Source organism: Lepidochelys kempii, chromosome 12 (genome assembly GCF_965140265.1).
Source record: "Lepidochelys kempii isolate rLepKem1 chromosome 12, rLepKem1.hap2, whole genome shotgun sequence".
Lineage (NCBI taxonomy): Eukaryota > Metazoa > Chordata > Testudines > Cheloniidae > Lepidochelys > Lepidochelys kempii.
The window spans coordinates 42,927,926-43,043,415 of NC_133267.1; the positions used below are offsets into that span (position 1 = coordinate 42,927,926).

The 115,490-nt window shown below is 46.7% G+C and overlaps 2 protein-coding genes and 1 non-coding gene across 6 annotated transcripts; 2 read left to right on the forward strand and 1 right to left on the reverse strand.

Moving 5' to 3' along the window:
* Nucleotides 1–217: 217 nt before the first annotated feature.
* Nucleotides 218–8,542, reverse strand: ATXN1L (ataxin 1 like). Its single transcript, XM_073308376.1, has 2 exons — nt 8,414–8,542; nt 218–7,113 (listed from the first exon to the last, which is right to left on the reverse strand). The coding sequence occupies exon 2, from the start codon at nt 6,994–6,996 to the stop codon at nt 4,906–4,908; it is 2,091 nt and encodes a 696-aa protein (XP_073164477.1). The 5' UTR covers nt 6,997–7,113; nt 8,414–8,542; the 3' UTR covers nt 218–4,905.
* Nucleotides 8,543–18,132: 9,590 nt separating this feature from the next.
* On the forward strand, nt 18,133–112,258 carry AP1G1 (adaptor related protein complex 1 subunit gamma 1). Of its 4 annotated transcripts, XM_073308380.1 has the most exons (24): nt 18,133–18,525; nt 39,055–39,258; nt 55,525–55,649; nt 65,491–65,632; nt 66,842–66,938; nt 73,584–73,660; nt 80,850–80,945; nt 81,542–81,622; nt 81,903–82,001; nt 86,078–86,133; nt 86,642–86,755; nt 91,124–91,264; nt 91,846–91,900; nt 95,184–95,306; nt 95,652–95,741; nt 96,325–96,452; nt 98,226–98,330; nt 100,145–100,286; nt 100,811–100,937; nt 101,437–101,532; nt 101,783–101,943; nt 102,902–103,000; nt 105,138–105,236; nt 111,024–111,113. In XM_073308380.1, the coding sequence occupies exons 2-23, from the start codon at nt 39,058–39,060 to the stop codon at nt 105,192–105,194; spliced, it is 2,412 nt and encodes an 803-aa protein (XP_073164481.1). In that variant the 5' UTR covers nt 18,133–18,525; nt 39,055–39,057; the 3' UTR covers nt 105,195–105,236; nt 111,024–111,113. The 4 variants fall into 4 exon arrangements, with proteins under 4 accessions (XP_073164481.1, XP_073164480.1, XP_073164478.1 ...); XM_073308379.1 differs by lacking the exon at nt 105,138–105,236 and having other exon boundaries at nt 95,655–95,741; nt 111,024–112,258; XM_073308377.1 differs by lacking the exon at nt 105,138–105,236 and having other exon boundaries at nt 18,135–18,525; nt 111,024–112,258.
* LOC140896575 (small nucleolar RNA SNORD71) lies at nt 88,298–88,384 on the forward strand. The gene has a single exon (XR_012154585.1). It is a non-coding gene; the product is annotated as a small nucleolar RNA SNORD71 (small nucleolar RNA).
* Nucleotides 112,259–115,490: the final 3,232 nt, after the last annotated feature.

The window sequence follows — 115,490 nt, forward strand, 5'->3', positions numbered from 1 at the left end:
GGGTGCCACAGAGAAGCAAGAAGTCGCAAACACAGAAGGAAAAACTATTGGTTTATATATAGATATAGATATATAGATATATACTGTGTTTACATAGTCAACAAGTTAAATGCAATATTCATAAGAAGAGCATTAACAATAAAAATACAATCTGTGTGTAGCCAAGTACAGACTTAAAATGGTAAAACAGGAAAGGATCTCACCAAAAGTACAAATATACAGTACAAATTGATTTATTTAAAACAGTTACAAAAAAAGCACAACAAAATAGAGATTATCCTTAGAATTATTAATGCTTTGTTAAAGATCAGGTAGGAAGAGAGGGACTGGAACAAGGTTGGAGGGGAGCACCTGACTAGTTCTAAGGCTTTAGATACAATGCAGTTGGTTACATGTCTATACAGCCATTACATAACTGGGGATTATAGTTGAGGGTTGAGTAGTTATCTACAAGACCACCTAGCTGTGGGTCAGCCCAGCCCATTTCCCCAGCGTGGCACTTCCCTATTTCTTGAGACCCCGAAGCCATTTGTATGCAACAGTCCTTCCCCTTACTCTAAGGTGCTATGCAAGTGGAGAGAAACTGGGATGTACACTGTCTGGAGGGGCCTAGCATGCCTGGGAAGGATGCTAGGGGCTAGCTGTGCAGTCCTCTCCCCTCAACGCACACAGATATAAATGCAGCGGAGAGGTCTCCACCATCAGCACATTCATGGCACCAAGAGCACACCCTGGTTCAGACTCCCTGTACAGAATGCACATTCAGAGCCATTTTAGCAGCTTCCTCTGAACAATTTCAGGCCTTAGAACAGCCCGAAAGACAGAGTGGTTGTGAGTTTGACACTAGGGGAAGGCACATGTGCTGCTGCAGGCAGGAACTGGTGTTCAGGCTGCTTGAGTTGCTGTGGTTAACAAACAGAACATTTGCTAAGTTACAGGGATTTTTACTTCTCTACAGGGGAAAGAAGGGTATGAAATGGAACAAATACTTAATGTGAAAAGTGCATTTTACTAGTGCCCCTGCTAGGAAGGGCTGGCAGAGCTCCCTCTGCAGCACCCCTCCTTTCTAACCAGGGCTTCCTCTGCATAGTCTGGGAGTAATGGGAGCTCTGTCACTCAGACCTAGTCCCCCATTCCTGGGGAAACAGCGTACACCATAGCTACCAGCCTGGCCTCTGCTGGGCAGCTGTCCCCTGGAATGTTTCAGGAGATGGAACAGATGGCTGCAGATCCCCATTATTGCATATTACGGAATCTTCCCAAAGCCCCGCCGTGAGCCTGGCAGGGAAGATGTGCCTGAAGACCCCAGTGCTCTGGTCAGATCACCTACACTGGGTGAGGCTGAGGTCAGCAGCTCTCCTTCCCTCTGTAGTGTAACAGCAGAAACACCTTATTGCTCTGGTAAGTCTATCCCCACTCTTGCAAACACAGAAGCCCCTGTGGCCAACTCATTCTGGACCCTCTTTCAGATCATCTCTTCCTGCAAACCAGAGAACCCCCCAGCAGGCTCTGTCTTGGGCTCCCCCACAGTCATTCCTCTCAGCTTCTCCCCCACTTACTACCTCCAGACTTTCCTGAGACCAGCCGACACACAAACTACCACTACAGCCACCCATAAACAGCTAGGGGAGATTCTGCTGACTGCTGGGGGACCTGGCAGCTTCTGTGGTCCATTTCTGTTACCTGCCTCTGCGGCAAGGGCCCAGTGTCCTACATCCTTCATTTGGTACTCCCCTTTGGATGTGGTTTCGGTGCTGCTGTAAGGGCCCAGAATAGAAGAGTGACAGCTGGAACTTACTTGCTGAACTGTGGGATTGGTCAGAGGGAGAGAAGAGGAAAAGCATTGAGAAAGGTCACACTCTCACTGGCTTCCTCCACTGAGCCCACATCAGCACTGCTTACCATAGATATGCAAGCAGGCAGCAGGACAGACTGGTAATCAGGTGGAGAAAGGCGACGGAGCAAAATGTGGGCAGCACTGACGTTACGTTTTAGCCTGGCTGTCGATGGCTTGGAAGGCATCTGCGCCTACCCTTTTAGCTGGCCGACAGAGCACAGTGAAGGGGACGGGCACAGTAACATCTTTCACTATGAAGCAGACTCTTCAAAACCCCTTTCTAAGAGGGACAAAGAGGCTCCCATATTTAGTGAGGCACATGGCCTGAGGGGCACATGTAGAGGGGTCTACACCATTCAACTGCTCAAGTAATCTCCCTCCATGCACACAACCAGCCCCCTCACATTTCTACTCCAAGATGCATGTGTACCTGCCATAACCTTCTCCTCACCTACCAACCCACTACAGAAAACTAACCCTTGGCTCTTTGCCCTGTGTCTATAACCAAAGTGCAGGCTACTCAGGACAAGCCAGTGTAACAACCAAGATCTTCATGCAGGAGAGTCAAGCAAGCAGCAAGTAGGTGAAACAGCAGGGAAGAAGTGTGATGAGAGGCCAAGCACCTAGAGCTTGACCAATCTGTTTTACAGTCAAAAGGTGCTGTGCAAACATTTGTCCTCTCCGCTGCTGCAACCAAGGGAGGCCAAAGTTTCCCAGGAAGAGTGTCATTTTGGTTTTAGTCTTTCAAATTTACTAATGGGACTAACTAGAAATTGCTTATTGGCCAGAGGGAGCTGCAGATTATGCATCCAAAGGCCAGAGAAAAGTAAAGACAGCTAGAATCTCTGCTCTGGTAGAGGCCTGGTGAGGCTACATGGCCACAGGTCCAGGCACCTTCCTGACATCAGACCAATCCACGAGCAACACAGGGAAAGCACCTGTTTGCCTTGGGGAGAGAGACAAGTGCAGGCATTTCAAAGGTGGTGACAGAATAAACTGCCAAGAGTGTTCTGGGGATCCCAGCACTAGGGAGACAGGGAGATATGCCGGGTGAAGGAACATTCTGTTGACTCTCTAAGCTTCTTAATGCCTAAAACACAGTGTTCCCACATAGTGCACATACACTAGTGCCAACTCGGTTAGGAGGCACGTCAAGGGGAATGTGGACAAACACTGATCTGTTAGGAGCCACAACTACTGCAAGCTCAGCAAAACAACAAAGGTTCTGGAGGAAAATAAAAGGTGCAGAGACTGTTCACCAGCTGGAGGCATTGATACCCAAGCTACTCAGGGAGACAGAATAAAAATAGCGCCCAGCAGCCAAGCACTCCAGGCAGCAGTGTTTGGGAAGATGGAAATTGAGGAAAAAACAAGAGGAAGAGAAAGCAAGAAGATGCAAAATAGAACTGGAGTGAGACACCATCAGGAACCCAGCTCGAAGCTTGAGGTGCATGCACTCCTCGAAGATACTAACACCTCTACGCAGGCATGTTCCGAATACAAAACCTGTCTACTGTAATACAATGAGGAATACTCAAAAGTCAGGATATGCCAAAGTGAAGGTTCTCTCATTCTCACCACCTAGTTGGCCTATTCTGGATTTCTTCTTGTGCAGTCAGAGGTGACTCGATACTAAGAATGTCCAGAGTGAGCAAGTTAGTGTGAACACAAGTACTTTCACTTGGACGGAGTGTTATGACCATAATAATGTATTAAACTGTTCTACACATCCTTGTTAAAGAAAAACACTCATCTCTCGATTTCACTGTGTAGTTCTGCAGTGGACTCCACAGTGAAGCATCAGAGCATCCAGCATAAAAGGACACCTACGAAATTGTCCAGAGATATTGTGCATGTTATTCCATAGTCCTGTGATTAGTATAGTATAAACTTAGTGGAAATTTTGTATCATGCCTGCACACACATTTCTCTCTTGTTTATAGTTGTTATATTTAACAAATTACCCTGGAAGGAGTGATGAGCCACCTGAAAAGTTTTTGTTTGGAGTAGTTCAGCCAATTTTGATGTATTGATGTACACAAGTGTCAGTCTTTTCACAGTGGAAGAATACATTTTCATCCTTATCTAAAGAGCAACTTAAAAACATTTTGGCTCAGTTTTCTCCCCAAAAATTCAGCTACAGTTTGAATCCAAGAATGGAAAGTTTAAGCCCAAAAGGAGATTTTTTTTAGAAAGTTATGACCATGTGAAGAAAGCTTTAAAATACAGTCTTCATATCACCTTTATTATAGCAATTACCACTAGGAAATGCTATAATTAGACTTAGCTTTGGTGACAAATAATTACTTGGTATCTGTATAGTGGGGAACCAACTACAGCTCATGCCCTATCCCAGCTGCCATAGGCCCGTCCCCAGTTCAATCACTCCCTACCCATCCTCTAGGACCTTCCTCTCCAATTTCTAATATTCACTGCAGTCTCTCTTTCTACAGATGCTTTGCTAGAAGAAAGCCCAATAGGATTCAGTGGAGGAGATACATCAAGCAGAGGCCACCAGAGCAGCACCTGCATCTCCCCCGCACCTCACGAACAGCTCCATTTGTGAAGAAGTTTCCTTTTAAAGTGCATGTGTGAACAAAGGGGGTGCTAGGAGCAGTGTCCCCTGAATCCCAGTGGGGACTCACCCCTTCCCACCACGAAAAGAGGAATAAGAACTTCAGACATTTTATCTGCTACCTTAAGCTGTGGCTTTTTGGGTCTGCTCTTCTTGACTCCCCCACCCATTCTGAATGCTCAGACCCTGCCCTGCAGGAAACTCAGGCACTAAGACAGATGTGTGAAAGTCCCAACCTCTGGAATGCTTCTAGTCACACGCTCACGACCACATGCCCTGTCCTCCGTCCTTAGTTAGCCCATTGCTGCTGCTCCCTGAAGACTGGAGCTCTCTAGATTCCTCAATGATCAACAATTGAACTGGAACAAATCCAGCTCTGCACGGCAAAGAGCAGCCAGGCTGGTGAACCCACCACTCAGTCTGTGCAAATTCTCCACCTGAAAAAGGTGAGGCTCACTCATGGGTGACGTCCCAGGTCATGGCCTCAAAGAGATCACTTCCCTGCATTAGAACGCCCTTCTATAGACAGCTTGACCTCCTGTGGAATGAAAGAGGGACGAAGCAGGGACGGATGAGACTCCTCCCCCTGCATGCTGTATCTTTGGAAGCCTGGGGCTGTCCAGCAGTGCTGAGCACCAGGGTCAGGCTGGGAGGACTCCGTACAGGAAATCTGGGCTGCACTGTCCCTTTCTGACTGATTCTTCCTCTCACTGGCTCTGTCGGATGGCTCTCTGGGCCCCTGACCTGTTCTCTCAGGCCTCTCTCTGGTGGGCACCAGCTGGCCTGCAAGAGGGCAGTTAGCCTGAGAAGCAGAGTTGCCATTCAAGCTCTGTAAACTGATTGATATGCAGACATCGCCCACCTGCAGCCTGTGACAGGGCAGAGCAAAGAGCTGAGTGGTCCGCCCCGGGCTACAGGAGGACCAGCCCTGGCCATACACGAAGAAGGGATGCTCGGGGGGTACGTCAATGCTCACTTTACTCTGCTGCTCCCCAACCACAAAATGCAATGTGACAAACCCAGGCCACTGACTCTCCTGGATATCCACCACTGTGCTGGAGTCAATCTTCAGGCCCCCGCTAACCTCAGCACTCCGCACAAAATCCTGGGTCTGCAGGTCTTCCACCCTCTTCAGCTCCCCTGTGGCCAGCTGTATGATGGCTCCTTTCATGAAATGGGAGGGCAGATGTGAGGAGCTGGGGGGTTGCAACTGGGCTGAGTCCTTGTCACGTGAGCTTCTGTGGGTCTGTGCATCTGGACTCTGTCTCATCAGGATTTCTGAAGCAGAAGACCTGACGGGCTCAGACCCAATACGCACCAAGACTGGCTTGCCATTAGCTATTACCATTCCTTTGGGTAACTGTCTGTGTCTAACTGGCTCCTCAGGGGACATCACATATGGACTCCTGGCCTGGCTTTTCTCAGCTGTTTCCACTGGGTTCCTCAGCAAGCCCCTTGACTCCCCCTGCTGATCAGGGATATTATGGCAAAGGTTTAAAGGGCTCAGGCCATCCTTTCTCTGGGCTGCCAGAATAGAGTAATCCTGAGAAGCCAACACCCCAACCACTCTCTGCACCTCCAAGTCAGTGTCTGGCGTGCTTCTGTGAGCTGGCACAGAGTCCTCTGTTCTCAGAGTCTGATAACCTGAAAAGAGCTGTCCATCCACCACACACTGCACTGCAGCCCCAGGGTGCGGGCCTTCAGCTTTATTGCTGGCAGAGGCCAAAGCCTCACTGGTCCTCCTCACCACACTATGCTCCAGATGTCTCTGTCCACCATTGGCAGAGGCTACCTCTGAACTCAGTTGACTTTCTTGCAGAGGAGGATCTGGGCTTCCCCCTACAGTGGAGGTCTCGTATGCTGAATACCCTGGTGGGAGCCGGGACATCTGGTAATAGACAGGAACTCTACTCTGTGTGATGTCCAGTGGCTGCACTCCAGCATGGTGCTGCATTTGGCCTGAAGGGGAGATGACAGAGGCAGCTTTGCTGAAAACATGAGCAGGAGAAGTAGTTTGGGGGGAGGGAGTGGCTTCTTCTGGAAAAAGAGAGGCATATGGCACAAAACGGGGAACATGAGAGGTGGGGAGGTTGGTAGAAGGTGATAGAAGAGGACTAGGGAGGAAGCCGGGGGGCACAGCATAGGGTACTGTGTAATGTGACCCTATAAACTGAAGAGATGTAGAGGGAATCTGAGCATAGTGGATGGGGGGATATGGAATCCCTGGATGCTGGATCAGGGAAGAGGTTACATTAAAGCTGGGGGGCAGAGGACTCATGTTCACAACCGGGTGGAGGCCAGTGGGAGAGAAGGTGGCTGGAGGCACAGCCACTTTGTATAGCATGCCATATTGATCCACAGTCAGGCCAGCTACTGCTTCAGCACCATCACTGCCAAGGCCATATGGTAATGGTGCTTGGCTCTGTCCAGTCACCATGATGCTCCTGCACCACTCTGGGGCATCGCTCACCGGCGTGTGATTGGTAGAGCAGCTGGCTACCCTCCCCACATCCTCACTGGTGACAGGAAGGTCTCGTTTCTTTGGGGGAAGGCATTCCTGGCTTCTCTCATGAGCAGGTTTCATATTGCTTTGTGGTGTCCCAGGAGAACTAAATGGCACTGCTTCCTCATGTGGGCATCAGCAGGGGCTGCTCTGCATTGGCTTTGAACTCCCCAGCACTGCTGGCTGCCACAGCCTCATCTGCCAAGGAACAAAGAGAGAAGTGAGAAGCCAGCAGGTCCCACAGAGTGAATGTAGAACTAAGGCAGAGTGAACTAAGGCCAGGGAGCCTCCTCCTGACAGAACACAAACCAGAAGTGAAAGGGGAGGAGAAAGCAGAGTGGGAGCAATGGCTGGGACAAGGCAGTCTGGAGAAGACTACAACACAACCAGTAATCCAGGAAGTGGAAAAAGCCCCCCCTCCACCCTGAGAACTGGGTTGGAAAAAGAAAAAAAAGGCCCTAACCCACACAGACAGCCCCCCCGGGGGGGAGAGGAGAGGAGGGCGAGGAGCGCCCCCCCCGCACAGACAGCGCCCCCGGGGGGGAGGGAAGGGGGAGGAGCCCCCCCCGCACAGACAGCGCCCCCGGGGGGGGAGGGGAGGAGGGCGAGGAGCGCCCCCCCCGCACAGACAGCGCCCCCCGGGGGGGGAGGGGCAGGGCCGAGGAGCGCCCCCCCCGCACAGACAGCGCCCCCCGGGGGGGGAGGGGCAGGGCCGAGGAGCGCCCCCCCGCACAGACAGCGCCCCGGGGGGGGGAGGGGAGCGGCCGAGGAGCGCCCCCCGCACAGACAGCGCCCCGGGGGGGGGAGGGGAGCGGCCGAGGAGCGGCCCCCCCGCACAGACAGCGCCCCCGGGGGGGAGGGGAGGGGCCGAGGAGCGGCCCCCCCGCACAGACAGCGCTCCCGGGGGGGGGAGGGGAGGGGCCGAGGAGCGCCCCCCCCGCACAGACAGCGCCCCCGGGGGGGGGAGGGGAGGGGCCGAGGAGCGCCCCCCCCGCACAGACAGCGCCCCCGGGGGGGAGGGGAGGGGCCGAGGAGCGCCCCCCCCGCACAGACAGCGCCCCCGGGGGGGAGGGGAGGGGCCGAGGAGCGCCCCCCCCGCACAGACAGCGCCCCCGGGGGGGGGGAGGGGAGGGGCCGAGGAGCGCCCCCCCCCGCACAGACAGCGCTCCCGGGGGGGGAGGGGAGGGGCCGAGGACCGCCCCCCCCGCACAGACAGCGCTCCCGGGGGGGGAGGGGAGGGGCCGAGGAGCGCCCCCCCCCGCACAGACAGCGCTCCCGGGGGGGGAGGGGCGGGGCCGAGGAGCGCCCCCCCCCCGCACAGACAGCGCCCCCGGGGGGGGGAGGGGAGGAGCCCCCCTGCACAGACAACGCCCCCGGGGGGGGAGGGGGGGAGGAGCCCCCCCGCACAGACAGCCCCCGGGGGGGGGAGGGGAGGCTCTTTCGCCGGGGCCGGGAGGCGCGTGGGGGGGGCGTAGCCGCTCGCGCGCCGTTGACTCACCCGCCATCTCCCGGCTCCTGGGCCCCGATCCCCGTCGGTCCCGGCGCCGCCCGCAGCCGCCTCCGGGCCCCGGCCCGGCCCCTCCCGGAGTGCGGCGCGCGGCGATGACGCACAGCTCCCGCGCGCCGGAATTTCCTCAGCCAGGCCGAACCGCGCGTCACCCTGGGTCTGCGTGCGGCGCGCGAGGATGACGTCAGTGCGCGCGTTGCCGTGCCGCCTGGGCGGTGACCGTCACCATAGCGACCTGTCCTGCCCGCTCCGCGCATCCTCCCTGCCCCAGCCCTCGGCCCCGCCCCCTTTCCTCAGCCCCGCCCACTGCTCCGGCTCCCTGGCGACCCCGCGTGGCCCGCCCCAGGCAGCCTCCCCAAGCCGGCCCTGGGCCGCCCCACTGCTCCCCTGCGTGCCCCGCCCCTGGGTAGCCCCTCCCCCCGCGGCCAGGCTCCCCCCGCGGCCAGGCGCCTCGCACTGACATCCCCCTGGCTGCCCCACTGCTCCCCTGCGTGCCCCGCCCCTGGGTAGCCCCTCCCCCCGCGGCCAGGCGCCTCGCACTGACGTCCCCCTGGCTGCCCCACTGCGTGCCCCGCCCCTGGGTAGCCCCTCCCCCCGCGGCCAGGCGCCTCGCACTGACATCCCCCTGGCTGCCCCACTGCTCCCCTGCGTGCCCCGCCCCTGGGTAGCCCCTCCCCCCGCGGCCAGGCTCCCCCCTGGCTGCCCCAGCTGCCCCAGCGTGCCCCGCCCCTGGGTAGCCCCTCCCCCCGCGGCCAGGCTCCCCCCGCGGCCAGGCGCCTCGCACTGACATCCCCCTGGCTGCCCCACTGCTCCCCTGCGTGCCCCGCCCCTGGGTAGCCCCTCCCCCCGCGGCCAGGCGCCTCGCACTGACATCCCCCTGGCTGCCCCACTGCTCCCCTGCGTGCCCCGCCCCTGGGTAGCCCCTCCCCCCGCGGCCAGGCGCCTCGCACTGACATCCCCCTGGCTGCCCCACTGCGTGCCCCGCCCCTGGGTAGCCCCTCCCCCCGCGGCCAGGCTCCCCCCTGGCTGCCCCAGCTGGGCCCTGCGTGCCCCGCCCCTGGGTAGCCCCGCCCCTGGGTAGCCCCTCCCCCCGCGGCCAGGCGCCTCGCACTGACATCCCCCTGGCTGCCCCACTGCTCCCCTGCGTGCCCCGCCCCTGGGTAGCCCCTCCCCCCGCGGCCAGGCGCCTCGCACTGACATCCCCCTGGCTGCCCCACTGCGTGCCCCGCCCCTGGGTAGCCCCTCCCCCCGCGGCCAGGCTCCCCCCTGGCTGCCCCAGCGTGCCCCGGCGGCCGGCCGGCCTGGGCGGTGGGCTGCGGCCCCTCGGCCCCGCGCTCCGGAGGGGCAGGGCGGCTGAGGCCATCTCCCGTTGGCCGGAGAAACGCTCTGGAGCTCGCCAGAGCTCTTCCTCGGGTCTGGGAAAGGTTCTCAGCGCGTCACAGCTCAGTGCAAGGCCCCAGCCCGACAACAAGGTTGGGGCGACTCAGTCGGGGACGGGTCCTGCTTTGGCGGCGGGCGGGACTCGCTGCGCTCCTGATCCCTTCCAGCCCTGAGACTCCATGGCTCTGTGAACAAAGAGCGGGTTATTGGGTTACAGATCGCTGTAATGAGCCGTAAGTCCAGGGTCTTCATTAGCATCTTGGCTTTTTAGTGTACAAAGAAGTTATAGCTATGAACCCTCCTGCGTCAAGGCTTAAGCCATTCTCCAGTTATTAAGGGTAAACCAACACTTTACTTGAGAGAGTTTATTCTGTAATTTCTTGCCCTGGAGTTTCTTGCACCTTTCTCGGAAGCAGTTGGTGCTGCCACTGTTAGACACAGGGTACTAGAGTAGATGGGCTCCTCCATCTGACCAGTTTGGCGATTCCTGTGTTCCTAAACTAAAACCAGGGAGGTGTCTCTCAAACTCAGTTATTTGCTTCCATCTCTTTCCCTGATACTGCTCTCAACGTCATCCCTAAAGGGGACTCTCTTCAGCAAGTATAATGGCTAATGTGACACAGCAAATATTTCTTCTCCAGAGCTTTTTGACAATGGCAGCATGCCAAGGTAGTCTGAAGCATGTTGTCCGTGTGAGCTCTTCAGGACAGGGGCCTCTCTGCCCAGGACTGAGCACACTGTTGCTCCAAAAATCATCAGTTTTATGATCACTAAATATTTTGCTGCGTTGTATCTACCTTATACATCCAAAAAACCTTTGAAAAAGGATAGGTTTCAGAGTAGCAGCCGTGTTAGTCTGTATTCGCAAAAAGAAAAGGAGTACTTGTGGCACCTTAGAGACTAACCAATTTATTTGAGCATAAGCTTTCGTGAGCTACAGCTCACTTGCATCCGATGAAGTGAGCTGTAGCTCACGAAAGCTCATGCTCAAATAAATTGGTTAGTCTCTAAGGTGCCACAAGTACTCCTTTTCTTTTTGAAAAAGGAGTTGGTATGGTTCCTCTTATTTCCTCTAAAACAGCATTTCTTGCTTGGCCAGCAATGCTGTTGTCTAGTCGAGCAGTAAAGGAGAGGGGTACTGAGACAGGAGGTGGGACTCCAGAGGGGTGTATCTCTCTCTGCAACTGCCATCTAAAGAATATAGACAGGTTTCAGAGTAACAGCCATGTTAGTCTGTATTCGCAAAAAGAAAAGGAGGACTTGTGGCACCTTAGAGACTAAACAATTTATTTGAGCATAAGCTGCTCAAAGCATAAGATGCATCCGATGAAGTGAGCTGTAGCTCATGAAAGCTTATGCTCAAATAAATTGGTTAGTCTCTAAGGTGCCACAAGTCCTCCTTTTCTTTTTTCTAAAGAATATAGAGAACCACTCACTGCAAATACATTCAGTTGATGCAGGGAGTTGAATTTCAGAGCAGACATCAGGAAAAACTGGGCAAGGTATGGCTGGTGTGTCTTGTGATGTGACACCTGGGAATGGGGTGTGTCTGCCTCAGCTGCTCAATTATTTCCTGGGTTGAGTCTCCATGCAGGAAGTCGCAGGCCCTCTCACTCTGTGCAATCCACATCCTCTTAGTTCCCTAGGGCTTCTCTATCCCTGCTCTCTGGAGCATTAGAATCACAGTAATCTGTTTTTCCCCCCCAAGTCCTAGGTCCTTATCTCAGCTCCTGCCTTTCTCTTAGTCTTTATTTCCCCACCTCCACTCTCACATGTGCTTCTTTCCCCCCCCCGCCCCCACCCCACCATACACACCTCCGTTAGGCTGTTGCCAGTGTGTTGCTGCTAATAGCTTGGTTTGTTTTCAGACTTCCGTGATCTGTGTGGAGCGGATGACAGTTTCTGGGAAATGCAGAGAGAAAAACAATGTGTCTGGTTTGAAACAGAGGCCCTAGAAATGTCTAGGATCTGGTCTGGAGGCTTCCGTAGTATGCTGGGTGAAGGGGTGGTACCAAATTGGGCTCTGATGGTAGTGACATTGTGTTCAGGCTGCACTGGGATCATAGATATCGTAGGGCTAGAAGGGACCTCAAGAAGTCCTTTAGTATCCATTCCTCCCTGAGGCAGGACCAAGTAAACCTAGACCATCCCTTACAGGTGTTTGTCTAACCTCTTATTGAAAACCTCCAGTGATGGGGATTCCACAACCTCCCTTGGATGTCTGTTCCAGAGATAAACTATCTTTATGGTTAGAATATTTTTTTTAATACCTAACCTAAATATTCCTCGCTGCAGATTAAATCCAATTATTTCTTGTCCTACCTTCAGTGAACATGGGGCACAATTGATCACTGTTCTCTTTAGAACAGCCCTTAACATATTGGAAGACTGTTTGTAGGTCCCTCCTCAGTCTTTCCCCTCCCCCCAAACTAAACATGCCCAGTTTATTTTAACCTTTCCATATAGGTGAGGTTTTCTAAACAGTTTGTCATTTCTGATGCTCTCCTCTGGACTCTCCAGTTTGTCCACATCTTTCCTAAAGTGTGGCACCCAGAACGGGACACGGTATTCCAGCTGAGGCCTCCACAGTGCCGCATAGAGTGGGACAGTTACCCCCTGTGTCATACTACAATGCTCCTATTCTACACCCCAGAATATTAGCCTTTTTCACAACTTCAACATATTTTTCACATATATTCAATATGTGATCCTCTGTAACCCACAGATCCTTTTCAGTAGTATTACCACCTACCCAGTTATTTTTGATTTTTCCTTCCTAAGTACTTGTCATTTATCTTTATTGAATTTTATCTTGTTGATTTCAGACCAGTTCTCCAATTTGTCACAGTCATTTTGAATACTAAGTCTGTTTTCCAAAGTGCTAGCAACCCCTTCCAGCTTGGCATCATCTGCCAACTTTGTAAGCATATTTTCCACTCCATTACAGATTGATCCACCTGTGCATGTTAGTCATTAACACACTGAGATTTTCCAAGTCTTATCTGATATTAAATAAGAACAGCCGTACTGGGTCAGATCAATGGTCCATCTAGCCCAGTATCCTGTCTTCTGAGAGTGGCCAGTGCCAGGTGCTTCAGAGGGAATGAACAGAACAGGCAATCATCAAGTGATCCATCCCCTCCCAACTTCTGGCAAACAGAGACTAGGGACACTCAGAACATGGTGTTGCATCCCTCCCGATCCTGACTAATAGACATTAATGGACCTATCCTCCAGGAACTTATCTAGTTCTTTTTTTAACCCTGTTATAGTTTTGGCCTTCACAACACCCCCTGGCAAGGAGTCCCACAGGTTGACCGTGTGTTGTGTGAAGTAGTACTTCCTTTTGTTTGTTTTAAACCTGCTGCCTGTTAATTTCATTGAGTGACCCTAGTTCTTGTGTTATGTGAAGGAGTAAATAACATTTCCTTATTCACTTTCTCTGCACCAGTCAAGATTTTATATACCTCTATTGTATCCTCCCCCATTAGTCATCTCTTTTTGAATGTGAAAAGTTCCAGTCTTTTTAATCTCTCCTTATACAGAAGTTCCATACCCCTAATCATTTTGGTTGCTCTTCTCTCTATCTTTTCCTATTCTAATATTTTTTTTTTATATGGGGTGACCAGATCTGGATGCATTATTCAAGTGTGGGCATACCACGGATTTATATAGATGCATTGTGATATTTTATGTCTTATTATCTATCCCTTTCCTTATGGTTCCTATCATTCTGTTAGCTTTTCGATTGCCACTGCACATTGAGCAGATGTTTTCAGAGAAATATCCGTGACTCCAAGATCTCTTTCTTGAGGGGTAACAGCTAATTTAGACAGCATCATTTCGTATGTATAGTTTAAATTATGTTTTCCAATATGCATTACTTTGCATTTATGGAAGTAATGATATTCCATATTATGAAAACTGTGGCACATATCTGCCTTAGAGAAAAACTCACTGAAAAGACCCCTGCAGCCAAATGGAACATGTGCATGTATAGTTCTGCTGGCCCAGCTGCCCAGTTTGGTACTGCTATGTGCATTCCTAAAGCATCCTCCATTGTAGTGGTAACTGGGTGCCCAGCAGGGGCATTGTGTCTGCTTTAAGCTGGCAGTTCTAACAATTACTCCTGTGCCACTGTGCACATGCAGAATTCATGTCCCCTGCAGATGTCTTTGCTTCCTCACAGAACCACTGGTCTATAGTATATAACCTGGTGTCAGGAGTAAATTCAGATCAGAAATGGAAAAAAGCAACACATGTAGCAGACAGATGGAACAGCAACAAAGGTTGTGGGATCTCATCAACATGCCACACTTCAGTGCCCCAGAGAACTTCAGCTTTGACAAACCTTCGCTATGGACAGACTGGAAACAATATTTTACAAGATTTGGAATTGCTATCAAGAAACTGGAGATATCAGAATTCAAAGTCATTCCATATGAAGTATAATTTTGATCATATCAGCTACTCACATCACCCATAAACAAATGGAGAAGGTGAGAGAGCTGTACAGACAGTCAAGAAAATCCTACAACATCCATTTCTTGCTCTTCTGAGTTACAGCACAGCAATAGCAGCTACTGGATATAGTCCAGCACAGCTCCTGATGGAGCTACTGTTCCAGCTTTGGAAAAGAACATATTTCCATATTTCCAGACATGAAGGGAGTAGTCAAATCGGATAAAAAGGCTAAAAGAAATTATGAACACTTTTACAATAGATGTCATGCAGTGAACTCCCAGGTCTAGAACCTGGTGACCATGTTTACGTCTAATAGGATGGACAACTTTAGCTGCCATGAAGAAAAAGAATTCAGCACCAAGATCATATGTGATTGAGACTGACAATGGAGAGTTCAACAGAAACAGCTGACATCTACACTTTGTTCCTCAGAAAGAATAATTAGCATAGCAAACTACAGATGGCAGATGCAGAATAAGACTATGACGACTCAAGGATGCTAACCAACCACAGTCAGTTTACATCTAATGGACAGCCAGATGACCAAGTCGTTATGTATTCGAGTTGTGTAATTAGAAAACCAGTATGATTCAGAGACACTTAATAGACTGATTCATATTGAACTTCAAAGACAGTAATAATGTAAATATTGTAAATGGTAGAAACATAGAACTTAAAGAGAGAGATGTAATGGAATGCTAAACTGTGTTATTATTTTTAGCCTCTAGGTTGCACTGTGTGTAAAATACCTGATTTAAATAAACATTAGCCCAGGGCTGTCCTTACCCATACGCAAAGTACACAGCTGCGTAGGACAATAGGAAATTTGGTGCGTGCTGTGCCAGCCCCTGCTCCGCCCCAGCCTCACCCCCACTCCATCCCTTCTCCTGAGGACTGCAGCAGGGGTCAGGCCTACCCTGCACTCACTGGGCGGTGGTAAGTATAGTGACCCAGCCCCAGCCCAGTTTGTGCTGCCGGCTCCCAGCGAGTACTGGGGGGCAGTTCCCTCTGCCCCCAAATCTGGGAGCCAGGGGACCAGAGCGGAGCGGGCTGAGTCTGGGTCTCTCCACTTCCCGCCACCCCGTGAGTGCAGGGTCGGGCTTGCCCTGCACTCACCAGGCGACAGGAAGTGGAGTGACCTGGCCCCAACTCGCTCCTCCGGCTCGTGGCTCGTGCGGTGGGGCAGTTTCCCCCCTGCCCCCAAAGCCTGCTCCTGCCCCCCCACGGAGGCCTGGGGCCATCCTCCGCTTCCCCACGGGGGGGCTGCGTAGGGCACCAAAATGGCTAGCAACAGCCCTGCCTCAGCCATACTTGGCAGAGCATTAAAGAATTTTGTGATTAGCACAGCTGGTGTATCTGGTGAACACTCTGTAGCTAGTCTATATCTGGCAGAAGCACATGACACCCTCTGTGCTGGGCAAGATAGTCCAGATTGTTGGTGGTGAATATTGATAACTGGATTGGGCCCACAGGAGCACTGGGCTTCGGCTCATCCACCTCAATCCATTACAAATCTCCTTGACCAGCAGCGTTCTGTCATAGAATGCAGTTCCATTTAGATGTGTTCTGAAGACTTTAGAAATTCTTTGTCCTTTGGGGACAGCCTGAATGTTAGCTCCTTCAGTGATGACAAAGAGCTAATGGGAAAGCTACCAACATCTTCATCTCCATGTCCTTTGAGGGATCAGGCAGTTTTTAGGCAGCATATATGGGACAGGAGAGAGAGAAGGGTAATTAATGGCTTCAAAGATAAAAAGGCTCAGACTACACACCTAGTAGCAATAAGGTCAACTCCAGAAGTGCTTGGTTCTAGGACTTTAGTTCTGAGGAAGCTCTTTGAGACAGAGACTGTCATTCATTAAATATTTGTACAGTGCCTAACACAACAGGGCCCAACCTGTTATCATCAAGCACCTGTTGTGGTTCCCCATGGAGTCTGAATGCAATTGGAGCTATGTGATTCAGCTGAGGGCTAGAAGCTGTGCTGCACTAGAGTAGCTTTCTGGTGCCCAGACCTTCTCTGTGCTCTCTTTAGAATAATTTGGATCATTGTTAAAGGATATAGAAGTTGAGTTAGGTATTTCCTGCCATGTAGGAGGAACGGAATATGAAGAGTTTTGTAGGGCCACCATTTCCTCACAGTGTAGGGAAGCTATGCTACTGCCCCCACCCTCAGTTCCCTCCTGGTTCTCCTACTAACTTACCACAGGTCAAGTATTTCAAACAAGATTTCCCGTCCAGGCTCTAATGTATTGGCTTTTTATAGTTTCCAGTGGCCCTCCAGTTCCAAAACTTCCTTCTCAGCTAAGGGATTACACGGCCTTACTTCCAGGGTTTAGTGCTATACTTATCCCTCAACTCTTTAAATTAGCTTCCCAAAGGTTCCACTGAAGCTAGCAAAAATCTTCAAGAAACAGAACTCAAAGCAGAATGCTTATAACAATGCTTTTTCCTGCAAGGCATACCTGCTAGGGTGCAGCCCCCCTCCATAGCTTGGAGCCAGATCACCACATCTTAGTCCTAGCTCTACTGAACTATCTTTCCTAGTGCCTTAAGGACTCCTACAAGTGAGGCCTCTACTTCACTTGAAGTCTCTCCATTGGCCTCTCCCTTATTTACCTCAGAAGTGTGATTGTGTCATATGACTCACTGGTCACTTGACCATCTTCAAAAAAAGAAAAGGAGTCCTTGTGGCACCTTAGAGACTAACCAATTTATTTGAGCATGAGCTTTCATGAGCTACAGCTCACTTCATCGGATGCATCTGTAGCTCACGAAAGCTCATGCTCAAATAAATTGGTTAGTCTCTAAGGTGCCACAAGGACTCCTTTTCTTTTTGCGAATACAGACTAACACGGCTGTTACTCTGAAACTTGACCATCTTCATTTTCCCCTCCTGGGGAGGAGATATGGCTGTATCAGAGCTGGGGCTGAGACCAATCCTCTCTTAAAGGGCCAGCCACGTTCTCACAAAGAGCAGCACCAGAGTCTCACAACAAACTGGTGTAGTGAGGAAGCAGGGCTCTAGGTCCAGAAAAGAAGATTGGGAGCAAGAGTCAGGGACAAATAATATTTATACTTTTATTGTTCTCACCTCTGCTTTGGCTCTTATTCTCCTCTTTGCCTCCCTCCCGCTCACCTCTTTCTTGCCCTCCTCCATCTACTGCTCCTATCAGTTCTATGTTCTCCATCTCTCCCATGATGCCTACAAACCCCAGAAGACTACTAACGGGAAGGCAGGTGACAAGCTATGCCTCTGCTTTTCTTGCTCTTTCTTTCCCTATATCTAGCCCCAATGAAAAAGAGAAAGGAACACCACCAAAAAAACATGTCAAGTACACAAAACTAACCAAGATGATCCAATTTTTCCCCATAGTCATTTGCTTGTATGTTGTATCTACACCTCGTACCTTTCACATGTGTAATTACATTGTAAGCTCTACAATATGTGAACACGGAGGCCCAGAATTTTGCCACACCATTCCTGTTAGTGAAGGAGAGAAAGGTTTGAATGCAGGAATTTCTTCTTCTGAAAACACATAAATAGTTAAAAGAACAGAAAACATACGTTCAAATGATAGTTTTGCCAATATTGTTTGTGAATTCAATGCACTAAAATATGCAGCGATGGGCATCCTGAACCCCAGGTATCCTGGGAGGTGTGCTTATCTGCAAATTCCCTAGCTGCTCGGAGCACTGGTGTGTAAGCCAGGCCATACTGAGTTTATTCCACTTGTAGAAAGGGGACAGAAAGTGTCTCTGACAAAGGACACAGCACAGCTTCCTACAGGGCTCCTGAAGCGGATTAGATAAGGAGCCGTCATTCTATCGCCAGATTTGAACCTGCGGGGAGGGGGCGGAACCCTCTTTCGCAGTGTCGGGGCCAGCCGGCCGCATCTCGCGGCAACACTCGGAGCGGTGACTAGCCACGCGTCTGACGTCATCACTGCCTGCCACGGCGCTAACGTATCGCTCCTCGAATATGGGATTTCAAGGCTGCTTCCGCCTAGGAAAGTAGTTCTCAACTTCCTCTGCCGCCGGCACCAGCGAACGGCCTGCTGTACGGGAGGCTGATCAGCTGGGACTGCAGTGTCGGCGGAGCGCCGCCCCTCACGAGGTGGGTCCGGGAAACGGAGAGGAGAGAGTTCCCGTCCTGCGAATCCTTCCGCCTGCGGTATCGGTGCTGAGGCCGCGAAGCCGCCATTTTGGATGCCTGGCTCCTGCCTCCGCCGCTTCCTCCGCTGCAGGGACCCGGCCCGGTGAGTGGGGGCGGGGACCCCGGGGTCATTGCCCCCCCCCGCCAGGCCTCTCGCCCCCGGCGCCGTGTGACCCGGCCCTCTCCCGTCGGCCGCGCCTGGCGGCCCCGGACTCCGCCCGCAGGGCCGGCGCAGCCCCCTCCCCTCCAGCCTGGTCCTCTGGACCCCCGCCCCCCTCGCAGGGCCGGCGCAGCCCCCTCCCCTCCAGCCTGGTCCTCTGGACCCCCGCCCCCCTCGCAGGGCCGGCGCAGCCCCCTCCCCTCCAGCCTGGTCCTCTGGACCCCCGCCCCCCTCGCAGGGCCGGCGCAGCCCCCTCCCCTCCAGCCTGGTCCTCTGGACCCCCGCCCCCCTTCGCAGGGCCGGCGCAGCCCCCTCCCCTCCAGCCTGGTCCTCTGGACCCCCGCCCCCCTCGCAGGGCCGGCGCAGCCCCCTCCCCTCCAGCCTGGTCCTCTGGACCCCCGCCCCCTCGCAGGGCCGGCGCAGCCCCCTCCCCTCCAGCCTGGTCCTCTGGACCCCCGCCCCCCTCGCAGGGCCGGCGCAGCCCCCTCCCCTCCAGCCTGGTCCTCTGGACCCCCGCCCCCCTCGCAGGGCCGGCGCAGCCCCCTCCCCTCCAGCCTGGTCCTCTGGACCCCCGCCCCCCTCGCAGGGCCGGCGCAGCCCCCTCCCCTCCAGCCTGGTCCTCTGGACCCCCGCCCCCCTTCGCAGGGCCGGCGCAGCCCCCTCCCCTCCAGCCTGGTCCTCTGGACCCCCGCCCCCCTTCGCAGGGCCGGCGCAGCCCCCTCCCCTCCAGCCTGGTCCTCTGGACCCCCGCCCCCCTCGCAGGGCCGGCGCAGCCCCCTCCCCTCCAGCCTGGTCCTCTGGACCCCCGCCCCCTCGCAGGGCCGGCGCAGCCCCCACCCGTGTCCTCTCCCATCGTCGGCCCAGCCCGACTGGCCCAGCCCCCACCTGTCCGGGGGGCCCGCGTAACCAACCCTCCCGCCTAGCCCTGGGGCCTCTCCCCCGGCCAGCCCACTGCCCCGCGTCCCCCGCCGGCCTAACGCTCCCCGTGTCCCCCCCGCCCTGCCGGCCGGCGTAACGCCCCCAGTCCCCCGTGTCTGCTCCGCCTGCCGGCGTAACGCCCCCGTCCCGTCCCCCCTCCGGCCATTGTAACCGCCTCGGTCCTGTATCCGCACCCCCCTTCCCGTTTCCCTTCCCCCACCAGGCCAGCCTAATCCCCCCAAACCCACTGGCCCAGTGTAACTCCCCCATGTCCCCTCCCCTGCTTCCCCAGCCCCTCTATCCTGTATCTCCTACTCTGTTGGGCTAGCATAATCTTCTCCCCCACCCCAATCCCGTATGCTCTCTTCCACCGTGCCAGCATAACTCCCCGATCCAACACCCAATCCCCGAACACCCTTGTCCCATATCCCCTCTTGCATTGGGCCAGCATAAATCACCCCCAACCCTCTTGTGTCCCCCCTCCCCGCCAACTTAATCTCCACTCCTGCATGTGTCCCATGTTCCCTTCTCCATCTGGCTAGCGTAACTACCCCCCTATCTTTGTCCCACCCACAACCTTGTACCTCTCTTCTGTGCTTTACTGGGCTAGCATAACCCCTTCCTGTCCCATAGAAGCTTCCATGCATCCTTCATGCCCTTGCCCCATATGTCCTGTGAGCCCCCTGCCCATATTCATGTCCTCCACTCCTCACTTCAACTCGGCTGCCTCGTGTGACCCCCTTTCCCTACCAGCCTAGTGGAAGAGCTTTCTGCAGAGACTCTCCCCAGCTCCAGCATAACCCACCTACCCGCAATTTTGCTGCCCTTCTGGTCCCACTCTGAATGTCCCCCTCTGCTTCCCTACTGGCCCATCATGAGCCCCTCCATCAACCCCATCTCTGTCCCCTCAGCGCTGACTCTCCCTCCAAGTTCCACACAGCCTCCCATAAACCATCCAACCTGGCTGCCCTCTTTCCCTTGATTCCCCTACGGCTGGGGTGAGGACAGTGGGTTCTGTTGCTCTGGTCCTGCCCTTTCTTTGCTGAAAAGACAGCTCCCACCCCTGCTGCTTCAGTGAGGAGTAGAAAAGCTCTCATACAACTTTTAAACAGGAAATTTTAAGGCTATTTACTAGAGGTTGTGCCAGAACTTGAGGAAAAACTCATGAAATGTCATTTCCTTTGAAGACTATTGGGGTGATGTCTGTGTACCAGGGGTACCACTGAGTTTGTCCATACTCTTTACTCTGGTATTTCCTAAGCTGTAATGCACTGAGGTGTCCTGTTCATGGGTTTTTATTTAGTGTTTGTGGATAGCCCCATAGTTATGTCTGTCTAGCTCTTTGCAGAGAGAAAAGCCACAGTCCCTACCTAAAGCCATTTCCAGCAAGCAGAGTTTTGCTGGCAGTGGAGTGATTTCCAGTGATGGATCCTGGGACTGTTTCAGAGTCCCTTCTTCTACGGTTTGTTGAACTTTTTCTCAAACCATATGGTGTGGTGTTACTCAGGTGCTGATTTTTGGGTGCGGATTAATTGTTGAAAGTCTCAAAATCAGACTTTGTCACCTTGTACATACTGACTTGTACATACTGACTTTAAATGCTCTGTTGTGATTTATTGTAGCACTTGGCGTGTGACATGCTTGATGAAGAGCTGTGGAAACATTAGTAGTGTCCTTAGGAGAGGTGGCGTGTTGAGAGTAGAGCTTGAAAAATGGGTTTGACATCTGTTTGCCTACTACTCAGAGTGAAAAGTACCCCTGCCACCTCGGTTCCCCCAAGCCCAAGCAATTCTGTACTGCATTTTCACTGTAGTGAATTTTAACTGTCAGTCTTCAATTTAGCATACTTTTAAATAACTTGCTATCTTTCTTGTATTTGTGTTTTAACTTCTTGCCTTTTCTGGCTTCACTCCATTTTTTCCCTTCTTTTCATTACTATGTTAGTGTATATTTTCTGGTTTTCAGTGTCTGTTTCCTCTTTTCTTTCTCCATCCCTTTCTCTCTCTTCAGTTACACTGTGTGCACTACTCTTTCCACTTTAGTTTGCCTGTCCCACTCAGCTGCCAGATTTTCTCTCCTTTCCCTCACCCACACTCTCTACTGATCCACTCCTTCATCCATGAAAACTTTATCAGACACCGAGGAGCTTGGTTAGAGAAGAGAGCTCAAATTAGATTAGAGACTCTGCTCTTGTATGTTGCCCCACAACACAAATCCTCCTTGATCTCTCCTATATGCTGGGAAAGGAGAGAATATTTAAATTACTACAAGGATGTGATTCCCACTAGTAGGCTTATGATAAATTTGAAACTTCACCCTAGGATAATAGAAGGGAGAATGAGCATTTTCTTTCTCACATTCCTCTGCTCCCAACACAGTGTCTCCTGTCAGCTCTAAGGATAGGGTCTCTGCTAATCCACCCCTTTCCTAGCTGCCTCCACATTTTTGTTGTCTTCGTCTCCAATGAATAAGTCATAACTTTCCCTTGCTGTTGCTCTTAGATTTGCCAAGCAGCAGAGAATCATGACATGATTCTTGTCAGCTTCATTGTTGCTCACAGGGTTCTGAATAGCAACAGTGGAAAATTGATGAGACTGGTCATTTGTCACGTGACAGCTAGGCAAAGCTATGAGCAACAACAGAGGGATTGGAGTTGTCTGTCTGCAGACTTAGAAACAAGTACTTTATTGGTTTACATTTTGTTTAGATTTGGAAAGTTATCTTTGAAACCATGAGTGCTAGAAACTTTTAAAAATTAATTAATGTTTTAAATTTTGTGAAAGTTGGTGGCAGGATTCCTTATCCAGGAAAATTTACCACTCGCTCTACTGGATTTTTCAGCCCTTATTGTGTTGGGAGAATTGCATAGTTCTCTATTGCTTTAGAAATTGGCCTTTGGTTTATAGTTGTCCCTATAATAATGCAAATCTTTCTGGTGAAGGAGATTAAAATTAACCAATGTTGAATGGCTTGTTCTTGATCATATTCTGATGCTTTCTGGGACATGTGGGTCTTAAGTGCATATGTTTACTCAGATGGCAAGCACTATATTATTGGATTAGCATTAGCAGGTCTGGTAAGTAAATATCTCAGGCCAAAGTATCAAATCTAGCCCAGGTTACTAATGTCCAAAAGGCATTGCCCTCTGATAAAGATCACATGGTGACCTCTATGAAATGATTTGGATGTCCCAGTCCAGTTGCTGATTGGCCACTGTTCATGTTACAAATGAGACTCACTGACAGTGGCTAAGGATTGAATGGACTGCCGAAGCTGAATGATGATGGTGCTTCACAGCCTATGGCTGAAATTACCTGATGTGGAAAAAATGTACATTAATGCTGCCTGAGATGTGACTACTCTGTAGAGTGAGGAGCCTCCAGGCTTTCAGTCTGGCACTTTCCCCTGGTGTTAACTCTTTAAAGAAAGACAGTTCTTCTCTGTCATGCTGTAGTACTACATAAAGGATTCTGGGGTCTGTTTTGAAATTAAAAGGGTTGGTCTGCATATAGCTGAGCAGGAAACAGGCCACTCCACTGTCTTATAAATTAACTGGTTGGGAGGTCAGAAGTAGATGAAAACAGTGGAGGTGGCATGGTCTGTGGCGACTAGAGCATGCCAGTAGGAGCCAGGATTTTTGGAGTTCTAATGCTGTCTTTTCCCCTGATTTGTTGTGTAGCCTTGGACAAATTGCTTCCCCTCTCTGTTTTTCCATTTCTCAACTTGTAAAATGTGGATAATATTTAGCTACTTGCCTTGTGGGGTGTTGTGAGGGTTAAGGACTATGTGTAATGGCAAAGTGTTACTATTATGGAAGGAAGACATGAGGAGGGTGACTCAGAGTATGTCTACACTACAGTTAAAAACCTATGCTTGGCATGTGCCAGCTGACTAGGGCTCCTGGGGTGGTTTAATTGCAGTGTAGACTTCCAGGATTGAGCAGCGGGAATTCTGAGATCCTCCCACCCTGCTGCAGGGTCCTAGAGCCCAGGCTTCAGCCTGAGCCCCGAAGTCTACACTGCAATGAAACAACCCTGCAAGCCCAAGTCAACTGGCATGGGTGAGCTGCAGGTGTCTAATTGCAGTGTAGACATACCCTCAAAGTACAAATACATCCTGCTCATCTTTGGAAATCCAAGTGAGAATTACAGTTTAATTTGATTGACATACAGTTGTGCATGAATGGGAACCATATCAAACTTCCCCACCCACTGCCTCTAATCTGATATCTTCCTGGGGCTGGCATATGGTAGGGTTCAGCTGATGGCAACAAGCAGAAATGAGAGGTAGGGCTGCATTCAGTTTAGCTAAAACTTAAGATTTATGCAAGTTAGAAATCACAGAGAAGTGGGGTCTCTTTTTTCACCCCCTACTTCTAGACAATGGGATTTTTCCCTGCAGAAGATGTCTGTGTTTTGTTCAATTTACTTGTAAATATTACTGGGGATGAGACTTCCACTTCCTTTCTTAGATTATTAAAGATCTTGCTTACAGAAATGTTTCCTGATATTTAACCATCTTCTTGTCCCATGTTACTCCCATGTGTGCAATCCAAAGTAGCATTGTCCCTTTTTGTTGCCATATCACATTTTAAACTCAGTTTTCTTTCCTTCCACTCTGGTCTCTTGGCACTGCTACTTTCCAAATTTCACCCTTCCATTAAATAATATTTAAGATATTCCCAAGAGAGATTAGCTGCTGGCTTTTCAGGCTGAATTCAATTTTTTATTTCCTGATCATTTTTCTTCTGGAAGACTTTTCATATTGCTTTTTCTTCTGTGATGCTAGCAACATTTCTCAGTTTAGTACCTTCTGTTAATCATAACATGCTGTTTACCTCTTTTCTGTATAAATGTTGAAAAAAACTGGACTAAATACAGATCCCTGCTGTATTCTGTTAGATCTCTTCTATAACTTGATATGTTCATGTTGACAATCTACATTTACTGTCCTTGAGCCACTTTTCAAGCCACGTGGAAGTACACCTGTCCAAGACAGTTGGAATTCAGTAGTATTTAGTCAGATACTAAATTATTTCCCCTTATTGTAGTCTAGATATGTCTGCTCCATTCTTTGTACCCATCAAGGGCTTGATCCTATACCATTGAGGTATGGCACAGTTATGCCATTGACTTCAATGAGAACTAGATCAGCCTCTGATTTTGTGTGTGTCAAAACAAAAAAACTGGTTGGCTTGAGTGGTGCCGTTTGTTCTAGGTAATCACGGTGGGCCATTCAAATAATTGATTTTCAAAAGAAAAATCATTCATTTAAATCCGGGTGATGTAATTTATTTGAAAATATGTGCTACTGGAATCTTAGATTATAAATTTGAATTAAACTATAAACACTTTTTAAAAATGCCACTGCTGGTAGGGTGCCTTATTTGAATTTTAGAAAATGATCTGCAAAAACCAAAATATTGAAAATGAAGGCCCAGTCCTGCAAACACTTAAACAGGTACATAATTAAACTCTCACAAATAATCCCATTGACTTCAATGTGACTGACTACTCATGTGCTGTGAAGTGAAAGGTTGTTTAGACTTTCAATACATCAACATTAAGGGCTAAAATTGTATTTTTATTAAAAACAATTTCTTATTGGCAAACCAACACAGGCTGGAGGGGTTAAGAACTGCAGTGACCACAGTCAGCCCTGCCTGCTACACCTGTAGTGCCTGTCAGGCCTGTAAGATCACCTGCTCTCACCTGGGGAGTGAAGCCTTGCTGAGCCAGCAACTGAGACTTGGTCTACACCAGAGGTTCTCAACCTTTTTCTTTTTGAGCCCCTCCCAACATGCTAGTAAAACCTCCGTAGCCCACAACTGGTTTTCTGTATATCCAGTAGATAAAAAGCCAGGGCTGGCATTGGGATAGCAAGCAGGGCAATTGCCTGGGGCCCCATGCCACAGAAGGCTACACAAAGCTAAGTTGCTTTGGCTTAAGCTCCGCACGGCTTGGGGTTTCTGCCCTGAGTCCCAGTGAATCTAACGTCCGCCCTGCACTCTTTCTGGAAACCTGCTGGGGGGCCACGGACCCCTGGTTGAGAAACGTTGGTCTATACTTTATGTTGGTATAACTGTCGCTCCCAGATGTGGAAAATCCACACCACAAGCGATGACTTACCTATGCTGATGGGAGAAGCTCTCCCATCTGCATAGGTAGCATCTTCACTAAGCGCTAGGGGTGCTGTAAGAGTAGACAAGCCCTGAGTAGGACTATGATGAATCAGAGCCTCCCTGGAGGGAAGGCATGCCTGACACCAGATTGCCTGGGTTTATCAGGGACCTGTCGGTGATTAAGACAGGCTGCAGGAAGAGGTGCCCCATCTGAGGGGAAGAGTGGGGTCTGAGCTGAGCCCAAAGGGTGGGTGGATGAATAACTTAACAGGGGCTGAGAGCTGACTCGCTTTGTTTTTGGCCTGTGGTTTTGGACCTGCTACCCCGGAAAGTGAAGTCTGAACCTGGCCAGTGGGCTGAGCCATAAGTAGGGCCCTACCAAATTAATGGCCGTGAAAATGCATCATGGACCGTGAAATCTGGTCTTTTGTGTGCTTTTACTCTCTATTATACAGATTTCACAGGGGAGACCAGTGTTTCTCAAACAGGGGATCCTGACTCAAAAGGGAGTTGCAGAGGGGTTGGAAGGTTATTTTAGGGGGGTTACTACCCTTACTTCTGTGCTGCCTTCAGAACTGGGCGGCCAGAGAGCAGTGGCTGTTGGCCAGGTGCCCAGCTCTGAAGACAGCGCCCTGCCAGCAGCAGCGCAGAAGTAAGAGTGGCAATACCATACTTCTGCCCTGCTGCCTTCAGAGCTGGGTGGCTGGAGAGTGGTGGCTGCTGACTGAGGGCCCAGCTCTGCAGGCAGCAGCGCAGAAGTAAGGGTGGCAATACTATATCATGCCATCCTTATTTCTGTGCTGCTGATGGCGACGGTTCTGCCTTCACAGCTGAGCTTCTGGCCAGCAGCTGCCACTCTCCAGCTGCCCGGGTCTGAAGGTAGCGCCACTGCCAGCAGCAGCGCAGAAGTAAGGGTAGCAGTACCAGAACCCCCCTCCCCCCGATAACCTTGTGAAACACCCCCCCCCCCAAACTCCTTTGTGGGTCAGGATCCCTACAATTACAACACTGTGAAATCTCAGATTTAAATAGCTGAAATCATGAAATTTACAATTTAAAAAATCCAATGACTGACATTGACCAAAATGGACCATGAATTTGGTAGGGCCCTAGCCATAAGCTGCCAGAGCAGGCTGGATAGCATGTTGGGAAAGCTGAGGCAGAGTGGCTGCAGCAATGTGCCACACACAGTCTCTGTCACTTCAAGTGAGAATTGCTTCAGGTAACAGTGAAAGGTTGTTTAGACTTTCAATACATCAACAAAGTTATTGTGAACTTTTATCTACACACAGACTTTCAAAAATAGGAGCCTAAACGCATATTTAGGAGCTGAAGTGATTTTTTTCAAAATGATTTAGGAACATAAGTCCTATTGGTTTCCGGCTGAAACCTGTAATGGAAGAATATACCTTTATTGAAGCAATTAAGCATTCTTGATTTGTGGAAGTTGACTATATTGGAAGGTAGTATTGGTTGCAAATATAGTTGGCTATTTGGTTATCAAAACTATGTTTGAGTTTTTGTTGGTCTCATAAGAAGGTTAATGAGGTCCTGAACTTTGAAACTGATGAGATCACATGGACAAGGGATTGAGATCCTGAGATGTAAGTGGGGTTGGGAAGTATTTTTGTTCCTCTAGATGGCACCAGGAAAGAGTAGGACAATGGATATGATAACAGAGTAGTCCCTACAGGTCTTAATATCTAACCATCAGGACTGCTCTTGAAGGAAAGAAATTTGGGGTATGGGTGTATAATACAGGTGATCACTAATATGTACTGAAACCGAGTTAAGTTAATAAGAGAGAATTATAATCCCAAAAGATGAAATTGGGTTAAACAGAGCAGTCACAGAACATTTAGAAATGGGACTAATTATTTTGAAATAAATATAATTAAGACTATTGTAAAATAATTTTTTAAAGACGTTTGTGAAAAATATTAAAAAAACAGTTATGGGCAAAGGCTGCAAGCTAATCAAAGGGCAAACAGCCATGAGCAGAAAAGTACTGAGGGCTTGTCTGTATTGGGAAAATGCTTTGTATAACCAAGAAGACTTAGTCCAGAATGTGTCAAGAATGGTCACATTAAAATGGTGTTAGCTGGTTGTGGTTAACCCTAAGATCCCTGCTAGTCTTAACCACGGCCAGCTAATGTGTTTTTAAATGCGATTGTCCTCCACCCTAAGAGCTAAGTCAAGCTTACAAGGGTTATTTCACATGTTTTCTAATATGATGCATTTTCCCAGTGACTGTAGACATACATTTAATTAGTCTTTCTGTCTTGGAGTAAGTGATCAGACAGTGGCCAGACAATTTTTTAGAGAACAATCACTCCCCACCCTGATCATTTTGCTCCTGGGAACAGAGGTTGTCTCATCCTTGTGCCTCCTGTGTTGCTACTGTGTTTGTATGTGGTGGGCCTGGTATCCCATCACAAGCCACTTGAAAGCATGAGAGTGACATGATCAGGTTGGGCAAGGAAGATCTTAATGGCTACCTAAGTTTCTTTGTGATCCAGGAGGGTGCTAGGTATGCCAGAGAAGTGCATAAACTGGAAATAGTGAAACTTTACTCCTCTTTATCTGACCGAAGCATAATGGCAGGACAGGGGAAGGCTTGGGTATATTTCTTCCAAGAAGGAGCATCAAAAGAACAGTCAGTTCAGTTTTACCTTCTCTGGATACTTTTCCTGTTCGCCTTAGTGTTTAATTGTACCCATAAACAAATTAATCTGCAGAAATATACCTAGTTGAGTAAATGAAGTCCTATGTAGATGACAGGTAAATGACTTGCAAGGTATTATTTGCCACTTGAAATTGGTGGGTCTGCTGCTCTCTAGGAATACCCCTTTTAAAAAACTCCGTTCTGCCTTTTCTTTGTCTTTACAGGTGCTCTCAAAATGCACATTCTTAGTCTGCAGATGCACTGCTTCATATGGTGAGCTAGTTAGTCTCATAAACTAAGCATAGTCAGTCCTTGGCTGGAAGCCATCCAAGGAAACTTGGGGTACATCTACACAGCAAAAAAAACCCTCATGGCAGCGTGTTTCACAGCCCGGGTCAGCTGAATTGGGCGTGCTGCGATGATAAATACAGCTGTGTAGGCATTTGGTCTAGCCTGGGCTCTGAGACCCTCCCCTTCTCTGGGTTTTGAAGCCCGGGCTCCAGCCTGAGCCTGTACATCTACACTGCTATTTTTAACCCCATAGCGTGAGCTCTGCGAGTCTGAGTCTTGCTGCTGAGGGTCTTTTTTTGCAGCATGGACGTACCTATAGGGTTCTACTGAAAATGGTGTTGGTAATTCATTGTCAGCCTTTTCTCTGTCAGTACTGAGCTAGTGCTCCAGTATGGGAACTCTCTGGGGTTGGAGTACCAGTCTTTTAGATGAGATGTAAAATTGAGATTCTGAACGCCCTGATTGTTAAAGATTGTGGCATTTTTTCCAAGTGTCATGGTTTTGATGCAGTTGATCTAGGCAAATTCCAGATTGCATCAATTCATTTTGTGTCTGTTTTCTTTGTGGTTTTAGATAAAGTATTTTAAGGCATATCAACACTACAATTTCAAGTCGACCTGTGTTAGGTTGGCTTACATCCACTGCAGTAGTTACTCCAGTGTAGCCATGAAATTGACAAAAATCACAGCCAGCAGCTGATGTAAGTAACCTGCAGTGTCTGCACTGACACGGCATCACCCTAACTACACTGATATAAGCCCTATGCCAGCGGTTCTCAGCCAGAGACCCGGAGCCCCTTGGGTGGCTGCCAGCAGGCTTCAGGGGGTCTGGTAAGCAGGGCTAGGGTTAGACTCCCTGGGGCCAGGGAAGAAAGCCAAAGCCGCGCTATGCAGTGCTGAGGCCTGGGGCCCTGAGCTTTACCACCTGGGGCTGAAGCAGAAGCCTGAGCAACTTAACTTTGTGTGGCCCCCTGTGGCGTGGGACCTCAGGCAGTTGCCCTGCTTGCTACCCCCTAACTCTGGCCCTGGCTTTTATATGCAGAAAACAGCTGTGGCACAGGCCTCAGAAAGGAAAAGGTTGAGAACTCCCACCCTATGCCTCTTGTGGAGGTGGTGGTATGCCTGTGTAATAGGACGCTTATATTGGCAGGAGCAAGACTGTAATGTGGACACTGACATAGTTAGGTTGACATAAGCTGCCTTATTTTGACCTAACTCTGTAGCATAGCCCAAGTCTTACTTCCTGCTGTAAGTTGTTGGGTAGTGTTGCTTTGCACTGTTAAACAGCGGCTGGCTTCTTTTATGATCAGTTAATCTTGTTAAAGCATTTTGGGATCTCTGGGGTTGGAAGGCATTATATGAATGTAAGATATTTAGTACAAGAAGCTTTCTGTTTAGGAGTCTGCTGTTACATTCTTGAGAATGTTGGCAGGACTTTTTCAGGTCGCACAAGTGTCATTATTAAGTGTAAGTCCTTCCCTCTGAACGTCCGGTGAGGGTACAGGGTCTAGCACAGAGGTGACTCATTGCTAGGCATAGTAGGAGAGAAGAGGACAAATACTGCAGGAGTGGTGAACTATGGCACCAGTAGCATTGGGCAATCCACTTCCAGTGTTTGCAAAATCCACTTGCTAGTGGGGCATTGGAAACTTCCTTTGGTGAATGGTGGTGAGGAGAGGAAGGAACTAAACAATCAACTTCTGTAGACTCTAAGCTTTTTTTTAAAGCTACCATTTATGTTGGTAAAGAGCCTTCCATATGCAAAATGAATATTAATCAATGCTGTTTTTGATTCTGAAATCTGCAGACACCTCTAGTGCTTTTGCTGCAGCTTAGCTTTTGGCAAGCAGCAGATGGAAATTGATAATCTCTGGTTGGATTGGTGCTTGTCAGGACACAGGTGAAACTGACAAGAATCATGTTAGAGTGTTGTGAGAGGTAATGTGCACCAGCCTCTGTTAGTGAAAGACATACGCTTTCAAGCTTATACAGAGTTCTTCAGGTCTAGGAAAGCTACATTTGCAAGTTAGAGCGCATTAAAGCAGCCCTGGGTGTCCCAGCTCCCGATGTGTCCACACTGGGAAGGCACATAGAGCGCCTGGACTCTGCAGCTGGAAAGCTCCTGGTAATCCACCTCCACGAGAAGCATAAAGCTTGCTGCGCCCCGGCTGAAATGCCCAGGCGTCAGTGTGAACGAGGTGTTGCATTACTGTGCTGTGATTGGCCTCTGGAAATGTCCCATAATCCCCTGAAGTCAAATGGCCACTCTTTTCATTGTTTTGAAATCAGCTACAGGAATGTGGATATCCCCTTTCAAAGCACCGTTTCTGACAGCACGCATGCTTATCTGCTCTGGGAGAAAGCAAGCCATTAGTATGGAATGCTGCTGTTGAGTGTGTATGAGAGACGGGGTGGAGGAGCAGGGTCTGCTGCTGCCTAAACTTGCAATACAGCATGCTGACACGCTCTCAGCACCCCAAAGCACAGTCTCTCCCCCCACATACACACAACACATTCCCTGTCACACTCCACCCCTCCAATTTGAAAAGCATGTTGCATCCACTTGCACACTGGGATAGCTACCACAATGCACTACTCTTTGTGGCGTTGCAAGAGCTGCTAACGTGGCCACGCCAGTGCACTTTCAGCTGACAGTGTAAACACATGGCAGCATTTTCCCTGCTGCGGTCTCTGAAGGCTGGTTTAACTCCCAGCGCTTTACATCTGCAAGTGTAGCCATGCCCTCAGTGTCACAGCTATATAGAAGGTTGGTGCAGATTGTTAAGCATAAGAAGTTAACATGTTGCAAGAGATGTTAAGGGTGAAGTAGGCAGTTAACACCTCTGCAGTCATAGGACAAAGGAGGCTTAGTGGGTTACAGATTGGTGCAGGGGACCATAAATCCAGTGACTGAGTCCATGATTTTTAGTGTCTCGCAAATTTATGAATTTAAGCCCCCAAGCTCATCTTTTAAAGGAGGTGTGCAGATTTCCTTTGAGGATGAGGACTAAGAGGTCTGATATGGAGTGATTGTTTTGTGAAAAGTATTTGCCCACGGGTGATGTAGTGTTTGTTCTCTTATTATTTTTCTGTGTGAGTTCATTTGAGTGCGTAGTGATTGGTTTCCACAACATAGTTGTTGGGGCATTTAGTGCATGGGGTGAGGTACCCTGCATGGCAGTGTAATGGTGCGGGACTCACTCCTACGGCACCTCCTGCTGGTCATCCAGGGAATTAGCGTTTGCAGGCTCCGGCGAGCCCTCTGCAGGCCGGTGTCCAGCTTGCTGCTGGGCCCCTGAGTCCCTCCCTGACCCCAGTGCCCCTTTCATGCCAGGGTGCTGCCCCCTGCAGTACCTTGCATAGATCTGGGTCTCCCCTTCCTGGGCACCCCCCACCCTCTATCCCCACCTTGCCTCAGTATAGGGTTACTGCCAGTCACCATCTAGCCCCCGGTCACTGGGGCAGACTGCAGTATAATTGCCACTCATCACAGCCAAGAGGGGTTTGGACCTGCTGCCTTTGGCTGCCCTCTGCAACCCCAGTACCTATTTGGCCTTACTTTAGGCCTACAGCCATGGGGGGTTTCCAGGCTGGAGCTCCTCTGGCCTTCCCCCAGCCCTGCTCCACCTTAAGTACCCAGGTATGCTCCCCAGCAGCCAGGCCCTTCTCCCTCTAAAGGCAGAGAGTGTGTGTTCTCCCTGGCTTCTGGCCCACTGCCCTCTTATAAAGGCCAGCTGGGCCTTAATTAAGCTGGCCACAGCTGTGGTCAGCTACTGACTCAGCTTCCCCCAGCTGTTCTCACTCTTCTTCCTTGCTGCAGCCCTCTCCAGGGCTGCTTTAGCCCTTTCAGGGCCAGAGCAGGGTAACCACCCTGCTATAGCTAAGCATGTGTAGGACCATGGATTTGGAAAGGTGTGCTGTGGGGAATATTGATCGTTGTAGCAGTAGAGAGGTATCTGTAGGTTTTAAGAATCATGTTAGTTTCATCTGGTTGCTGTATAGGAAAGCACTGCAGCTAGAGCAGAGATTCCAATGTTCCCTTATTTTCCATAACCCTAATTTGTACATGTAATTACAAAATTATTAATTCAGGCTTAAACCTACCAATTTTGCAAGAACGCACATTTTATATGAAAATGTGTGTCACGCCCCATCATTCAGGTCTGATGAACACACAAATAGCCGTGCAGGTGGCTGAGGTACAATAAGTGGAAATGTCATTCCTGGCAGAAGTCATAAGGGAGAGGAGAGGGGGAAAACTGCAGGGGTATGTCAGAACAGGACTTTGATGGATAGCCTTAGTCCTCAGGCTAGTCAGGTACACTTCTTAATCACTAGGTATGATGCACTGGGTATGACAGACTACAGGGGGAATGTACACTTTTTAATCTTTCTGTGGTACTTACATGCCCCTGGCACAGGCTGGATGGCCCTTTAAGACAAGCTAGGCCCAGTTTGGCCCGTGATCTAGCAGTTACCACTCAGCCTTACCCATGATCTAGCCACACAGAGGCAGTTAGTGGTTCCAGCTGGGTTAATGGAGTTAGAGACTGGCCTCGGGTGTGGAGGATTACTTAAGTAAAGCTTAAGAGAGAGCTCAGTCTAAGGGGAGAGACTGCTGAGAAGGCAGAACTTTAGGAAGGAGAACCCACAGAAAGCAGGATAGGCTCCTGTGGGGGGACCCCTGAGATAGGGCCTGCAAAGATCAGGGAGATCCTTAAGGGAAGCTGCCAGAGTTCCTGGTAAAGGGAGGCAGCAGGGGAATCCTGCTGAAGAAGCAGCAAGATAAGAGAAGCTCTGCAGGGGCCAGGAAGCAGAGGGCTATATTGGAGCCTGGGAGGGGCAGAAGAATTATTAGTTTGGGCATTTGATTTGGATTTTCAGTTGGATCTTTTATTACCCTGGAAGGAGACTAAACTTGGTGACTTGGCCAACCCATGGAAGACCCCGTGAAAGGCAGACAACTAGTAGGGGGCACCAGAGGTGAGGACCTCTTGCAGCATTGCACCCTGACATAAGGGGGCACTATAGGTGGTGACAGGTTTCAGAGTAACAGCCCTGTTAGTCTGTATTCGCAAAAAGAAAAGGAGTACTTGTGGCACCTTAGAGACTAACCAATTTATTTGAGCATGAGCTTTCGTGAGCTACAGCTCACTTCATCAGATGCATCCTTTTCTTTTCCAAGTACTCCTTTTCTTTTTATAGGTGGTGAGTGTGGTACTTTAAAGACTGCCCTACAGTGATGGGGGTCTGTAATGTATTTTTCCTCATGACACTCCTGTGACATAGGGGAGTGCTGTTATCTCTATGGTGTAGATTTCAAGGCCAGAAGTGATCGTTGTGATCATCCAGTCTGACCTCCTGTGTAACATGGGCCAGAGAACTGCCCCACAATAATCCCTAGGGGAGATTTCTGAGAAAAACATCCAATCTTGATTTAAACATTGTCAGTGATGGAGAATCCACCACGACCCTCGATAAATTGGTCCACTGGATAATTACTTCTAACCATTACAGATTTATGCCTTATTTCCAGTCTGAGTTTGTCTAGCTTCAACTTCCAGCCATTGGATTGTTATACCTTCTTCTGCTAGACTGAAGAGCCCATTATTAAATATTTCTTCCACATGTAGGTATTTATAGACTGTAATCAAATCACCCCTTAACCATCTCTTTGTTAAAGCTCAATAGATTGACTTCCTTGAGTCTGTCACTATAAGGCAGATTTTCTGATCCTTTATTCATTCTTGTGGCTCTTCTCTGAACCCTCTCCATTTTATCAACATCCTTGAATTGCGGGCACCAGAGCTGGACGCAGAATTCCAGCAGAGTTGCACCAGTGCTAGATACAGAGGGGAACGGAGGGAAAGAGACACTAAGTGATTTGCCTGAGGTCACACATGGGGTCTGTGGCAGGGTAGGGAATTGAACCCAGGTCTTCCCAAGCGCCCTAATCACTGGACCAAACTGACACACCAGCTAAGGCAGGTCACATAGGAAATGGGGTGAAAGAAAAAATAAGGAGTAGTAACAGTAAGATAATTACTTGAAGCTTTTTAACATCATAATGAGTAGATTTCTTGCTCCATATTTTTTTGCTATCCCGAGTCTCTCTTGCATACTGTTTCTTGCTCATTTACACAATACTGTTGTGTGGTGTTGAATTTGAAAGTCTCATTTGGACTTATTTTGTATTTCGGAAACGAGCAGAAACAGTGTCTTGCTTTATGTTCAAGAAGCACCCAAAGGTCTCAGTCAGGATCAGGGCTCAGATTTGCTATGCATTATATCTGACACACTCCTTGCCCTGACAAGTTTACAATCTAGCTTGAGACAAGATACGGTAAGTGGGTGATGGTAACAGTATGATGGAAACGGGGAGTGAGAACCAGGGTAACAGTCACGGAGAGTGGGGTGGGGGGAGAGAAAACTTTTGTAGTGGTAAACTACCCATTTTTTTCATGCCTTGTGTGTATAAAAAGATCTTCTGTACTTTCCACAGTATGCATCCAATGAAGCGAGCTGTAGCTCACGAAAGCTTATGCTCAAATAAATTGTCTAGTCTCTAAGGTGCCACAAGTACTCCTTTTCTTTTTGCGAATACAGACTAACACGGCTGTTACTCTGAAACCAGTCACAAGATTATGCAATTAGTCTAACAGTGTACAACAGAAAAGCTTGCACCATATTATTTTAACTATTTTACCTGTCATCTGCCTGTCATTGTTACACTTGAATGGCTTTGGAGAAAAGTGGGTGAAAATCAGCAGGAATTATTGGGAGCATGTCACAGGTAACATTTCTGATGCTGTTGTGTGGGCATATGGTAGCCAGTCTATCCTGTGATATCTCTTGTTGATTATATTCTCATGTTCTAGTTCTGTGTTGTCTTATAAAATTCACCTCCTATTCCTGCTTGAGTAACATGAATCTAGAAAGAGTAAAACTGCCTCTGAAGAGAAAATGAACATTGGACAGAATGAGAGCTGAACTTAGAGTAGTTCTGTAGCAAAATAACCCTCACTTAATTGTAATCCAAACTGTTACACAGGAGTTCCTAGTTGAGGAGTTCTAGAAAAATACAAAACCAAAGGAAAGTTTCAGAAGTCATAAGGAATAAATGTTTAAAGTGGCTTGTTTTTGGAGATCAGGAGGAAGGCAGTAGGAGAGAAGATGGGTGGGAAAGAGGAGATGTGTACAGAACATTTGGCTTTTCTATGGGCTTGTTTAATTTGTGCATTAAGCAAAAGATTTGTCTAAAAATGAATTTAATAGATTTACTATTAGTTAAAAGATATGGAGTTGCAGTTCAAAGACTAAGGCCTTGTCTACACTGCCACTTACAGGGCTGAAACTGTTTTCGCTTAGGGGTGTGAAAAAACACCCCCCCCCCCCCCCGAGCGATGTAAGTTTCAGGGCTGTAAAGTGCCGGTGTAGATAGTGCTACAGCACCGGGAGCTCTTTCCTCTCACGGAGGTGGGTTTGTTACAGCGCCGGGAGCTCTTCCTCTCACGGAGGTGGGTTTGTTACAGCGCCGGGAGCTCTTTCCTCTCACGGAGGTGGGTTTGTTACAGCGCCGGGAGCTCTTTCCTCTCACGGAGGTGGGTTTGTTACAGCTCTCTCCCAGTGCTTGAGCCGCGACTACACAACCACGTTAAAGTACGTCAGCTCTGTAGACATAGTCAAAGTCTCATGGATAAATAAATAGTAGCTTTGTTTATAACTAAAGTGCCCTTCAGAATGCCCTCCTTTGGCAAATCTAGTGAGTCTGCTTTTTTGGGGCAGGAAGTTTGGAGAGTGTGATACAATCACAAATCCTGCCTGGGAAATAGTAAATGTCAGACGACATCTATTTGAAGATTGTTGTTGTATTTCATAACTGAACAAAAACTAGAAGTATCTTCATAGTCTTTAGACAGATGTTGGATAAGCTATCTAGCCATTCTTGGATTGCTAGATTTTTTTTTAACAGTAGCTTTCCTGCACACATCATAACCACAACAAACCAGAAAGTAATCTATAGATTTTGTCCATTGCCTCTTGGTGTGAGTGTTATATTTATAACAGCATAAACAAACTATACTAAAAGTGGTTAATGTTACGAAGGTTGCCTTCAAAACTTTAATTCAGCCCCCTTGTATGTGTGCATTATAGGCCTGGTCGACACTGAAAATTTACATTGGCATAGCTATGTCTGTCAGGAGTGTGAATAATCCACACCTCTGAGAGATATAGCTATGCTGACCTAACCCCTGATGTAGACAGTGATAGGTTGACAGAAAAATTAGGTAGACAGTGGTAGGTTGACCTAGCCTCTTGGGAAGGTGGATTACCTATGCAGAGGGGAGAACCACTCCTGTTGGCGTAGGTAGTGTCTACGCAGTGGTCTACAATCTTTTTACACACAAGATCACTTTTTGAATTTAAGATCAACCCAGGATCTACCCCTTCCCTGAGGCCCTGCCCTATTCACTCCATTCCCCCCTCGCTCTCCCCCACCCTCACTCACTTTCACTGCCATGGGGCAGGGGGTTGGGGTGTGGGAGGGGGCGCAGGCTCTGGGCTAGGGCTGAGGGGTTTGGAGTGTGGGAGGGGGCGCCAGGCTGAGCCTGGGACAAGGGGTTGGGGTGCAAGAGTGAAGAGTGAAAGCTCTGGGAGAGAGTTTGGGTGCAGGAGGGGGCTCGGGGCTGGGGCAGGGGATTGGGGTGCAGGAGAGGGTGAGGTGGTGTGGGTTCTGGGAGGGAGTTTGGGTTCAGGATGGGGCTCCGGGCTGGGGCAGGGGATTGGGGTGTGGGCTCTGAGAGGGAGGCGCTTACCAGAGGTGGCTCCTGGTCGGCAGTGCAGTGGGGCCGAGACAGGCTGCTTGCAGGGCCATCCCTATCCAAACACAAAGTACGCAGCTGCGTGGGGCACCAAATTTCCTGGTGCCCTGCAAAGCTGTGTGCTGCTCCAGCCCTTGCTCTGCCCCAGCCCCGCTTCTTCCCTTTTCACTCCACTCCTGCTCTGCCCCAGCCCTGTCCCCACACCACCCCTTCCCCAAAGCCCCTGCCCTGCTCTGCCCCAGCCCCGACCCCACTCTCCTGAGGACTGCAGCAGGGCTGGGCCTGCGCTCACTGGTGGTGGGAAGTGCAGCTACCCAGCCCCAGCCATGCCACTGGTGAGTGCTGGGGGGCGGTTCCCCCCTGCCCCTGAGCCAGACCGCCCCGCAGGGGAGCTGCGTAGGGCCCCAGAGTAGCTAGGGACAGCCCTGGCTGCTTGTCTGCCCAGGCCCCATGCCACCCCCGGAAGCGGCTGGCTGCTGGCACGTCTCTGCACCTCCTGGGGGGAAGGGGGGGCAGCGGGTCTCCATGTACTGCCTGCAAGCACCGCCCCTGCAGCTCCCATTGGCCAGTGAGCTGTGGGGGCGGTGCTGGGGGCGGGGGTAGCGCATGGAGCAGCCTCCACCTCTTCCCCAGGGGCTGCAGATGCGTGCCAGCAGCCAGCCGCTTCTGGGAGTAATGTGGGGCCAGGGCAGGCACGCAGCCTGCCTCAGCCCCACTGCGCCATCATACTTTTAGCGGCCAGAGATCGCAATGGACTGACAGATGCTCCAGGATCAACCAGTTGATCATGATGGTCTGGCTGGTGACCACTGGTCTACAGTGAAGCGCTATGGTGGTGCAGCAGCAGTGCCATTGTAGCATTTGTAGACATACCCTTAGACTTCTGTTTTTCCCACAGAACCCTGCCTTACTTGATGCATAGAAAGTACTGCGCTCAGAGAATGAATCGGGGTTGTGTAATGAAGGAGGGTGTTCTGTGTAGGTCACCTGTCTCACTTGCTGTAGTAGTTGAAAGATGTAGAGAGGATGAAGCAAGGGACTGCAGGAAGAGAGAGGATGGTTTTATGTTTAAAGCAGTTGAAATACCACCCAGGAGAACTGGGTTCTATCCCTTGCTCTGGTATAGACATGCTATGTGATACTGGGCATGTTGCTGAAAGCAGCGTTTTGACAGGTATCCAGATGTTCCTCATCTTCTGGGTGCCTAGCTTGAGTCATCTGGGCTCTGATGTTCCGAGTACTCACAACTGGTCCCTGGAGCAGTGATTTTCTAATCGTGGGTCTCGACCCCGAACTGGGTCGTGTTGGCTCTGGTCAGCACTGCTGACCAGGCCATTAAAAGTTCCGTCGGCGGTGCTGCCCGGCTAAGGCAGGCTAGTCCCTATCTTTTCCGACATTGCGCTGTGCCTTGGAAGCGGCCAGCAGCGGGTCTGGCTCCTAGGCAGGGGGGCCATGGGGCTCCCCCGAGCACCGACTCCGCTGTGTGGGGCGGTGCCTGAGGGCGAGAACTTGTGCATCTCTGCCTAGGTGCCAGACCCTCCATAATCCATAGCCATAGGGCAAGGAGGAAAACCCTTTTCCATATTGAAAGCTGTGAAGTTTCTTTTTGTTGTGGAGGTTTTACACATGCATTTTTTTTTTCCTCCCCTTTCCCAGAGGATGCCAGCCCCCATCAGACTGCGGGAGCTGATTCGGACCATCCGGACAGCACGAACCCAAGCAGAAGAGCGTGAAATGATTCAGAAAGAATGTGCTGCCATCCGGTCATCCTTCAGAGAAGAGGATAATACATACCGCTGCCGGAACGTGGCAAAACTACTGTACATGCACATGTTGGGCTATCCTGCGCATTTTGGACAGGTAGGGTTGGCTGGAATTTAGCTCCAATTCCTGTTGTCTTCTGTTAAAGATGATTTAGTAGCTTTTGGAGTCTGTCTTGGTTTGTTTTCTTCTGAATCTGGGCAAGTTTGTTCTGCCCATGTTCATGGTATACATTCTAATTGGAATCTGTCCACCTTTAGTCAAGGCTTGTATAAAAATGTCCTGAATTTAATGAAAATGTCCAGCCTGCAGTACTGTCTGGTAACTGGGTATGGTGATTGCTGTGCAATAGTTGTTCTCAAACTGTATTAAGGAAACATAGGAATTTCCAGACTGGATCAGACCAGTAGTCCGTCTAGCACAATATTTTCTCTGATGGTGGCAAGTACCAGTGGAAGGGATATGAAACCCCATAATCAACAAATAGGCACTCATCTGCTTATATAGGTAGTTTCATCATAACCCCAGGCAGGTAGTAGGTGGTTTGTGCCCTGAAACAGAAATACTGTTACACTTTTATTCTAGCTAGTATGACTGAGAGAATATTTTATTTACCACATACATGTCTAATTCATTTTTTAATTACCCTAAGGCTTTGGCTTCTGTCTAGTGGCAGTGAGTTCCACTGGTTAACTATGGGCTGGATGGGGGTGTGGTGTGTGAGAGAGAATGGAAGGGGGGAAGTTCTTGTTCATAGAATATCAGGGTTGGAAGGGACATCAGGAGGTCATCTAGTCCAACCCCCTGCTCAAAGCAGGACCCATCCCCAACTAAATCATCCCAGCCAGGGCTTTGTCAAGCCTGACCTTAAAATTATTTAAGGAAGGAGATTCCGCCACCTCCCTAGGTAACACATTCCAGTGTTTCACCACCCTCCTAGTGAAAAAGTTTTTCCTAATATCCAATCTAAACCTCCCCCACTGCAACTTGAGACCATTACTCTTTGTTCTGTCATCAGCTACCACTGAGAACAGTCTAGAGCCATCCTCTTTGGAACCCCTTTTCAGGGAGTTGAAAGCAGCTATCAAATCCGCCCTCATTCTTCTCTTCCGCAGACTAAACAATCCCAGTTCCCTCAGCCTCTCCTCATAAGTCATGTGTTCCAGTCCCCTAATCATTTTTGTTGCCCTCTGCTGGACGTTTTCCAATTTTTCCACATCCTTCTTGTAGTGTGGGGCCCAAAACTGGACACAGTACTCCAGATGAGGCACCACCAATGTCGAATAGAGGGGGATGATCACGTCCCTCTATCTGTTGGCAATGCCCCTACCTATACATCCCAAAATGCCATTGGTCTTCCTGGCAACAAGGGCACACTGTTGACTCATATCCAGCTTCTCGTCCACTGTCCCCACTAGGTCCTTTTCTGCAGAACTGCTGCTGAGCCATTCAGTCCCTAGTCTGTAATGGTGCATGGGATTCTTCCGTCCTAAGTGCAGGACTCTGCACTTGTCCTTGTTGAACCTCATCAGATTTCTTTTGGCCCAATCCTCTAATTTGTCGAAGGCCCTCTGTATCCTATCCCTCCCCTCCAGCGTATCTACCTCTCCTCCCAGTTTAGTGTCATCTGCAAACTTGCTGAGGGTGCAATCCACACCATCCTCCAGGTCATTTATGGAAATATTGAACAAAACCGGCCCCAGGACCGACCCTTGGGGCACTCCACTTGATACCGGCTGCCAACTAGACATGGAGCCATTGATCACTACCCGTTGAGCCCGACAATCTAGCCAACTTTCTATCCACCTTATAGTCCATTCATCCAGCCCATACTTCTTTAATTTGCTGGCAAGAATACTGTGGGAGACCGTGTCAAAAGCTTTGCTAAAGTCAAGGAACAACACGTCCACCGCTTTCCCCTCATCCACAGAGCCAGTTATCTTGTCATAGAAGGCAATTAGATTAGTCAGGCATGACTTGCCCTTGGTGAATCCACGCTGCCTGTTCCTGATCACTTTCCTTTCCTCTATGTGCTTCAGAATTGATTCCTTGAGGACCTGCTCCATGATTTTTCCAGGGACTGAGGTGATGCTGGCTGGCCTGTAGTTCTCAGGATCCTCCTTCCCTTTTTTAAAGATGGGCACTATATTAGCCTTTTTCCAGTTGTCCGGGACTTCCCCCGATCGCCATGAGTTTTCAAAGATAAAGGCCAATGGCTCTGCAATCACATCCACCAACTCCTTTAGTATTCTCGGATGTAGCGCATCCGGCCCCATGGACTTGTGCTTCTCCAGCTTTTCTAAATAGTCCCGAACCACTTCTTTCTACAGAACACTTCTGGTTGGAGCTGTTGCTTAATCATTGTGACACAATCATGTTGCTATAAAGCTTCTTGTTGATTGTAGCTCAGCCTAGGCCTCTGATGCTTGCAGAGACTTTCCTGACATAACTACATTTCAAAAACCCAGGCATATTGGTGGAACTCTTGAGGCTGCTTCATGTCTCTGGTGTGAACTCATCCTTGATCAAATTTGCAGACGCCCCATGTGGCTGGTGTAGTAAATGCATTCAAGCAGAACCAAATTCCAGAGTGCCCTGATGTTGTTAGACAGGTTGGAGGCTGCAGAAGTGAGCTCAAAGTGTTCTACTACACATAAAATTATCCATCCTGTAACTGGGTCGTTCATTTCCTCTCGCAAGATAGAGGGCTGTATCAAGCAGTTGCAGCCATTCTATCAGAACAAGTTTATTTACATCTTGTCCCATTCATACCCTCTTAATATTGATACTGCATGTAACCAAGCACTTTGGTTAAACTGTGAAATTCATTGCCACAGGAAGTCATTCAGGCTGAGAACTTAACAAAATTCAAAAAGGGGTTGGATAGCTGTATAGATATCAAGAAAATCCAAAGTCTATAATTTAATGAGAAATTTTGAAAGGGATATTAACTTTATTGGGCTCAATGCAGCAGTAACTAGATGACATTCTCTGGCCTGTAATATGCAAAAAGTCAGACTAAATGATCTTATGGTCCATCTGATGTTAAAACCTATTAACCTTGTGCTTCAGGACTTAAGCCAATTTCTAACTACAGCATAAGAGACCAGGATAGGATCTATGTAGGAGGAAGCAAAGGTGCCAACTTTGTAATGTGTCGGGGGGTGCTCAACCTCCTGCTCGGCCCCAAACTCTGTCCCCACTCCAGCCCTTTCCTCAAGGACCCACCTTGGGCCCACTTCTTCCTGCCCCATTCCACCCCCTCCCCCAAACATGCCCCGCCCTCGCTCCTCTCCCTCCCCCTCAGTGCCTCCTGAACGCCACGGAACAGCTGATACGCTGCAGGTTGGATGTGCTAGGAGGGAGGGGGAGATGCTGATCAGCAGGGCCAGGGGCGGGAAGAACTGATCGGGGGCCTGCAGCACCCACCTTTTTTTTTCCCTGTGGGTGCTCCAGCTCTGGTGCACCCATGGAGTTGGCGCCTGCGGGGGGAAGGTTACTGCCTATTGTGGAGTTCTTGCACCTTTCTCTGAAGCACATGGTTCTGGTCACGATCTGACAGAGGATAATGGATTAAATGAATCTTGGGTCTGATCCAGTGTGGCAATTCTTATGTCCCTGTGGTTGCTATAGGAAAAGGGTGGGGCCAGTAAGCTGGGAGGGGAGATTTCCACAGGAGGCTCTCAGGGTCAGTAGTAGGCAAAGCTTTGACCACTCTGCTCTTTAGAAAACTGGGAGTTACATTGCAAAGTGCTGGCTCTATGAAGGAGGTGTTCTCCACTCTTTGGCCTGCGGATGGCAAGTGAAGGGTGCTCCTGCTTTGTGTCAGGATTAGGGAACTGCTTAAAAAATGTACTGCCCAACAGTGGAATCCTCTCGTTGATAGGAGTTCAAGACTTTAGCCCCCCAGGGTAGGAAGTTATCAGCAGAGAGAAAAGTCCTACAAGGAGTGGTCTTGTGAAGGCCTGGGTTTGACTTGGACTGCAGTTCCCCTCTTGCTCAGTCCCCAGATGTGATCACATTCCTGGCATCATCAGCTTGAGGTTTGGGGGACTTGGAGCTGGAGGGGGGTAGCCAAAAATTAGAGACTAACGTGGAAAAGGTGCCGGAAAAGGTGCAAGAGAAGGTGAAGGGCAGAACTGCTTCCTTCCAAGCCTACCGACATGTCTTGCTTTGCTGACATATCAATTAGAAAAGAAAAGCAGAATCTTTATTGTCTTTCCTCTAAATGAAATGGATATGCTGGTATCAGGGTTTCTTCCATTCACTAGACCTGGTGAGAGCTTCAGCCTGATCATGTTACTGAATAGAGCTTTGCATAAAGCCAGTTTGTGTTTACATGACACTGGCGCTCACCAGCTATTTGTCAGGGTGAATTTTAGCAATCTGATATATTCTCTCTCCCCCCCCCCCCCCCACCTCTTTTATGATCACTTAATTGTTCCTTTAGAGCTGGTTCCCAAATAGGGAGACTTGAGCTGTTTTTCTCCCCCAGCTCCTCCTTCGAGTCCCCCCCCCCCCATCTCTCTCTCTCCATAATATAATTAAATTTAATATCCCTGTGGCAGGAAAAACCCCACAGCGGCCCAACACTGTAGCATTTAATTGCAGAAAGGGGAACTACGTAAAAATGAAGAAGTTAGTTAAACACAAATTAAAAGTACAGCACCAAAAGTGAAATCTCTGCAAGCTGCGTGGAAACTTTTTAAAGACACCATAATAGAGACTCAACTTAAAAAACAGAGAGAGAACCAAAAAAGAGCCATTGTGGCTAAACAACAAAGTAAAAGAAGCAGTGAGAGGCAAAAAGGCAACCTTTAAAAAGTGGAAGTTAAATCTTAGTGAGGAAAATAGAAAGGAGCATAAACTCTGGCAAATGAAATGTAAAAACACAATTAGGAAGGCCAAAAAAGAATTTGAGGAACAGTTAGCTTAAGACTCTAAGTAATAGCATTTTTTTTTTTAAGTACATCAGAAGGAGGCCACTGGATGATTGAGATGCTAAAGGAGCACTGAAGGACGATAAGGCCATTGTGGAGAAACTAAATGGATTCTTTGCATCGGTCTTCATGGCTGAGGATGTGAGGGAGATTCCCAAACCTGAGCCATTCTTTTTAGGTGACAGATCTGAGGAACTGTCCCAGATTGAGGTGTCATTAGAGGAGGGTTTGGAACAAATTGATAAATGAGACAGCAATAAGTCACCAGGACCAGATGGGATTCACCCAAGAGTTCTGAAGGAGCTCAAGTGTGAAACTGCAGAACTACTAACTGTAGTCTGTAACCTATCATTTAAATCAGGCCACTTTACCAGATGACTGGAGGATAGCTAATGTGATGCCAATTTTTAAAAAGGGCTCCAGAGGTGATCCTGGCAATTACAGGCAAGTAAGCCTGACTTCAGGACCGGGCAAACTGTCTGAAACGGTAATAAAGAACAATATTGTCAGACATATCAATGAACGTAATTTGTTGGGGGGAAGAGTCAACATGGTTTTAGTAAAGGGATATTATGCCTCACCAATCTACTAGAATTCTTTGAGGGGGTCAACAAGTATGTGGACCAAGGGGATCCAGTGGGTACAGTATACTTAGATTTTCAGAAAGCCTTTGACAAGGTTGCTCACCAAAGGCTCTTACGCAAAGTAAGCTACCACAGGATAAGAGGGAAGGTGGCTCTCATGGATTGGTAACTGGTTAAAAGATAGGAAACAAAGGGTAGGTAAAAATGGTCAGTTTTCAGAATGGAGAGAGGTAAATAGTGGTGTCCCCCAGGGATCTGTTCTGGGACCAGTCCTATTCAGTATATTCATAAATGATCTAGAAAAAGGGGTAAACAGTGAGGTGGCAAAATTTGCAGATGATACAGAATTACTACAGATAGTTAAGACCCAGGCAGACTGCGAAGAACTACAAAAGGATCTCAAAACTGGGTGACTGGGCAACAAAATGGCAGATTAAATTTAATGTTGATAAATGCAAAGTAATGCACATTGAAAAGCATAACTATACATATAAAATGATGGGGTCTAAATTGGCTGTTAAGGAAAAGATCAAGAGTCAAGAAAAAGATCTTGGAGTCAACCCAGATCAGCTGCATTGTGGATCGTTCTCTGAAAACATCCACTCGATGTGCAGCGGCAGTCGAAAAAGCGAACAAAATGCTGGGAATAATTAAGAAAGGGATAGGTAATAGGACAGAAAATATGTTGTCTCTATATAAATCCATGGTACGCCCACATCTTGAATACTATGTGCAGATGTGGTCGCCCCATCTCAAAAAAGATATATTGGAATTGGAAAAGGTTCAGAAAAAGGCAACAAAAATTATTAGGGGTATGGAGCTCTGCCATATGAGGAGAAATTAATAAGACTGGGACTTTTCAGCTTGAAAAAGAGATGACTAAGGGGAGATATGATTGATGTCTATAAAATCATGACTGGTGTAGAGAAAGTAGATAAGGAAGTGTCATTTACTACTACTCATAACACAAGAACTAGGGGTCACCAAATGAAATTAATAGGCAGCAGATTTAAAACAAATAAAAGGAAGTATTTCTTCACACAACACACAGTCAACCTGTGGAACTCCTTGCCCAGAGGATGTTGTGAAGGCCAAGACCATAACAGGGTTCAAAAAAGAATTAGATAAATTAATGGAGGATAAGTCCATCAATGGCTATTAGCCAGGATGGTCAGGAATGGTGTCCCTAGCCTCTGTTTTCCAGAAGCTGGGAATGAGCGACAGGGGATGGATCACTTGATGATGACCTGTTGTGTTCATTCTCTCTGGGGCACCTGGCACTGGCCACTGTCAGAGGACAGGATATTGGGCTGGATGGACCTTTGGTCTCACCCAGTAGGGCCACTCTTATATTCTTATTGTTCGTTCTCAAACTGATTCATGTCTCTTGGAACTCTGCAGCATTTTTCCTGAAGGGTTGCACAAGAAAGCATTTTGAGAACTTTGCAGATTGGGAAGTTGGGAGAGAAGAGTCCATGGAGGGATCGTTCTTTTGCAAAGGATCAGCAGAATGAGAGAACTGGAGATCCAGTGCCCTGCATCTTATTTTTGGATGGCCTCGTCCAAACTCACATGTTCAGTTACTTTTGTTCACTTTTGGTAGAGGCTCCCAGTTCTCTCCTCTCTGTTCAGTCTTGCATCTCTGGACTGTTTTCTCATCGTGGATTTTCCATCAGCTCCATCTCAGTGATGCAAATTGAGCTAATTTCTGCCCTCAAACGTTTCCTTCTAAATCATTGGTTTCAGAGGAACAGCCGTGTTAGTCTGTATTCGCAAAAAGAAAAGGAGTACTTGTGGCACCTTAGAGACTAACCAATTTATTTGAGCATGAGCGAAAGCTCATGCTCAAATAAATTGGTTAGTCTCTAAGGTGCCACAAGTACTCCTTTCCTTCTAAATCATTGTAAATTCCACGGTCCCCTGTTCAAGAGCATGTCATCATATTTATTGTCTTCCACACATCCATGTTTCCATGGTCAGAAACTGTGATGGGGATTCCCAGGCCTAGTGGTCGGAGCTGGAACAGTCAGGCCTAGTGTTTGGAGCTGGAATCTGGAGTCCAGGGTGGAGTTGAAGCAAGGCTGGAGCAGGCTAAGGCTTGAGGAGCCTGATACTATTCTTAGGCAGCAGCAAGTTCCAAGCCTTGAAGTGATGCTGAGCAGACTGAACTGCTGTTCCTCCTATGAGGTTTATGTACATAGTCTGGGAGTCACAAGACCAGTTCCTGACTTGTGAATTGGCTGGAGCCTAGCATGGGAGTGACTCGTCACCTTATATTAACCCCTCCTTGACGCACTTCCCCAATGTCTTTTGACCTGGCGTGCTGGGGTGCAATTGATGGAATTCACAAAGGAGGATGGGTGTATATATGTTACTAGCTGGTACCTGAACAGTCAGCTGGTCTATAACCTTCCCAGTCCATGAGGTACATCAGTTGTTCTTCTGAGGAGCTCAGAGTCCAAGGTCTGTCTTACCACATATTCTTCCTACACCCAAACCAAGATGGGGCATGGACATGCTTTTGTCCAACTAGGAAAGGAGTTGTCCAAATATTTCTATAAAACAAGGAAACATGGAATATTGGATGCATCTTCATGGTATGGGGTAGTTGCAGCTTGAAGGCCTCTGAGTTAATCTGTTGAATGATCTGGAATGGGCCAAAATAACAGTGATCTAGTTTCCTTGAGGGTCGGAAGATGTCCAACTGCTGAGTTGAGAGCCATACTCTGTCTTCAACTGCCATGGGAGTAGTCCCATCAATGAAAGTCGGCATATTTTCATAGTTCTCCTTAGCCAAGTTTAAGTGTGATTTTAATGCTTCTTGAATGCAGTGGAGGTGTTGAACCAAATTGGAGGCTGCAGGGACATGGAAGGCTAGTGGTACAGATGGATGAAATAGGGAGCAGATTCCATAATTGGAATAGAACGGGTTTTGGCGGGTTGATTTGTGATCAGAATTATTGTAAGTGAACTTGGTGAACATCAGGAACTGGAACCGGCCATTTTGATGGTAGCTAATGAAGCAGCAAAGATATTGTTCTAGAATTTGGTTTACCTGTTCTGTTTGTCCATTTGTCTTGGGGTAGTAGGCAGAGGAAATGCATGGGGTAATTTCCAGGTGTTTGAACAATTCTCTTCAAAAGTGGGAGATAAACTGTGGCCAATGATTGTATGTAATGTCAGTTGGTAACCCGTGGAACTTGAAGATGTGGTAAAAAATAAGTGAGCATCACTTTAGCAGTGGGGATCTTTTGACAAGGCACAAAGTGCGCCCTTTTGGTGAGGAGGTCAGTGGCTATCAGTATAGCTGGGCAGGCCTGAGAAGTGGGGATGTTGGTGATAAAGTCCATCAAGATAGAGGCCCAGGGTTGGGATGGGGTTGGAAGCAGGATCAGGAGGTTTGGCATGGGGGATCTTCATCTGGCCACACACCTCCCAGGAAGCTGTGTAAGGTTTGATGGAGGAAAATAGTTTTGACCACCAAAAGTAGCAGATCAGCTTTGCTGTCTTCCAGTACCCAAAGTGACTTGCCAGAGGGGAATTGTGGCCTAGCTGGAGTACAGCTAGATGGGGTAGTCTATTGGGGACAAAAAGGCAATCCTTCAACCAGAGTTCCTCATTTTTGACCAAGAAGTTTGGATCAGAATTGACTGACATCCATGTCACTGCAAGCGGATCATTGGGCAGTGTGGACTTCACAAGAGCCAAAAGATTGGTATGTCCTGCATATTTATAAAATGGCAGGGCTTCAATACAGTGGCAGGTTCGGAAGGGTTATCTCCCTTATCTAGGTACTTGCCTTTGTGGGATAATGCATCAGGTTTGCCATTTTTGGGAACTGGGCTGGTTGGCCAGGGTGAAGTTAAATCTAGAGAAGAAGAGGGATCAACATATCTGACATTGGTTGAAGGTTGTGGGCTTTTGGAAATGTTCCAGGTTTTTATGGTCTGTGAACACCTGGACTGGAAAACGTGCACCTTCTAGGTTGTGGCATGACTCCTGAAATGCAGCCTTGATGGCAAATAATTCCTAATCGTAGATTTCATAATTTTGTTTCTTAGGCGTCAGCTTCCTAGAATACAAAGAACAATGGAGGAGGTCCTTCAAGGGCCCATGATGCTGAGACAATACAGTCCCGATCATGTAACTGGAGGCATCTGTCTCAATGACAAAGGCTTTAGATGGATCCAGGTGTACTAGGATGGGGGCAGAAGTAAACATTTTCTTCAGCTGATCAAAACACATTTGGGCTTCTGGAGTCCAGCTGAAAGCAGAGTTCTTCCATAGCAGCTGAGTCATTGGAAATACCAATTGTGAGATAACTTGGATGAGTCATCTAGGGAAGCTGGCAAGCACTAAGAAGCACTGAACATTGCAGATGTTCTTGGGGTTTTCCCAACTCAAAACTGCAGAGATCTTTTTGGCATCCAGACTTATTTTGATGGGAGAGATGCAATGTTCCTTCTAATTTTTTTCCATCTATGTGTGGAATAAATTTAGTTATGTGCACTGAGGTAATGTGCGGGTGTGTGCCATCAGTAGAAACAAAAAACCTAGTTATAATATATATTTTTAAAAAGTTACCATAGGGATAACTATTCTAGCCAGGAGAGGTTAGGCATTTTAGAACTCACTACTCAAAGAATTAAATTTTAGTGTAAGACAGAAATAAAAATTATGACATGCATTGACCAGTCAAAAACCTAAAATAACACACTTTGAAAGAATAAAATTACAAGGAATAAATGTGCATTGCAGGAAGTACCAAGAAGTAACCACAACAACACAAGTATGTGTTGGGAGGTGAGTGTGAAAGACTCTGTGTGTGTGTGTGTGAGAGAGAGAGAGAGAGAGAGAACACAGTGTGTGCTGGCTGCTGGGGTGCACTGCCTCTTTAAGGCACTCACTGAAAGCTCTCCTGCTCCTGAACCCTGTCTCCCCTCTCCCCCCCCCGCTCCGCAGAAATGCGGGAAGTCTGAGACCATGGGCTGTTGCTTTAAGGCACGCACTCACTCACCACCCGGAAGGCTCGTTCCGATCACAGGTTTCAGAGTAACAGCCGTGTTAGTCTGTATTCGCAAAAAGAAAAGGAGTACTTGTGGCACCTTAGAGACTAACCAATTTATTTGAGCATGAGCTTTCGTGAGCTACAGCTCACTTCATCGGATGCATACCGTGAAAACTGCAGCAGACTTTATATACACACAGAGAATATGAAACAATACTTCCTCCCACCCCACTGCCGGACAGTGGGGTGGGAGGAAGTATTGTTTCATATTCTCTGTGTGTATATAAAGTCTGCTGCAGTTTTCACGGTATGCATCCGATGAAGTGAGCTGTAGCTCACGAAAGCTCATGCTCAAATAAATTGGTTAGTCTCTAAGGTGCCACAAGTACTCCTTATCTTAATGTAGGGTAGCAGTGCTGTGGGGGTATCAACCCGGGCCAGTTCGTCTTTAATCTCATCGTTCAGGCCTAGATAGAAATGAGAAATCTGTGCTGCTTCATTCCAGGCCGTGTCCAAGACCAGATGATGGAAGTGGGTGGCATAGGCCGCAACAGGATGCGGACCTTGTTTGAGTGACTGCAGAGCAACTTTGGTGGAGTGGGCGCAGTGTGGGTCATCAAACATGAGTGAAAAGACATAAACGAATTCATCAAAAGTAATTGAGAATCGGGTCTCCTTGCCCAATCCAGCGCTTTGCCTGTCAGTAGGCTGGTGATGATTCCTACCTTGCTCTGGTTGTTTGGGTACACTGGTGAGCCCAAAGGAACAGCAAGTGACATTGAGCAACCCCCGAAACGTCTGACGGTTCCCATCAGATTTCTCCGATAGTGGGATCTTTGGGCCTAGACCTTGGGCTGTTGTGCCTGATGGCACAAGGGGGCCTGGAACTGCTGGGACCTGCGAACATAAGAAGGCATTTTTGCGTTGTAGCTAGGCCACTTGATTCTGGAGACCTTGAACTAGTTCTGCCATATCAGTGGTGGGGTTGCCTGGAGACTTCATTTCAGTTGTAGGGGGTACCTGCTGACATAGATCAGTCCTGGCCACTGAGCCTGACTGGGGGTCAGTCTGCTCAAATTCTCAGAAACTGGGCTGGGGATGGTCAGGCCTAGTGGTTGGAGCTGGAATCAGGAGTCCAGAGCAGAGTTGGAGTGAGGCTGGAGCAGGGCAGCAGCAAGAGCAGGGCTGGAGCACGACTAGGTACAGGGAGGGAATAAGAGCAAGGCTGGAGTAGAACTAGGAGCAGGGCTGGAGCAGGCTAAGGCTTGGGGACTCTGTTTTCACTGTCAGGCAGGAGTGAGTTCCAAGCCCTGGAGTGACGTTGAGCAGACTAAGGACATGTCTCGACTACAAAATTAAGTCGACATACAGCCACCACAGTAATTAAAGTGGCGTTTCACATCCACACTGTGCTGCTTCTGTTGGCTGTGTGCATCCTCATCAGGAGTGCTTCTGCTGATCTAACTGTGCGGAGCATTGTGGGGCGCGGGCAGTGGAGCTCCAGCTATCCAGCTGACAGACAACAGGTGACGTAAGTAAGCACTACTACATCGACCGAAGTGCTACGCCTCTCTTGGAGGTGGTGGTATTGTGTTGATGTAGTGGGTGACTTACATCGGTGGGAGCTACGTTTTAGTGTAGATGCTTAGAAATAGGTCGACGTAAGCGGCCTTGTATCAACCTAACTCAGTAGTGTAGACCAGGCCTGAGCTGCTGGTCCTCCTGTGAGGTTTTTATGTACCTGGTCTGGGAACCACAAGACCAGTTCCTGCTTGTGGGTTGGCTGGAACATATGGGGCCTGTGCAGCTGTGATGTAGAATTGTACCAGCCATCAAACCTCCTTTGGAAGCTTGGTATTCAGTGAATTACCCATCTCTCTTCTAAATTGTCAGACAAGTTTGGCAGAGGCCCTGGGGGGTTTTCACCTTCCTCTGCAGCGTGGGGCATGGGTCACTTGGTGGAGGATTCTCTGCACCTTGAAGTCTTTAAACCACGATTTGAGGACTTCAGTAGCTCAGACATAAGTTAGGGGTTTGTTACAGGAGTTGTTGGGTGAGATTCTGTGGCCTGCATTGTGCAGGAGGTCAGACTAGACGATCATAATAGTCCCTTCTGACTTTAAAGTCTATGATTCTAAGTTAATCTCTAATTTAGCCTGTTTTAGGATATGGATTAGTATATGCTTAAATGTTCTCTAGGGCAATGTTTCTCAGTGACTGGTCCATGGACTGGTGCCAGTCTCTGAGATCTCCCTGACACAGTTTAGAAAGGCAGCAAGCTGGTGCCTAGTATCAAAAAGGTTGAGAAATACTGCTCTAGGGTACCTCAGAGGTGGAGCACATCACCCAAATTGCCACGTTAAGGCTACACATCTTGATTGGGTTGTGATTTTAAATAGTTTACATTATTTTAATTTCACTAGAACCTCCGTTTTACAAACAGTGATCTTTTGAGCACCATTTATACAGGCCATTTTTCTCGACTTGGGGTGGGAGAAAGTCACCTATGGAGTGACACTGATGAAGAGCAAATCAACATCCCTTCACATTGCAATGGCTGTCACTGTCCAGTACTTTTGAAGAACAAGGAGAAGGCAGTGCAGTGCACTGTACCTATTGTAACTTCGAGATGTTCCATTTTATGAACTTCTCAATTCCCAGTTAGTTTATATAATAGAGAAGGAGTACTTGTGGCACCTTAGAGACTAACCAATTTATTTGAGCATAAGCTTTCGTGAGCTACAGCTCACTTCATCGGATACATACTGTGGAAAGTACAGAAGACGTTTTTATACACACAAACCATGAAAAAATGGGTGATTATCACTACAAAAGGTTTTCTCTCCCCCCACTCCATTATCCTGCTGGTAATAGCTTATGTAAAGTGATCACATTGGCTAGTCTCTAAGGTGCCCAAAGTACTCCTTTTCTTTTTTGCGAATACAGACTAACACGGCTGTTACTCTGAAACCTGTTATGGTGATGGATATGTTTTTTTGGGAGGAATTTTTTTTAATATTTACGGTTATTTACAGGAAGACATTAGTTATATTGTCTTGTTTTGTATAGGCACATGTCTGTGGCAGAGTGCTGCTGGCAAAGCCTCAATCAACTCCTGCCACTCTAGCCCCAACAGGGGGAATGGATAGGGGCTGGGTAAATATCTGAGGTTTGCATAATTACTGACTGCACCTGCCAGCCTCATTAGGTAGGAGCTATAAGGCTTGGAGGAAGAGAGTGAAAGGTGGGGCAGAGACCAGGAGGGACAGGAGGCTCAGGGAGAGGTAGGAGCCTGCTACTCTGTTGCTGACCAGGCTTGTGTTAGGCCAAGCCACTGTAAATAGCTTGTATATAGCAGGACACTGGTGGTGGGAAATGGACACAAATAAAGAGCTTGTGTGTTGCACCAGTTTGGAGTGTCCCTGATTCTGTGAGGAGCAGGGCCAAGGGGCTGGATACACAAGGGCATGCCATGCACCCCGTTACAATGTCTTATTACAGAATTAACAATATTCATCAACGTGTTGTATATTGGCCATATATCATTACCATTTTTCTTTCCCCCTCCAAAAAAATAATTTAAGCATAGCCTTAATATGATAAATATATATATTTAACCATTTATATTAATTTTCATTGTGGGAAGCTAAATGTTTCCCCAGTGGGGTGGGAGCGCACAGCGTCAGCAGAAGAAAGAAAGGAGTAGTGGTTATGTAATTCAGGCGTCCTCTGTGTATTTCCCTCTGGACTATCCTATAACTATAGGATTACCATGTCTATATCAAAGCATTTCCATGATTTCAGTATTTCTATTATATTGTCTTTGTGTGCAATGTATACTTTTACTGTTATCCATTTTTAAAAAATTTCTCTTGCACTGTTTTCATAACGTTTGTCTTCCACTACGAGATATTGTATTAATAGTTTTTTCCAGTGAGCTATAATAGGAATCGTCTGGGTCCACAAATTTGTTTGCCTTTTTTGGTATAAAGAGCAAGAGCAGAACTAGCTTCTTTATTCCCAGTTTGAGTCTTTTTAACATGCAGTTTCTCAATACGTGTCTTGAAGTCCTGTTTGAGTTCTATCTCTAATATTTTGTCGTCTTTCAGGATGGTTTTCAATTTTTTTTTTTACTATCCAGAGTTCCAGACCTGGCTATTTTGCATTTTGAATAGATATCTGGCGTAATGTATATTTTGTCAGGTATCAGGGGGTAGCTGTGTTAGTCTGTATCCACAAAAACAACAAGGAGTCTGGTGGCACCTTCAAGACTAACAGATTTATTTGAGCATAAGCTTTCATGGGTAAAAACCTCACTTCTTCAGATACAGCTGAAGAAGTGAGGAAGAAGTGAGGTTTTTACCCACGAAAGCTTATGCTCAAATAAATCTGTTAGTCTTGAAGGTGCCACCGAACAGATTTATTTGAGCATAAGCTTTCGTGGGTAAAAACCTCACTTCTTCCTCACTTCTTCAGCTGTATCTGAAGAAGTGAGGTTTTTACCCACGAAAGCTTGTGCTCAAATCTGTTGGTCTTTAAGGTGCCACCGGACTCCTTGTTGTTTTTGTATATATTTTGTGTTATGGAGATGGAGAAACATACCTTATAATATGTTGTATAGTACTGAACTTGCACTCATTGATTAGTGTTAGAGCCAGTACTTATTATCTGATTACATTTGCAATGGTGGTGTAGCTGTGTTGGTCCCAGGATATTAGAGAGACAAGGTGGGTGAGATATATCTTTTATTGGACCAGCTTCTGTTGGTGAAAGAGAGAAGCTTTCAAGCTGCATACAGCTCTTCAGTTCTGGACTTCTGTAGCTTGAAAGCGTCCCTCTTTCAACAGAAGTTGGTCCAATAAAAGATATTACCTCAGCAACCTTTTCTATTATTTTATTCCATTCTTTTGCTATTGTTTCATATTTACAGTCTATATTCCATAACAGCTTTATGCAGTTTGTTCTTTAAAAACACAGTCATGAGATTATACATTCCAGCAGTAATCCTGATTGCTGAAACTTCAAGCATGTATATACAATTTTCTAATACTGATAGCTTTAGTTCTTTTCTTCCATGGAAGTTGTAAATAAAGTTAAGCAATCTGTATAAACTCATATTATGCTTTATTTTCTTTTTTTAATATATCAGTTACATCTGTTTGTTTTAGGGGTTGTCCATCCTAATGAAATCCTTCCACTTATCAGAGTAACATTTGCCCCAACATTTAAAAACTTCCTTATTCAACCTCTGTTTGAAGGCACTGTTTTTTATTTTCAATATTACCAAGGTCTGCTCTTTTTGTTTGGTCAAGTGCCTTACATATACTCAATTAATAAGTGTATTTTTAATTAATAGGTAATATTTCATGGGTGCTGGAATTTTGGGGTATGAATCCAGCATACAATTATATGAGATTGGGTTTGCCAGTTTCTGTTCTGTCTGTATCCATGATGGGTTTTCTCTATTAGACTGGTATTGGAAAGGGTTTCTAATTTGTGCAGACCTATAGTATGCCTTGAATGATGATGGATGATGTCTTTCACTTACTGATGACTTCTGTGTCACCCTGTTTTAGTTCATTCCCCTGGATCTCCTGTACACTTTGAGAGAGTTTCATAGCCATGAGAGGCAGCATGGTCTGGTAGCTCCTCTTCTGACTTGCTGAGACTTTGGGCAGGTCACGGGTTGCTTTTCTCCCTCATCTTTAAAATGGAGATAATACTAACTTTGCGAAGCACTTGGATGGAAGATACTATACAAGTGCAAACTATTATTGCTCCCAGCACAGAAATATGATTTATACTGATTTATCTGTTTGTTTTTTTTTTGCAGTTGGAGTGCCTCAAACTTATTGCGTCTCAGAAATTCACAGACAAGCGCATTGGGTACCTAGGTGCCATGCTGCTACTGGATGAGAGACAGGATGTCCACCTTCTCATGACCAACTGCATCAAGAAGTAAGACTACTCTCTCCTTCCCCATTCACAAATGTGTGTAGGGATTTCAGAACCACAGTTAGGCTCCTGACAATAACTTTTTTGATGCCTCAATTCTCAACTGGCATTTAATTTGAAAAGGGGGAACTTTTCAGTCTAGAAATCCCTAATGCCACTGGTACTGCCCAGGCCATTTTTTAGTCACCTTGTGTGTTGGATTGCTGCTAAGCTCCAGACTGCTATGGCCCTAAAAAGTTTTTGAAACTTGGTGTATATAGCAGAGAGCCATTTAATGCGTGGAACTTCCATGTCTTGGGCATTCACTTGGTGATGCTGTGTAATTGGTGGCTGAGAGAATGGAACATCCTGGCCATTAAAACTTCCCTGAAAAGAAAAGGAAACTAATATGGTCATAATGGGCTTCCTGTAGCTGGTTGAACAGCTTCTAGAGACACTGAGGGGGCAGTTACCTTCTCACCTTACAGAAGAGCAAGCCCTGATTGAATAATTAAGGGTAGCATAAAATCACTTAGGGCTCATCCACACCATACATATGACTGAATTCAGAGGATCTGGTTATAACACAGCTGCAATACGTAGTGTAGACTGGATCTTAGGCTAAAACCCTGAACAGTGCTGCAGCCATCTTGTACTGGTCCCCTGACTCAATTGTATTTATAAATATAGGTGGGCTCTTATAAGTTGTGTGACTCTAGGGTGTGAAGCTAGCTCTACTCTGTTCTGAGAGTTTGGCCAGGTTGAATGTGGTGTTGTGATGGGGCACTGGTTGGCTGCAGGGGAAGGGCAGCACCTTTCTGGGATGTGGTGTTCAGCTGGTTTGGAATCTCCTTGAGCTGTGAACATTACCAGAAAACTTTGAGGTTTCCATAACGATTTTATTGAAGGTGAGTAGGTTTGAGTGGAGAGCAAGATGTAGAAAATCAGTGTTTTCTTTTTGATGAGGCCTCCTTTTGTGGGGGTGGGGAAGGGGGGAAACATGTCAGTGGAGCTGGGAGATTAAGATTTATTTTTTTATTTAGATTTCTCAGATTCTCACTTGGTTCTGTACATATTGATTGTGCCTAGAGTATCTGAGAAATCTAAATAAAAAATTAAATCTCAGTCTCCCAGTTCCCACTGACTGGCTTCACTGCTGCCACTGCCTGTCCCCCAAAAGGGGATGCCATCAACAGGAGAACATTGATTTCCTACATCTTGTTCTGAATTCAGATATGAATATCTCTGTTGGACCAAGTGGTGGGGAGAGCAAAGGAGTTTGAACTGAAGACCCTTCACTGAAAATGCCTTGCCTCCAGCTAGCTCCCTTCCACTTAAATTAGGGGGCTGATTGTTATATCCCCAAACAAGTCTAATTTTAGGGGAACAGGTACTGGGAGTTGAGTTGGGAATTGTGCATATAGCTGGTTTACATAACCTGGCATTTTTCTATTATCTTTGTCTCCTCACCTTCCTCTTTCTGCTACCCCACTGCTTTCATAGAATCATAGAATATCAGGGTTGGAAGGGACCTTAGGAGGTCATCTAGTCCAACCCCCTGCTCAAAGCAGGACCAATCCCCAACTAAATCATCCCAGCCAGGGCTTTGTCAAGCCTGACCTTAAAAACTTCTAGGGAAGGAGATTCCATCACCTCCCTAGGTAACGCATTCCAGTGTTTCACCACCCTCACAGTGAAAAAGTTTTTCCTAATATCCAACCTAAATCTCCCCCACTGCAACTTGAGACCATTACTCCTTGTTCTGTCATCTGCTACCACTGAGAACAGTCTAGGGCCATCCTCTTTGGAACCCCCTTCAGGTAGTTGAAAGCAGCTATCAAATCCCCCCTCATTCTTCTCTTCTGCAGACTAAACATCCCCAGTTCCCTCAGCCTCTCCTCATAAGTCATGTGTTCCAGTCCCCTAATCATTTTTGTTGCCCTCTGCTGGACGTTTTCCAATTTTTCCACATCCTTCTTGTAGTGTGGGGCCCAAAACTGGACACAGTACTCCAGATGAGGCCTCACCAATGTCGAATAGAGGGGAACGATCACGTCCCTCGGTCTGCTGGCAATGCCCCTACTTATACATCCCAAAATGCCATTGGCCTTCTTGGCAACAAGGGCACATTGCTGACTCATATCCAGCTTCTCATCCACTGTCCCCCCTAGGTCCTTTTCTGCAGAACTGCTGCCGAGCCATTCGGTCCCTAGTCTGTAGCGGAGCATGGGATTCTTCCGTCCTAAGTGCAGGACTCTGCACTTGTCCTTGTTGAACCTCATCAGATTTCTTTTGGCCCAATCCTCCAATTTGTCTAGGTCCCTCTGTATCCTATCCCTACCCTCCAGCGTATCTACCTCTCCTCCCAGTTTAGTGTTGTCTGCAAACTTGCTGAGGGTGCAATCCACACCATCCTCCAGATCATTTATGAAGATATTGAACAAAACCGGCCCCAGGACCGACCCCTGGGGCACTCCACTTGATACTGGCTGCCAACTAGACATGGAGCCATTGATCACTACCCGTTGAGCCCGACAATCTAGCCAACTTTCTATCCACCTTATAGTCCATTCATCCAGTCCATACTTCTTTAACTTGCTGGCAAGAATACTGTGGGAGACCGTTGCTAAAATCAAGGAACAACATGTCCACTGCTTTCCCTTCATCCACAGAGCCAGTTATCTTGTCATAGAAGGCAATTAGATTAGTCAGGCATGACTTGCCCTTGGTGAATCCATGCTGACTGTTCCTGATCACTTTCCTCTCCTCTAAGTGCTTCAGAATTGATTCCTTGAGGACCTGCTCCATGATTTTTCCAGGGACCGAGGTGAGGCTGACTGGCCTGTAGTTCCCCGGATCCTCCTCCTTCCCTTTTTTAAAGATGGGCACTACATTAGCCTTTTTCTAGTCGTCCGGGACTTCCCCCGATCGCCATGAGTTTTCAAAGATAATGGCCAATGGCTCTACAATCGCATCCGCCAACTCCTTTAGCACTCTCGGATGCAATGCATCCGGCCCCATGGACTTGTGCTTGTCCAGCTTTTCTAAATAGTCCCAAACCACTTCTTTCTCCACAGAGGGCTGGTCACCTCCTCCCCATGCTGTGCTGCCCAGTGCAGTAGTCTGAGAGCTGACCTTGTTCGTGAAGACAGAGGCAAAAAAAGCATTGAGTACATTAGCTTTTTCCACATCCTCTGTCACTAGGTTGCCTCCCTCATTCAGTAAGGGGCCCACACTTTCCTTGACTTTCTTCTTGTTGCTAACATACCTGAAGAAACCCTTCTTGTTACTCTTAACATCTCTTGCTAGCTGCAACTCCAGGTGTGATTTGGCCTTCCTGATTTCACTCCTGCAAGCCCGAGCAATATTTTTATACTCACCCCTGGTCATTTGTCCAATCTTCCACTTCTTGTAAGCTTCTTTTTTGTGTTTAAGAGCTGCAAGGATTTCACTGTTAAGCCAAGCTTTAATCTAGACTATAAGTTACTCAATGTGTCAACTGTCTTTCAGTGTTATGTAGGGTTTATAGTGAGGCCAGGTCTTGGTTGGAGACCCCAGGTGCTGCTGTGGTACAAAAATTAAAAATAATATACAAATCTTTGTGAAGCAGTTGAGGAGTTGTTGCCCATAGCACATACCTGACAAATTTGTAAAAACAAGGAAATGAGCAGTTAAGTCACGTATCAGCACATACTCTGTATCCCATCCTCAACCTCATCATTCCCACAGCTACTGGACACCACATGCCAAAAACTTAACTCTGCCTTCTTTTTGCTTTTCTGCACATCTTCCTTTACCGGATTGTTTCCCCCACTTTTTATGGGTGTTTGGTGTAGTAGTTTGTTGTGTTGGGAGTTTGGTGAAGATAGGTGTGCAGACAGGTGGTTAAGATGGGAGCAGAGTTAAGGTTGCAGCAACATGGTCTGTGGTAATGGTAAGGAGTTGTGGTAATGCAGATGAAGAAGAGCAGGGTATGTGGTAGTAAGTAGCTTAACTTTTCATTTTCTTGCTTTTGTGGGTGTGTTAGGAATACTTTGTGTGCAGCAACACTAACTGCTTCACTACAGTGTGTTTAGGTTTTCATACTTACCTGGGGGAATGGGTTGGATGAGTGTGGAGCGGGTGTTAGGAAGTGAACATGAAGGGGGCAAAAGTACAGTTGCTAATAGAGAATATTTTATGCAGAGATTTGTGTGCTTCTGGCACCCATCTGTCAGGTTTCTGTACCACCCCCACAGCTCCTCCAATGAGAGGGGTGTGTGTGTGCATAATGCATAAACTTTCAGTGGTAGCATGAATAGCTCCTTAAAAATTCATGTCAATCTAAATAAATAGTTTAAAACAGCTTTATCTGTTGCAGGAGATCAAGTCAGCAGCCACCTCTCACCTTTTGAATGAATAAACATATTTTTAAGATTGATGGTCCATCTATGAAAGGTCACTGCCAAGGTGGAAAAACCAGACAGAGCTCAAATTCAGAGGCTTCCCATTATAAATGTGTTCAGAGAAATCAAACTACACAGAAAATCCAAAGGGCATGGAAACTTTGTGAAATATCTTGCTGATAAACCAACTACTCTCTGAGAACAACAGGAATTTATGTCCTATTTTAACCCCATTTTGGAACACAACTTTAATTATAAAGTCACTACCAGACACCTCTGTAATGCAGAGACCTTCATCAAACTCCTTTTGCCATTATTCTTTCCCATAGCTGGATCCCTGCACTTCAGATCTACTGATGTTCAGAGACTGTTTTCTTAATTTGTTTTCATGTTAGCATTTTTCCAGGGTGCAGCAAAATCTTTTTCTTGTCCTGGGCATTTGACTGTTATTCACAGTGTTTCCTCTAGCCAAGATAATGTAATCTAGTAGATTTTTGGGGGAATCTGAGGGGATGTAGTAACATCCCATCTTTCCACAATTACAGGGCCAGCTGAGAGAAAAACAGAGCAGGGAATTTTATTTCCTTCGTGGTCTCTGCCATTTGAGTCCCAGACACGTCTGAGATCTGACTCTGACTTGGTTTATAAACTGTTGTATCTGCCAGGCCTCCAAGAGGCATTGCTGTTTTCAAAACACTGTAAAACACAGTAATTTAAAAGTAAGTGACAACTAAACACCCTCCCTAAATGTGCCATTATTGATCAATAGCAGGCAGACCTATCATTACAAGTGTTAACTTGTATTCCATATAGTTATCTAGGATTATCCAGTGACATTGGTGATATCCAGTTTGCAAAGAGTTTCTGGGCGGTGGTGGGGAGGGTCGTGTTGTGTTGTGTGGAAAAGTCCTTTAATTGACAGATGAGAAAGATTGTTGTAGCCTGCTGCACTGGGAAAGGATTATTTATTGACTACTTCGTGTTCCAGATTAAGGGATTTTAGTTCTCGAATCCCAATTAGTCTGTAAAACAGGTTCTCATAATTCCGCTGTCCTCTTCTCTTGCTATTCCATGTGCTACTTACATGTTTTCAGGGCATCTCCAATCCACCGGGGAGTCTGTAAACTGCAGAGGCTCACCTTTTCTTTCTTTAAACTTGGTCTTTAAGCAGGCCCAGCTGGGTGCATGACTATCCTGCAGTAAAACCGGGTACTTTTCGGGTGTTTAGGGCCTAGACTACCCTGTGCTGTTCTCTCTTTTCTCCAAGTAGTAGCTCTGCATATTGTTCAGGTAGTTTCCTAGGTGAGGAGAAGGGATGAGACAGTAACAACTGAGACTTTCTGAAGGCAAGGAGGTGCTGCAGATTCAAATATTAGTATCCACTTAAGGTTCCTGTGGGCTGGCGTTTGGGAGACAGGAGCATCTTTGCTCCCATCAAGAACCTGAGGCAGTTTTGGCTGTGGAGGAAGCTGTGGCAAAAACATTTATCTTGTTCTGTGGGAGACAGGTGGGGTGAAAGAGTTCCCATGCTATCACTACAGCCTGTATCTCCCCTCACCTCCTCCAAGAATCTGTGCCAGGCTTGAGAGAAACTACAGTGAAGTTGTCCATCAGCCCCATGGATGGTGGGTGGACCCCCCCAGCTTTGGGGAGGCTAGCCCCCTGACCCTACCCCTTCTGCCTGATGCTCCAACCCCGCCCCCTGGTCCCGCAGCAGGAGCCCCAAACATGCCACCCTCCCGTGGCTGGAGGAGCCCCGTGCCAGCCTGAGTTGCTGCTGGAGAATGGGAAGCGCGCTGCGCCTCCCCTCCCGAGACCCCGAGCCACCTGGCGGGAAAGTCAAAAGTCCTTCCAGAAGAACACTCAGCTTTTATATGTGCCACACAGGTTCCGGGGCAGCTGAGGAGACGGTAGCTGCTACTCAGTTTCCTGTGTTCATCAGTAATCTCTCTGGAGTCCGGTGTCACTGCTTTTCCCGCTACATCCCTGAACTTCCCAATAATACTCTGTATACTGTGGTTGCAGGAGCATGACCTGCATATCTCCAGGAGGGGGAAGAGCATCAACATTTCTTCCTATTATTGCCAAGAAGTTTGCCTGCAACCCCCCTGTGAGCCAATCTCTGAACCTCAGGAAGGGATGTTACCACTCTAGGGGTAACCTGGGCCAGCCAGAAAGAAATTGCCTTGAGCCCAAAACCCTGTCTCTCAAAGAAATACCAGGAACACACTGATGTTTTTGAGAAAAAAAGTCATGAACATCCTGCCCCCACACCAAGACTATGATTTGCACAGCTTTGCATAGACCATAGATTGAAGACCCCATATGGATTGACACATACCATGTCTGGACCAGAACTGGCAGCAGTGCACCACTATATCCAAGAAAATCTTGAGAAGGGTTTCATCTGTCAATCTACCTGTCCAGCAGGGGCCCTAGTACTTTTTATACAGAAGGAGGATGGATCATTGTGTCTTTGCATGGACTGTTGAGCCCTAAATCAGGTCACAATCCACAACCAGTATCCTCTGCTTCTTATTCTAGGATTGCTAAATTGTGTGCGAAGAGCCAGGATCTTCACAAAGCTAGACCTTTTGGGAGCTTACCATTTAGAGCATATAAGAGCCACCAATGAGTGGAAAGCCACCTTTCATGCCCAGTACAGACACTTTGCATATTCAGTAATGCTGTTTGGCATGACCAATGCCCCTGCAATTTTCCAACACTTTGTGAATGACGTGTTCCAGGTCATATTGGATAAATGTCATTTAGCTCAATGATATCCTCATGCTCTCAGAGAGCCAAGAACAACAGTGTCATTATGTTGGATCTGCTCTAGAAAGGCTGCAGAAGCATGGACTATATGCCAAACTGAAAAAATGCTTCTTTGACTAGCCTTCCCTCGAAGTTGTGGGCTATATCATCTCCCCAGGGGGCATTCAGATGGATTCCCAAAAGATAACATCAATTCACGACTTAGTAGCTCCCTAGAAGCCCTGTCAATTATAACAGTTCCTGTGCTTTGCCAGTTTTTATTGGTTGGTTATCTCCGACTTCTCACTCAAAGTGGTTCCCCTGACTTCACTCCTACGTAAGACAGTCTGTTTCACTTGGTCACCCGAAGCCCAGAATGCCTTTGCCCAGCATGACATCATCCATCTGAAGTCCTCCTTCACCATGGCTCCCATCCTGGTGCACCACGATCCAACCTGCCTGTTCATTGTGGAGGTCCATGGGGAAGTACTCTCTCCGAAGCTCCGAGCCCAGCAAGTCTTGTATCACTGCACATTTTTAGTCATCTCTTGCAAGCTCACCCCAGTGAAAATAAATGACGGAATGCTAGACAAGGAGCTGCTTGCAGCTAAACCTGTGTTCGAGGAATAGTGCCACCACCACCTCGAGGGGCTTGCTCCCCTTTTTTAGGTCTTCACAAACCATAAGAAGCTTGAGTATCTCTGCAAACCCCAAGTTTTAAACCGAAGGCAACTAAGGTGGGCCCTGTTTTTTCTGTTAAAATTCACCATCATCTACCAACTTAGGTCCCAAAATGGAAAGGCTGATGCTGTCTCATGAAAAGGACAGTACTACCATGAGGAGGGCAAGGAACCTACCATGTGCCACCATATCTCCTCAAACACACTAATTTCCTCAGCTATTCACTAAGATCTGATCTCCCTTATTTGGTTCGCCTTGAAGGAGGACCCCTCACCTGGGAACCACTGTGTTGGCTAGAAAGTCTGTCTCATTTTGAAGCATCTTCTGAACAACAGACCTTCTTGCGAGTGAGACTACCAGTTCCTGGGACCTTCTGGATCTGCCAGCAAGTCAACTCAGTCACCTTCAGATTACAGCTTCCCTGATCCCTCAAGGTACATCCCATGTGTGGTCCATGTGTCCCTCCTAAAACCCTACAGTGATAACCCCTTCCCTAGCCAAACCACTCCTCCATTTCTACTGGTCGAAGTCCAGGACCACAAAGAGTATGAGGTGCATGCCACCTGTAATTCCATATGCACGTGGGGACACCCGTACTACCTTGTAGACTGGGAAGCATATGGACTTGAAGAGCGCACTTGGAAACCTGCCTCCCATGTCCATGCCTCCAACCTGGTAAGAGAATTTCATGAGGTTCATCCAGAGAAGCCTGGTCCAGTTACACCCTGAAAAGAAGGGCCCTGAAGAGGGAGGAATGATGTAAGAAACCACAGGGCCCATTCACAGTTGCCACAAAAAGGAAGTGAGAGGCTAAATCCTATAGGAAGTCCCACCCTATGGGGCATGAGTGACAGCCCTCCATGATTCCCTGTTAGGCTGGTATTCCCCATATAAATCAGGAAGCCATTTCTGAGAGTTGTCTGAGCAACGCAGACCTCCAGCATACTTCTGCCTCAGACCCTGGTCATCGCTCCTTGCTGCAGCTCTCGTGATCACAGGCTCCTGGCTTTTGATCTAGGCTCGCATCCCAACCCTGATCCTGTTTTAGCTTCAGACCATTGCTGACCCCAGTGAAATACTCTGACCTGGCCTGACCCCGATTCTCACCTCACACTCTCAATTTGGTAATGGCCTCTGACTTTAGTTTTGACCTAGTCCCGGATTGATCTCTGACCTTCGGCCCCAATACTGACCAACTCAGTCCATACCCACAGGCTGCCCATGACCCGGTTCTGACAGCATGTCTTTCCCCTTCCCCACCCGCATCTCCTCTGAGCAGGAATTCTTCTCGCTAACCTGGACAGGGGGAGAGGGGCCTGGGATGAGAGGCACATGCCCTGTTTCCTCTTGCTGGAGGAAGAGTCTGGGGGTCGAGGAGAATCAGCTGGGAAGCTCTACACATCTGAAATTCCCTTTTCCCTTGTAATGCCCAGGATTGGATAGCTGTTCACACTATCCCCTGCTACGTGAAGTGAGTGTAATGGCCTTAGACAGTTCCCTGTTGTTTGTCAGGGATCCAAAGGCTGGGATCCTTTGCTGCAAAGTTGTTTTGTTACGGCTGGTTAGTGTGTTTCTGCAGAAGCTGGAATGGGGTCAGGGCCTGCCTCTCTGCCTGGGGCAGCACAGAGTGTGGTGTCTGCAACAGTGGCATTTTCCCCACTCTTCTGATGGCTTTTGAGCCCTATGCTTTCATGTGCTAGTCTGGTCAACTGTTGCTTGGATACAGGTGTGAAGTGGGGGTGGAGCTCTGCATGTCTGTTTCTCCTGGGCTGGGCTTCAGGCACTGGTGTTACTGTCACTCAGCCCATTTCACTTGTGACGGTAGCCATACCTGAAGTCTCCAGAGGTGAGTCTGGTGGTGGGCGACTATGCCACGTGTGTCTGAAGCATCCCATTCTTACTCAACTGCCCAGGAACATACGTAACTAACGTCTTGGCTTCACAGCATACCTGCATTCTGACTCGCTTCTGATGTGCACCTGTGACCTGTACTGGAGAGTTCCCTGTGCATGTGCTGACGGGCTTGTTCTTGGTCTCTTTTGCAGTGACCTTAATCACAGCACTCAGTACGTGCAGGGCCTGGCACTCTGCACCCTCGGCTGCATGGGCTCCTCTGAGATGTGCAGAGACCTGGCAGGAGAAGTGGAGAAACTCCTCAAAACATCCAACTCTTACCTAAGGAAAAAGGTACTTCAGGAAGTTTCCAAACTGCTTCTTTGCAATCTAAAGCCTGGGACAAAAGGAAGGGGGAGATGCTTTTAATATTTAGTGGGTTGGGTGGCATAGGGCACATCAGCAAGTTTTTTCTCTGAGAGTACATGTGCTAGCGTGATAACTAGTGACCAAAGAACTCCCTTTATCTGCAATGCAGGTAAAGCATGGGTGGTGGCAGTGCAAAATTCACTCCCACGCACAGTGTACAGCTCTCGGTAGAGCATACGTTCCTGGGCCTTGAATGGAAGGTCACCAACAGATGCAGAGGCAGTACCTTGGTGGAAGCCCAGCATAATTCCATCCCTCCTGTTACCTGGAACGTGTTTTTTGACTCCTTCCCAGGGTACTCTCCTTAGGGGACCTTTCCGTTCTCTTTCATCTGCATCAGCTAGTCAGTAGGTACATAGTAAACATGTTAAATGTTGATCTAACATGAATATTATTTGTGATCGTGCCCAGTATGTATAAAGCACTTTCCAAACACTTAAGGATGTTCCATGGTCCAAGGAACTCTCAAGCCAAGGAGAGATAAGTTGGCAGAGGTCGGGGTGGGGGGGAATAACAGGCCATTCGTATACAAGTCAACTTGTTTCATTATAGGCAGCAGTGCAGAAATGTTATTTGAGAGGGAATTAAATGTGGCCAGGTAAGGACCTTGCAAATGAGTTCCTAGAGGCCACACCATGCATAGGGGGATGCTTTGAGACTGCACTTAAAGTATTCTAGCCCTACCAAGATAGGCAGCTCTCTCCAGCATCCTTTTTGGAGAAGTTACAGAGAGGCTGATATACTTCTGTGGCATGTTCAGCTTCCCAGAGCCAGCGTAGCTTGTTGAGTCAGCCTGACGTTCTCAGACAATAATGAAAGTGGAAGAGCATATGAACCCCCAGAGCTACAGAGAGCTGGTATCTGTGGTGTAGACCGAATAGAACTCTCGTCCCAGTGTGTTCAGAACTAACAAGTCCATATGGCATTGGCCAGGATTTTCTCAGAATAGAGATGTTCTTGCACATGTGCTTGTTAACACGTTTCCAGGTGAGTGAAGTGTGCAAATTAGCTCTAATATAGAAGTGGATCCTCTTAAGAAGACTCTGTTCCTGGCCCACAGATGGCTAAGCTTGGAGTCTGCTAGTAGTTGTTGGCATAGAAAGGTGTGCTAACTGTGCTTTTCTTCCTTTGCAGGCAGCACTGTGTGCTGTGCATGTCATCAGGAAGGTGCCTGAACTCATGGAGATGTTCCTGCCAGCCACCAAAAACCTACTGAATGAGAAGAACCATGGTAATGTCAGCAGGCAAGGCCCAGGCCCTGAAAGCAGTGCTCCTCCATTCAGGGGTGGTGCGCACCCACCATCTAACTCGGCCTTTCATTTGGAAAAGGCCATTGTTATCATACAGTTTTCTGATAGGTGTCCTTCCAGTTCTGTAGAGAGCAAATGTCCCTAGTGCTACAAGAGGCATAGAGCTATATTTGATTCTTTGCTCCTGCCGGAAATTACACAGCACAGGCTACAGGGTAATTGAACAGTCTTTCTGTTCATTTATCAAAGTACCTGCTACTCTCATTGTAAGGCAGGTGAAACACATACAGAGTAAATATGGTGAATCTGGGACTCTAACAAACTGTATTATGTAATTCGTGGTATGTTTCTCCTCTGTAAGGATGGCACTCTGAGGTTCCACATTAAGTCTCTCTGACTGCAGGTCACTCTTGCTTTCTGTGCAAGGCAAAAGATTTTCCAGCTGCTAGGGTTGCAAAACTCCACTTGAGATCTGAAAGTTCAGCTTCTGTCTGAGATGATTACTGTTTATAAAGATGATGCACTGGGAACTGATGAATGAAGCAGAATGGAGTTGAGCTTGAATTCCCAAAGCTGTGAGATCTTTGCAGTGCTAACTGGAGCAGAGTAATCAGAGGGTTCTTAAGTTGCATGGCAGATTGCTGGGTAAGAAAGGGCTACCTTTACATAATTGCTTTTTGGATCGTAATTGCATTTTAAAACAGATTCTTACTCTGTTTAGAGTAATTTTTGCAAGCTTGAAACAATACTTCCTTTTGAAAATGTACTTTATTTTATTTTTCACATCTGTTTTCCAAGTTGGAAGCACTTGTATAAGTGTTTAAAATAAGGATAAATATCCAAACAATTGACTCCTTGCCCATTCACATAACCCAGCACTCAAATGACAGAATTTTTGACTGAAACCATTCTCCTATATCTGGCTACGCAGTGTCTTTGGGCTATAGATGGGCATTAAAGCATGCCATAAAGGGGTCACAAATAGAAGCTGTGTTTCAGAGCTGCGGCTCTTTTGTGGAGAGTGGCCCTAACAAGGAGTTCCTTTCCATTTAAACCAATGCACAGTTGCAGCAGTATCTCCAGTAGCCAAGTAAACATTTGTTTCCTTCTCTACTGAACATGTTCATGTCATTTTATTTCATTGGGGTGTTAGGCTGCAGCACACCTGGGGGGTTGTGGGGAAGGAAAAGGGGGGGTTGCTTGTGGTCTGTGCTACATGTGGACATTGTGAATTTATTTAGGTTTTAAAATGCACTAATTGGAGTACTTAGCGCAGGGACTAATTAAAAAGGTAACAGTATCAGCACCTCACAGTCTTTAATATATTTATCATCCCAACACCCTTGTGAGGCAGGGAAGGATTAGTGTGCTTGTTTTTACAAGTGAGGAACTGAGACTTAGTGACTTTTCCAAGGTCACACGGGAAGTCTTTGGCAGAGCAAGAAATTGGCCCAGGGTCTCCTGAATCTCAGTAACCTGCTGTCCTTCCCTCCCTTACATTCCGAGGAAAAAGAACTTCAGGCAGCTCCAATATTCTGTCAGGACGGCTTTGCATTGTACTGTGAAGCCACCTCCGAATCTGTCAGACCAGCAGAAGAGTGCAGATCTGATTGCCCCATCTCAAAAAAGATATATTGGAATTGGAAAAGGGTAACAAAAATGATTAGGGGTAAGGAACGGCTTCTGTGTGAGGAGAGATTAATAAGACTGGGACTCTTCAGCTTGGAAAAGAGACAACTAAGTGGGGATATGATTGAGGTCTATAAAATCATGACTGATATAAGAAAGTAAATAAGGAAGTGTTGTTATTTATTCCTTCTCATAACACAAGAACTAGGGGTCACCAAATGAAATTAATAGGCAACGGGTTTAAAACAAACAAAAGGAAGTATATTTCTCCACACAACACACAGTCATCCTGTAGAACTCTTTGCCAGGGGATGTCATGAAGGCCAAGACTGTAATAGGGTTCAAAAAAGAACTAGATAAGTTCATGGAAGATAGGTCCATCAATGGTTATTAGCCAGGATGGGCAGGAATGGTGCCCCTAGTCTCTGTTTGCCAGAAGCTGGTGTGGCAAGGCACCTCCTTCGTCTCATCAGATTTTGCGTTTTCCCCCTCTGGCCATGGTGGGCCTGGGGTAAACAGCCCCACTCAGGGCAGGGTTTGCCTTCCCCCTTCTGTGCTCCCTTTATCGTATGTCAGGGTAGGCCTGAGGGTCGGCCTAAAGGGTGATCCTCCTCCAAGCAAAAAGGAAACAGTCTCAGAAACACAAAAACCCTGGGGGATACCTTTTGCTGCCTCCTTGCTGGGGCAGGGTGTCTCCCTGTTGGTTGCCCTGGGGTGTCAGTCCTTCCCCTGCAGGCACTCAGGTTTGGTTGTTTCCCCTACGAGAAGGAGCACAACCTCTCTGACTGGAGAAGTTTATTTCCCTGCTGCCACTAGCCTGGCAGCAGGTTGTCCCCTTTTGTCTCTTCCCCTCTTCTCTGCCCAGAGGAGTTTTTTTTCTAAAGATCTCAGGCAGTCCTTAATTGGATTCAGGTGTCCCTGATTGACCTGAGGTAACCCCTTCTCCGCTTGTAGGAAAAAGGGCCTTTAACATTCTAGGACTAACATATCAGCCTTCCAAGACCCTCTTGCAGCTGTCTGACCTGACTTTGTCACACTGGGAATGGGCGATGGGATGGATCACTTGATGATTACCTGTTCTGTTCATTCCCTTTGGGGCACCTGGTGTTGGCCACTATCAGAAGACAGGATACTGGGCTAGATGGACCTTTGGACTGAACCAGTCTGGCTGTTCTTATGAAGATCTGAAGCCCTCTTTTTGAAAATGACCAGTCATCAGCCTCCTAGAACATCTTGGTGTCAGGCAGTCAGCAGGACCTAAAGGAGCTAGTGCACCAACTGTAGAGCTCTTTGTAGGCCAAAAATGAGACTTTTAAGTGCACCTGGAAATGGTTTAGTATAGACTTTGGGAAATGGATGTTGTGTGCTCCCTGAGACAAGCATTGCTGAGCAAGAAGGCTGGCATTTTGTGTAAGCTGAAGTTTGTGTGTCTTTCAGGTGCAGCCCCAGTGATTACAAAAGAAAGAATAACAATGGAGAATACTGTGCCCAAAAGGGAAGGCTGCAACATCCTACCCAAATGTAAAAACAGCAGGGAAGGGAAACCATTTTTGCTCGTTGTTCAAGGTCCAGCAGAACAGCTAAAACATGGGCCTTACCAGCAAATTTGGAATAACCCGTACATCCCAGGGGCAGATACCAAGTCTGCCATCTCCTCCAGATGTTTCTGCCTGCGCATTAGATCTCCCTCTTCTCTGGAATTATGGAGCTGATTATGGGGGTAGGCAATTAAAAACAAAAAGGGAGAGCAGCTGGCAATTAAAAACAAAAAGCAACTTGCTTGAGCATCTCCCCATGTGGCTGCTAAGAGTTACATTGACTGCAAGTTGATGGCTGGTGAAATGTTGATCTGGGTTGGGTCTACAATCTAGGCGATGTCCTTTTTTAAAAGGATTGAGTATAGGTTCTTGCAGTGGAGCATTTCAGTAGCTGGTCAGACTGGGTCGTGGATGAAAGAAAATATTTCTACAACCGTTGATTCAGTGTTAACGATTGAAGGTCAGTCTAGATAAGTCAAATGTTGATGGTAGGTTGGAGGAAGCAACTGGAGGATAGAGCAGAAATATCTGCTTTTTTAGTGTGCCCCCACGGTTTGTCACTATCTGCAACTTTGAGGGTATTGTTAGATGCTCAGCTTGTGTTTAGATGATCAAATAGCAAAAGTGACCAGAATGGTGCATCTCATCTGTGCCTGATCAGGAGGTGCCCCTTAAATTTACTTAGAAGCTCATACTAGGGCAAAATAATAAACAGTGTCATTTATTAACATAAGAATTGCCATGCTGGATTACTCCAATGGTCCATCTAACCAACTATCCTTTCCCAGCCAGTCGCCTATCAGATGCTAGGGACAAGAAATTTAAGTGGGAATTAGGGAAAGCTTTTTCTTAACCTAAGTCATTAGTGCTTGGTTTATGTCATAGAGCCATTAAGGTTTATATCCTTAATGTAATCTCATTTTAACTGATCTAACTGAGAGTGATTTTTAGCTGTATAAATGTCTAATCCTTTTTGAATGAGTAAGTTTTTTGGCTTCAGTGATTTCTAGTGGTAGTGTCCCTCAGGTTGATGGACCATTGTAGGAGGAAATCTCTTCTGTCCTCAATTTTAAATTTCTGTTTCAGTTTTGTTGAACGTCTCCTTGTTCTTGTACCATAAAGGATCACCCGAATGAGCTTCTGTTCCCCATTTGTTAATTTTGGATCCCTCAATCCTGCCCCCTTTTTTGTCTCCTACATAAACTATCTGTCTTTTCAGTTTCTCCAGACATCTAATGATTTTCTTTGCTCGTCTCTATGAAGTGGGCTATCTACCGCAAGCACACAACTCCAGTTCTTTATCTGCACTGATTGCTTGTTGGCTTTGACCTATAAAGTCCTGAATGGCTTGGAACCTGCCTCCCTGTGTGATACTGACTCTGTTCAGAGGCATGTAAATTGGAGCCTCTTTAGTGCATGAGACGAGAGCCACTGGCAGGCATTCTCCATAAAGATCAATGAACCCTGCTTGCTGGGACCCAAAACAACCATGCCCACCTTCTGGCCATAATCCAGCACCCCCAGTTCCCAAAGGCAGGCCAGAACCCCCTGTAGGTACACAGCTGCAGCTGAGCCATTGCAGCGCTTCAGTGCCGCTGTAGTCTTCCAAGAGTAGATAAGTCCTAAGCCTTTTTTTTGGGCAGGGTCTCTCTCTCTCTTTCTCATGGCCTGTATTACTGCTATTCCAATACACACAGTACATAACAATCTAGTGATCTTCAGGGCAAGCTTCAAATGCAGTGCCTCTTTGTAATTTATCACTTAAATCAGCCTCTGTGTCAGATCACTGACTGGTATCTAATTAATGTCTATCTTTTAAAAAAGGCTCCAGGGGCGAACCTGGCAATTACAGGCTGCTAAGCCTGACTTCAGTGCCAGGAAAATTGGTTGAAACTATAATAAAGAACAGAATTATCAGACGCACAGATGAATGTGATATGTTGGGGAAGAGTCACCCTGGCTTTTGTAAAGAGAAATCATGCCTCACCAATCTATTCGAATTTAAAGGTATAAACAAACATGTGGACAAGGATGATCCAGTGGAAATAGTGTACTTGGATTTTCAGAAAGCCTTTGGTAAGGTCCCACAATAAAGGCTCTTAAGCAAACTAATCAGTCATGGGATAAGAGGGAAGGTCCTCCCATGGGTCGGTAACTGACTAAAATATAGGAACCAAAGGGTAGGAATAAATGGTCAGTCTTTACAAGGGAGAGAGGAAAATAGCAGGGTCCCCTAAGGAACTGTACTGGAACTTGTTAGTCAGCATATTCAGAAATGATCTGGAAAAAGGGGTGAACAGTGAGGTGGCAAAATTACTCAAAATAGTTAACTACTCGCAGTCAGCTTTGGACTTACAAAGGGATCTCACTAAACCGGGTGACAGAATGGCAGATGTAATTCAGTGTTGATAAATGCAAAGTAATGCACATTGGAAAAAATAATCCCAACTATACATACAAAATGATGGGGTCTAAATTAGCTGTTACCACTCAAGAAAGAGTCACTGTGGATAGGTCTCTGAAAACATCTACTCAACAAGCAGTGGCAGTCAAAAAGGCTAACAACCATTAGGAAAGGGAACCATTAGGAAAGGGATGAATAATAAAACAGGAAATGCCATGATCCTGCTATATGAATCCATGGTACACCCACACCATAAATTCTGTGTGCAGTTCTGGTAACCTCACCTCAAAAAAGATATATTAGTGTTGGAAAAGGTGCAGAGAAGGGCAATGAAAATAATTAGGAGTATGGAACAGCTTCCATATGAGGAAAGATTAAAAAGACTGGGACTATTCAGTTTGGAAAAGAGACAGCTGAGGGGGGGATATGACAGAGGTCTGTAAAATCACGACTGGTGCGGAGAAAGAGGGAGGTGTTTACTCCTTCCAATGACACAGGAACGGGGGGAAGGGGTCACCCAATGAAATTAATAGGCAGTAGGTTTAAAACAGACATAAGGAAGCACTTCTTCACACTATACACTATCAACCTGTGGAACTTGTTGCCAGGGGATGTTGTGGAGGTCAAAAGTATAACTGAGTTTAAAAAAAAAAATTAGATAAGTTCCTGGTGGATAGTTCCATTGATGGCTATTAACCAAGATGGTCAGGGACAAAGGTGTGCCTAACCTCCAACTTCCAGAAGCTGGGACTGGAAGACAGGCAATGGGTCACTCAAAATCGCCTTGTTCTGTTCCCTTCCTCTCAAGCATCTGGCATTGGCCAGTTGCAAGACAGGATACTGGCTAGATGAACCGTTGGTCTCACCCCCTATAGCCATTTTTATGTTCTTGTTGCAGGCATTTGTGGGGGAGAGGGGTTCAGGTGAGAGATGTTTGTGGGATTGCTGCTACTATTTTTCCTTTATGGCTTTCATTTTTAATTTTTTTTTTGGTCAGGTGCCTAGAGTCTTTATAAGTGAAATCTAAATAACTAGACTTGTTTCTGGCCTTGTAGGTGTTCTTCACACATCAGTTGTCCTCCTCACAGAGATGTGTGAGAGAAGCCCAGACATGTTATCACACTTCAGAAAGGTAAGTACAAACTGTGCATTAGTATCCCTGATAGCTAATGTTTACCTGCTTCTTCTGGGCTGACATTTCCATCCTTGATCTTAGCCAACAGGATGTGTCCACAAGTTTTGAGCAAAATCTGTACAGCTATTTTTAAATGAGGCACGTGATGATGATGCAGGCTTTCCACTTGAAAAACAATGTCACACAATATCATCAAATAATTAAATTAGAAGTTTTCCATGTGGTTCATCTTTGAGTCTCCTTGTGAGCATGGGAAGGGGTAAATTATAAGACACTGACAAATCACTTATGTGCATGAAAACTGTGAAACTTGTCCCAGAGTTAAAGTTGCAATGACTCCTGTTATGAAAGTCCCCTAAATACATTATTCCTCATGTACCTGATTGCATCAGTGACATCTGGAGTGGATAAAGTTTAATCTCCTTTTTCTTTTTTATCTAAGATGGGGAACTAAAATCACAAGCTTACACTGTTAACCTTATAGTTTTATACATTCCACTCAGGAAAAGGCAGAATAGAGGTTTTCATAGTATAGCTAGGCTTGGCAGAATCCAATTTTTATTTTTCATAATTTTGATCAATAATATCATTATTTTAAGCATTTTATCTATTTTTATCAAATGTTTGTAGTTGTGCAAAATTGTGGGGAGGGTGTCAGACAGTAGGTGGAATAGACAATAATTATTTAATGATAGTAGAAACTAAAATTCAAAAGGTTAAAGTTTATACCCCTTAAAACACAAATTGTCAACATCACATAGCTAAGTCCAAATCAGACTGCAAAGAGTTACAAAGGGATCTCACAAAACTGGGTGACTGGGCAACAAAATGGCAGATGAAATTCAATGTTGATACATACAAAGTAATGCACGTTGGAAAACATAATCCCAACTATACATACAGGATGATGGGATCTAAATTAGCTGTTACCACTCAAGAAAGAGATCCTGGAGTTCATTGTGGATAGTTCTCTGAAGATATCTGCTGCATGTGCACCAGCAGCCAAAAGTGGTAACAGGCTATTAGGAACCACTAGGAAAGGGATAAATAATAAGACAGAAAATATCATCATGTCACTATATAAATCCATGGTACGCCCACGCATTGAATTCAGTTCTTTTTGTCCCATCTCAAAAAAGATATATTTGAATTGGAAAAGGTTCAGAGAAGGGCAACAAAAATCATTAGGGGTATGGAACAGCTTCCATCTGAGAGAAGATTAATAAGACTGGGAATTTTCAGCTTGGAAAAGAGAGGACTAAGGAGGGATATGACGGGTCTATAAAATCATGAGTGGTGTGGAGAAAGTGAATAAGGAAGTGTTGTTTACTCCTTCACGTAACACAAGAACCAATTAATTAGCAGGTTTAAAACTAACATAAGGAAATACTTTTTTACCCAACACACAGTCAACCTGTGGAACTTGTGGCCAGGGGATGTTGTGAAGGCCAAAAGAGTAACTGGGTTCAAAAAAGAATTAGATAAGTTCATGGAGAATAAGTCCATCATTGGATATTAGCCAAGATGGCCAGTGATGCAACCTCATGCTCTGGGTGTCCCTGACCTCTGATTGCCAGAAGTTGGGAGTGGACATTAGGGGATGGATCACTCAATAAACTGTCCTGTTCATTCCCTCTGGGGCACCTGGCATTGGCCACTGTCAGAAGACAGGATATTGGGCTAGATGGACCATTAGTCTGACCCAGTATGGCCGTTCTTATGTGTCAAAATATACATAGTAAATACTCTTAAATCAAACTCTCATTAGTTCTCAAGCAGCATTTTTCTTACTTTGCCTGTCTGTAAATTTTGGTTATCATTGATGGAAATATTTTTTCATTGGTTTGTGTATGTGTATGGTGAAATCGATGTTTACCAACATTTACTGGTTAAAAACCTAATGCTTCAGCCTAAGTATAGCTAACATGTCCACATTGCACACAGCATGTAATAAGGGGCATTTTTCCCAGGGCAGGTAGGAATTTCAGAGCCAGCAGTGTTCTTGTCTTCTAGCACACTGTCCTAGCACATGCCTCTTGTCACTGCCTGCTGTAATTGTTCTTGCTGTATCTGCTGCTTTCAGAATTTATTAACTGCAAAATCTTAAAGATTTCCTTCCAGAATGATTTGGAGGGTGTTCTTTGGTGTACAGTTCTGATTCCTTTGGGCAAAGGGGGAATTGGGAACCAAATGAGCCAGTAGAATGCAACTGGCCAGTTGCTCCACTGAAAAATTTGAGAGGAGTCTTCTGCCTGTGTGCACAGCTCCCAACATACTCTTCCTGTAAGTCCTAGATTTGCTTGCAGTGACCTCAGACAGGCGCCCCCTTTGCTAGTGCACTTTGTGTGTGCTAGAGCTGGGGCGAATGTTATGGGGGCAGTGGTGTTGTCCTGAGCCATTGCTCACTACTTAGGAGGTGGCTGAGTCCTGGGGGGAGCGATGAGGAGTTGAGTCCAATGGCTTTGTCCAGGGCTTCTTTTTAGTGGTGCTTTCTTCTAACCATCTTTCTTGTGGTGTTTTATGCTGTGAATAGTATGACGCTGATCTGTTCCTAATGCCTGCTTTGTCTGTTTTATCCCTTTTGTCTGTTTGGACTCCTGCTGTATGTTAGAATGAAAAGGTAAGAGTTAACTCTTCTAGATGGTGCATGCTTTCACTGGATCTGTAGAGGCTTCTGTGTGTCCAGTCACCACATGGAGGCGCTGTGCACTAACACTGCAGTTGTGATTAATGCCATGTGCTAGCTATGCTATACTTGTCTAACAAGCTCATTGTAGTCCAGTTTTTGTTTTGTCATTAAATTCCCTTATCCATGGCAGCCCTGGATCTCAGTTGTGGCCTCTCCCAAGCTGTGAACCTATCTTGATCCCTTCCTTCCTTGTTTGAGGAATTTAGGCAGCTTCCTGTGTTCCTCTCTTTTAAAAAGTCTGATCGTCCTGGAGCCTTGATGTATTCTCCTTACCACAAGGTGTGTTTTGCTTCCCACTGGCAAAGTGGGACAGCGCTGGGTAATTCAGATGCTCTCCTGTATATAAGGGGGAGTGGGATAAGAACTCCATCGCTGGAGTGGTTACAGCAGCGTTGGGAAACAGATACATGCAGGGGAGCATGGACTACCACATACCACATAGGCTCAGTAGGCAGCACTGGACTCTTCAGTACAAATCCATTGCACATCTTTTCTGGAACTATCTGGCTGTCAAGGATCAGCAGAGTGGGGTAGGCATCAACTGATCTTTATGGCTGTAGCCTTTGTCTTTGTTTGTCCTGTCATCAGTTTTGGTACCTTGCGTTGTACGTAAGAAAACAAAGAAAATGTAAAGCAGGGTTCCAAGAATGTTTATGCAGACCACCCCAGTCAGCTGCACTTTGTATTCAGGGGGGAGGGGGCATGTCCTCTTGCTCTCCTCTGAGATCTGAAGGGAAGCAACCTCCTCCAGTGATATAAAAGTCTGATTGCTGAAATGCTCCAGGCTGGAGGAAGAGAGAATCAAGAAAACTACAAGGAGAGAGATGTTTCCTTCTTGCAGAGCCATCTCAAATTTGCAGCAGAATGCTGCTGATTGAGCTTCTGTCAGGCACTCTAAACTCTGACATGGCTAGTCTGTGGCAGATCTCGAAGGGGAATAATAGGTACCTGAGCGGCTGCAGCACAATCCTGTGGGGAAGACAGAGGTGGCTTTCAGAGAAGGTTCTGCTGGAGGACATGGGGGTGAAGCGTGTTCATTCTGCATATACAGAGGTATAGGTGAAAGGAAAAATGAGGCTGTTCTAATATGGTATGGAAACCTGCCCCAACAGGTCTAGTACCATCCCACCTGCAAATCACCCATTGCTCTTTAATTGGCCTTCAGTCTGTCTCAGCAGGACAGCCAGCTCCAGCACATTTTTGGACTCCATTTGACTGCCTATTTCTTAGGTCATTTTACTTAATGTCAGCTCTGAGATGGAAAGATGAGTGGAATGAGAGAGAGAGAGAGAGATTACTTCTTCACTGCTTTAGTTAATTTACCTGGAGATCCATCAGCTTTAACAAGCATTATGTCATGCTCTGGCAAGTGGGTCAAGACTTTCTTTAAATGAGAACGTGTTTTCTAGAGAATGAAACTTGGAGAGATGTGCAGTATCCTTCCCTCTGAAAATGTGAACCCACCCTGTGGCTATTCCAGCCTGTCTTTAGTGTGCGAGCAAGAGTGTTTTGGTGGGTTGTGGTGGTGATAGGCTTCCATTTCATCACTCCAACTATTGTGAGGCCCATCACAACCTGTCTATAGTAGTCCTCACCTGAGAACTATGGTCAGTGTTATCTGCTGCTGGTAATCCCAATCTGAGTACACCCATGGAATGTATGTGCTGCTACAGAACAGTGACATCATAGAACCATAGGGTTAGAAGGAACCTCAGGGGTCATCTAGTCTAACCCCCTGGCAAGATACAGGATTTGATGTATCTAAACCAGTGGTGTCAACCTTATAACAAAGGAGGGCTTCAAACTGTGTCGGCCAAACAGTGTCTCCATATTTTAATACGATTTAAAGCTCCCTCTATTAATTTATATTTTAAGTTCAGCTTGTTTTGTATGTATTTAGATAGGTTGTTTTTATGTACAGTATTGTCTGTTTATGCACTTGTGTAAACTAAAATGATGTAAACATGACACAACAATAATGAATCAGCCATTAGTATATTGTGTTGAAGCAGGCTCTGGACCTTATGAAATGCTCTGGTGGACCGTAGTTTGGGCACCCCTGGTCTAAGCCATCCAAGACAGCTGGCTATCCAGCTTCTTTTTGAAAGCCTCCAGTGAAGGATTTTCCACAACTTCTTGGGACACTATGTTCCATTGTCCTACTGTTCTTACAGTTAAGAAGTTTTTCCTGAAATTGATGGATGGAGTAGTGAGATACCCATGACTACCAGTCCAAGAGTTAGAGTAGACTGAGGCAAACTATCTCATGCGGATGACTTGTCTCCTAAAAACAGCCACATTGCAGTCCCTGAAAGAGCCACTTTTCCTGAGGAGTAAGATGACGACCCTGGTAATCAGTGCCATCAACTTCTGCAGAACCTAAGCGCTCATTCTGAAAAGTTTCTGCCCCTCAAGCTTGGAAAGAAAAACGTCCAAATGTAAACATTGGAGATGATAGTGCAGTTTTGCCATCCTGAATTTGTGGGCAGTTCTGGTGCTATGTTGCTGAATGTCATAGAATCATAGAATATCAGGGTTGGAAGGGACCTCAGGAAGTCATCTAGTCCAACCCCCTGCTCAAAGCAGGACCAATCCTCAACTAAATCATCCCAGCCAGGGCTTTGTCAAGCCTGACCTTAAAAAATCTCTTAAGGAAGGAGATTCCCCAACCTTCCTAGGTAACGCGTTCCAGTGTTTCAGCACCCTCCAAGTGAAAAAGTTTTTCCTAATATCCAACCTAAACCTCCCTGTCTGCAATTTGAGACCATTACTCCTTGTTCTGTCATCTGGCACCACTGAGAACAGTCTAGATCCATCCTCTTTGGAACCCCCTTTCAGGTAGTTGAAAGCAGCTATCAAATTCACCCTCATTCTTCTCTTCTGCAGACTGACTAATCCCAGTTTCCTCAGCCTGTCTTCATAAGTCATGTGTTCCAGCCCCCTAATAATTTTTGTTGCCCTCTGCTGGACTCTTTCCAATTTTTCCACATCCTCCTTGTAGTGTGGGGCCCAAAACTGGACGCAGTACTCCAGATGAGGCCTCACCAATGTCGAATACAGGGGAATGATCACGTCCCTGGATCTGCTGGCAATGCTCCTACTTATACAGCTCAAAATGCTGTTAGCCTTCTTGGCAACAAGGGCCCACTGTTGACTCGTATCCAGCTTCTCGTCCACTGTAACCCCCAGGTCCCTTTCTGCAGAACTGCTGCCTAGCCATTCGGTCCCTAGTCTGTAACGGTGCATGGGATTCTTCCGTCCTAAGTGCAGGACTCTGCACTTGTCCTTGTTGAACCTCATCAGATTTCTTTTGGCCCAATCCTCCAATTTGTCTAGGTCCCTCTGTATCCTATCCCTACCCTCCAGCATATCTACCACTCCTCCCAGTTTAGTGTCATCTGCAAACTTGCTGAGGGTGCAATCCACACCATCCTCCAGATCATTTGTGAAGATATTGAACAAAACTGGCCCCAGGACCGACCCTTGGGGCACTCCACTTGATACCGGCTGCCAACTAGACATGGAGCCATTGATCACTACCCGCTGAGCCCGACAATCTAGCCAGCTTTCTATCCACCTTATATTCCGTTCATTCAGCCCAAACTTCTTTAATTTGCTGGCAAGAATACTGTGGGCGAGCATGTCAAAAGCTTTGCTAAAGTCAAGGAACAACACGTCCACGGCTTTCCCCTCATCCTCATGTCAGAGTTCTGCCAATCCACAGTGGCATGAATTAGCACAACTGTAGTCAATTTTATTCCTACTATCCATAATCCTGTGGGCAGAAGTGAAACCTGAGAGAAATCAGGCCAATTCCATGCTGCTGCTGGTGTGTGGGGAAGCTGTGAGCAGGAGAAGGTGGGTAGGCCCTGGGGAAGCTCTTCACTGGGGGTACTACCCAACTATTGGAGACGGGGTAGGAGGTAGATCAGTGGAAATTCTCCCACTTTGACTACCCTGGAGGGTTTGCAGCGCGGAAGAGAAGAGAGAGAGCTATCCCTGCAGATAGCTAGGGAAGAGTGATAAACTTAGGACATAATGACATCTGTTTCTGTTGTGGGAATGCCTAAAGACCCCCATCAGGGATCCCACTATGCCAGGCACTCCATACACATAACAAAAAGGTGGTCCCTGCCCTAAAGAACTTAGATTAAGTCAGCCAGAAGCTGGTGTGAAAGAGCCCCAATGCAAGGACAGCATCCTGTGGAAGACCAGCAGCTCTTCTTATTTTCAGCAGCTGATGGCAGGGGAACTCTGTTTTTTATCTGCCTCTGGGCTGGTTGGCTTAGCTCTCTAGTAGCTTTGTAGTATGGTGTTCAGGTCCTGGCCAGACATCAGTATCAATATGTTCAGATAACCCAGCCTGCGCAATCAGAGATGTTCTGTGTGGAAGGATGTGTACACTAATCTTTAGGAATCATTCTTGGATCCCTACATCAAAAGTGTGGAAGACAAGTGTTGTGAGTATACTTTCTGATGGATCTTTCTTCTTCACAGCTTGTACCCCAGTTAGTTCGTATTCTAAAGAACCTTATCATGTCTGGATATTCACCAGAGCATGACGTGTCTGGGATCAGTGACCCCTTCCTGCAGGTAAGGATTGATAGTAAAACTCTCGGGTAGCTCTGTCTCCCGTGCAGTGTTTGGGACTTGGTTTCTGACTCCTTTGCCTATTATGCGAATTCATGGCAGGAGGAGTAAGCTTATAGCTATCCATATTATTTCCATGTCAGTTGTTTGGTTGTAGGGGGAGTGCTTCTGGCTAGAGGATAAAGACCTAAACATAGTATAAATCCTTACATCCTGGGAAAGACCTCATTGAGGGAGAAGAGTTCAAATCCTCCATCTCTGCTCTAAAGCAGAGGGCCTTGTGATTTAATTGCCATATTTATCAGCATTTGATCTGTCTCTCCTGCACTCTTCCATGAGTTAACCGGAGGCCATTGCATAAAGTTGCTTTGTCATAGAATCATAGAATATCAAGATTGGAAGGGACCTCAGGAGGTCATCTAGTCCAACCCCCTGCTCAAAGCAGGACCAATCCCCAACCAAATCATCCCAGCCAGGGCTTTGTCAAGCCTGAGCTTAAAAACCTCTTAAGGAAGGAGATTCCACCACCTCCCTAGGTAGTCCATTCCAGATGGGTTATGCCAGATGTGATTTAATTTGCTGCCTTTTTGTCTTTTCAGGTGCGAATCCTGCGGTTACTAAGAATCCTGGGGCGAAATGATGACGACTCAAGTGAAGCAATGAATGACATACTTGCACAGGTGAGGCCTGCCAGGTTAAGTTGATATTCAGCCTAAATTGTTCCTCTTAATTTCATCTTGTTACTTCTAGTTACGTCCTTATGTACCACAGCATGAGCATCAACTCATTGCGCCACAAGTGTGTGCTTCTGCGGGCAGTGATTTAATCTGGCAGGAGCTAACAAGCTGGGCAAGTGGGAGGGCGGTGCCTTGTTCTGATACAGAAATGGGAGGCGGCCTGGGTAGGGTGCTGCAGGTGCTGGCAAAGCACTGGCAGTTACTTTACTTTGTTTTTTTCCAGGTTGCCACTAATACAGAAACAAGTAAAAACGTGGGTAATGCCATCCTCTATGAAACTGTATTGACTATTATGGACATCAAGTCTGAGAGTGGACTGCGAGTACGTTGCCTTTACCATGGTTCTTTTTACTAAACCCATAGGATTGTAAAAGTTAGAGATGAAATGACTGATTAAATGGAGTCCACCTGTTGGGGCTAGGGCAGGTACTACTTTTCCTAGTGGATGTATGAAGCTTAAACCATTACGCTTGATTTTAGTCAAACAATGGGCCCCAGGCTGAATTAATCAGTTACCGATGGCTAGTACTTAGGGCTCTAAAGTGTCACTGGAATTGGTTGAATCATAGAAAGGTAGGACTGGCAGGGACTTCAATGGGTCGTCTAGTCGTCCCCTGCACTGAGGCAGGACTAAGTATCATCTAGATCAGTGTTTCCCAAACTTACAACAGTTGCGTACCCCTTTTGAGGCATTTGTCTTACCTGCGTACCTTTCTCTGGTGAAGATAATTGGGGGGTGGGGGTGGTAGCCACATTTTTATAACACACTCCTAATTAGTTTCATTCTGGATTAAATGTTTATTAGAAATAAATACAAAATTATATTCCATACAGTTGAAACAAAAATTGTAATAGAAATAATAGTTACGTATAGAAATAGTACTAGAAATAATTAAAATAATAGAAGCGAATCAACAGTCTGGCAGAACAGCGTGTGCGTATATGTATATATATTTATATATATATAGTGAATTCGTATCATTCTGAAATTAAAATACGCTGGTTTGGTTAGGTTAGTGAAGAAAGCACTAGTTTTAATACTTACTATTTCGGTACTAAAAAATTTTCAGTACAAACCAAACTATTCAGTGCGAGGGATGGAACTGCTTCTGACCAGACACTGTCGTGGGGATATCTGGCTCGATGTTTGTGATCTTAAGATGAAGATGGGGCTCCATGTCAATAAGATGATTTCATTCTTTTGTTTTGATGCCAACCAGCACAGAGAATCTGATCTCGCACAAATATGAGGTGGGAAAAGGCAGAAGATACTTGTCCGATAGAGCTGGATATTCAGAGCTAACCCCCAGCCAAAATGACGTCAGTGTATTTTGCTCAAATTTTGTTTTCAGGAAGCTATCTGAAGCCAGCTCCAAGAGCTGCTGTTCTTCTGAAGCAGAGAGGTTATTTGGCAATGTTTGAACATTGATGATAAAAGGGTTCCTTATCCATTCAGAAGTGCTGTCCAGTTCAGGGAAATGCTTACGAAGATCTTTCTGCAAGCTTTCCAAATGCTACTTCATGGTTTGCAACACATCACTATCAAGTTCGTTAGTTGAGTTTATTACTAAGTCATGAAGAGATGGAAAGGAATCCAGTTCATGACGACTAAGACGTTTATGCCACATTTTCAATTTTGTGACCATGGCGCTCACTCTGTCTTGAACATGGAATATTGATATGAGTTTCCCTTACAAGGATAGATTGAGGTTGTTTAAATGAGCAAATATATCTGCAATATATGCTAGTTTGCATAGCCATTTCCAGTCATGTATACGGTCTCGCAGGTTAAAGGTTTCATCTAAAAAAAACTTGCAGTTCTTCTCACAGCTCGTACAGGCGATTCAGAACTTTTCCACGTGAAAGCCAATGCACTTCAGTGTGAAACAGGAGTTGTGTGTAATCACTGCCCATCTCATCACAAAGCTGAGAAAACAGCCGGGTGTTCAGAGGGCGACCTTTCACAAAATTGTTTATTTTCGCAGCTTCATCCAGTACTTGCTTTAGATCTGCCTGCATGTTCTGGGTGGTGAGTGCTTCCCTGTGAATGCAACAATGAGTCGATTTGCTTCTGGTGCAAGAGCTTGAATACGTGCAACAACTCCTTTCTTCGAACCAGTCATGGCTCTGGCGCCATCCGTGCTTAGTCCAACACAACGACTCCAATCCAAGTCATTGTTTTTGATAAAGTCATCAATAAACTTTAAAAATAGCTTCTCCAGTTGTATGTGTTGGCCTAGGTTGGCAGAACAAAATATCATCGTGGACTTCATTATTCAGCTCATATCTGAGAAACAACAAAAGATTACCTAAATTCACAATATCAGTGGATTCATCCGCTTGCAGTGCATAGTAGCGACTCTTGTACTCTTGACAATAATTGCTGCTTTACGTTTTCGGCCATATCTGTGATTCTACGATGAACACGGTTATTTGAGAGGGGGACACAATCTATAGCTTTGCTAGCCTTAAAAAGAAAAGGAGTACTTGTGGCACCGTAGAGACTAACCAATTTATTTGAGCATAAGCTTTGTTAGTCTCTAAGGTGCCACAAGTACTCCTTTTCTTTTTGCGGATACAGACTAAAATGGCTGCTACTCTGAAACCTGTCATTTTGCTAACCTTGTCTCCAATCATCACTTGCACCATTACTTTGGCTGCAGGTTTTACTAATGTCTCGCCAATCGCTTCAGCAGCTCCGGACTTTGCAATTAAGTTCACCACGCTATATGAAGCTTCCAAAGCTTTCATATTTTCACCTCCCGTCACATTACGAATTTGTTTTTTGGGACTTTTGGAGATCTTTGCGCCTATTTTTGAAGAATTCTACAGGTTTTCCCTTGTATTCTTTGTTTGCTATTGAAATGGCGTTTTGGGTTGGATGGTTTCATACTTTCATTTGTGAGTCTCGTAACAAATCACACATAGTGAAATAGGCTCCACCTCATCGCCAGTCCACGAAAATCCCAGTTTAAGATATTCTTCAACATATTTGCAGGCTTTTTTCGTTTTCTTTGCAGCTGATACGCTCAATAAACTTACAGACTGTTCACACGGTTCACTAATTTTGTCGTCACAATTGTCTGACATAGCCATATCACTGCATTTTTCGGCATAATTATCACTAACATTCATATTTCCTTCATAATTTTCTTTTGTATATTTCAAACTTCCCGTTTTTAGCCAGCGATCCATTGTAAATGGGTTTAACAAAAACAAAGAGAAATTTTGTATATTAATACACACCAAGTATGTACTTGCTATGATCTTTAGATTACTACGAGTAGTTATTCACTTTTATCTTTTATCCATCAGTATGACTTCTGCGCATGCCACAAAGGGAAGCGTATTGCCCGAGCCGTGGTAACATGCACGTGTGGTTTGCGTTGGTTCTGCTGTGCTATTAGATGTTACTGAACGCGTTATCATATTAGTTGCAATGTAAACCTGTGTGTATTTCTACTGTACAAAGGTACATCACTCTCATATATTAAATTTTAATGAATTGTTTTCTGCTGCTAAAAAAACTATGATAAAGTAAAAAAAAAAATTCTGCTGCGTACCCCTTGAAACCCTTTCACGTACCACTAGGAGTATATGTACCACACTTTGGGAAACACTGATCTAGATCATCCCTGACAAATGTTTGTCTAAAAAACCCCCAGTGGTGGAGATTCCACAGCCTCCGTAGATAACTTATTCCCATGCTTAGCTACCCTGACAGGAAGTTTTTCCTAACATCTAGCCTAAATCTCTGAGAGTGGCTATGGTGCTGGTGGTAGATGAGAATCTCAGATCTTGGGCTTGGGACGATGTTACGTCAGTGAGATCCTGTGCCAGATGTGCTACCAGTAGCAATGTCTGGAAGTTAACTGCTTGTAATATTGTGAGGGAAGGGATGAGAGCTGTACAGAACCATAATGTGTTGACACAGTGTGTGTCTCTTCCTGAGCTCCAGGAGGGTGATAATGGATTCCTCTTGTAATTTGTATCCACTGGCCAAGGAGGTGGAGACATAACTTGGAATGTCTGAGGGGAGCTGTAGATCATGGTTAGTGAGTTTATTCCACAGTGGAAGCATGCACAGCTGTACCGAGACTTAGTGGCCTTGTATGACTTGCTGTATGCTGTGCAGTGAGATTCCTCTTTGGCCGGGTGTGCAGCCTTCTCCCAGAGCCACACTGCACTTAAAGTGCAGCGGGGAGCCGGAGCCATGTGCGTGACTCCTGCCTCTTTCTCTGATTAATCAGTGTCTGGAGTTCTTGCTGTTTCGGCCCATCATTAGCCTTAGCACTTTGCATGCAAGGTCACTGAAGGACTATGGGGGCTCATGAAGCAGCGGTGAGGAGCAGGAGCTTGCTGTGATCACTAACCTTCCCTAACTCTCTTTTTCTGCAGGTGTTAGCCATTAACATCCTAGGCCGTTTCTTGTTAAATAACGACAAAAATATTAGGTAAGTTCCCTGAAGTGTGTCAGACATGGGGCACTGTTGTGTTAAGAGTCTGCAGACGCAGCCCCCAAGGCAGTGTTGGGAAAGGTTACTGGGGTGGGTATGGCTAAACTGCCTTGGTGACTAGTTTTCTCTCTCCCTGCCACACTTCTTTCCCTGGGTGTATCATGGCCTTTCTGCACTAGCGGGCAGGTCTACAGCAAGCTACTGCAGCCCAGTTATAGTCTGGACACAGGTTCCTGGAATAGCTCAGACAATGTTTTTTCCAACGGCCAGTGAAGCTGCGCTTTCCCTTTGTCACAGAAGAAGTATCTCTTATGGTACATCTACATCCTCTGCTTGGAAACTCCCCTGGTTGGGTCAGAGAGCAGCCTGGCAGATTTTCCTTTGCTCCCAGTAGCACTGGGAAAATCCTGTCTTAGTGCAGAGGAAGACTAAATCCCTTTACTTTGCAATGAAACAGAATGGCTGGCACCAATGTGGTGTTCTTCCTTTGTCCTCTCTATCCCAGATATGTAGCTTTAACATCTTTGTTGAAGACGGTGCAGACAGACCACAATGCAGTACAGCGGCACAGAAGCACCATTGTGGACTGCCTAAAAGATCTGGATGTCTCCATTAAACGGTAATTAAGCTACAGAGAGCTATCTGTCTGACTTATTACGTCAGGACTGTGAGCCTGTGGGATGGGGAGAGAGACAGATGCACGTTAACAGCCCAGTGCAGCAGTCCCACAAGGGAGACTGTTATTACTGTCCAGTCTGCCCCCTGCTTCAGAGAGAACAGGGTTGGTGACAGGCAGCCAACTTATCAGGGAAGTTGATCTTACGTAGTAAGTGTCTTAGGGGCCTGGGCCATGGAACTCCTTGCTAGAAGAGCTCAGAACAGGCTCAAGCCTAAATGAGTTGAGATCAAGTTGTAAAACTCATCTTTTTAGTAAACTCTCTCCCTTCCCCCAAGTTTATGCTTGTAAAGCAATCCATGAAAGGCCTACAGGCCCAGAGTGGTTCTCCACTGCCTGGAGGATTAGGCAGAAGTGTACAGTGTTCTGGGCTTTTGTGCAATACTCCGCTGTCATGGTAATAGGAGTTATATAGAAAGCTAGGGGAGATTGTCACAAATGCAGGATTGTTTCCTGTTGTACATTTTCTGGTGTTCAGTTTGAATTTAAATGTTCAGACTGGTAGGGTTTCCACTCTGTCCCTTGGGAGATCGTTCCATAGTCTAGCACATCTCACTTCCAGGGATTTTTTTTCTTGACATTCACCCTCAGTTTCATTCTGTTACCGCCTAGTTACTTCCTTTTTGCCACACTAAACACCTTGATTTTTCATCTTGCGCCTGTGCAATACTTGTGAGCTGTTTTGTGGTTCTGTCTCTCCCACCATGCCCTAGCCTCACTTTGCCAAGTGTTGCATATTTAGCTTTTTCAATCCTTCTCCTAAATTAGGCCTTTCAGCCCTTTGATCACATACTACTCTTACCTAAACTCGCTCCGGTTTGTCAGTATTGTTCCTGTAATGTGGTGTTCAGAACTCCGTGTGATATTCCATGTATCTTTGCACCAAAGCCAAAGAGAGGGGCCAATGTATCCTTGCTCGGTGATGACACATCTCTGCACGTGCAGCCCAAAATTTTATTGCCCTCATTGCTGTCCTGTCACATTGCAAACATATCTGTTTTGTTATCCCTGCAATCTGAGTCTCCTTCGACATCACGGCGTGTCAGGTTTCTCTCCCTATTGAAAATCTGTGTAATAGATTCAACTTTGACAAATAATCAGTTTTCATGTTTTTAGTCTCTCTGGACCTTTTATTTCTGTCCTTGCTCCTGTCATTAGCTCAATTGTTCTGAATGTTGCTATTCTGCAAATTGGATCTGCCCTTCTGTTAACATTTAACTTAATCTGTCTTTGTAATGGGTATTGTGCGCGCCAATCTTGTAATCAGTGAACCCCATTCTGAGGTATGATTGAATAAGGATTCAGCAGATCAACCTCTTTCTATTGTTGAGAGCCAGGGCCTGCATGAGAGGCTACAGATGGCTGTGGTGTGTCCGAGCCTCGTATGGCCCGCAGGTGTAGGGTGGGAGGTCCAAGTGTCATGCTCTGGAGCATGGTAAGAAATCAGTGGTATGCTAGTGCCCCGTAGAAGCTTCTACTCTCTTTGGTGCAGTTGGAGGATGAAGCTTTAGAGTGATCCATCGGCAGAGTGCCCTGTCACAATGCTGACACTCAAGCTGCTGACAACGCACGTCTGTCATTCTGGTAATCAGCTGACTTGGTGACAGAATCCCCAGGAGCACTAAAAGCAGATGTGTGTGGAAGCCAAGGGGGATGATAGCTTTTTTTTGTGCATTTGGTATTGGCTCTCTATTTAGGTGCATCCTTGTCTACTTTAGCTATATTGTTGTGTATGTCTGTTCAGTGCAGTTCAAAGTGGGCTTGGCCCTTCCTTTCAGCTTGTCATCTGCCCACTAAATAAGCTCAAGCTTTGTGCTTGGGAGCTCCATAAAGGAAATAAATCTCTGAATATGGTCAAAGAAACAGCAGCTGTGTCCTGTGCTCAGTGCTCTGATGTATGGGGTTGTGAAGCACCAAAGCACTTCCTGTCTTGCTGCTATATTGATAAACTTCAACATGACACAAGATTAAAATTTAAACATGAAACACCAATGGCCTAGTAGGGTTAAGGACAATAAAAAGGAAATTTTAAAATATATCAGGAAAAAAGCAATCTAGCAATGGTATAGGTCCGTTATTAGACAGGGTGAAATTGTTAGTGATGTAGAAAAGGCAAAAGTGTTTAATTTTTTTTATATAGGGAAGAAGCTAGATTACATAGAATTTACAGTGTTAAAGAAATACTTTATATTATGACAGTAACTAGGGAGATATTAAATGGTAGCGGCTAACGCTAAACTGTTTCAAATCTTCAGGACCAGATAACTTGCACTCAAGAGTATCAAGAATAGGATGGGGAGCTCTCTGATCCATTGATATTGATATTTAACAAATCTTGGAATACTGGGGAAATCCCAAGTAATTGGAAAAAAGCGAATGTGCTCGTACTTGAAAAGGGTCAGCAGGTAACTTAAATAACCACAGGCTGGTTGCCTGTGCCTCAGTCCCAGACAAACTCAGGAAAATGGTGATATTGAGTATAATCGGTGAAAAACTAAAGGATGGCAGCACAATTCAATGATTTTACTGAAAATAGGTCTCAGCAAATAAACTTAATATCTCTTGAATACGCATTTGATTGACAGAGAGAGGTGACTTGACATAATACACTGAGACTTCAGTAAGAGATTTAACTTAGTCCTGCACAACAGTCTGATTTAAAATACTGAGCACTAAACAAAATGATTGTAGCACCTATTAAATGGATTTTAAAACTGGCCAAGTGATCTCCAAGATAACTGTAAGTGATGGTGTTTCCTCTTCAAGAAGTCTGTCTGTGGCCTCGTGATATTCAGTATCTCTGTTGATCTGAAAGAGAAAATAAAATCATTGCTGATTGATTGCAGGTGACAGATTAGTGAAATGGTAAATGGTCGATAGCTCAGTTATATAGAATAATATGTATTGCTTGGGAAAAATAAGCTGGGCTCAAGTGAACAATGTGTGTTTTAATATAGCCAAATACAAGGTAATACATCTGGGAACCAACAATTTAGGTCACACTTACAGTATGGTGGCCTGTATTCTGGAAAGCAGTGACTCTGAAAAGGACGTAAGGGTCATTGTGGAAACCAGCTGAACATGAGCACTCAGTGCAGTGCTGTGGCTGAGGGCTAATGCAATCCTTGGGCCTGTCAACAGGGGAACACTGAATAGAAGGTATAACCATTGTGTAAAACATTCATGAAACCATAACTGGAAAATCGTGTCCAGTTCTGGTGTCCACAGTTCAAAAAGGTTGTTGACTAACTGGAAGGGGTTCAGAGAAGAACTACAATGATTTGCGGTCTGGAAAATCTGTTTTACAGTGAGAGTAAAGGAGTTCCATCTATTTAGTGTATGCAAGAGAAGGTAAGAGGTGACTTGATCACTGTGTACAAGTACCTACACGGGGAAAAGATTTGTGATTGTAGAGGGCTCCCTAATCTAGCAGACACAGACAGAATGAGACCCAATGGTTGGAAACTAAAGCTAAACAAATTCAGACTAGAAATAAGGCACCCGTTTTTAACAGTGAGGGTGATTAACCAGTGAAACAGCTTACCACGGATGTGGTGGATTCTCCATCCCTTGAAGTCTTTCAGATTGGATTTCTAGCTCAACCAGACCCTTTGGATTTGATGGAGTGAGGTTTTCTGTTCTGTGCTATGTGGGCAGTTAGACTAGTGGGTCTCAAACTTTTGTACTGGTGATCCCTTTCACACTGCAAGCCTCTGAGTGAGGACCCCCCCCCGCCTTATAAATTAAACACTTTTTTATATATTGAACACCATTATAAATGCTGGAGGGAAAGCAGGGTTTGGGGTGGAGGCTGACAGCTCACGACCCCCCATGTAATAACCTCACGACCCCCTGAGGAGTCCCCACCCCCAGTTTGAGAACCTATGAGTTAGACTAATGATCATCGTATCCTTCTGGCCTTCATCTATACAGTTGTAGTCTCTCAGGGCCTGGGGTTGCTTTCACTGTTATGTCAGTCTAATTCTGCAAGGCAGTGACCAATAGCTGGAGGTTCAGAAATTCTCAGATGGACACTTGCTGCTGAAAGGTGTTCTGTTTTTTAGGATAGTTGGAAGTTCTCCAGCATTTTTATAGAAGCCTCTCTTTTCCCCCTCTTTTCAGTTGTGTTTTGTTCTCTGGTGCTTAATATCTGCTGGTGAATGGAAAAGTAGCGTTAATCAAGATTGCTGCTCCTTTCCTTACTGAAATGTGAGAATGCAGGAAATGGAGAGATTTGGGCAGGTGGGAAACATGTCCCTGTATTTGTCATTTGATGGAGATAGCTTATTATATCGCTCTCTCTTGTTCCAGGCGTGCAATGGAGCTGAGCTTTGCATTAGTTAATGGGAACAACATCCGTGGAATGATGAAGGAACTGCTGTATTTCCTGGATTCCTGTGAGCCAGAGTTCAAGGCAGATTGTGCCTCTGGAATATTTCTTGCAGCAGAGAAGTAAGGGCTCAATTAAAGTTCACATTAATCCCCTGTTGGTCCTGGGAACTTTGTGGCTGGGCATTTGTGTCTCTCTCTCTGACACGCCAGAGCTAATGAGGCTGGGGAACATTGTTGGTCATTTCTTCCCCTCCACTCTGCAAATCAGCGGTGGTGGCATGCCTACAAACAGTGCCTCCCATAAAATGATAAGCACTTAATTACTGATTACATTGTTAAACAAATCCAGTGTGCTTACTCCTTCTGCTATGTGGAATGGATGCCGTGTTCAGTCTCATTTCCATTAAATTGTGAAACAAGATGATCTTATTACTACTGTGACTTTATAATTGGAAGACTAGCTCTACTGTCCTGTACTGCAGAGTATCACTTTATTCTGTAGTAAAGCTAGTAGTTTAATGGTGACATATTGAAAAAGTGAATCCATATACTATTTCCCAGCAAATGTGAGATGGCCTCCTAGTGAGCGATGGATCAGGAGGTGAGGGAAGAGGAAGCTTTCACAATCCTACCTGATTTTTTACTGGTGGTAAATGCCAGAACTAATCACTCCTCTGACTTTTTCTTCATTATCTTCTCAGATATGCCCCTTCCAAGCGCTGGCACATAGACACAATTATGCGAGTCCTAACAACGGTAAGTGGTGCATATCCTGAGAACCTATTAACAGCTTTCTGTAACTTCATGCAGTGGCTAGTCCTGCATCAGTTTAGAACCATCAGCCACTCTGCACTATAGTTGTATTGACTGCAGGCCCTTGGATGCTAATACAGAGCCCTGTGTGTGTAGGAGCCTGGGACAATTAGGGTGTTTCCTGAAAGGAGAATGGGAAAGGATTATTTTTTCGTCATCCCCCGTTCGTGTGTCGTCCATCCCCCACCCCCCCCGCCCCCCCAAATCATTTCAGAAGAGAATGTGCAAGAAGCCACTATGAAATGATGTCCTAATATTTAATACTTCAATGGCAGTAGCACCTAGGGGCTTCGGGAAGGGTTAGGGCCACTTTGTGCTGCGTGCAGTACAAGTAAATATGGAAATACAGGCTCTTTACCATAACCCAAGAAGCCAAGTGACATATGAAGGGTGAGAGGAAAGGGGTAAAATCAAATACATCTTTTTGAGATGGATACTCCTGCCATTTTTATGTAATTAATTATACACACAGTGCCAGCTAACCCAGCTACCTTTGGACCTAATTATCATTTATTGACTGACCACTTGATAACAATCACTGCTGAGGTGGGACTAGAGGAAGGCCTTGCAGATGAGATCAGGGAGGGCATGCCATGTGTAAAGGGCAGCATGGAAGAAAGCATGGAGGAGTTTGTGTGAGAAGCTGACAAATGGGTGCTATAATTTAATGTTTGAGACAACAGTCTTCTCACAAAACGCCTGAGAAACTGGGGCTGTGGTCTTCAGTTTGATTCCTGTCCTGAGTGTCTTCGTGTGGAAACGAGTAGCTTCCTTTGTTGAGACTGAGACTTGATTTCCATTCGAAGGCTAACTTCCACTGAGAACTGCCTTGGTAGTAAGAGGGGAGCTTCTAGCAAACAGTTGCCCTGGGGATTGCACAAGCTCCCTCACACAGTGCCCTGACTGAGGCCTGCTGAGGCATGTCTGCACTGCAGCTAGTGGCAGGCCTCCCAGACCAGGAAGACAGACACATGCTTGCTCTGCTCAAGCTCGCACGATAACGTCGTGGCACAGGCGGTGACATGGGCTCGTCACCCCAGTACAGACTCTGGGTTGTACTCGGGTGGCTAGCCCAAGCTACCGCCCACATTGCAGCGTCCACACTGACTGTTTCTAGTACGCTATCTAGCTAGCTTGAGCAGAGCTAGTGCATCTGTCTAGTCGCACTGGGAAGCACCCTCTCAGCTGCCATCCAGATGTACCCAACGGCCTCAGTCCCTTCTGGTCTCTTTTAGCTGTGTGTGTTGGGGTCCATCACTCTGTGCCTGCAGCTCTTAGTTTTCTTTTTGGCCAGACTTTATTCTGCTCACTGTTAATGCCAAGGGTTAGCTTAGTTGGTGTCATTAGGCTGCATGTAATTTTCCCTTTGTTTCTGTGATCTTGCACGGTTTTGACTTGGCCAGCCTTTTGGCTTTGTTCTTGATGTCATGGTCCACTGTACAAGAGATGCAATTCAAGTAGTATACCTCCTTCCTCCAAGATGCCAAAGTCAAATGACATGTTTGCTGCCTCATCTGCATTGTGGGGAGAGGTTATTCCCTAGCTCTTTGTTCAGTGTTCCTGGCCCCTAGCCAAAGGGTCTGTAAAGATAGATAAGCAGGCAAGTCCCCTGGCCTGTCCTTCATCAGAATAGACTCCGGCTGTGAGCAAGAGAACAAATAGAACCGCCTTCTGCATCCAGGAATTTTTGTGTCTTCAATGAAGCCTTTTCTTGGCACCGGAGAATGTGACACTGCTGCCTTCTGTGCTCTGTTCTTTGGAACCGAAATCCAAGGTACTCTGCATATTTGCATCTTCAGTGCTGAGGTCCACGCAAGGAGCAGAAGCCAGTGGTGCCATCATCCTTTCAGACCTGTCTGAGGGCTCAGAGAGATGCTTCTTTGGTGGAGGCATCTGTTCCTTTTTCCGCTGTCTTAATGCGGAAAAGGCAAAAGAGCCATGGTCCTGGGATCTCAAGTAAAGGAACATCTGTATAAGCTCTAAGAGAATGGAAGACCGTGGTGCTGAGTGATGCTGTGAAAGAATTTCTATCTTGGAGAGAACTTTTTGTGTGGATTCAAAATAAATATTGGCATTGGTGCTTGTGCAGCAGGGCCAACAGGAGAAGTTGTCGGGCCAACTTCTCTCCTCATTCCATCCTCTGTTTCTCCCTGAAGAAATGGAGTCCTAATCCATGCAAATGCATAACAGAAAATCAGTCACTACCTCCAAAGAGCTCTGTCTGGATTTGCCAAGACACGACGGGGGATGAAGTAGACATAGTAGGATGGGGGCAGGACAAACCTGTGGTGTATTTGGCACATTTTTGGTAGTAAGCAGCAGCCTTCGCTTACATCTGCCTAGCTATTCATGTACTGAGTGATGCAGATGGCAACGACTTATTTTCTTCCTGGTTCCTGTGGGGAAGCTTTTAATTTGATTACTTTTTAGTTTGTGTTGTGATAGCCTTCATTTTGACAGAGAAACCAGAGGGCCTCTGCAACTTGTATTTTTCTGGATCATCAGGATGTAGTTTGTTATATAGAGGGATTGGGGAGAAGCTAAATAATGACGGTCTCCTACTATTGCCTGACGGTGTGTGTTCACCATCAGCCATAGGATATGTCTACACAGCATGTTTACTGAGGCATGTGGGGTATGTGTAACTATGCACTGCAGTGAAAAGCAGGCTGCGTCCACGCTGCGGTGTGTAGGTACAGGTGGCAGTTAAATGCTGTGGCGAGGGGATGCACTGAGGAAAGGCTCTGATGGGGGAGGCTGTGGGAAGGGCTGCTGTAACTCCCTGTGCTGGGGAAGCACTTCAGCAGCAGGGAGGTAGTGGGACACTACGTTGCTATTTTTAGCCACGTTGGCAGGAGAGGCGCTGCTTGGGCGTGTAGTGAGATGTGTAGGGTATGAACCCTAAGGTTCTGGTTTGTCTTTACTGTACTTGCCTAAGCAGCGCCTTGCCATCTACACTCTTCTTTATACCATTGCCAGTGGGTTGTGCAGCATATGTACTCCACATGCTGCTGTAAGGAGTGTGCAGTGTAGACAAACCCATAGAGCATCTCTTTAGGATGTTGCAAAGCAGTTTTTAACTCCTAGCAGATTCTTTAAAGTACCCTTTGAGTCTGCCCTGAGCTGGCTTGCGTTTCACTGGTGGATGGAGTATGCTGGAAGAGGGTGTGACAGTGAAACCAAATAAGCCTCCTTATGTTTCTTGGAAATATGACTTCTCTTTCAGGCAGGAAGTTATGTTCGAGATGATGCTGTCCCCAACTTGATCCAGCTGATAACAAATAGCATGGAGATGCATGCCTATACTGTACAGAGACTCTACAAAGCCATCCTTGGTGACTACTCCCAGGTAGATGTCCAGCTCAGGTTTCGCAGCGACCCCTAGTGTCCCTGTTAGTGAGCCAGCATGAGTGACTTGCTTCCAAAGGAAGCCCAAGGCTCAGTAATGTCCATTGAAAATCCCCCATAGGCCAGTCCTCTGGCCAGTGAGGACAGGAGTGGTCCTAATTATACCTGTTCTCTTGGTGATATGTACTGCCCTTTTGGACCATACCAGACACCCCCCCAGGAAGCCTCTTGGTGCACTGGCCAAGCCTGCTGTGTGCCATAATGAGCTGGATTGGATGCTCCTGAGCCTTGTCTGTTATGCAGAGAGCTGTTTGTCCCCAACATGTCTAACTTTCTCTTCTGACAGCAGCCCCTAGTGCAGGTGGCCTCTTGGTGTATGGGAGAATATGGAGACCTCTTGATATCTGGTCAGTGTGAAGAGGAGGAGCCAGTTCAGGTAGAGCTCTGGGAAAGGGGAAAGCAGAGCAGTTGTGAGTGTTCTGGAGGGGTGTCGGAGTAGTGTGGTGCTGAGCATGTGGGAGTGGGGGGATGCTCTTGCTTGAGTTAGCACTGGTGGACATGATGCTGCTGGGCCGGAGAGTCATTGCCCTGTGGTAGGATGGAGATGGGCTGTGGCACGTGTATTGTCAACTCTGGGAAGCTCCTGGCATTGATGTCGAGTTGGAGGGGTTGGGAGCTAATCTGGCTGGGTGCTCTGTCCAAGCAGGGTCTGCGCATTGCACTGCTAATGCTACTTCTCCTTGGTGTATGGGGAAAATGCGATTTATAAATATATCAAATTTATGGATTTTAATTTTTAAATGGATTTCTCAGTGCCAATCCAGTGCTCTGCATGCCTGTCCCAGAAATGGAACACAAACAAAGGGGTTGGACCGCCCATAAATATACCCGCCAGCCCATATCCTCCTCGGTGATGTAGGAGCAGAGGGAAACAATGGTTTGGGAGTGTGCCCAGGAGGTTGTGCAGCAGAACCCATCTCTTTTCTCGGACACTAACCTGCTGCGCTTGCTTTGCTCAGGTAACGGAAGAGGAAGTACTCGATATTTTAGAAAGTGTCCTGATATCAAACATGTCTGCATCCGTTACACGAGGTTACGCTCTCACCGCCATCATGAAGCTTTCCACGAGGTTCACCTGCACTGTCAAGTGAGTCTCCCTTGGGTGCTCGCACTGCATGGGGAGGGCGTGCTGGTGAAGGCCAGCAGGACATGCATGTGGCAGGCAGGAGGGCACAAGCTGCAGTGGGGCAAGAGGGAGGGTTTCTGTGATGTAGCTTCTGCCTTCATGGACCATAAGGGGTTTTCCTGTTGCGTAGACTCTGTGATCCTGCCTTGCATACATGTATGAAGAGTGTTGTGTGGCTTTGTATGTGTCGTACTCTCCCTGTTCGTTATGGTCTGTGCTCTGTGTGGAGACGGTGTGACTTCACTCGAAAATACTCTGTTGCGGAAGTGAATCCTCATTTATGTATATAGTTTCCCTTTTGAATTCCCTCTGTCCATAATTCAAAGGGAATGAGCAGCCATGTTGCTTGCAGGTGGCTTGTCTAGCACTGTTGGGCACGCTGCTGGCACTGGGGATCTGATACGCCCTGTAGTGTTCCAGCAAAGTGTCAGACAGCATAGCATCACGGGCCCTACCAAATTCACAGCCATAGGATTTTGAAAATTGTGAATTTCATGATTTCAGCTATTTAAATCTGAAATTTCACGGAATTGTAATTGTAGGGGTCCTGACCCATAAAAGAGGTGTGAGGGGGTTGCAAGGTTATTGGGGGGGAGTTGCGGTTCTGCTACCCTTACTTCTGTGCTGCTGCTGGTGGCAGTGTAGCTTTCAGAGCTGGGCAGCGGGAGAGCGGCGGCTGCTGGCTGGCCGGCCACCGCCAGCGCAGAAATAAGGATGGCCTGGGATGGTGTTGCCACCCTTACTTCTGCGCTGCTGCCTGCAGAGCTGGGCCCTCAGTCAGCAGCTGCCACTCTCCAGCTACCAGCTCTGAAGGCAGCAGGGCACAAGTAAGGGTGCAATACCGCAACCTCCCTAAAATAACCTTGTGACCCTCCGCAACTCCCTTTTGGGTCAGACCCCGCAATGTGAGAAACACTGGTCTCCCCCGTGAAATCTGTATATTGTAAGGTAAAAGCATGAGCAGTGGGTGGAGCCCCCCCTTTGGGGAGGTTACCCCCGGCTCCGCCCTTTTCGCCTTGGTGAACGTACCTCCTCTCCCCAGCATCTGAAGCCCCAAAATCCCTTCCTCCCCCCTTGGTTGGAGGATCCCTGGGCTGGCTGAAGTCCTGAGGGTCCCCCTGCCCAGAGGAGTCCTGGGCCAACTGCAGCTGTGCTGTGCCTCCCCTCCCCAAACCGCCTGAGGAAAAGCATCTCTGGCCCGGAAGAAGCTTTTGATATGCCCCACGCAGGTTCCAGGGCAGCTGAGGAGGCAGTATTTGCTACTCAGCTTCCTGGGTTCATCAGTAATCTCCCTGGACTCCAGGGAAGCTGAATAGCACATATCACCTCCTCAGCTGCCCCAGAACCTGCATGGGACAATAAATCAGAAACTTCCCCCCAAAGCCCTGCAACTGGGGGTTTGCTGGCTGTGGCAGTGGCAAGGGAGCCAGAGCCTCCCCAGGCCTATTATACCCACCGCCGATGGGGAAAGCTCACAAAAGACCAAATTTCACGGGTGGGGGAAGGGGGGACATCAGATTTCATGGTCTGAGAATTTTTCATGGCTGTGAACTTGGTAGGGCCCTAATAATGGGCCTGCATAGTTGCCAAGGTAGTAAATTAGAAACAACACTGTCCCTATTGGGTTACAGGCCAGTTACATGGACACTTGCTGGAGAATTCTGAGCTCATGTCTGGGGAACATTGCCCTTGCTCAGTGTTTATTGGTTTCATTATTGGTTTCTTGCCCCTCAGCCGCATTAAGAAGGTTGTGTCCATCTATGGCAGCAGCATTGATGTGGAGCTCCAGCAGAGGGCAGTGGAGTACAATGCACTTTTCAAGAAGTATGATCACATGAGGTGAGTACAAGAAAGATTTAAGGTGAGAAGGTGACCTCCTGCATAACTTGGGCCAGAGAACGTCGCCCAGGGATTCTGCATCAAGACCACAGCCTGTGCTTGAGCTAGAAGCATATCGTCTAGAAAGACGCCAGCCTTGGTTTAAGGACATCAAGTGCTGGCGAACCCACTATCTACCTTGGGAAGCTTTCAGTGATTAATGACCCTCACTGTTAAAATGTGCATCTTATTTCCAGATTGAACTTTGCTGACATCAACTTCCAGCTGTCTGCTTGTTATGCCTTTGTCTGCTAGATTAGCGTCCCTGTACGGTCTGATGTAGTCTTCCCATGTGAGTCTCTTTTTAGACTGGTTTCAGAGTAGCAGCCGTGTTAATCTGTATCCACAAAAAGAAAAGGAGGACTTGTGGCACCTTAGAGACTAACAAATTTATTTGAGCATAAGCTTTTGTGAGCTACAGCCCACTTCACAGGCAGTCCCCACCCCACAAGAAATACCCAGACAAGGTCTGTCCTCCTCCTCCCCAGACTTGGGTACAAAGGAAAGATAATGGGAGTCCAGTGACAACACTGGGAGACAGCCAGTTCCATATGCTGGCCAGGGCCTCCAGAACCAGTTCCTCAGCATCCTAGAGCTGGGCTTCTGAGGACTACATTTTAATAGCTTGTCTTGTCCGTGCCTCCTCCATTCACAATTTCATGGAACCCAGCTCCCTTCCCATTGGTGATGCCATAACATCTCTGTGGCAATTACAGTAACGGCTTTCATGATAAGGTCACAGGAGGAAAGCTTCTTCTAATAGAATTTAGTTGCTGGAAACATGATGGAGCCAGCATCAGATGATCACCCAGCTCCTTGCAAATGCACGCAGGGGCACTGCAGAAGACAGTTTAGGAAGCGTTGCCTTAGAGCAAAAAGAACCATGAACTTTGATTGTGTAGCCTTGTGAGAAAGGGTTTGAAGTGCTGGGGTGGTGAGTGTATTGGCCTTCGTTACACCGGAGTGATTCCGGGGTTGATGGTTTTCACTCCTGAAGATTTTAATAATGGCTGAGAGTGCACAGTCACGGGGCTCAGGTTCCTTGGCAATGTGACATTTTTCATTTTCTACCCCTCAGAGGCACATAGGCAATTTAATAGTCTGTTCAGCATCCTGCGCAGTGTCTGTGGGGTGTCCCCCAAGTAGTTCATATCAAGGGGTGGCTCTCATCTTCCATCTCTTTGACTTTGGTAGCATGTCCTGCATCCCATCTTTCGTCCCATCCACCCCTTCTACACACACAATCTCTCTGTGCTTAGACTGTTACCTAGTAGCTCTCCTGAAAGACTGGAACCCGGGTAAGTTTGCTGCGTGGGTGCTTGCCTTCCCCATTCCATCACCATGCCTTGTGCTGGATAAACATGCCTGTCAGGAAAACGCAGTCAGTTGCTCTAACTCAGCTGCATCTGCAGTAGAGCAGGGATGTCTTCTGTGAGCACCCACTCCATGCCGCAGTGTGCTTAGGTCTTCTCCCCCTGAGTCTTGGGCTTCCCTATCCTAGCTCTGCAATGGGACCTGTCCCATGTAGGTGCAGGGCAGGGCTCTGTATTGCCTATAAAGACAATACCTGTCAATAACCAGGTTTATGCTGGTGACGGAGTGGCCCCAGTCTTTAATCAGCTCAAGCTCAGTTGTGTGATCCCAGAGTTCAGTTCTTCTCATAGAGCTAAAGCAAAAGGCCGGGCACCCTCTTCACATCATCCTTACCATCTCAAGTACTTTGGATTGGGATCAGGGTAGATGGCCCAGAGTGTAACCATGTCAGCTTCTTTCAGGTCAGCCCTACTTGAGAGAATGCCAGTTATGGAAAAGGTGACCACAAATGGCCCCACTGAGATTGTACAGACCAATGGAGAGACAGAGCCAGCAGTGCTGGAAACCAAACCTCCCCCCTCTGGGCTGCAGCCCACCAGCCAGGTAATGGAAGGTGCTCTCTTCAACTGGTGTAACTCTCCCACTGTCCTCTCAGACCCAGGTGCTGGAAGACTATTCCCCTCTCCCTAGTAAGCCAAGGGCATCTCTGCTTCTCTGACCTGTGTCTGCCTGCCTGATGCAACCTCTCTCTCCCCTGCTGATTCCCAGGCAAAAGAAGGGAGTCAAGGACTGGCATCAGGGAAAGGTGCTACAGCAGGAGTGCAGGCTGGAGCAGGTGGGGTGGATGGAGTTAAATCCCACCTACAAGTTGTGACCTGCCTCTCAGAAACTCCTCCCCTCCTTGGCACAGCACCTCCCGCTGTCTTTCTGAGACCCCTGGAAACTAGACAGCTTAAGTTGCTGAGCGCAAATTGTCAGCATTAGTCCGAGACTAGTGTAAGAGCTTCACAGGCAGATCACTGAGAGAGGGACCTTTTCATCCGAGAGCAAGTGGCATTTGTCACAGGTAAATACAAAGGTAGCAGGGAGCTGAGAAGATAACAGACGTTTTATTGCTTTTTTATTAGGCAAATGACTTATTGGACTTACTGGGAGGAAATGATATAACCCCAGTCATTCCAACTGCCCCTACAAGCAAGCCAGCCTCTGCCGGTGGGGAGCTCCTTGACCTCTTGGGAGATCTCAACCTAACAGGTGAGACCAGGCTGCAGCTATTGAGATGTATTCCAGGTCCCTCAGCTTGATGGGAGGAGCTGGGCCAGGATAAGAGGGGCATTCTTCCCTGTTCTTTTTCCAGGGATAGGATCTTCTGCAGGGGAGGCAGGGAAATTCCCCATTCCTCTGGCAGGGGATGAGGTTCAATGGCATTGCATGCCCTCTCACAGGGGGCTTGGTCCAAGGCTAATATGGAGAGGGTGGGAAATGCGTTGGAGTCAGATGAGTGTTCCTCTGTCCTGGGACAGGTTCTCAGCCTGGCAGGAGAGAATCAAGAGAGGGGAGAGGTGTTCTCTCTGCCTGGAGACTTGCTGGTGATGGCTGAGATTAAGGTCATTCTTGGGGAAAGGAGATGGCCCTATTGGGTTTTTTGTTTGTAAAAATAGCATGCTCCTTCTAGCTAATCCTTGAGCTGGGAAAAGCCACTCTATATTTCCTGCTAGCTAAACTCTACCTTCTTCTAACCTGCTTTCTCTAGCTTCTCCAGCCTCGGTCCCTGCCCCGCAGATATCGCAGCCTCCGTTCCTGTTGGATGGGCTCTCATCACAACCTCTCTTCAATGATATTGCTGCTGGTAGGAGCATAGGAACCCTGAGCACATGTAGCTGTTGTAACCATCGGGGGTCTGGTAACAAGGAGGAGGATTTGGGAGTGCGTGGGAGCAATGTGTGAAGGGGTGAAGGAGGAGCTGGAATAAGGGGGAAAAGGAGAGTAGTTCTCTACGTTCTGGACATAGGGTTTAGGGGCGGCAGGTGGGCCTGCTGATATTGAGAATGCTCTCCAGGTCCTTACTGGGGGCTGCTGCTCTTGTCCCTTGGCTGCAGGCATCCCCTCCATCACTGCATACAGCAAGAATGGGCTGAAGATAGAGTTCACCTTTGAGAGATCGAACACCAACCCCAGCGTCACCGTGATCACGATACAAGCCTCCAACAGCACAGAGCTGGACATGACAGACTTTGTTTTCCAGGCTGCGGTACCAAAGGTAGAGCTGCCATGACTGGCTGGGTGGCTAGCCCCCTGTCTTTTTCCAAATTCTTGCTATTGTTTTGTCCCTTCTGCACAGAGGAAGCAAAGCTCCAAGAAGCATAAGGAGGAGTTAAAGCTGTTAAGTTGTTTTCTTAGATCTCAAGCTGCCCAAATAGTCCTGTTTTAAGATGGTATTTAGAGTTGAGCAGGTACCTTTAGGGCTGAGCTTTCCCAGGCCTGGCTCTGTCTGGGGCTAGGGGGATCCTTCTGGGAAGTCTGATTAAACAGTTCAGCTTCTCTTTGAGAACAAGACACACTTATCCTTCTCAACAGCCAGAAGAGCCCTTTGAACAGCTCTCACTCTGAAGCGGGTGGGAGTAAGATGAAACTTGGTAGGAGGAAAGGTGCCTTACTGTGTCCCAGATGCAGTCCAGTTTGGTTTGGTTGAGTGGGAAGACTTGTGCATGCATGTTTACTTAGCAGCTCTCCAAGTGAGAGTAGGTTTCCTGGCTGTGTGTGAAGAGCTAGTCTCGGATTGTGGTAGAATGGAGCCAGTGCCTTTGTCCTTGAGAACCAGTGCAACTCAGCCTTGTGGCAGAATCATTCCTATGGTTATCAGGCTGTTTGCTGTTGGCTCAGGAGCACAGCAAAAGCAGTTCTGCCCTTGGGGCAGTGAGGCTCTGCCTCCTCCCCATCTGCCAGCAGTTATGTCAATCTGATTTCAGCCTGTGAGAAAGCAGGAGATGAAAACCCTCCGGCCTCTTGAGTGCTGCAGGCATGCTGCGTGCTTCTGACCTCTCTAAAAGGAGAAAAGACCAAGGAACTCCCTTAAAGCAGTCTCTCAGTAGTGCTTTCACCATTGCTGTAAACAGCAGGAGATGGTCTTTCCTTCCCCATCTGGGGTGGCAGTGTAGCTGTATTTGCTAAATGCTTGGTGTAATCAGCTTTCTGAAAGTCTTTTCCCTTTTCTTCAGACATTCCAGCTGCAGCTCCTGTCTCCCAGCAGCAGCATCATCCCAGCATTTAACACGGGGAACATCACACAGGTCATCAAAGTTCTGAACCCACAGAAGGTGAGCAGTCCACTGGTGGAAGGATTCCCTGAGCCTGGTTCTCATGGCTGTTTGTGAGACTGGGGGGTTTAGTGCTGTTTGCTCTCGAGCAGAGATTTCGGGCTTGTTCCTGGGGAATGATCACTGGTGGTGTGACAGTGTAGTTATGTTTGCAGTGTTGATGTAGCCATGTTTTCAAGATATTAGAGAGACAAGATATTACTTCACCCACCTTGGCAGTGTAGTGTAGTTATAGTCAGAAAAGGGCTATGGAAAAACAGACCTTTTTCCTGGGTGAATCCAATGACTTATCATAAGAACAGCCATACTGGGTCAGATCAAAGGTCCATCTAGCCCAGTATCCTGTCTTCTGAGAGTGGCCAATGCCAGGTGTTTCAGAGGGAGTGAACGGAACAGGACAATTATTGAGTAGTACATCCCCTGTCATCCAGTGCCATCTGGCAGTCGGAGGTTTAGGGGATACCCAGAGCTTGTGGCTGCATACCTGACCACCTTGGCTAATAGCCATCGATGGACCTATCCTCTATGAACTTCTCTAATTTTTTTTTAACCCAGTTATACTTTTTGCCTTCACAACATAGCTGGCCACAAGTTCCATAAGTTGACTGTGCCTTTTGTGAAGAAGTACCTCCTTATGTTTGTTTTAAACCTACTGCTGATTAATTTCATGGGATGACCCCCAGTTGTTGTGTTATGAGGAAGAGTAAATAACACTTCCTTATTCACTTTCTCCACACCAGTCATGATTTTATAGACCTCTGTCATATACCCCTTTAGTGGTCTTTTTTTTTAAGATGAACAGTCCAGTCTTTTATTCTCTCCTCATATGGAAGCTGTTCCATACCCCTAATAATTTTTGTTGCCCTTCTCTGCACCTTTTCCAATTCTAATAATCTTTTTTGAGATGGGATGGCCAAAACTGCACTCAGTATTCAAGGTGTGGGTGCACCATAGATTTATATAGTGGCATTATGAGATTTTTCTGTCTTATCTGTCCCTTTCCTAATGGTTTCTAACATTCTGTTAGCTTCTTTGATTGCCGCTGCACATTGACCGGATATTTTCAGTCATCCACAATTACTCCAAGATCTTTCTTGAGTGGTAACAGCTAATTTAGACCCCATCATTTTGGATGTATAGTTGGGATTAGTTTTTCCAATGTGCATTTCTTTGCATTTATCAACACTGAATTTCGCCTGCCATTTTGCCACGCAGTCACCCAGTTTAGTGAGATCCCTTGTAAATCCTCACCGTCAGCTTTGTACTTAATTATCTTTTGAACTTACTGCACTGCGCTCCTATTGTCCCCGTAGAGCCAGTTCAGCCTTTGGCAAAAGGTCCTGGGCTCTCTTCTGTTTCAGGCTTCACACACAGAATGTTAAACAAGTTCTGAGTGTAGAATCTTTATTGCAGTGGCCTACAAAGGAAATGGATATTGGGTTTGTACACTGGCTCTCTGATGTATGAAGGTAACCTGAAAGGATGGTGCCTTTTTAACCTTAGGAATGCCAACCCTGGTCTTTCCTGCTGGAGCATTTTCTAGCGTCTCAGATGTACATTGAAAACTTACTTGATCCTTAATCTTGAGCAAATACAGGTTTTCACTGGAGTGTTCATAGTGCTTGGAGTTTAATTTGTGTTTATAAAGAATGAAATTAAGCAGTTTTAAACATTTTGACTAAAAATCCCTTCCTCTCAACTGCTCTGACTTTGTCTCCTGTGATGTCAAGAGAGTTGGTAGATTTTTAGAGACACATTATTAAGGCCACAATAGGAAACTATCAATAGGAAGTATGGCAAGAAACCACATTGGCTTAATCAAGAGATTTTCAATGATCTGAAGCTCAAAAAAGAGTCCTACAAAAAGTGGAAGCTAGGTCAAATTACATAGGATGAGTATAAAATGGCACAAGTATGTAGGGACAAAATTAGAAAGGCCAAGGCACAAAATGAGATTAAACTAGCTAGAGACGTAAAGGGTAACAAGAAAACATTCTACAAATACATTAGAAGCAAGAGGAAGACCAAGGACAGGGTAAGCCCGTTACTCAAGGGGGTGGGAGGGGGAAGCAATTGCAGAAAATGTGGAAATGGCAGAAGTACTAAATGACTTTTTTTTTGTTTTTTCATCCAAAAGTTTAGCAGTGATTGGACGTCTAACATAGTGAATGCCAATGAAAATGAGAGGATCTGAGGCTAAAATAGGGAAGAAACAAGTTAAAAATTACTTAGACAAGTAAGATGTCTTCAAGTCACCAGGGTTTGATGAAATACATCCTAGAATACTCAAGGAGTTGACTGAGGAGATACCTGAGCTCTTAGCGATTATCTTTGAAAAGTCATGGAAGATGGGAGAGATTCCAGAGCACTGGAAAAGGGCAAATATAGTGCCCATCTATAAAAAGGGGGAAAAAGACAACCCGGGGACTTACAGACCAGTTATCTTAACTTCAGTATCTGGAAAGATGATGGAGCAAATAATTAAGCAATCAATTTGCAGTCACCTAGAAGATAATAAGGTGATGAGTAACAATCAGTGTGGATTTGTCAAGAACAAATCGGGTCAAACCAACCTAGTAGCTTTCTTTGACAGGGTAACAAGCCTTGTGGATGGGGGAAGTGATAAATGTGGTATATTTTTACTTTAGTAAGGATTTGATATGGTCTCACATGACCTTTTCATAAACTAACTAGGGAAATACAACCTAGACAAGCTACTATAAGGTGGGTCAGAGTACACTTATAAAGTTTGTGGACTATACTAAGCTGGGAGGGGTTGCAAATGCTTTGGAAGATAGCACTAAAATTCAAAATGATCTGGACAAACTGGAGAAATGGTCTGAAGTAAATAGGATGAAATTCAATAAGGACAAATGCAAAGTACTTCACTTAGGAAGGAACAATCAGTTGCACACATACAAAATGGGAAATGACTGCCTAGGAAGGAGTACTATGGAAAGGGATCTGGGAGTATAGCAAATCACAAGCTAAAACTGAGTCAACAGTGTAACGCTGTTGCAAAAAAAGCAAACATCCTTCTGGGATGTGTTAGCAGGAGTGTTCTATGCAAGACATGAGAAGTAATTCTTCTGCTGTAGTCCATACTGATTAGGCCTCAGTTGGATTATTATCCCCTATTCTGGGCACCACATTTAGGAAAGATGTGGACAAATCAGAGCAAGTCCAGAGAATAGCAGCAAAAATGAGTAAAGGAAGAGAAGACTGAGGGGATACATAACAATTTTCCAGAATATAAAAAATTTGTTACAAGGAGGAGTGATAAACATTATTCTCCTTTCAGAGTAACAGCCGTGTTAGTCTGTATTCGCAAAAAGAAAAGGAGGACTTGGGGCACCTTAGAGACTAACCAATTTGTTTGAGCATAAGCTTTCGTGAGCTATAGCTCACTTCATCAGATGCATACTGTGGAAACTACAGAAGACATTATATACACACAGAGACCATGAAACAATACCTCCTCCCACCCCACTCTCCTGCTGGTAATAGCTTATCCAAACTGACCACTCTCCTTACAATGTGTATGATAATCAAGGTGGGCCATTTCCAGCACAAATCCAGGTTTTCTCACACACACACACCCCTTTTTCCAAAAACCACACACACAAACTCACTCTCCTGCTGGTAATAGCTTATCCAAAGTGACCACTCTCCCTACAATGTGTATGAAAATCAAGGTGGGCCATTTCCAGCATAAATCCAAGTTTAACCAGAATGTCGGGGGGGGGGGGGTAGGAAAAAACAAGGGTAAATAGGCTACCTTGCATAATGACTTAGCCACTCCCAGTCTCTATTTAAGCCTAAATTAATAGTATCCAATTTGCAAATGAATTCCAATTCAGCAGTTTCTCACTGGAGTCTGGGTTTGAAGTTTTTTTGTTTGAAGATAGCGACCTTCATGTCTGTAATTGCGTGACCAGAGAGATTGAAGTGTTCTCCGACTGGTTTATGAATGTTATAATTCTTGACATCTGATTTGTGTCCATTTATTCTTTTACATAGAGACTGTCCAGTCTGGCCAATGTACATGGCAGAGCGGCATTGCTGGCACATGATGGCATATATCACATTGGTGGATGTGCAGGTGAACGAGCCTCTGATAGTGTGGCTGATGTGATTAGGCCCTGTGATGGTGTCCCCTGAATAGATATGTGGGCACAGTTGGCAACGGGCTTTGTGCAAGGATAAACCAGTCAGAGAACACTTCAATATCTCTGGTCACGCAATTACAGACATGAAGGTCGCTATCTTAAAACAAAAAAACTTCAAATCCAGACTCCAGTGAGAAACTGCTGAATTGGAATTTATTTGCAAATTGGATACTATTAATTTAGGCTTAAATAGAGACTGGGAGTGGCTAAGTCATTATGCAAGGTAGCCTATTTCCCCTTGTTTTTTCCTCCCTCCCTCCCCCCCCCCCGACGTTCTGGTTAAACTTGGATTTGTGCTGGAAATGGTCCACCTTGATTTTCATACACATTGTGAGGAGAGTGGTCAGTTTGGATAAGCTATTACCAGCAGGAGAGTGGGGTGGGAGGAGGTATTGTTTCATGGTCTCTGTGTGTATATAATGTCTTCTGCAGTTTCCACGGTATGCATCCGATGAAGTGAGCTGTAGCTCACGAAAGCTTATGCTCAAATAAATTGGTTAGTCTCTAAGGTGCCACAAGTACTCCTTTTCTTCTCCTTAACTTCTGAGGACAAGACAAGAAGCAATGGGCTTAAATTGCAGCAAGGGTGGTTTAGGTTCGACATTGGGAAAAACTTCCTGTCAGGATGGTTAAGGACTGAAATAAATTGCCTAGGACAGTTGTAGAATCTCTGTCACTGGAGATTTTTAAGAGCAGCTGAGATAAACAAAATGGTCTATAATGCCTAGTCCTGCCTTGCGTGCAGGGGACTAAATGACCTCTTGTGGTCCCTTCCAGTCCTACAATTCTGTGATTTTAAAGTTTCCTTCTAAGCTCTTGAGTTTGGGGTTTTGTTAGTTGTATCTATGTAGATGCTGAGTGCCACAATGTATCTGTTCCAGATACCACCTAGGAACAGAAATGCATGTGGGAGGGGATGTGTTTTCTTAAAATTTCAGTTTGTGGAGGCCACTTCTAGATGCCAAGGCTTTGTCTACATTTAAAATGCTACCGTGGCACAGTTTCACTTGCTGCAGTGCTTCAGCGTAGACCCTGGCGGGAGGGATTCTGGTGCTGTAGGTAATCCACCTCCCCGAGAGGCAACAGAATTTTTCTGTCGATCTAGTGCTGTCTACACCATGGGTTAAGTCAGCATAGCTACATCTTATAGGGGTGTGGATTTTTCACACCCCTGAGAGACATAGTTATGCTGTTGTAACTGTTCAGTGAAGACCAACCCTTTGTGGCAAAATAGTGTTTGGCTGTTCCATGCTTTTGACCAAAACTCTCTAAAACTGACCCTGCATCATTTCCATTACTGGCACCTTATGCTCAGTTATCCTCTGTAAATACAGCTTTGCAGGAGTCGGTCCAGAACAGAGACTAATTAGTTTGGGTGTGTTGAGGAAAGGGTATCAGCACTGATGGCACATTGTCCAGGAGCCATTTCCAGTGGTTTGTTTCCTTGTAAGCACTCAAAACCTGGTAACTGCTCTGTAGTTTGGCATGGGCTACCTTTGCTGCTGGTTAAAGCTGACCACTGGGGGCCTGTGGAATGGACTTCCTGAGATGGTGGAAGGCTTGGATGAAATTGCCTGTTTTTCTTTGCTTTCTTTTGGTGCACAGTTAATGAGTAAGGCTATTTGATTCCCATAGAGTCCCACTTTTTTTTAGCAAAATGGCAAGGTTGTCAGAGCAACATTAAATGTCAGGAACATGTAATTTACTGGCCAGTATTGGCCAAACAGTACCCTATACTGGTGACGCCCAGCCTCTTTAGACGGAGGCTGGATATATTATTTCAAAGAGGTCAAAGGCCACACTCTGTATTTTAGGCCGGATTCTTTGTCCTGTTGTGCTCCTTTGCGCTGCTCAGCTCTCACAAGGCAATGGAGGCCACACATGTTCCTTGCTGCGGAATCCCCGGAGGGTGGAGAGCCAGACCATCTGCTCCTTGTGGGTCTCCCATGAGGTGCTTTGGGGACAGAGGAATTGATTGGAGCATGCTGGGCTCTGGCTGTTTATTAGATGGCATATGGTGCCTTCAGCCATAGGCAGCTGGTGTAACTTAAAACAACTTCTGCTCTGCTTTAATGTATCCCAGGGCTGGACACAGAATCAGGGAGTGGTAACTGGTTCTTGGCTACGCTGGGGGTGGGAAGAGGTGTCCTGTCTTGGGGCTCTCCCCAAAGCTCAGGGACAGCCAGTTAAGCTCCTGTTCTATTCTCCCAGGGGCTCCCACTGCCTAGCAGACGTGTCTCTTCCTTCCAATACAGTGGGCAGCCTGCAAGGGAGCTGCTGAGCATCTTCAGCAGGGAAGGGCCAGCTCTCAGCTGCTCCAAGGGCTGTAGGGTAGGTGGTGGGTCTGACTCAGATACTTCACAGGATGTGCTCACAGGCACATTCAGTTCATGATCAAATATAAACCTTAACAGAGTTGCCCTTTGGAGCCACAGTTTAGAGCATGGAGAGAGACAAATTGGGAGCCACTTCTCTGCAGTGCTTGCAGAGGTTCAGTACAGGCCTGGAAAAAGAAACACAATTCCCCTTTCCCATGTAGCTGCCAAGAGCTGGGCTTTAGTAGCACTGTATTCTCTACTTCTTTGGGGGAGGGGGATGTCCCCTTTCTCATGGTTCTTGAGGCTGTTTCCTCTTCAGCCCTGTTAAGTGAGGTCATGCATTTGAATAAGGCCGGGGTCCTGTGGAATAAATAGTATGTGCTCATGTAATTAAAGACGGTATCATAAGGCATGGGAGTAAGTAGAATTACAGTTGCCGAGGCAGCCTTAATTTTGGCACTTCCTGACTTTTGAGAGCTTGGCTGTGCAACCTGAATGTCCTTTTAATATAACTCATTGGCAATAGTCTATAATAGATCTATACGGCATGTCCCCTTGGACAGGGTACCTCAGGGCATTGCTGGTGGGCTCCAAACCTTTCACCTGTGGGTCACGAAGCTGAACCCTGCCCAGCTTGGTAGGGATAAAGAATTATTTCCATCTCACAGACGTCTGGCCCCATAGAAGATGTGTTTGGTTTCAGTTCTGGCCCCCACCTCACAAATCACTAGGCCTTGCATTAATTGGTGACAAGCTAGGAACTGCATGGGCAATGGAGATTGAACTGCTGCCCCCTCACCTGTAGTGGGTTGGCGGGCTGGCAGGGCAGTGTCTGTTTACCTATCAGGCAGCAGCAGGGCCAGGCTTCCAAACAGCTTCATTCCTCAGGGCTGTCCAGCTGATGCCTTTTTCCAGTTTTAAAGTCAAAGTTTAGGGTTGTATGGAAATTGGATACTTAAATTTACATGGAGTACCGTCAGGGACCTGAGACAGAGCCTGCCCTGCAGACTGTGCAATAAGCAGCAGAGGAAAGCGGAGGAAATGCAAGAACTTAGACAGGGGACCTGTCCCACAGAGCCTGCAAGCCCAAGAGCTGGCCAGCAGCCACCAGACCTGCCTTCTGCACTCTTCATTAGCTGCAGCTGGTCGGCTGTCTTGAAGTGTACAGAGTGGAGAAGAAGGATGAGGGCAGAGCAGACTGAGTCCTGTGGGGGTGCACAGATTGGAAAAAAGAGCTGTGCTCTAAGGCTTCGACAAGTTTCCATGAGAGGGACTGGAAGATTAGAAAGCTCTAGCCTGTTTTAGATCAGCATTGGCTTTAACTGCGTATCATCCTACCAGATTAATTGCCTGTGAGACGTACCCTAGCAGCCCACGTGACACAGGTGTGCCCACAGGATGGGACAGTGCTAGTGGTGTGTCCCTACCTCCTCCAGAGGTGACCGATCAGGTTGCACAGGGTGAGAGGGGTTGTGGGAGGGATTGTGAGTTTGGGGTTTACTGAAGACCCTGATCTTGTTTTTTCCTCTCTTATAGCAACAACTACGTATGCGGATCAAGTTGACCTATAATCACAAGGGCTCAGCAATGCAGGATCTAGCAGAAGTCAACAACTTCCCCCCTCAGTCCTGGCAGTGAGGCTCTGGCACCATTCTTACTCACCCCACCCAATCAGAGGAACTTGGGGAAGAAGGTTGATCCCTGGCAATCCCCCAAACTGCACCATGGACCTGGGGAACAATGAGACCTGCTGATGAGGAGGAATCTTCCTGAAGTGATTGCTGATTTTTGAAGCATATCTGTTAAGACTAATTTCCTCCCCTCCGCTGATGAGGCTTGCTGCTTGTGGAGGCTGCTCTGCACTCCCCCATGCATTCACAGCCAGAAGCAACATTGCCCTTCCCCCTAAGAAACATACAGCTCGCTTGGAAGAGAGGACTGGAATTGCTTGCAAGGAAACACTTTTTTCTCTCCTCCCCCCCCTCCTGCCCCCGTGCAGCAAGTGAGCAGCTGTCTCTTCTTTCTGCTGCCTTCTTTCTATGGGGTGGGTGAGGTGGTTTTGAGTCATTACTTGCTGGGTTACCATCTTCAGGCACTTTCATCTGGGGTTTGTGGGAGAGGTTATCCAGAGACCATTAGGGAGTCTTGCCTTTTTATTTCTGTTTCTCCAATGTGTGAAGAGGCTGTAGGCTCCTATTGGCCTATTCTGTGCATTGCTGTATACACACAGACACCTTAGCTGTATGATACCGACAGCAGGTCAGGGACAGAGCGCAGGAAAAGTGATGCTGATGAGATCTGATCCAGTTGATTTGGTGCTATATTTGAACATGAAGCCCTGACACTTCAATTTCCTTCACTTTCCTTCATTGGTTGCAGCCATGCAGACTCACAATGGCTCTTCTGAAGCTATCTCCCCAGAAAGCATCACAATGGATTAGAGACCTAGAGCTCCAACCCACCCTATGCCCAAAATTTCAAAACTCTGATATTCCCAAGTCCCTTGACTGTTGGCTGTGGTAGGTGGGTAGAAAGACAATGTTCCACTCTATAGATCACTTTTTGATAAAAGGCCGCATTGCCTGCTGGGAGGCTCAGCATAGACTACACTATAAAGTCACTTTTCCCTGTTACTCCAGACCTTCCCCCGTTTCATTTCCTAAGCCTGTCATAGACCCCTGGATTCCATCCAAGTTCATTCTTCTGACTGGGATGTTTATATTGTATCTGTAACACTGGCACTGAAATAAAGACCATGCAGTTTAAAGAGACCTTTCCCACTTTGTACTTAATGGTGGTGTAATGAAACCCTGTTGCTCCTTGCTCCCCTTTCAGTGAAGTTCATGTCAATCTGATGTGGCACCCACATTTATTCTCAAATTGAAAGTAACTAAGCAAGTTGTTCTTTGCGTGGAGGCCAGTTTCTTGAGCATATGGGTCCAAAGACCTGAGGTCTAGTGCTCTTCAGAGCTATGTCAGTTATTTCTAGAGAAGAACTATGTATTGCTGCACTGTGCATTTTTTAGTATGCAGTGTCAGCCAAGTAGTGGCTTCATAAACCTCTGTGGAAAGGTGAAGAATGGGAGCCAAGGTCCATAGTGCGAGACAGGGCAGCTATGTATGGTGTTGAGCACCCTGTAGGACTGGGGAAAGGGAGGGGGCACACCTTGGATTTTCACCTTGAGCATATTGGCATTTTGAATAGACTCTTGTCTCCAACCCTGATGCTTTCTCAGAGGAAACTGGTGTCAAATCTGCTTTACTTCTCCCTTAGAGCCTTCTAGATGATGACCCATAAGTGGTCCTGAGACCTGAACCCTTCAGGTGGTCACAAAGGACTGACACCAGGTGCTGGTCTTCACTGGAAACATTTCCATCTGTCCGTATAACTGATTTAGATGCAGGATCTGATGTTTGCCAACTGTTGATGGGTGGTCAGAGCAGGCTGTGTAGGCTTGGGCTCTGTGAGACTGCATACAAGTGTGGGACCCTGGGCATTTAGAGAAAGTAGAGAGAGCTGCTCTGCCTTTGCCTTTGAAAAGTGGTCATTAAAGATTTATGTTCAGACTGCTTTTTTAAATGGTGTTAAATGATACTGTCAAATTGGCACAAGGCTTTGTAGTATGATTGATGGGTAGGTCCCTACAGCAGCACTAGTTTATCTCTTAGTCATAGAGGCCATCTCTTTGCCTTCCAACATTTGGAGGGGATCAGCTAAGACCTTTTTGATTAGAATAGAAGCTCTGTAGCATTCTGCTGGCATTGGCATCTGCTTGAGACTATAGGAAGAATAAGCTGCACCCACACAGTGTCTCTCTTGAGAACAGAACTGATCCTGGGTTGTAGCATTTACAAGAAGAGCAATATCTTGGCCAAATCATTGAGGGTGAGGTGTCTGCTTCAGACAGAAGTGTGATGTTACAGGCAACCCAGTGATATTTAACAGTTGTATAAGGGTCTATTCTTGGAAGTGTTGAGCGTTACTTCCCATTCACTTCAGCCATGAGTGAGGGTGGTGATGGGCATCTCTCTGGTTCAGAAACACTTTCAGATATCAAGCTAAGTCTGTGCCTTAGTTCCCACAAACTCTCCCATTCTCCTCAGTGAAGGCTGCACCTGCTACAAAAAAGTCGCTCGTTACTGTGAAGACTGCTGCACTTCAATAGTTCCTTTTTCGTAGGAAGAGCAGTGATGCTGGGGCATAAGTGAGGTCAGAGCTGATGCTGCAGAAGCAATGGTCGCTCTGGCCTGTTGACTGCTGTACAACTGGAAGCTGAATACCTCATTGCTTCAGGTGCCATTACTTCCTCTCTTCTGGAGCAGCATGTGTTTTGCCAGTAGCTTTCCAAATGGAAAGCTTGTTGGGATAAATTCCTCTTGTGTGCTTGGCTCCTCTTCAGCCTCAGTCCATGGAAGAGATGTTTGTATATGTATGGAGCTCTCTGCACTTGACACAAAGTTTTGGTGCAATTGTCCTGAATCTCCTGACTAAGTTTAGGAGACTGCATGTGGCAGGGTGAGTGGTGTGGATTGTACACCTGTAGGACGTTCAGTTTGAGGCCATCCTTTGGCTGTGAGATAATCATCATGAAGAGGCTAAGCATTTCCGTTGTCCTTGGAGGTCTCTGCCTTCCTCTTGCTAGGGATAATGGTGCTAACACCATACCAGAGAGAGAGCTTCATACCCGCTGTGCACACCTAGTGATCAATCCCTTTGTTTGCTACTTGACCCTGGGCAAGTCTCTTAAACCCCATCCTGTTTCCTTGTTTGTAACTTGGGTGTAATAATACTTGCCCACCTCTGTAAAGTGCTTTGAGCACTGTTTACGTTCACACCAATGGAATGGGACAGTTGTACATGTCTGGTTGACTGCCACATCTGATGACATGCTTCCCATTTTAATGCAGGGGGACAGTGCTGAGGGCAGGATACAGACTTAAAGTTAACTTTTTTAACACTCTGCATAGAGAGTTTGGGGCTGGGAGAAGGCGGTGAATATCTTTTTATTTTTCCCCCCCTCTAGTGAATGTATTAATATCTTTGAGCCATGAGACAACAGAAGGAATAGGAGCTGAATCAGGCTGAAGGCAGAGGAGATGGGGAGGAGGCAAGTAAAAGTCCTGAGATTTGATTTTGTGCAGCTTCTTGGGGGAACGGCACATGGAATTGATGTAAACAACTCTTTCAAGCAATAGCAGTGAGTAGCTGCTGCCTACACAAGTCCTTGGATATTTAACCCAGAAGATGCTGAAGCATCTGGGACAAGCATTTCATTCCTTTCCCTAGGCCTGGTTCTGGAGCAGCAAGGATGGCTTTTTTAGACCTCCTGATGTGCTTTCCATGTGTTCATTTTCTGCTTGGGGGCTGTAAGGGAAGGAGTCATTGGATGCTTCCCTCTGTGAACTCACTTTATTCCTGTAGTCCTTTTTCTTTCCTGAAGTTGTAAGTTACATTTTACATGGAATCCCATCTCCTTGACTCTATTTAAAAAAAAAAAAAAAGTCCTTTCTGAGAGGGGAGCCTGATGACGTTCTAACTATTGCAGATTTTTGAGATGTGAAAAAAATTTAATTAAATGCTAAGTCTTAGAGGTGAGTGAGGAGCATAACAGATGTAAACATTTACATGGGATGCATTAGAATTCTGCTGTGTGTATTGTCTTTCAGTTGAAACAAATTATGAAGTGACTAATAATAAAGTCAATACTCAGTGATTTAAAACTGTGTCTTGTTACTTTTTTCAAGTGTAGTGGGAGAGGACTGGGTTTTTAACCACATGACTACCTGGCTAATCACTAGTGGGCATGAGAAGGCCAGGCGCCTGGAAGAGCCTTAGCAGTGACCACTGGAAATGCCACAGAGCTTGCAGATTCTGCCAGTGCGCTTGCCTAACAGAATGAGGACAGGTGCGTATTAAACCTATAAATGTTACATAAATTTCTCACTAAGAGAAGGCTGCCCAGCCACAAATCCATAAACAAGTTTAGGAACTATACCCCTTCA

Bases quoted from the DNA above. Each gene is read 5' to 3' on its own strand.
- ATXN1L (XM_073308376.1), bottom strand. From the start codon at position 6,996: ATGAAACCTGCTCATGAGAGAAGCCAGGAATGCCTTCCCCCAAAGAAA.
- AP1G1 (XM_073308377.1), top strand. From the start codon at position 39,058: ATGCCAGCCCCCATCAGACTGCGGGAGCTGATTCGGACCATCCGGACA. The intron at 80,946-81,541 runs GTAAGGATTGAT...TTGTCTTTTCAG, and splicing joins TCAGTGACCCCTTCCTGCAG to GTGCGAATCCTGCGGTTACT. The intron at 96,453-98,225 runs GTGAGTCTCCCT...CTTGCCCCTCAG, and splicing joins AGGTTCACCTGCACTGTCAA to CCGCATTAAGAAGGTTGTGT.